This window comes from Pollicipes pollicipes, unplaced genomic scaffold (genome assembly GCF_011947565.3).
Source record: "Pollicipes pollicipes isolate AB1234 unplaced genomic scaffold, Ppol_2.1 Scaffold_4002;HRSCAF=4701_pilon_pilon_pilon, whole genome shotgun sequence".
In the NCBI taxonomy this organism is placed as follows: domain Eukaryota; kingdom Metazoa; phylum Arthropoda; class Thecostraca; order Pollicipedomorpha; family Pollicipedidae; genus Pollicipes; species Pollicipes pollicipes.
This window is the reverse complement of record NW_023596420.1, coordinates 13,441,787-13,583,774: the sequence shown is the minus strand read 5'-3', so window position 1 is coordinate 13,583,774 and position 141,988 is coordinate 13,441,787. Positions and strand designations below refer to the sequence as shown.

Genomic DNA, 141,988 nt, shown 5'->3' with positions numbered 1-141,988 from the left:
ACAAAACAAAATCCTTGATCTTGGTTCACACTGTTTCTTTCAACAACACAAGACCTGCATTGACCTAATTGGTTCTCATTAGTTATTTTGTGAGCATTGGCTTCAGCTCCTGGATTCCCTTGTTTTTTTCTGTCAATACCAGCCCCAGGTTTCCATAAATTATTTAGCAAGCAACGTGAATACTAACATACCATGAATACTTAACACCATGTATCACAGTTCACCCTAGTCATTTTACCAACACCAGACTCCTGAATTCAGAATATGGAGTACTCTGACAGTCTGGGACCTTGGAAAAATTGGCCTAGAAAGGTCACCCTGCACAACGCAAATACTTAACTCTCAAAAAGGAGGTCAGTACATAACGGACAATAAAATAACCAGTATGCCCTGACTCTGTAACAACAAAAAAGCCTTTCCAGAAGCCGGAGCACAAGGCCCAGACAGATATAGATGCATTATGTGCATGATAAAGCACCATCAATGTGAGACTAACTTTGGTCTGCAGGTGGGCTGGGCATGTGTAGAAGATTATTGCTGAGCTTTAATGGTAACCTGTGATATTGGGATGGTTTTCTGGTGCTATATGTATATATATATATATATATATATATATATATATATATATATATATATATATAAATGGTCACTTTAAGTGCCCAACAGGCAACTTGCTTGCTTCTTGGTAATCCATGTTGTAAGTACCCATGGCTGAGCCAGAGTTGACTCACATTCCTTAGCTCCTTTGCCTGTTAACGCCAGGCCCCGGTTCCAATAACTTTTGACACAACCACAGACCCCTGGTAACATCCAGCCCGGCTCCTGGTTCTCGCGGCTTTTTCAGGAAGAACAGTTACGACTCCTTTGTTTGCCAAATCTCCACGCCATTAGTGCCATAAGTTCATTAACCAGCCACGCTTCTGCAGAATATGGTGGTAACTGGTAGATGGACAGAGGGAACATTCTGAGCTATTAACACAATGCATATATTCCGTTAAAATCAGAAGCAAGTTCATCTCACCTCCAACTTGCCCCATCTTTCACACCTCACACCGACCGCGCACCAGCAGTGCGCCGCCGCTCCACATTGGTATGGGATCCACGCCAGCTTATCTTTATCTTCGGAAAAACGCATTCTTATCAGCTGCTCAATATTTTTCTTGCTGGTTCTTTCAGTTTGGTATCAGGCCGGATTCTGGTTCTTGCTGGATCTTTCGTTTTCATGTCAAGCTGAATCCTGGTTCTTGTTGGGTCTTTTGGCTTACTGTCAAGCTGGATCCTCGTTTTTGCTGGATCTTTCGACGCGTTGTCAAGCTGGTCCTGGTTCTTGCTGGATCTTTCGCCTTGTTGTCAAGCTGGATCCTGGTTCTTACTAGATCTTTTAACTTATTGCCAGACTGGTTCATGGGTTTTTCCTGGTTCCGAAACCAGGAACCAGGAACCGGCTCCCGGGAAGAAATATTGGGAACCATGCACAAGTCTGGACTTGGCCCTTGCCGTCATAACCTTAATTGGGAATAAAACTGACAAACCATGACATGCATTTTGCAGCTGCATGCCCGAATATACGGCCCTTTCAGTCTTCAGTACCCACATGCTTGTTCATTTGAGAATACCACTTTCCACGTGGCGCTCACCACTGGACAGTACAGCAGAGGCGAGCCAAAACGCCTTCAAAAGCTTGCCGGTTTATTTTGAAGCCTTTTCCAGCGGGCGTGCTGTTCGTCGTGCTCGCCGGCCTTCGCCGCCAAATGATCCCGACGTAGCTGGATACCAGCAGGCGTGCTGTTCGTCGTGCTCGCCGGCCTTCGCCGCCAAATGATCCCGACGTAGCTGGATACCAGCAGGCGTGCTGTTCGTCGCCCCAGACGGACACAGATCCGGCTCTGTGGATTTCATACCGGCCTGTCTACCGTGCTTTCGTCGAATCATGCGATGACGTGACGCAACATCAGCATCCTCGTTCGACCGGGGCTCTCAATGGGTTGGCCATCAAAAAACATCTCGATATTTCCGCTAATGATAGTTTACTATCGCATGGAGTATAACCCAGGATGCGTTCCTACTCCAATCAGGGTAAATCGGGTACAGGGGCGTACGTATGGTTTTAGAATGGGGGGGCACAACTAAGAATGTTCGCCGTGATTTTAGTTTAGTGCCCCGTAGACTCGCACACTTTCTTGCATGGCATAAAACAGTATCGCAAGCTTTAAATTTTCTTATTCTATCAGTCTACCGGAAATCCATCTGTCAACTTTTAACCACAGATGTCTTCTTGCATGACATATAGTTGCACGCGGGGCGCACGCGCCCCCGATGCTGCTATGCGTGCACATTAATCACTGCATTAGCGAGGAACATTATTCAGATAGATAAGACTAGTATTAGCCTTAGTCCTCGGAGAAAAACCAAGGAAATGGAAATGTAGTTGGGCTGATGTCTCGGCAACATGTCTTTATCGAAACAATAGCAGAAGTGAATTTACTTCTGTTATTGTTTCATTTAGCGGAATTCACGTCTACTATTGTTTCGGTAAAGGCACGTTGCCGACACTTCAACCCAACTATCGCCATTCTACTGGTTTTTCTCCGAGGAACAAGACTAATACTACTGCCTTATCCATGTGTGTACGTTACTGAAATGCCATATCATACAGGATGAATGTTGCTCGAACTATGGTATAACGTGGATGCAAAGTTAAGTACAATTTTTAACACTTTAACTTTAGCATGTGTCTGAAACATTGCCAATGGAATCGATGCCAACTTTGTGTCAGGGGCCTGAGCTTGATACGCACTTGCCTCCAAAGTATGCCGCGCCGCTCAGAAGCAAGTCCAAGTCGTCTTCGCGTGATGAGAAATACGCACCCAAGTCAACAAAATGCTATGTGCCGCTTCTGGGTTTTTCACCTCGGGGCTGTCACGTGCCATCAGTTTTCCAAAGTTGATGGTCGAGACATTTCTATCGAGTGCACAGGGCCAGACGCTCCTGCGGTGGGGTCGGACGAAAGCTGAAAGACGTCAGACAACTATCTGCACACAGATCCCCAGAACAGCTGACTCGGTCCGATTTGCAGCGCATTCGGAAGCATCACGATGTGAAAACCCCTTTCCTGCGCTCTAGACCACTCACCTGTGCCCGTTACCTGCCGCCATGTTCATCGTGCACTATGACCAGTTGCCACACCCAGTGCAGGCCATTGCGTAGCACGGGGGCCAGTATAAAACAGGGGCGCGCTGGCGTTCCAGCACCATTGTCCCGACAGCGAAGTCCAGACAACTACCAGCCACATCATGCGGGTTATCATCGCTGCCGCCCTCCTCATCGTGGCCGTCGCCGACGGCGGAGTCATCTACGCCGGCGGTCATGGCGGCGCTGGCGTACTCGGCGGCTACGGCGCCGGCTATGGCTACGGCGCGGGCGTAGGCCTCGGCGGCGGCTACGGCTACGGCGGTGTCGTCCGCGGACACGGCGGCTACGGTCACGGAGGGCGCGCCCGCGGCGGGTACGGCCACCAAGATAACTACGAGTACCGGCCGTACCACTACGCCTACGCCGTGGACGACCCCCACTACGGCCCGATGTTCACCAAGGACGAGCAGAGTGACGGCGCCGGTAACGTGCAGGGCTACTACGCCGTGAACCTGCCCGACGGCCGCACCCAGCACGTCAAGTACTACGCCGACGGCTACAAGGGCTACAACGCTGAGGTTACCTACGACGGATACGCCAACCATCCGAGCGGCGGCTACGGCCACGGCGCCGGCCGCGGCTCCGGACGCCGCGGCGCACACGGCGCCGGGTATGGGTACGCTCCCGTGTACAAGGCCGCGATCCACTAATCGCCTAAGCCAATGTGAGCGCCAGCTTCCAAGCTCTTTCAGATTGAGACGGTCGTAGAACTGCTATTTTTTGACGAGTTGATGTCGAAACGTTTCTTTGAATCCATGTGGCCCCACATCCGTGTGATGGGGATGCCAAAACTGAGAGCCGTTAGATGCATGAACACTTGTGTAATGCGTCACTCAGAACCGGTTCGTACACAGCTCGAGCTTTAGCGTCCGCGTAATTATCTGTGCTGGTTGGTATTCACATGCTAACCAGCTAAGTGAGTGATACTTCAATAAGGTTTAATTTAAAGCCGTATGTCTGCTCTCGGTCGCTATGTTGTCCTGCGTTTTATGTGTCAGTATCTTGTCATGGTGTGCTATTGCGCTATGCAACTCAGGTGCATGTTTATGTCAAATAAAGCTGTGTTCGTGATAGATCTTTCGTTTCGATGAAGCAGGGGCATCCACTGCTGGGGATTCGCCTAACATCTGGTTGCATCCGCTTGTGATTAACTTAAACTGCAGCTGACACCAGCTCCAATCACTTTAAAGTGTACTTGATTTTGTGAGGAACAAATGGACCAGACTGGCATGCGTGATGCCCCATTTCAGCTGATCACTGCATTTCGTCATTGGAATAGAGTACCACAGCAAGCTGTCTGAAGCGTTGTTCTACGCTTTGCATTTCGTCTTGCATTACGCACTTTTGGAGCGAAATTTGCGCACCTGTTCTTAGATGTAATGACGTGAACGACACATTATGCCGCATGACTGAACGCTGTGTGTGACGTGGGCTCAGCACAGTACTTGAAGTACAACTGACTCGGATCACGACATTTGTCGGAAATAGCTTTTGAAAAATCTTGACTGGCGGCAAAAATCGACTCGCAGGTCTTTACCAAGGCCGATGTGCTCGTGATACATGTTCTCGACTTTCGAGGAGGACGCTTGTCGGTAGTGGAACGGACCTGACCGGGAGCGATCATGCATACCGGTAGGAGGTTAAATGTCACCAACTTGCACAATTGCACATGTGACTAGATTTCACGTGCTGCGAGGACAGCAGGCGTGGCTAGTGCTCAAACAAGTGATCACATGATCTTCTGCAGCGTTTCGACAGCGTTGCGAACAATGCTGACAGAACGTCGGATACCAGATACTGCCGACTGCACGGTAGATATAAGACACTACCGACCGTGCGGTAGGTTTTAGGCATTGCCGACGGCACGACAGATGTTAGACACTGCCAGCTGCTCAGTAGATATTAGACGCTGCCGACCGGTACGGTACGGTAGGCTTTGCACACTGCCGACCGCATGGTAGAGATTGGACATTGCCGACCGCACATCAGGTATTAGACGCTGCCGACCGCATAGTTAATGTTAGACACTGCCGACCGCATGGCAAATGTTAGACACTGCCAGCTGTAAGGCAGGTTTTAGACATTGCCAGCCGCATGGTGGAAATTAGACCTTGCCGACTGCACAGTACGTATTAGACACTGCTGACTGCACGGTAGATATTGGCCACTGCCGACTGCGCGGTAGATAATAGACGCTGCCGACTGCACAGTAGATATTAGACACAGCTGACCAAACGGTGAATAATAGACACCGCTGGCCGAACGGTATAATTATGCACTGTTCACCGAACGACGGACATGACGCAGCCGGCCGGACAGTGATCATCAGACGGCGGTGACCGAACGGCTGATATTAGACACCAGTGACGCAGCGGGTAAAATTCCTTCTACGCCGCTTGGTAGAAGGCGGACCCACTCGTGAACAATCGCCTCCGGATTTTGGTCGTCAGGTACCACTGACCCGTTACGATCTGATATTGATCCAGCTCGGTGCTGATGGCGCCGTTGTATGTGGTGAGTTATGAACGGCTAATGTCAGGTTCGGCGGGTCGCCAGCGTCTCACCCCTAAACTGTAGGGCGGCCGTGACCTGCAACCAACTGTGAAACAGCTGCTCGGCCGTCGAAAAACGGGGTTTCGGGCTTTGACGAAACTGATTACGACTGGTTAATTGCCCTGATACTAGCCTAACAAGAATGGCAAGAAGTTGAACGGCTAGAGCCACTTTTTGTGTCGTCGCTGCACTTTCATTGTCACATGTCCGGCACCAGAAAGGAATGAGTCGAAGGGCGATAGTGCAGCCATCCTGCTGTTTTTCTCCTTGTGCCGGTTGGCCAACACCACCCTGGCTTAGCTTGTGTGGGAGCCGGAAGCGCCCTGTAATGGTAAACAAGAACAATTGGGTGTTAAAAACCTGCGACACTTGCTCGCATAGATCTACTCTCGGGTTGAAACATCAATGCCGCTGTCAACGTCCACATCGCCCGTATGGTTCTTTTCTTTGATATCGCCAACGTAGTCTCCATTGTTCATATCGCCCGCACAGTCCTGATTGTTCACATTATCCATAGTGTCCACATCAGCTTCATGGTGGTCTTCGTCGTCTGCATCGACAAAATGCTCCATCTGGTCTGCAAATACTCCATCTGGTCTGCAAGTCCAAAGCTCATCGCGCTTATGCATAGCCGCGATGCCGGCGGCCGGCTCAGCGCCTCCATTTTTGTTTTTGTCACGTCTCTCGCGGGAGGCGGCACTCCCAAGGATTTTCACCGGCACCTCCCGCGAAGATCCTGAAATTTGTCAAACGAACAGTATCAAGACGCGTTGGACCCCAGCAAAATTGTGTTACGAACTCTCCTGAAGCCGATAGCGTCCGTTCAGCCGTGTCTCAGGAGAGGCGCACTGCTGCAATGCGACGTTGACTGATAGACCCAGGATCATATTCAATCATGGCCTTCTCACAGGCCAACAGTGCTGGTAAAAAGACACCCCGGGCGCCACATTGACCTTGAGAAGGCCTTTGGGAGTTCGCTGTTCGCTACATGCCTGGCATTGCTGGCAATAAACTGTGACAAATTCTTAAAAAGAAAGGTAGGCAACTAAATTGTGTGTAAATAGTTTGGCACGTCCATGTCTACTTCGTATAATATTCTGCGCATAATATGGCGCATATCTGGCAAAATATTATCAGAGCATTTAGGAGATCTGAAATCTGGCCAATTGTGGTGAATCTACTTAATTTAAAGGGAGCGTTTGAAGACATTGAGGCGAGCATCAGATACGGTGAAATTACCTCACCTGTAACTATTGATTTGTTCTTAACTTAAAAACGTTGCTATAAACATTCACTATTGAGCAAATATGTTCCACAATACGTCATCGTTTTATTACGTCGTGAAACATCTTAGTGACGCCAGAGTCGTTGCCAGACTGACGTTGTCAGAATTACTACTGCAGCCGACGGGCTGACTCACTTGTGACACTTAAGCCTGCTAAGATGTGGTGGTGTTTGCTGGAGCGTGTTTGCCCGACCCGAGCACGTTATGTTCTCGTGTTTTGGCTCTTTCCCTTGTCGTTCTTGCATATTTGCCGCTACTTTTGGTCTTTTACTGGTTCTCACATTTTCGACTTTAGCTCTATTCTGAAGTAATTCGATTCCCAGTTTTATTTCCGTTAGGACTCGTGCCACCGCCCAAACTCCCGCATCACGTAGCACAAAATGTGATTCGTGTTCGAAACTTGCACTCGACGCATTGCATTCGTTGAAGGCCAATTGACCTCCGTTGATGCCACAAATTGTGCTGACGCACACCAGACACCAATGGTACGATAATCATACTTTTATAGGCATTGGGCAGTGCATGGCAAATGAGGTGGCATTCAAGCAACGTTTACATGGCGTCATGCATATCTGGAAACCTTGAAATAGTTTGTACAAGTTTGCGATCGTCAGGCTCAGCAGCAATGGAGTTTTAAATCTTAAAAAGTGGATGGCTGTGGACTGCACTGAATGATCTTCAAAATATCTATCTCAGTTAAAAACCCCCTGAAAATGTAAAACACTTCCTGTAACCTTCACCTCACGAGCTAGGGGCCTTTGAGTCTTACCCTCCAGATTTTTTTCCGGAATAAGTTTTGAGTGGTTTAGACCAAGGTGCCGATGTTTTGGAAGATCAGTTCACATGATTTTTGCCAGTGTGAAAACCGAAAGTTCCTTAATGTTCAGACCTCGCGGTACTTGTGTTATGATATCCTTTTCGAGGTCATGAGAGTATAATTTTGCTGAAAAGTGACAAAAGCGGCTTATTTCTGGCAGCAAAACCATTCCAAGTAGTCCAGGTTCATCAGAACCGGGGTCCAAGTCTGGACCCCGGTTGTGATGTCACTGTGAAGTGCAACATGACGGTTCTTATTATTTTTAAGGTCATGTCATTCAGTGTCAAACTATGTCAAACTTCGACATTTGGCGCAGATTTAACGTTTGAAGGTGATAAGGTTCAACCCCGATGACACATATCTTGCGGCTTTGGGGGGCCTTTCTGACCCTGAGTGTTTCAGAACCATTTGAAGGTGGCAAGGTTAAGCCCTAATGGCACATGTCTTGCGCCTTTAGGGGGCTTTCTGACGCTATTTTTTCCATTAAGGTGACTTAAGCTTGTTCAGTCCTTGATATCGCCAGACGGGTAAATGTAACAATCGGGCTCGGTCCCTTTGAATTGACATGACATGTTACAGGCTACATATGTTGAAATCTATTGGAATCGGAATGCAGCATACGTATCAGTTCGATAACACCGCCAGAAGCTGCAATCGGGCTGGATTTCGAATGTGAACACCAGAACCAAAGCAAATTCCCTAAACTGGAAACAAGCACAAGTCTGCATCATAGACAAACTTCTGAGATAACAATTTGTGCTCTCTATCAACTTTTGCAATACCATTTTTGTGCTATAAGAGCTTCTGGGATAGCATCTTTGGTCCAAAACAAACTTTTGTCCTACACCGACTTCTACGATGTTAACTTTTTCCAAGTATCGACTTCTGCAATAAAATTGTTTGCGCTATACGAGCTTAAATGATACGACCTATGGTCCAAACAAACTTTTGTCCCATACGCACTTTTACCAGAAACAAAATTTTGCGGTACAAATTTTTGTCTCATGATTTTGAAGATGATCCCATGACCTATGCAAACCTTTTCTCTAACGAGCTTCTGCGGGAACTTTTGCCTTAGATGAACTTTTGCCCATGCAGCTGCGTCCTGACGAAGTATGAGAATATGTACATTTGTATGCAGCGCAATCTACTTTTTGTTGGTAAAATTGGCCCTCCTGATTTCCATTTCAAGCACAGATCATACATTTTGAACAATATGTTTTAAGAATTTATAAGATACAATTTTCATTATTTTGATACCTTTATGAATGTCAATGGTTACAATTATATTAGTCTCAAGGTCTGGTTGCCGGCGAAAACCTTACATTTTGCGCGAGGCTGCGGAATCAAAAGTGACAGCTCTTGTCAGTAACAACAACCGAAACTGTTCCGGTTTGTAAGTATGCACTCTATATTTTTGCACATGGCTACTCTAAACTGCATAGCAATTACGACATGAAGCAGGCATCAGTTTTTTGTTAGCAAATAACTAGACTATCCCGTTTTAAATGTAAAGCAAACATCGCGGACTTTAAGTCATAAGATACAGAAAACAAAGTCCGACAAAAAAATGGTTGCCTTTTCTGCAGATGAAAAGGCAAGCAGCAAAACTGGTTTTGTGGTCATCTATAAGTTATATTGCACTTGGAGAAGAGAGATTGGTTTGTGGAGCCTACGCTCTATTGCCATCGATGGAGGTTAAACATGGCAACTAGAGTGTTTGTTCAAAGTGATTGGAGGGGCCTTGATTTGTGTGTTGTCAACTTTGTCTAGTGTCAACAAGCTGACGTGAATGAAATTAACCAAAACGCAACTTGAAACCAGCAAAGAATAAGCTTTATCTTATCTTTTATCTCAACTGTTGCTGTCAAGAAATAAATGAGGTGAGTTAAGATGTTGTTCAACATATGGGTTACTCTATATTAGGTTAAGTTGCTAAATTGCGTGGCAAGTGACAGCAGGTATTTTGCAAGAAACAATGGCATGACAAGTGTATTTCCTGACCCCACCTGAACAGAAGCCAGAGGTACATTTGTTGTGCTTTATTGGGTGATTTGTTGATGTGCAGGAGTCCCAGGCTTCTTGTTTAAATGCTTAATTGGTATTGAATTTTGCCTTGCTGTCTTTGTTGGTGAACCCCTTTGCTTCGTTTTGCGTTAAAAAACCGGTGGAAGGGAAGTGCAAAGTGCAGTATCAAAACACTGATGTTCCATAGTTTTATGCTTATCACATTGCCATGAAATTCCTTCTCTCTAATGCATTCTGTTTCACTGTAATGACCTAAAATGTTAAAAACAGGAACAGTTTTGTCTTGTTTATGATATTACATCAATGCCAACTTGAAATGCATGTCTTTGTTTGCTGGAGCATATCTTTCTGACTCTAAGTTCCAGCCGTTGTGAGCTGAATTTTTCACTCCCCACGGTCTTCTTGTCTTTCTTTCTCACTCTCACTCACAAATCTTTCAATTTCACTCTAGTTCAAATGTGATTCTAGCTCACTGGTTCCGGCCAGCCTCACACGTGCCAGAGCCGGGCGATGACAGCCGTCTAGAAAGCCTACAGTGTCGACCAGTTGAGCGCATTGATACGTGTATCATGCAAGCTCGAAATCCAGAGCGCGCCGACACCCAACAAAGTGGCGCCCGTCGCCTGAACGAGGCTGGCGACCTGACAAAGACACCCTTGCAGAAATGGTGCCAGGCAGCGGCGCTCTTGTCGGTGGGCGGACGCGCGGTAACTTGGCTGGGAGCTGTGTCATGCAACAGACACCGAGTGGGGGAGTCCATCCCTCGTCTGGCAACACCAGCGCGTTATTCACGGCGGACAACTGGTGCAACACTGCAGCGATGCACAACCGGCCGATGGGCAGCTTCATAAAGTGCAACACGGCTCGGCATACTTTGGAATTAACTCGGCGGCTTATACCGCTCGCCCGACATGCGTCAACGGCTTGGACATCGAGACCCTGAGCGAAACTGAGCCGATTCGCCCGCATGCCCCTCACAACGCTTGACCTAAACATGGCGTAGATTACCGCTTCTGCTATGAAGTGGGACACTAGCCGTCAGACAGGCGACCACTTCCGCCGGTTCAGGGCTTATCGGAGTCGCCCATGTTCGCCCTGCTGGGCGGCGCGGGCTTGGGCTCTACCGCGCTGGCTCTCAAGCCGCCTGCTCAAGCTACAAGGGCCTGCGAGATTTCCTCTGTCGTTTTCGGGAGATAACTTGACTCACAGCTGGTAACAAGGCGACAGCGATGTTTCCTGTGCGGATAGTGCTGCTTGGATATGAGCAATCGACACGTTCGATGTAGCCTTTGACCTTTATTGGCGATTGGAATCGGGACCGTCGCCATCGGGTGGCTGAAGTCTGCATTGGACCGGACGTACCTGTATCATGCTGATCTACTCTAATCGCTGAGTTTAAGTGCAGCTGCTGAGAATAATTTTGATGCGGAAAAGTTACAGACGTGATGTCGCGAGTAGTAACACTAGCAACCATTATCAGACAAAACAAAATATCACGGGACATTCACCAAATTCGGCAGCGTCCACACCAAACGTTGGTCTAGACTTAATGGCATCATGATGTCTATTTATTCTTAGACGAAGGATGTGACAATGAAATAGGAACGTCCCAGTAAGGTGAACGGAATTAAACAAAACCACTAGTTGAGTTTGAAAACAGCCCATTTTGAATATTTTCCAAACGTATACGCCGGATGTGTCGCGGACAGTGTTGGTACCAGCCTGTGTCGTACGTCTGAAGAGGCTAAATTTAGAGTAAAAAATATACTAGAGTGTAGTTTAATATTCAGTTGGGGGTTCTCCAGACCCGTCTTCCTCAACTTTGACAAAAAGGCCGTCCATTTTGGGCAGAAGCAAATCGGTTCGTCACTTGAGGACAGCTTTTTCGTTATTTTTCACTGCTCAGTCCCCAACTTATTTTGCGGAACTACGCCCATGGCGACATACGTTCCGTCCTTGCCGCAGTGGAAGGGCCGACGCTCATTTAAACGGACGGTGCATTTACTCTGGCATGGTACGAGTCTTTAGGGATTGTGGGGGGGGGGGGGGGGTTACCAATGTTCCTCAGTCTGACTCATGTCGTAAACTTCGCATGAGCACGCACCTTTTCAATCTTGCTGTAGAAGGCGTTGGTCACACCAAGGGACCATATACGTGACTAGTCTCACGACACATGTTGAGCGGCGTTATAACGAATGTCCTGATGACAGGCCTGTGACCGATGGCTTTGGCGCACCAGCACATTTGACGCGTTCGCTGTGCACATTTAATTGCCATTTTCAGCTGGCGATAACCATGTTTCCCATGCGACTTCTGAAGTTATCACACTCGAGGATGATATTGTCCTCCAGGTACGCCATCAGACTCCCGCCAAACTCTCGGGATACATTTCCCTACCCTTTCCGTTCAGCGTCGTGGCCTGCAGCCTAAAATGGGGTTCACCTGGGTGATGTGGTGCTCGACTCCCTGGCGAATGGTAGCTGCAACTGATCAAGGGAAGTTGGACTTCAGAAGCAGGAGCAGCCTGGGAAAAATTGCAACCGCCTGCTGAGAGTAAGGATGAGATATGTACAGTGCATGTGTCTAATGTAGATGTCCTGATGCTTTTGCTACAAAACCACTCCTAAGGGTACTCGATGGAATTCTGCATGATATGGGTCGTCAGTTCGATCTCAAATACATTCATTGGTGAATCTGAATATTAAAATTTATTTTCTTGTACCGCTAAAAGGAGTTACACAGTGTATACCCAAGCATGTTTCCCGACAAGAGCCTGTCTGAGGCTCATGTTTCCCAATTTTGTCAATTTTCATGTTCATGTTTGGCAATTTTCCCCTCCCTACAGCCGGCCCTGCCTGTATGGTCCGTGACATGCGAGTATGTTCAGACATTTTTATACCTGGGTCACGTAAAATCCATAAGCAGTCGTATCATGTCAGCAAAAATACGCCAGGCTTGTGAATTAACGTAGACGTGTCAACTGCATGCGTGCGCGTGCGCGTGCCCGTCTGCATGCGCGCGCACGCGCACACCGTTCCTTCTTCTGCACCACCGAAGAAAACAAATGACGTGTAGTGAAGCAGCTGTACCGAAAGGAGTCACGTCATTGCCTAAAATGTCAAGGTTTGAATGCTAAAGTTCACAACGTCATAGTTTAATATTACTGGAAACATCGAACCAGTAGAAACGCAAATCATTGAAAGCAAGTTAATGCAAGCCTGGCCGAGGTTGTCTGATAGCATGGCTGGAGATGCGTTTAATTTGTGTATTCATCAAGCCTCCTCTCCGCTGGCCGCTGCCATCTCGAGAACCTCTGCACTCGCCCTGTTGCGCTCCAACAGTCCCGCTCCCCGCGCCCCGGCGACCCGACAGGGGTCACGTGGTCGCGAACCAATCGCCGCACGCCATATAGGGCCGCGCCCGGCGCGACACCCCGGGCAGGGTGACCCGAGCCGACGACCCGGACCGGTCCGGACCGGACCGGACTGAACCGGACCGGACCGACCCAGCATTCAGCAGCGTAATGCACCACCAATACCAACAGCTGCGCGCAGGCAGCCGTGCAGACATTCTACATTAAAACTACCATCACAAATCCTTCAATTTTCTCTTTCTGGAGCTACCCTGCACAAACAAAATGAGGCACATCACTCATTTTGAGAGATCTGTTTTCCTGAATCCGAAATCCTCTAGAAACTGTCACTTCTTCATGTGCTTAAAGTATTTTCTTAACATGTCATAGAGCCCTGCATGAAAGGTGTGACAAGGAGTGATTTTTGCAACGTTTTAAGATATGTTGATCGGGAGTTTTTGGAGCAAATGCATAAATGGGCGCCATGACAGTTCTTAGGTAGGTCTCAAGTACAACACTCAAGTCAAACTCCCAAAACTAAATTGGCGGTATTAAGCTACTTACGGTCATGTGTCCCTCCCTTCGTTCTCAAAGGCCCACGCCATGGCAAATTTGGCGTGGCGGTTCTCAAGACGCTTCGCTCCTCGCCGGCGTGGTGCTCTCGTGACGGTTACGAATGTGACGCGCACTATTTCGGTGAGGTTCGGACGCGTGCTCCCTAGAAGCGGTCCAACTTTTCATAAAATCCGACACGAGTCACCATGCCTGCCAGCGATGTCGTCTCTGTGCTCTTCAGCAAGCGAACACTCCCCGCCAGGTGAGAAGTCGCTGCCTTCAACTCGTTCACAGCGCAAGCGACGACATGGGGCCTACCAAGCGAGTCGTACGGAGCTTAGCCAGGGACTGACAGGGACGTGGAGAAGCCCGTCCGTCATGGTGACCTCTGCCAAATCAGCGACAAGGTGCCGAGTGGTCATGCTCGTCCCGTATCATTGCAGCTCGTGCCACTGCCAGAGCGGCCATGGTCGAAACTCCGGGTCGACGTGGTCGGCCTCATCGACGCCGCTCCCCCAGTTGCTCGAATTGCAGCCTGCATGGTGGACTACCATTGCATGTGGGCAGAGGCTACCATGACTCCTACCAACGGGTGGAGGCTGCCCCGATTCCTACCGTTAAGTGGAGTCTGCTCCGACTCTTACCGTCGAGTGGAGGCTGCCCAGACTCCTACCGTCGAGTTGAGGCTGCCCCGACTCCCATCGTCAAGTGGGGTCTGCTCCGACTCTTACTGTCGAATGGAGTCTGCACCAGCTCTTATCGCCATGTGGAGGCTGCCCAGACTCCTACCGTCGAGCGGAGGGTGCCCCGACTCCCATCGTCGAGTCCACAGATATCACCAAGCTCATCAGCGCCCTCTGGACCCACGAAGACCTACACGAACTGGGATCTGACCCGGACGATAGTTTCTCAGTTGGTGGTTGGAAGCCTATTTCAAGCACTGCGGCACCTACCACAAGAAGTCGGATTTTTACTGGCCTTTTGGAAGCTGCGGTGGAACGCTTAACAAGGCGTTCAAGATGTGGATAATCCAGGGCATGTGGGCTGAGGCAAACTTCGGAAGCCAGGTTCGAATATGGGGACAGTTCACCCTCCACAAAGGGCGAGTCGCACTCTGAGCTGCTCCACAAAGGGCGAGTCGCGATCTGAGCTGCTCCACAAGGGTCGAGTCGCGCTCTGAGTTGCTCTACAAAGGACGAGCCGCGCTCTGAGCTGCTCCACAAGGGGCGAGTCGCGCTCTGAGTTGCTCCACAAAGGGCGAGTCGCGATCTGAGCTGCTCCACAAAGGGCGAGTCGCGCTCTGAGCTGCTCCACAAAGGGCGAGTCCAGCTCTGAGCTGTTCCACGGGCACCGAATGAGACTCGCCTTCCCGATAGGGCGGCCGCCTTCGACGGCCGCCCCAGTCGATAGGGATCTGACGATAAGACCCACGAGGCGACAGGCGGTTAACAAGGCGTCTTACGACGGCCGGGTGGGAACAGGCGGTCCAGACATCCCCGACTCGCATGCTTTAAGATCCCAGGACATCAGCCAAAGAGGGCCCGCCCCTCTCGCAGCCTGTTCGTGTCGGCAAGAAGGCTGGGGTCACCACATTCCAGATGTCCGATAGCAAACCATGGAACGCGGTCCGACTGGCAAGAGCGTCAACCACTGAGGGCTGCCGACGAGCCAGAGACTTCCACCAGATTATCTGCCAGGGAAGCAGGTGAGGGGCTGCCGACAAACCAGAGACTTCCACCAGATTATCTGCCAGGGGAGCGGGGCCGGACGGCTCCGGCCCTGCCGAGGGGCTGCCGACAAACCAGAGACTTCCACCAGATTATCTGCCAGGGGAGCAGGGCCGGACGGCTCCGGCCCTGCCGAGGGCTGCCGACAAACCAGAGATTTCCACCAGATTATCTGCCAGGGAAGCAGGGCCGGACGGCTCAGGCCCTGCTGAGGGGCTGCCGACAAACCAGAGACTTCCACTAGATTACCTGTCAGGGAAGCAGGTGAGGGGCTGCCGACAAACCAGAGACTTCCACCAGATTATCGGCCAGGGAAGCAGGGCCGGACGGCTCCGGCAGAGCTCGTCTGTCCGATGCGGGCCGTCAGAGACGCCAGGGGAGCAGGGCCGGACGGCTTCGGCAGAGCTCGTCTGTCCGATGCGGCCCCGTCAGAGACGCCAGGGGAGCAGGGCCGCACGGCTCCGGCAGAGCTCGTCTGTCCGATGCGGCCCCGTCAGAGACGCCAGGGGAGCAGGGCCGGACGGCTCCGGCAGAGCTCGTCTGTCCGATGCGGCCCCGTCAGAGACGCCAGGGAAGCAGGGCCGCACGGCTCCGGCAGAGCTCGTTTGTCCGATACGGCCCCGTCAGAGACGCCAAGGCGAAGCAGCCATCCACGGACTCGACCTGGCGTCCCCCAGCCTTCTGCCTCACGCAGAGAGGAATGTTGCGTACTAGCCTACAGACGCTGTGATGCGTCCGGCGTCGGCGGACATGCTCACCGGCTGGCACCGGTAAACGCATGCATCAATCCATGCACTGATGCATTTGCTGATGTATACATAAATTCCTTTGAAATTCGGTGATCGCGCGCTCTGGGGCCTGGTGGTACCAACAACTTGTAATTTCTCACGGTATTAACAAAGTCGCATGCATGCAAAGTCGCATCGCATGCATTTAAACATGTATGTATTTGTTGAGTTACGTCGACCAGCCATTTACAGTTTGAGCAGAAATCACGGAACAGCATTTTAGAATTGCTCAGACTGCAGACATTCGGTAACAAACTGACTAAAATCATACTTAACACGCTGACTGACTCTTTCTGTCCAGATGATACTAATTACAGTATGCGGTACGTACTGTTTATTGTACACATCCACGTAAAAAGCATATCCACTTCCCGCACACCCTGCCACGAGTGGGTAACAATATCTGTTGTAAACACCCCTCACAAGTACCTCCTGGTCCGAAGGCACACATCTGTCGATACACGGAGAGTAGCGGACGACGCGTGCGTGTCAGCCAAGCCTTTGGCTAATACGACTAGCGCCAAAGCATTCAAGACAAACACGACAACGGCGGATCATTTAACAGTGGTCTAACTTCTTGTCAACTGTGCGTCATGCGACGCAATTTCTGTGGTTGTAGGCGGCCGCCTTTTACTCCCACTTCTTTGTGCGCTTTCCAAGCATCCAGCACGAGAATCCTGCTTACAGTATGTTACATTTCCGTGTGTTCGTTCTCTGGGATTGCAGCACCTGGTTTTGAAGCGCCACCACCCGCGCGTTGATGGCCGCCATCTGTGTTTTATGCACATTTGCACGCACATAGCCGCTTAAATCGCGGTCTAAATCGCATTTCAAGGTTTCGAAGTAGCCGGCGCACATGTCCTCATCACCCGCTTTGAGCGTCTCGAACATGTCTAAAGCTGCGGTTAGAGCCTGCTGATGCCCTTCCCTCAGCCTTTCGTCAGACAGGACTTCGTTGAGCGTCAGAGTGTTCATCATGGATTGATAACACTCCTTCGACTGCCGTACTGCGTCCATGTTGGTCCGAGCAAATCTTTGGTTACTGGCATCCTTCTTAACATTGTTGTGGAACACCATTTGTCTCAGCTCCGCATCGATGACTTCAACCAGCCTGAAGCGGCTTTCCGTGGCAGCATTGCCAAGTTCAACTTTCTCTGCATCATACTGGCTCATGGCCTTTTGCTTGGCCTCGATGTGTGCATTTTCCAGCTGTTGGGAAGGAACGTGGGCTACCTCTTCGCCGGCAACTTCTTGCATTTCCTGAGTGTATGTCTGCTTGCAGGTGTCCACCAGGACCGCATTGTGTTTTTCCGCGTTTAGCATCTCTGTTTCACGTTTCATTTTGTTTGCCTGCTCCACGTACCCAAACCACTCTTCCATTTCCAGCACCAGCCTCGTGTGATACTCTTCCGACACTTTCCAGTCCCCCATTTTCTTGTGGCTCTTGAAGGCCTTTTCAGCCTTCCGCGCTGCTTCGTTGTGGTGTTTGAACAGCTCATTTTCGTCCAGGGAAGGTCCGTCGGCACCCAGCAGACTTTGCATGTCCTTGATGTACTGTGACTTCGCCTCTTGAACTGCTGCCATGTTGTTAGCCTCTGCCGTCACCTGAAGGATGTTCTTTGGCTTTGGGATCTTGCCGCTTTTGAACAAGCTGACGTACATTTCCATGTAGTTCACAAGATCTCTCGCCTTCACGGTATTGCCAGCAATGGTCTTGATGGTCAGCCTCTCTGGTGACAGAAGCATCGGCATCAGCTCTTTGAGTCCGTCGGCGAATTTTGGGTCCATGTCGTTGGCACACCCGTCAAATTTGGCACTGCTCGCGACCGTCTGGCCGGGATGTGGTAGAAGGAATCCAGTGATCTCGGTGAAACAGTCACTGATGTGCTTTCGGACCCTCTCTAGCTCTGCCTTACCGCTTTTGTTCCGGAGCCATTCTCGCACAAGTTCATCCCCTCCTCTAGCTCCGAGAGCAAGGTCATCGATGAATTGCCAGTCGCGGACCAGGAAGAGTAGCTTCTGGAAGGGTTTGGTGTCACTGTCTTCCATGGCTAGGCGGCCATACTCGGTGAACAATTGCAGATGCTCCAGATCATCGTTCTGCACGTTGCCCATCAAGTTGAAGATTTGCAGAGAGCTCAGCAACGTGCTGAGTGCAAACACGGTAGCTGATTCGTGGACAGTCGACTGGTTGTCGAATGTTCCTTGTGTGTCCATCAGTAGGACCACAGCCTCTTCCCCCGATGGTAGAGTGACGGGGATTGGTTTCGACCACATCAAAATTCCGGTCGTGTGACGTCTGTAGCCACCCTGCCAGGGAAACCCCGAACCCCGGCATCGCTTTTCATCGATCCAGTTGGTCTTGTCCGGAGCCTCAAGATACCGAAGCATCATGTCCAGTAGAAACGACTTGCCCTTTCGGAAGGCACCAGCTACTGAGATCACCACGACGGGCTTGTCCAAGACGTCATCGGGGAAAAGAATGGACTCCAGGTTTTTGTGATTCAAGCAGAATGTTCCATCCTTGCCCGTGGCCAGTATATGCTTCGCTCCCGCCATATCTGCGTCCCTCTGAAAAAGGGAAGACTGAACAATATCTGCACTCAGCTCTGCGTTGGCGTACGAGGCCGCCCTCTGCAGCGAACACGAATAACAAGACCTGATAGCATGCTCTCGGTGTTGTTCACCAATCCGTGTGTGGGCCAGGCATGCACGTGTGCAGCCGAGGCTCAATGCCAATGTTAGCTGGCCGCGTACATACAATTCGGCTTTGGTCCAGGCCAGCCTGATGCCAGGCACTATTGTTCTGCACGGCGCTGTTTGCGCTCGTGCACAAGCAGTGTAAGCTGACGGTTTTGGAGCGGTTTCAGGTGTCAGGTCCGACAGCCTGAACAGGCAACGATTAGGAACTAATTGCACTGTGTATGTGCATGTACCGTCTGCAAATCATCCAGATATCTAAACACTGGCAGACTTAGCGGCGCCAGTAATCGACCGGGAGGCGATCAATCTCGCAGGAAGCAATCAAATGCGGGCGCGTTGGCGTCTAAATCTGGCAATCAGGTAGTTGCTATTCGGATGTAGCATTCACTGAGCATCTGGCAACTGAGGGTAGTAGCTGAAAGGATAAACACGATTCGGTCGAGACAATGGCATGCCACTGCACACTGACGGTAACAACCGTTTATGTATGCGGCTGGTTATGCGCCATCGGGCGTGACGGTCGCGTTGGCCGATTCCCCCACGTATCATGGCGTCTATCAGATGCGCGGCAAATATTCAGAGGTGTGAAGGGGCATTCGTCAGCCCGGAGCCGTGGCGACTCGGGGCCCAAGCAGTTGGATGGAGACAAAATCGTGCCATTGTATTGGCACAGATATTCATCCTGGTGTGCAGCTGGTCACGTACTGTCGTGCGAAATAAAGACATGAATCTGCATATATATCATCAAATATCGAATGAATTGTTTTTTTTAAATAGCCTATCAAATGTTGTAAGCAATTTGTTCTCATTGGCAAAAATGGTAACGGTTTGAACCAGAGCTGTAAGGTTCGGTTCTCGGCATTTGGCAATGAAAATCTGAAGCCTTCGGATAAAAAATTGACAAATTTAAAGAATGTATCGCACCTTCTTGTGTTTTCAATTACGGTTATATCTAACACGTGGACTTTGAAGAGCAATACCAGTTTTCTCCAAATCCCTCTAACTAGTTGGGTATTTTTATTTGAAGTAGCCGGCCCCGCGGAGAAATCCCGTTCGAGTCCATGCTCAGAACTAGGAGAGGAAAACATTTCATTTGTCTTTTTGCAATGTGTATGTTCTATAATATTTGGAATGCTCTAATTTGTAAAAATATTTGTGATACATATTATGGAAGCTTGATGTACTCTGTTTAGATAAAAATATGTGCGGACATGAATCTTTTTCCCTCGAATTCAACGGAACGTAATCCCGTGGTTTTCATTTCTCCATTGTGGCGTTTAACATAGTGGATCTTTCCGAGGCGCATTTTGGCTTGGGAATGGGAGTGTCGCATGAACCATGCGACGCACTGGTTCAAACTTCAACCAACCAAATTTCCGGTAACAGGACCTAGCCCGCTGGGCCAATTACAAACGTTCTATTATTCATACCACCAGAGGATTGCACGGTGGTTGTCATGACGACAATAGCCGTCACCGTGAGGAAGAAGCGCAGCGCTATTGCGAAGCGTGGACAGCGTTATCAAAGGGAATGTTCCACATTTTTTGGCGTTTTAAACCGAGATAGCCATCTTGACGGCATTTTGGTGCAGTTCACGGATATGCCCTTTTAAAGACCCAAAACGCTCTGGTTCCTGAGTTACATGCCCTCAAAGTACGAAAAGGCTTCTTTATAGCCAACTTCAAAGTCGCCTTCTGATTCGTGACGCCATAGAAACGTCATTAGATCCCCGCGATATTATAGGTTGTTTTTTGTTTATGGTCAGAACAGCATGGCCGCTGATCCATTAGCAAAGGCGATGATGCTGCACATGTGGTACAGTCCGCGGAAGATGATTGGGAGTCCGTAAGATTTTACCGCTGAATGCGTGTCGCGAACACAAGCGTGAGCAATTTCGGTTTGTGCCACACTCGTCGTGAACGGGTCATTTTTCTCTATTTCTAGGTCACAGGTCAGTATTATAAAAAAACGTCACTGTCTGCAAAAACGTGCGGCACCCCAAAAATGGTCACTCTCCCAAAGTTATGAAAAAGAAGATGCGACGGCAAACCCGTCTTTTCTCCTGCTGGCATATGTTTTTTTCTTCCTCTACTAACGTATCTTTTACAAACAGCTCGGTTGGCGCCTTGTGTACCGGAGGACAGAACCTTGCACGGTTCATGGGTTAGCAAGGCATTATGAAATTAGGGAAACATTACAGCAAATATATGTATATATATATATATATATATATATATATATATATATATATATATATATATATTTCACACATGTGCTACGACAAATTTCAATCTTGAGTAAAATATTGTGATTAACAAGAACCTCTTGAGCCGCATCAACATGAACCCCCGTTGGGACCTTGTTTCGAAGGGAGGTTGCGGTGAAGTCGGGTGTCGTGACTGAAGGTTTGTGCGGAAATTGTGAGAAAACCAGCAATTTGATAGTCCCGCGAGCCGTGTAAATGTGAGACCACACTTATTTGACAAAAGAGTGTGAATCGGGGGCTCGAAATACGTGTGATCACTGGTGGCGTGTGCCAGTGGCTTGTATTGGTATTGATGTGATGGGGAGTGTGCGTGCGAGGTTTGCGTGCTGAGAGAGAACATTGTTTTGGTATTCTTCAGTCTACTGACTCTCAATAAAATGTGGTGTATTGATGCCTGATATGTTGATGCCTATTGATATTGATGCCTGCCTCTTTCTTTTTGTTTGTGTTTGAAGATGACAAAGGAATGCTGGCAAACTGAGAGAAACACTATCATTTTTATTGCAGGGTTGTACAAAGGCAAGTGCTGGTACTGGTGCTTCATTATGATCTTGCCAACATTGTGGACCTATTGAGGTATTACGGCATGTAATTAATCCATTGCTTGTCATTATGCCAGAAATTCATTTTGGCAGTAGGGGCTGGTGTGTGTATCTCATTAATGGACACGCTCAGAATAGGCTCACGTTATATGGCTTTGCAAAATTGTCTTTCCCTAAAGAATTCTGAAAATATTGTCTTATTGTAACTGATGCGCATCGCACAGTCTTCACGAATCTTGCATGCAGGCGAGCATTGCTCCTGAGTAATCAATGTCATGGTCACTGCAACTTGCGTGGGATGCTGGGTGCTGAGAAAGGTGGAAAAGTATTGCTGTTGGTGTCTTGGACAGCACTTAATAATATGTTTATCATGAGCCTGGTGCGCACTGGCAGCTTCATCACTTCCCTGCATTCTGCCCATCCAGCCATAACTACATGCACTTGTCATGTCTCCAGCCTTGTGAAAGGTCAGCATGTTTGCAGTGTCATTTTGCCACATGTAAAATTTTCCTGTTATTTTTTTTTAGAAAAACAGCCTTATGGCTGCAGCATGTTACATGACCATGGAAGTGAAAGATGTGTTTGCATATTTCTCACCTGCGTTTTCTGGATTTCCGAAGCAGGCTGAGCAAGTGATGCCACTTATCGGTTGTCTGCTTTGCTGAAAGTGATCTGTTTATTGTATCATGTGTTTTTGATCAGTGATATGTCAGACGGGCAGTCAATGCAAGAGTGCATGCTTGACACATCTTTTCATGCTGGAAATTTTTATGAAAGCGGCATGGATTGCATTCGGAAAACCATATCGTTGTTCATTATGTCACGCCACAGAACAGCACCGAGTTAGTGCAAAATGAAGCTATTGAGCAGTGCCATTACACAATGTACCACATTGGTTGAGTACTCTTTATCAAGTCTATGAGGTAGCATCTTATAATTTATGAATGACTGGTAAAAATTTATTAAAAAATGTCAAAGGACTGTCTCCGGCGAGAATGTCGTTGCACCACAATGGTTATATCAGGGTTAACTATTAATTGCATGAACAATCCTAAGCACAAAAAAAACATTCTTGGTAGCTCAACCTTACCATCTTCACCATAGCAATGGCAATGCTTTGACAATCAATGCATGGTAACGTTACAAATTTATTAATTTTCGCATGACACCACATTTCCAGTTACAAGCAATTAAGACCATGTTACAAATCTATTAATTTTGGCGCGACACCCCATTCCCAGCAACAAACAATAAAGAAAGTGACTAATATACGCATCACATGATGTCAATGTCAGGACTACAGCACTGCGCGCAACGATGGGTCAACGATAAAGTATTGACAAAATCAACAACAGCAGCAGCACAGCATATCGTGCTTTGATATTAATAATCTGCTATAAAAGCTGGCGATTGCTACGTTGCGCATGCCAAACAGTCCACGAAAGCTTTTCTTACGGCCAGCCTCAAGACAAAACAAAATCCACAAATAACCCATCCACAAATTCGCCCCCTCGACACAGCCCCCGCGACGAGAATGGCCGGTTGGCATCAACTTTCGTGTGTTTCGAGGCATTCTTTAGGTCTGGCTGCCACATGCTGCCAGGTTTTGCTGTCGTCACAAACCCACTTCATGACGCCATCATACAGTGACGTAATGAGGCTCATTTTTATAAACTTTGAAATTTTGCTACTTAGCGTCGTTTTGGAACTTTGAAAGCTTACCAATAGTTACAAGGAAGCATTTCCCATCATATCTGATACCTAACTCAATATCTTCGAATGTGGAACATTCCCTTTAAGACCCGTAAATAATTATAATTGATATGTTTATTATGTCTTGACCGTACTGCAGTGGCACTACCCAGAGCTATCATTAAACGTAACTAATACTGAGATTTCACCAGGGTATGTTTTCGAAATATGCCCCAAATGTGGGATACCCCCTTACCGGGAATGTTCCTCATCTAATGACATTGAAACAAACATCCCATATGGTGAAATAAGCTCACTTTTATCTATTGGTATACGTTTATGCGGAAAAACTACTATACACAACAAAATTCCTCTCTGTTTAGGTAATAAGCCACTCAACCCGTCATTGTTTTATTACGCCATATTACCTTGCAAAAGTTTATTAAGATCCAATTGACGGCCGTTTTATCTGGAAATCGTGCGTGCAAACGCCAGTTATGAACGACTCGACAATTTTTGTTTCCCTTCATTTCTGCGTGGCTGATGAAATAGCGGGATTTCAGTGGTATTATTATGGCGTCATGGATGCCTGGGTGAACTTGAAATTGTCTCCCCGACAAAGTACGCACATCTTTGCAGGCGTGTAGCTTGTAAACTAGAGGGTTTGGGGTCTTACGAAGGGCTGAGCTTTGAACCGTACCGAATGACCTCCAAGGAGGCTATTTCAGTCCAAACCCCCATACACATGTGGAATACTCCCCTTAAAAGCTGCCCAACGCCAATGCGTATGAAAACCTGAATCTCTGTGGATGACACACGTCACTAACCCAGCATCACCTGGAGTATCTGTTAAGTCGCAACCGCCTGCGCGTGCAGTTTCATGAAAGTCGAACAAGATGAGACCCGTGGGACACAGTCAGCGGGTGTAAGCGTCCCTCGAACACGGTGACGGCCAGCTTTGGCGCTGCAGTAAGTGCCGAGCACTGAGCAATATGGCTGACGATAGTACTGGTCAGCTCAAAGTAAGATGAACGCAGATAAGCTACATCGAGTTCGCGAAATACCAGAGAGGAATTATTCGTAACTTCACACACTTTCGTTGCTGCATTTTGTTTCTCATCTACCATTAAAACGTCGTAAGGTAATCAGCGTATTCCTACAGCTCGATGGAAGACGCCAGGTGACGCTAGGTTAGAAAAACAAGACAGCTTGAGCAAGCGGAAGGTGACTCACCGTTATGATCTATGTCCTTAATAGTATTGGCCGTCGTCACGCTCATCGGGCCTGATAGGACTGATAGGGATGTCACGGCTGATGGGCTGATAGCTCTTGTTCCGTGTTACACTGTATGGAGCTGATGCGCCCGGAGCACGATCTTACGACTCGGACTTGGCCTATGACTCAGGCTCAATATCCAGAAGCTCGCACGCGCAGTGAGCCTCATAGGCCGCGACAATGGAGGGACACGACTCGGGCCCATGCCGCGTTCCAAGCAGGCACCAGAAACACGGGCTCACGCTCAAGACACGGGGCTGTTGCCAGGGCTCAGGATCTTGACTTGCGGGCGCATTACCAGCGCATAAGGAACTTAAGATTCTACGTGGTATGATATGGAATATTTGCCGGATGTGTTCGCAGTGCGACACTTCTTTGTTTACATCTTTGTAACTGCCGTGACAATAGCTGTGCATGCACTAATGATGCACACATGCATGTACTCGGACACTAAGATTTTTGTTAGCAGATACCACCCGTGCTTCTAACAACGGAAACTGTAAATTATGTTGTTCGTAACGTATAAGACACCGTTCTATCAGCAGGGGTTGATCTTGGGCACGCGAACAGACTTCGTTATAATGGAACATATTGCGTCACTTCTGTCTCGCTTCGATCGAGTCGCGAAAAGAGATTGTGCGCGTCAGGCAAAGATTCGATTGACGAAGAAGATCAAAGCAGAAAACTCTGATCGTCTGACAATGGAGAAAGGGGTATGAGTGACGACTTTAGCACAGACTCGGCGTCGTCCGGGTTGCCGCGAATACCCCTGAGCCTGACGCTGGCCCCCGAGTAGGCGGCGCGTCGGCCGTTCTCACCTCCTGACTGACCCAGCTGCGAGGATGGTTGACGACGGAGGCTGGGGCTCCGCTGGCCTACTGCACCGCCCCGCCGCCGCCGCAGTCCTGACGCGTCCGCCTCTGGCCTCGCCGCCTGCCGTCCGCGCACAGCCCGCGTCGGAGCCTGGTGAGTCAGACGGGAACTCCCCGGGCTGTTCGCTTATCTTGTGGAGCGGCACTCGCGGGGGGAGGGGGCGCTGGGCGAGCCGAGACTGGCTGAGCTCGCCGCCGGCGGGTTATCGCTGGTCCACGGCGGGATTCCCTGAGAGGGTGGCGCCTGGTGAGGTCACCGCCAGAAGGTATTCTCAGCCTTGTTCGTCGGCGGCCGTCACCGCGGGCCGCCTGACAACGGCCGCCGGCCCGGCGCGGGGCGCTCGTGGTCTGCTGGGCAGGGGCGGGCTCAGGCACGGCCTGGTCCGGGAAGGTGCATCACCCGCCCGCCTGTGACAGAGCGCCGGCGGCATGGCGCGGTGCACGGGTCCGGCAGCCAACTGGGGGTGACGGCACCGGAGGAACGGTGGACGCGTCCTAGCGGGAACGCCTCTGCCGTTGAGCGGGACGGAGGAACAAACGTGTAATGACTCACGAGCCCGGAACGTGGAACTTCCCACGGCGTGTCTATTGAGCTGGCGGTGGCCCGGTCCCTATGTTAGAGCTATTGACTTCAAACCGCACTAGGCGCTGATTTATGGCCCGATGTGTTCTATATGAAAAAATTAAAGGTAGCAATACTCTTGTCTGACTGGCTGGGCGCTCACAGTCTCAACAGCCCCCCCCCCCCCCCCCCCCAACAAATTGTGTCTATGTCAAGATATACATGAACCAGCGGGTGTTCCCCTTCCGTACGTCCGTCAAATCATCGGTGGTTTCGCGGCGGTGTCTGTGCGAGCAACGCCAGCGCCAGCCCGTGCGCCGGGATCCCCCGGCCCGGTGGCATCAGGTGGTGGCAGGTCTCAAGGTGGTCTCCCCGGTGACGTCAGGCGGCCGGGCGGGCCGCCGGCGTCCGTCTGATGTCACCGCCACCGGTGCGGGGCGCGCGGGGGGTCAGGGGTCGAGGACGTGCCCCGCCCGTCACTCGGCACGATAGCTGCCAGAACAGCTCCGAAGAAAATGGTTTCCTATTAGGGCTTCATTCCGGCACGGAAATGATAAACATTTGGAGCGATTTTGCGAGAGGTCACGTTTTGAACGCGAGCTCCTGTTAGGTTTTGTGGCATCACATAATCCAACAAGTCTAAAAACCAACGTTCAACACTCCCAGCATGGTTGCGTGGAGCATGCGATCTCCATTTCACCGCCGGATGTTTTTGTCTCAATGTCCGACTTGGACCCTCAGGTCATGTCACCTATCGTATGGAGAATATAATAAACCATATTTAATGACTGGTGTCGTTTTGCTTAAAGTCACGCTTTGACTTCCAGTTCAATTCAGATCATCCCGTGCCCCTCATCAGGTTAAGTAGGACACTGCTTATGATCATTCTCAATCATTTTCATATGACAAACTTATCTAGCATACAGAGGACCATCTTTCACCACCTGACGGCTTTTCTCTGATGTCCACGTTTACATCCAGGCCAGGCAGCAGTTTCTGATGTCTAAATCTCATTGAAAATGCAAGCGAAAGCAGAGATAACGCAAGTGGGTAGATGTAGAGGTAGGTATGGGCAAGAAGAGGTAGAGTTAGAAGAAGAGGTAAGCAAGGTGTGCAAGGAGCTGCATTCCACTCGCTGAATATGAATTTCAAGGGGAAAGTTTTACAAAAAGGTCGGATGAAAATCTACGGCAAATAAAAGGCATCGATAAATCTAAGGTGGTCGAAAAGGCATTGAAGGTTAGATCTCTGAAACAACGTAAATGTTTAATAGTATGGAAAATACGGTTAGATTCATTCCGTCACAAAAGACAAAGGTCACAATTAAACTGAATTCACAATGTGTGCTCGATATCAGTCCTGAGCTCATCTATACATATCATTAACTTCAGTTCAACTAAAGAGCACTTATGCATCACGCATGCTGTAAATTGCTGACGTGATGTACCTTATAACAACAACTGGCCCCAGTACGCGATCATTTACACTGCCAGCCCATGCGTCCGTGTACAATGCATGGCGTGTGGCCATCATTAAGGCGCTTTGCTTTATAGAGGTGGTCGAAGACAGCGTGCACGTGATTTTGCCGGATTCCCTAAGTGCCTTCTCAGCATTAAGACGTTTTAATCCGGTAAATCCCCTTATACAGGATATTTTACTGCGTCTCAACACTCTTTACCGGGCTGGCAAGACCAAAGTATTTTGCTGGATTCCGAGCCACGTTGGCATTGCGGGAAATGAGCTGGCTGACGTTGCCGCAAAGCGTGCTACTCTTCGTCTCTGTCGCAGAGCGTTTCCAATACCCGCAACAGACCTATACTCAGCCATCTCTACCCTTTTTTGCGCGGGGAATGGCAGAGCACGAGGGATGCGATGGGCACCAGTGAACTGGAAAGCATTCAGCCGTTTGTTCAGGAATGGCAGTCATCCTATCAAAAGTCCAGACGGGAGAAAGTTATCCTGTGTCGCTTGCGGATTGGCTATGTTTATACTACACACCGATACCCACTATGTCGAGACGAACTACCACGGTGTCGCCACTGCAACGCCACGCTCACCGTGGAACACGTGCTCGTGTGCTGTCCCATACTCAGTGTCCTAGAATTGCCGACTTTGGGTGTAAAGCAACACCCTACGAGGAGGAATTTTTCTCTCCTTTTCCCCATATTTTATATGAATTTTTCGCTCCCGTCTGACATTGTCTAATCGCACATGCCAAACCCCTATTTCCCTTTCTGAGTTTTTCAGATGTCGTCCAAAACCCAGCTAACTTGAAACCACCAAGCATAAACGAGGCTCCACAGAACCTGGACACCTATGGCTATGTCCTGCCTCATCTTCATCTGAATCATGTCTATGTATGCGCAGAGCAAGGGCGCCAGGTACCTCCTAGCCCAAGAACCCTAGTGACTCCAGCCGCTTGCACGCATTAAGTTTGGCTTGTTTACAAAATGCATTACAATCGGCAGCTGTGTGCCAAATGCAAGGTTTTCACGCGTCCCCTATTTTTTCTTCTCACCACCACAAAAGTAGGGCCTGGTTTGAACACCAGCAAGACCTGGTAGAGAATTTTACCCCACGTGTTTCTTTTTCCCCGAGGAAACCTGACCACTAAATTGCATCACTCCTAAAATGCAGGAGTGAAGGATTCAAGAAATGTCTTCCAATTTAAATTTACATGGTGAATATCACCATTTGAGCACTTATGTTAACGGATTTTAAGTCAACTCAGCTGACAACAAAATTTTGCCAGAAAGTATCGGTCGTTATGATTATCTGACTACTTCTATTTTTCGTGGTATCATACGAGTGTGATACCACTTTATTCTTCCTTTCTCTTGGACTGCCTTTAGAGGTGCCATCTGTTGCTTAAAATGTTAACCAATTTCTCTGCAAGATTCTCCAACTGCAAACTTGCACGTATTTCATACATAAATTGGATTAATTCGGCAGCCGCCCAAACATATTTGATATGCACCCAAGAGTGAATAATTCACGGGGAATAAAGGAGACAACTTGAAGCACGAAACTTATTTTTACTGGCTTTTTTACCTTGTGAAACCCTCGTTTAACCGTTGTCTTGGTTCATGGCGGTGCTCAATAATGATAAATCTAAGCTTTTCGAGAGTCTAACTCACCAGGCTACCTGACAATGCAATCCTAATGCTGCCATACAGAGCTTTGGGACAGACCTGACGCAATTAATACAGAAGTGTTTGATGGCTAAAGCCCCCTGGGGATATTTATCATGCACACGTCTTACTTGTTTCGCATTTTAATCTCGTGGGTTGGTGGACATGATTGATATTTATATTTGGGGGTGAGTGGGATGACTCTGTCTGCCAGCAGACCATGCAAAAGGTATTGACTTTTCGTCTTGGGGGAGCAGAAGGAAGCCAGTAAGCCTCCTGTGAATCAAGCAATTGCTTACCTTACCTGCTTTCAACACATGAATGGTAACCAGAGTTAGCCATTTTCTGTTTCAATCGATCGAGTTTTGTCGTAAGACAAATTATGATGCCACAAGTCATGCAATGGGCTTACTATGTTCCATATTCTTGATTACTTGCCCCCAAATTTCTTGAAGTGGTCCCTCATGATTCTGTAACCAGATGTTTTTTTTATAGTTGTCATGGTTTGCTGGCGGGCAAATGACTGTTCTGTATATATGCACTATATTCTTAACACAGGGAAACTCTAAGCTGCATAGCAATTATAATATGGGTTGAATATTAGTATATAGCAAATAGTCAGACCATTCCATTTAAACTGTGAACCCAACATCTCAAACTTTGTAATTAAATATGAATAAACAAGTCTAAATAGATGCCTTTGCTGTAGCTGAAAAGGCAAACAGCAATACTGGCATGGTCATCTAAAGGTTATGTTACTTTCGGAGAAGAGAGACCGTTTTGTGGAGCATACCCATTATTGTCCTTAACATAGGTTAACCATGGCAATCAAAGTAAGTTGTTCAAAGTAATTTCAAGTATTTTGATTTGTGTGTTGTCAACGTTGTCTGATGTCAACAAGCATACACAAATGAGCTGAACAAAAATGCAAGTTGAAACCAGCCAAAGATTAGCTGTGTCATGTTTTTATCACAAGTGCTGCTGTCAACAGATCGGTGAGTTGAGATGATGTACAACATATGAGCTACTCTAAGTTAGGTTAAGTTGGTCAAGTGCATGACAAGTGACAATAGGAATTGTGCAAGAATCAGTAACTCACAGCTGCTGCTGTGATACAAGCAGGTTAGACAGGATGATATGAAGTAAGGCCTCTTTACGTTAGGCAAAGTTAGGCTACTTTCATGGAATAAGCATTGGTATTTCGTAAGAAACAGTGGCAAAATGTTTGTTTTCCCTGACCCCATCTTAACAAAAACCAAAGGTACGTATATTGTGTTTGACTTGATGATGCTCTGATGTGTAGGAGTCTAAGGTTTTTTCGTTTGAGTGCTTTATGCTTGTTGAATTTTCTGTTATTTTGTTATTGAATCCCTTTGCTTTGTTTTGTGTTAAAGTGCTGTGAAAGTGAAGTGCAAAGTACAGCATCAAACTATTGGTGTTAATAATTATTTATGCTCATAACACTGTCATGCTTTAATGTATTCTGTTTCACTTTAACGGCCTAATATGTTAACCAAAAGGTTTGTCAGGTGTATAATAATACGTCCATGCCAACTCGAAATAGACGCCTTTGTTTGCTGAAGCGTCAGTCACGAGCTCATAAGCTCCATCTACTGTGAATTGATTTTTCACTCCTGCACGGTCCTTTTGCGATGGAATTTTCACTCCCACCCTAGTTCAAAAGCAATTCTAGCTCCCTGCCCATACTATGCGTCGAGCGTCTGAGGTACTTTAGCCCGGCGTCGTCGTCTCTGACGCTCTCCGATTTACTATGTGACAGCTCACCATACATCGGACATACCCTCTCGCTTGTATAGCATGTTAAGTTCTGCACTTTATAGACACCTGCCCGAATAGTTCATAGCGCGTGTAGGAAGTTTTTGGGCTGCCGAAAATTTGTTATCAACATGCTGTTATGGGTTCACTTAATCGGACATCATTGGTGACGCGTTCCTGTCACGATTCAACCGTTTTCATTCCTCACCAACATATATTGTTTAGCCATTTACCCTCATAGGTAGTCATTTAGCTGTTATGGGCGTAAAATGACCAAAGTATTCGGCGCGCCCTAAAACTATAATCAACAACAACAACGAGTACGACTGTGCCAATTGAATGTTTTGTCGAAGCTCATGGTTTAGCGCAAAGGCCAGCAATAACCGTTTGGCAGCCACAAATGCATCGAAACACATCAAAACTGCCAAACATGGCAACAGTGGCGCAGGTGGGGAGGGGACACAGGGGGCACATTTGAGAGTCCCGCCCTGTTGGCTGGGCCCTCAAATGCCAGCCAGAGGCCTTTGCGCCGACTGGGGCCTCCTGAGCTGATGAGGACCTCCATGTCAGGCAGACACCATCGGTACCAAACAGTCAGCTCTGTGTCTGTGTAGGCTAAGGGTTCACTTCCCAAACTGCGGCGAGACTGGACCCTGCGATTGACATTGGTCGGAGCCCCCCACTTATGCGACTCATAAAAGGCCCCTGTGTCGGCCAATGGCCCACAGTACCTGACACAGGGTCCCGTGTTGGCAAGGGGCCCGTGATGACCAGGGACACTGTTCGAGGGGGGCCGAAGAGTGGCCCGATGGACTCTTCAGGACCGGCGGTCAAGGATCGATTGGAGGGTTAAAGTACCGATGGACTCTTCAAGACCGGCTGTCAGGGACCGATTGGAAAGTTAAAGTTCCGATGGACTCTTCAGGACCGGCGGTCAGGGACCGATTGGAAGGTTAAAGTCCCGATGGACTCTTCAGGACCGGCGGTCAAGGATCGATTGGAGGGTTAAAGTACCGATGGACTCTTCAGGACCGGCGGTCAGGGACCGATTGGAAGGTTAAAGTCCCGATGGACTCTTCAGGACCGGCGGTCAAGGATCGATTGGAGGGTTAAAGTACCGATGGACTCTTCAAGACCGGCTGTCAGGGACCGATTGGAAAGTTAAAGTTCCGATGGACTCTTCAGGACCGGCGGTCAGGGATCGATTGGAAGGTTAAAGTCCCGACGGACTCTTCAGGACCGGCGGTCAGGGACCGATTGGAAGGTTAAAGTCCCGATGGATCCGAAGGGTTGGCTGCAGGTCATGTTAAGGGTCCCGGCCCGTAGGGCTGTGACCTCAGATGCCAGTCAGAGGGACCCTTGCTCTGGTTAACAAACCCAGCAGGCTCCGTGTCGGTATGAGCCCTAGGGGCCAATTCCAAAGCAGAGACGATGTCTTTGCCCGCGGTTATCATTGGTTTCGGCTCCTGCAACATTTAAGGGCCCCTGTGTTATTTAGGGGCCGATCGTGCCAAACAGGGGATCTTGCGTCGGCGAAGGGTCCCGGGTCGGTCAGGAGAACATTTGCTGAACACGGAAGGCACTGGGCCCCGAATGCCAGATGGGCTCTTGCGTTGGTCGACAATGAAGTGATAATGAAGGAACAGGAGGTCCTCTACCCCATTGCAGCTAAGAGTCTGTCGAGCTGAAGTGGAGTCTCCCTGTCAATTATTGGACACCTGCGGCGATAATAAATCTTGGTGCGTCAATGAGGGCTACTGCATCGATCTGGGGCCAAATGCCCGTGTCAGAGGGCCTCCTGCGTCAGGGAAGAGACCAATGTACGATGCATGCCTCTAGGGGCTTCCGGATCGACCAGTGGACCCCACCCCCGTGTCACTAGAATGGCAGCCTGTAGGCACCCCGCGCTCAGATAGAATGGCCCCTCAGCCCTTGGCCGAGAACGAAAATGTGCCGACAGTGTTTGGCACACGGAGCCCCTTGCCCAGTAAAAAGGGGTTCTATTAGTGTCAATGTCATTAGTGTTCAGTAGAGTGGATCAAAATGAGGCCATAAATAAAAGAAAATGACAGCCTATGTTGGCCTGAAAACGTCCATCCAGTGCGAGATAGACTTGGTAAACAGATAACGCGCAAATTTTGAGCCTGCGTGGTAGGAAAATTAAGACCAAGAAGAAGGCTGGCCGGGGTTGCGGTTCCCGTAGAGCCGAGCGACGCTGCCCGCTGCGGACAGCATCAGGCGGCGAGGTCGGGCGCAGGAGCAAGGCCGTCGCGAAATGATGCTTCCGAAAGCCATTCAAAGTCAACTCAAACCACTCAAAGATTAGCCTGGGGCGTGTGTTTTTCCTTTACGACTGGAGATTTGCTTCTGAAGAGGTCAGCAATTACAGCAACACTCATGCGTTCGTTTAACGCCCGCCTCCTCAAGTTTATTTCGTTCAAAATACAAAGAGAACGGATTTTTTCGATAGCTTCTCCGTTTTGTGTTCCAGTTAAAGTAGTGAAATATAATAACAAAAAGAAGAAAACCTGGTTTCTTGAAATCAAGGGAGCTAAATCCTATGTTTCTTAGGTTTTGTTTACTTTTCACCCTTTTTTGTTCTTCATCTTTCGCCATCAGCGGACCCGTGTCAACTGTGTGCCCATCATGGCAACCACGATGCCATTTGGAACACGCCATTAGCTACATTCCACGCTCGCTATGTAGTTGTAAGAATTGTGATTTAGCCTGCAGGAAGGTAATATTCGCCGGAATGTTTCGATATTTTGTCCTCTGGGTGGCAAGGCCGCGGCATTTCTTTCACGCTACCGCGCCCCCGGCTTGGGGTTCACTGCCTGTTGCTCTTCTCCTTGCTCGAACTGGCCAATCAGCGTCGAGTAGGTTGGCGGTCAAGCCACCATCTGGGCGCCTTGTGCGTGGCCAATCGGCCAGGCAAGTCAAGCGTCAAGGTTCGGGATCAAAAGGCAACCGATCAGCAGCCAACGAACTGTGCGTGCACAGTTCGCAGGAGAGCCGGAATTCTGGTAACATGAGTTTATATCGACCTCCTGCCCATCGAACTGAATGATTTTGGAACGCCGCCGGCATTAACTACAGCAATGAAATGCACACCGGCATAACCATGATACGGCATGAAGCCCGACGTTGCAGGACTTGCATGGTTTTATCCCGAGGCCGCCGCCCATCATATGGTGCAGAGCACATAACGGGGCCACTTGATATCGGGGCATGCAGTTGTCGGTGGGTCTGTTGAAGGACAAAGTGCCATCTAAGAACACACGACTGAAAGCGGGCTTTTGCGTGGCGTTTTTCAGCTGAGTCATGTTGGGTTGTTTGCACCTTCTACGCCGAGAGGGCATGTTAGCTGCTATGAATTATAAATTGCCCTACGGACCTCTATAGCCAACCCCTATGGTCGGTTGAGATTCGGAAATATCATGCTATGCTCCGGTCTTTACATCATAACGCTTTCTGCTTTTCGCGATCCAACGTTTTCACATCATTACGCCTTTGGTTATAAACGGTCTTTATTTTTGTTCAAAAGAACATCAAAAGTTGCTGATGGTACTTCACTTGGGAAGAAGCCATCAAGCTAGAGCTGCACTGGGCGTGGGCTGCAAGACGCATACGAAACATAACTATCTTGCAGCTCTTCGAGATCTCTTGACGTTGTTTGCCACATGATCTCTAGGTCATATGGAAAACAAATTTTCTGTCATGGCCACTCAGCAAATTTCGGGCATTACATTCGGTGAAACCAATGTCGCATCCCAGTTCTTTCACTCCCGAACATGGAGAGACGCGTTCGCCGAAAAACCGCGAACACTCAGGTGCCTGGATATTGAAGCGATCGGAGTCAGGCGGGACTGCAAGTCATGCTTCAGCGGGTACACACGGCTCTGCCTCAGGCACACAGAGGGCGGCGGGCTGGCCAGCAGCGCCGGCGGCCAGCGTGCAGCGCAGTCCGGACGGGCAGGTCATGCGGCGGCAAGGGAACATCGGCTCCTGCTGACCGCCGGGGCTGCACACGGCCACTGGTGGACAGGGCGCGCGGAGGCAGAACGGCTGCTGCTCACGGCACGTCAGGCCGGCCGGGCAGCTCGTGCGACTGCACGGAGCGAAGTCGATGCACTCCCGTCCCAGCAGCGCCGAGACGTAACAGGCCAGGCCGCCGCGGCAGTCGTTGCGGCGACAGACGGGCGGTCCGTCGACCACGTTGCACACGACGCCCGCCTCGGGACACTGCATGCTCACCGCGACGGCGGCGGTGGGCTGGGGGCAGGGCGTGCCGTCGCACGCGCCGTACAGGCGACACAGGTGGGCGGCTTGGAAGCAGCGCGGCGCCGGCTCGTCCCGGTGCAGCAAGCACGCCTCCGTCGGCTGGCAGGCGGGATGGCAGGCGGCGTCGGCCGGGCAGGCGCCCAGTTCGTGGCAGGCGGCGCCCGACAGGCAGAGCGGCGCCGCGTACAGGGAGCGCGCCGAGAGCGCCTCCCTGCTGCCCGCGCCACGGCACACGCCCACAGCCGGGCAGTTGACCGTGGGGCAGCACGTGGTGTCGGCCGGGCAGCGGCGCTCGTGACCGCAGCGGCCGGGCAGGTCGGCGGCGCAGTCGATCACCCACGTCAGCCCGCAGCCGGGGCTGAACAGTACAGGCGAGACGTCGGCGGTCCGCTGGCGAACGGTGGAGGCGTCACCGGCCGGGGCGCCGTCACACGCGAGCAACGGCGAGGGATGTACGCGGCTGCGACCAGCCAGGGCGGGAGCCGTGTTTGGCCACCCATGTACTCGCAATGAACAGCCGACAGCTGCGTCGGCTTAAGGCTGGTGTAAACTGCGCGATTCGTTCGGTTGCAAGACACGACTGCCTGTATCCAGCCAACATGCATAAACTTGGTTGTATGAAGGTCATAGCATCATGAGAATATAGTCTCCAGTTCACAACAATTAAGTGGAATGTTGAACGCAACGATAGCAGTGCACCGTGTCGTAGGGGGAGTTACACGACCATCACACACTTGGATTGCATTTGGACGTGGCAAGCAGAATCAACCACCGAACAGACAAATGCAGTGCATGAGGGGAAACGTCCACTTACGTTCTTTGCTGCACCTGGGGCAGTCATCGGGCGCGGCGACGACGGAGGCTGCCGACAGAAGCAGAATACCACAGATGGTGGCCACAGCCTTCTCCCGCGCCCCCATGACCTCTGCTGGTCAGACTGCATCGGACACTGACCCTTGACCTGCTCCGAGACCAGGCGGGCCCGGTCACGTGACACCGCGACCGCCTTAGGCCAGGTGCTCAGCAGCGCGTAAAGCTCTCAACAGGAGTAAAATGGTTGGTTACATTAATCTCCTCTGTTGTCCATATGCCCTAATTTATGCAAATCAAAGTTTTGTATTAAAATCGTTATTTTGAATCCTTTCGCTTCTGAGTAGTGTGTTTCCACACAACGTGCCATTTTACGCGAGCTTCCGTCGCATTCGCGTATGAGCCATAGATTCCACATAATGCGCCATCGGGAAATGGATTCCACCCCTTCCGAGCAACGCCTTTATATCTTGAAATTCATACAGTATTAAACAAAAGCGCCGTGCACTGAACACGAAAAAGAAAACGAACACTGGCTCCAACTGGTGCGTATATTTTAACACGCGACAGCCTCCGACATGTGCAACGCCAGGGCCGAAGCGCCCGGAAACAAAATGGTTTGCCCGGAACGCAATGCCGAAATGGTTCATTGTGAAACGAAAAAAGCCTGAGGAAGTGCACATGTCAGCGTTATAGCAAGTACACAGATAAGTGCTGTCCGGAATAGCGAATGCAGGACGAAACAGGGAGCCGATCAAGGTCTCCATTTGTGAATGGGAAAGGATATGCGAAATCGTGCACGAAAACTCTTGGACGGGGAAGAAGATGCAGACAGAGCCGCAGACAACTGGATATGGAAACGTATGTACGAATGGCGACGTTAAAACGGTCTGGTCGGCGACAGCACACGGTAACGGTGACGGTACGGTGTGTGACAGTGCAGTGACAGCAACGGTATGGACGCAACAGAGTGCTGAATTCACAAGCCTGAGACCTGCGCAAACTTCCAGGAGCATAAAAGCCGAATGAAAAGGCGATCCCTGTCGCCATTTTCCAGCGGTCCCAGAATTTCGAGCGTAAACGAGCGCGGCGTTGACCATTGGGAAGAGCAAGACACCGGCGCAGCGGTGACCATTGGGAAGAGCAAGACGCCGGCGCAGCGTTGACCATTGGGAAGAGCAAGACATCGGCGCATTGGGAAGAGCAGGGCACCGGCGTGCCGGTGGCCCATGAAAAGCACGAGACCGGTCGATCCAGTGAGCCGGAGGTAAGAGATCCTCAATTTGATGAGTCGGAGGTGGGAGATTCTCGATCCAATGAGCCGGAGGTGAGAGGTTCTCGATCCAGTGAGCCGGAGGTGAGAGATTCTCGCTCCAGTGAGCTGGAGGCGAGAGATTCTCGCTCCAGTGAGCCGGAGGTGAGAGATCCTCCATCAAAGCGGTGGCGGCAGGACGAGTGTGTTGTTGGCGCTCTGGTTGATCTCGAACAAGCTGGAATTGCTGCCCGAGACGTGGATGTTCGAGTGGCTCCTGGTAGCGCCTTCCTTCTTGCTGCTGGGGAAGCCGGGAAATTCCGGCAGGCGGAGGTCGGTTTTAAATGTGCCGGCTGCGTTCGCCCCGGCCTGGCCAGAGGTGCCGGCCGAGCCTGAGGTCGCGCCCGCGCCCGAGGTGCTGGTTTTGGAGGTCTGACCAGTTGGAGTGTTGATCACCTCTGCGGCATGGGAGACCTGGGTCAGCTTGTTTGGCGGGAGGGTGGTGTCAGGGGGGAGAGGGCGCCAGGGGGGCTCAGGTCAGGATGGAGGGGCACCAGAGCAGTGACCAGATCCGAACAAAAGGGCGCTAGGATGGGCTTGAATCGGGGGGAGGGGCGCTGAATAACCCTGACATGAGGACGTAGGAGTGCTGCACAAAAGTTTGGGTTAGGAATGAGGGGGTAAATGAGGGAATCATTTCAGGGAAGAGCTGACAAAAGTCCGAAAACTCAAATTAAAAACAGACTGAAATTGATGAAATGTTCTAGATGATCGCTTGTTTGCTCAATAAAGAATTCACTCACCTCAAAAACACCACAACATTTATCAACTGCCTTCTGAAGCCCAGCGCTCCACGCCACCACACGCGATGCTCATCCTTGCGCACTCACGCGAGGACGAGGTGATGTTGGACGCGTGCGCGCCGTCGCCACTGGAGGCACTTGAGCTCTTGACCCCGGCGTTGACGGCGCCCTGGGTGCTGGTGCCGCCGGTGGGCAACTGGAGCGAGCACCCGGAGCTAGATGAGCCGCTGGCACTGCCTGAGGTCGAGGCCGAGGCCTTGCCCGCTGTCTTGCCGTTCTGCGTCACCGCGGCCGTCACCGAGAGATTGCAGGGCGGCAGAGTAGGCGCCACCAGCGGTGGCGGTAGCGACAGCGGGGCCGGAGCTGCGGCGGAGGTGCGGGTGAGAAGCGGACCGGGGCTGTGGCGGATGAGACGGTGAGAGGCGGAGCCGGAGATGCGGCGGAGGTGCGTGTGAGAAGCAGACCGGGGCTGTGGCGAATGAGACGGTGAGAGGCGGAGCCGGTGCTGTGATGGGAGGTGCGGGTGAGAAGCGGACCGGGCTGCAGCGGCTACGACGGTGGAAAGCAGAGCCGGTGCTGTGTTGGGAGGTGCGGGTTAGAAGCGGACCGGGGCTGTGGCGGATGAGACGGTGAAAGGCGGAGCCGGTCCTGTGTTGGGAGGTGCGGGTTAGAAGCGGATCAGGGCTGTGGCGGATGAGACGGTGAGAGGCGGAGCCGGTGCTGTGTTGGGAGGTGCGGGTGAGAAGCGGACCGGGCTGCAGCGGCTACGACGGTGAGAGGCAGAGCCGGTGCTGTGTTGGGAGGTGCGGGTGAGAAGCGGACCGGGGCTGTAGCGGCTACGACGGTGAAAGGCAGAGCCGGTGCTGTGTTGGGAGGTGCGGGTGAGAAGCGGACCGGGCTGCAGCGGCCACGACGGTGAAAGGCGGAGCCGGTGCTGTGGTGGGAGTGCGAGTGAGAAACGGGGCGGGGCTGAGGTGGCTGCGATGTTGAGGGGCGGGGCCGGGGCTGTGACGGCTGAGACGGTGAGAGGTGGGGCCGGGGCTGTGGCCGCTGCGACGGTGAGAGGTGGGGCCGGGGCTGTGGCCGCTGCGGCGGTGAGAGGTGGGGCCGGGGCTGTGGCCGCTGCGACGGTGAGAGGTGGGGCCGGGGCTGTGGCGGCTGCGACGGTGAGAGGTGGGGCCGGGGCTGTGGCGGCTGCGACGGTGAGAGGTGGGGCCGGGGCTGTGGCCGCTGCGCGGTGAGAGTGAGAGGTGGGGCCGGGGCTGTGGCGGCTGCGGCGGTGAGGTGGGGCCGGGCTGTGGCCGCTGCGACGGTGAGAGGTGGGGCCGGGGCTGCGGCGGCTGCGACGGTGAGAGGCGGGGCCGGGGCTGTGGCCGCTGCGGCGGTGAGACGTGGGGCCGGGGCTGCGGCGGCTGCAACGGTGAGAGGTGGGGCCGGGGCTGTGGCCGCTGCGGCGGTGAGACGTGGGGCCGGGGCTGTGGCGGCTGCGGTGAGAGGTGGGGCCGGGACTGTGGCCGCTGCGGCGGTGAGACGTGGGGCCGGGGCTGCGGCGGCTGCAACGGTGAGAGGTGGGGCCGGGGCTGTGGCCGCTGCGGCGGTGAGACGTGGGGCCGGGGCTGCGGCGGCTGCAACGGTGAGAGGTGGGGCCGGGGCTGTGGCGGCTGCGGCGGTGAGGTGGGGCCGGGCTGTGCGGCGCTGCGGCGGTGAGAGGTGGGGCCGGGGCTGTGGCGGCTGCGGCGGTGAGAGGTGGGGCCGGGGCTGTGGGGCTGCGGTGAGAGGTGGGGCCGGGGCTGTGGCGGCTGCGGTGGTGAGGTGGGGCCGGGGCTGGCGGCTGCGGCGGTGAGAGGTGGGGCCGGGGCTGTGGCGGCTGCGGCGGTGAGAGGTGGGGCCGGGGCTGTGGCGGCTGCGCGGTGAGAGTGGGGCCGGGGCTGTGGCGCTGCGGGTGAGAGGGGGGCCGGGGCTGTGGCGGCTGCCGGTGAGAGGTGGGGCCGGGGGTGTGGCTGCGCGGGGTGAGAGGTGGGGCCGGGGCTGTGGCGGCTGCGGCGGTGAGAGGGGGGCCGGGGCTGTGGCGGCTGCGGCGGTGAGAGGTGGGGCCGGGGCTGTGGCGGCTGCGGCGGTGAGAGGTGGGGCCGGGGCTGTGGCCGCTGCGGCGGTGAGAGGTGGGGCCGGGGCTGTGGCGCTGCGACGGTGAGAGGTGGGGCCGGGGCTGTGGCCGCTGCGGCGGTGAGAGGTGGGGCCGGGGCTGTGGCCGCTGCGGCGGTGAGAGGTGGGGCCGGGGCTGTGGCCGCTGCGGCGGTGAGAGGTGGGGCCGGGGCTGTGGCGCTGCGGCGGTGAGAGGTGGGGCCGGGGCTGTGGCCGGCGCGGTGAGAGGTGGGGCCGGGGCTGTGGCCGCTGCGACGGTGAGAGGTGGGGCCGGGGCTGTGGCCGCTGCGGCGGTGAGAGGCGGGGCCGGGGCTGTGGCCGCTGCAACGGTGAGAGGTGGGGCCGGGGCTGTGGCCCCTGCGGCGGTGAGAGGTGGGGCCGGGGCTGTGGCCGCTGCGGCGGTGAGAGGCGGGGCCGGGGCTGTGGCCGCTGCGGCGGTGAGACGTGGGGCCGGGGCTGTGGCCGCTGCGGCGGTGAGAGGTGGGGCCGGGGCTGTGGCCGCTGCGGCGGTGAGAGGTGGGGCCGGGGCTGCGGCGGCTGCGACGTTGAGAGGTGGGGCCGGGGCTGTGGCCGCTGCGGCGGTGAGAGGTGGGGCCGGGGCTGTGGCCGCTGCGGCGGTGGAACTGGCGCAAACGGCAAGGTGGCAGGGTGAAGAAGAGACTTAGAGGACCCACGAGGAAACCGCGAGAGTGAGTGAGAGGTGGAGCGAAGCTAATCGTCCGACGGCGAAAGACTCCCGGGCTGCAGACAGTGGACGGGGCGGCCGTGTAGGAGCGGAACGGAAACCAACAGACGGCGTGGAGGTTGCATGTCCCAAGAGTGTAAGACACGGGTCTCGCTCGAGGTTTGAAGATCTGACAAGGAAGCGGAGATGCCATTTGGGCAGATGAGCCATTTTTAAGCAGAGACCGAATTATGATATCACTGCCGCGAGGTGCTTAATTTTCAGGGTCATATTTGTTTAGCAGCTCCTAATGGCTTCGTGAGACAAGAGGCACGTGGAGGCAGCGTTATGAGATAACCAACATGAATCAATTATTTGCCAAAAAGTCCGTTCGTCCTGATGGCTCGGTTGGTTAGAGCTTTCCTTCCCATCGACCCAACCGTGGCGAGGCGGGTTCGAGTCGATTCAGGCACTCGCGATATGGCCTTGACAGGTATGGCCTACGGCCAGTGGCATCGGCCGCGCGAAAGGTCAGGGGACGTCAGAGAGTAGGACGGGCCGTGCCGAGCTTTGACACGCTAAACTTTCGCTACCAAATATTGCTGTTGACATGGAATGGCGCGATCAGATGGTGGGGTCATGGCTCACACAACGGGCACTGTTCAGCGTGAGCGTTGATCACAGAATTACATCCATTCCAAAACGTTCAAATCAAATCCTTTAAAAAATATACTTATAACAAAGCAGCTAATGGGAGGTTTAGTGCGACATGCCTTTTCTTCAAAGATCAAGATCAGGAGATATGCCTTGGAAATAAACGACTCTCCGTATGTGGAGCTATTCCAAAGGCAATTTATGGCTAGTTGTTTTGGTTGCATGCAGTGTGAGTGGGGAGTATGGCATGCGATAACAATGTTATTTAAAACGCGATAATGTTGTGCCAGCTGTTTTCAGGCATACATACATTGAGCCTATGTAAAGCCAAACTGATTATATTTAGCATCTGGCTGGCGCTCTACTTCCCCGAACAGAATGTATTTCATAACTTGATTTACAACATTGATGATTCCATCGGACATATTTACTCCTGTGTTATTTTTCCTGCTTAACCTCAGGAATGGAGATCAACACATCAGTTTTTGGTGTGGGACGATCACATGCCCTAGCGTGTTCCTAAAGCAGTATTCTAGGTCCCAGTCAATCCCTCGAAGCAACTTTCAATCATTGATCAAAATTTGTTTAAGGCCATCCTTGCTTGAACCGAGATCCAGTTTAGGTTTTATCTTCCGTAACTTTATTTTTCAGCAGGACATAGAGCAGTATGGTGCGATGGTATGGTGCAGAAGTTTTGGGACACCTGGGTAACTTAAAGCGGTTCGCTCTCCGGGGCATCCCATCAGCTCAGACCTACATCCAAGGCCGGTTAATTTTGGACCGGGATTTTCGTTAGTGCACGGACGTTCATGGCACAGAGAAATATTGAACCATTGGACCTTCTGATAGCAAAACACTAGACCACTGAACTAGTCATCCAATGGTCAGTAGTTTGATTCCCAGCTGTGGGATACACATTTTAAGAGTCTGTTAGAGGGTCGGCCACAACTACCTGCAATGCATCTGCGCAGAACGGTTCTTCGCACCCAGAGCTCGGGTAAAACACAACGCATGCATTAGTATTCTTGATGATAAGACGAAACATGCCTGAAAAAGCCATATTTGTAATGGATGCGACCATCTACACCAGCAGAGACGTGCTGAAATTGCATGGGTGATCTTCATTAGTTCAGTGGTAGAGTAAGGCACCAAACATGTTGAAGTCTGGGATTTAATTTCGCGATGTTAAGATCCGCATTCGCAGTACCTGTCAGGACGCAGCATCGCAAAATAGGTCGGTAGATTGAACTGGTGAAAAGTGCTAAATCTGACCCCAAATGCACAAAAGTGGGAACCTTGAACTGGGAACAGGAACCTCGATAAAAAAATGCGGCTGCACGGTTAGTACTTCACAATCGGGGCATGGAGACGACATAACACACGTGCGATTGGTATTTCAAAATCAAGGCACGGGGACAACAGAACACCCCTACCAAATTCTCGGCTGAAACATCCACAGTGATCGATTTTTATGCTCCATTGGTCAGATCTCGTGTCCAATGCACGGAACCAAGCCATAATTGGGTAAAATCGGCCTCCGCGTGCTCCAGCCACGCTGACATGGAAGGGAGACGATCGAGAAGTCAGGGGACCACGTTATCAGAGGTGATCAGGGGCCACTGCTGCTCTGGAAGCGCGGCGTGAGCCGTGCGTCGTCTCGCGGCCGGGCCGGCCTTGTCCCAGACGCCAGCGTCGTACCTGCGCCGACGGCGGCCACACAGGCCAGGAGCGTGGCGTAGGCGGTGAGCATGACGGCAAGATGAGGCGAGGAGGAGACAGCCCGTCGGTCGGCGAGCCTCGACTCGACTGCAGGCCTGCCGTGGCCGCCGCCTGACACTGTTCGACAGCCGACGTCCGCCCCCTTCCCCGGCGGCCAGACCCTGACAGGGCCAGCCCCGTCCCCTCACCCCCCTCACGCGCGGTGACACGCGGCGTGGCGTTTGGGAGCCGACTCCCTCACACCTCTACCCACGCACCTCTGCCCCTGATCGCGGGGTGCCTTACTGCGCCGTGGAAAGCGTGAAGGCAATGGTTGGGACTTGTATTGCGGGTCGAGGTTCACGTGCGGTGTCGTTCTCTGGCAGCACTGCATGCCATGGTGTCGTTCTCAGGTATCGTTCTCTGGCAGCACTGCATGCCGTGCTTTGCATTGCTACGGCTTGCGGGCTTGCCGCTGCTGAACATTTACAACAACTGCCCAAGAGTCGCACATTCGCGTTGGGAACAGATCATTAAGTCAGAGAGGCGCCACGGATTCTCATTTTAAGGAGGGGCAGACTTCTCTAATGGGCCTTCTGGACAAAATGGGGCCTCCACACAGGGAGTCTCGTGGGCTGGCTGTATCTTGTTCAAGGGTTGGAGCATGTTCCCCTTTATGCAATTTTTGTTGCATGCATCATCAATGTTGAAAGCACAAAATCCCAAACGGGGCCTTCTCATATACACAGAGGAAAATCTATCCAGCAAAGGGCCTCCCTATTTCAAGACAGGACTTCCTGGGCCAGAAAGTGGCTTTCTGATGATGAGAAGCTTAATTTTTAAGAACAAAATATTTCCGATTGGCAGAGGAGACCTGCAAATCCGGCAAACGCATTTCTCCAAAACAGGCCATCCTGATTGGAAGTAACGGCCTTTTGACGCATGGAGGGCCCGTCTGGTCTAGAGCAGAGGCCCCTGGCATGACTAGAGTGGCTTCCAGACTAGGGAACGCCTAGACCATACTGGCAGCTAGCCGAGCTGGCAAAGGTCCTCTTTAACGCCAAATAGGGCCTCCTGGTCCATACAACGGGTCTCTTGATAAAAAGAAGGGTGTTCTGAGTCTAATCTAGCACCACTTTGGGCAGTTATGGTGCCTCCTTCATCTCAGTTTTGGTAAGATATAAACACTTGCAAAACCTTCAGTTTTGAGGAAAAAAGAGACGTCTCAAAATTTTGAGGGGCAAAAACATACTCTTGCTCCCTTATTGGCAGACAGGAGACAACATCCCTCCCCCGACAACCCCGTCCCCTTCCGGCTGTTGAGAGCACCACGCGTCTTCGATGGCTCTTGACTGCGAGCCAGGCCGCAGACCGGATGTGGTTCTCCAGAACATGGCGACAAATCAGGCTGGGCCGACCGGTCTCGGATGTTGGTCACACTATGGGGGCAGTATCGTATAAATAAAGAAGAGAAAACTTCGCCAAACACGAAAAGCGTGCACAAAACAGATATAAGCTTGCCCTAAATAACTCGGTGACTTGGTGTCATCGAGGCATGGAACCAGCACATTTTGGCAGCGGACGGGGCGCCAACCGAACCGACACAAGTGCGGTCGGTGCAGCCGAACCGACACAAGTGCAGTCGGTGCAGCCGGACCGACACAAGTGCGGTCGGTCACGCGCGCGCCACAGCACATACGACATGCTCGCCCACTTTCGAGCATTTTCAAGGCTGACATCAGGTCCTCGCCACTCGAGCAGATCAAGGTGTGAAGCCGGCTGCACGGCGCTGGCGAAAGTTCCGCCCGCAAATATTTCAGTGATCTCAACGTCGTCCGGCCGAAGATGGAAGTCACCCGGTAAGCACCCCATGTCACATTCCCCGAACCCTTCCCGGGCTATAAAACCCTGCGCCATAAACCAAGAAAAAAAATGGCCAATCAACACCAAAGCGGCGGCAAATAACTTCCCGTGACTAATATACAATCAAGACATTTGGCTTCTTTTCAATACCTTCGTCGCAACCATTGTCACGCACTCGGCTGGGGGTCAAACTGCCTTCCCCCAAAGGTTTTTCCAAAATGGTTTCCGAAAGACGCGGCGCAGCCGCGCCAAATTTTGCATAGATATAGACATTTAAATAGCAGATCGTTTCATATCACAAATTTAGATGCACCTTGTAACGCCATTGACCTACGGCAGGTCAAAGTCAGACCATGTATTTTGCGAAGTCATTTTCTCGGGAATCGTTCAATATGATGCAACAACGGAGTGTCAAGGAGTGTGAGAGACGTGACCATACATTTCTGAGATACTTTTTTAGGCAACAAAACAATTAAATGAAAAATTATATTGACCCAAGGCCAATTTTGAAGGTCATACCAAGATCCAGACAAATCGGTTTCATTACTCCAGGGCTTGATGTTGAGGTAGTTTCTGGTGCTCATTTCAAATGTATTGATAACAGGAACCGCATTATACACATTGCATGCACTTCTCAAAGGTCAGGATAGGTCACTGACCTGAAACGAGCCAGTTCAATGTTTTGTTTTTAGGAACATTCTGCCTAGCATAATCTTTGTCGCTGATTCAAATGCAAACCTCAAAGCAGTCATATATGATTTTGGTCACCGTGATCTTCGGTCAAGGTCAGACAAGGTCACTGACCTTAAATGATCATGTGACCCTTTGCTTAGAACAGGTATCCAGGTTTTGGGAGCACTTTGCAGACCTACCCGGAGATTGACCTTGTTTGATCTTACTTAGCCCGAAGGTCATAACCTAGGAAACTTAAACTTTGACCTCAGTGAGTTCTGGTACGGTATCCAACCGGCCACCCGGGCGCGAGGTAAGACTGCAAGTAATTACCTGGCCTGACTGGACCCACAGTTGGCCAATGTTCAAATAATGATATTAGTAAAATTGAGACGCGAGCAGTAGATTACTGAGCGTCTGCCTACTAAGCCCTACCGAAAAAAATCCTTTCCAACGTGTTGATCAGTTCAAGGCCCTGCAAGCCTGTTGGTCTGGGCTTCCAGAGTTGTCTGGTTTAGCGCCAATAATTGATAACTCCCTCTGTTAAGCGCTGTGTCCCCTGGCCGACACAGGAGCCCTCTTATGTCAGTGACCCCGAACATTGCAAATCACGGGCCCCGGCCTCCTTTCTGCTTGGGAAATGGGTCCAAAGGGCTCAGACGGACATGGAGCCGACTGTTTGGCTCCTTGTCGAGGCTTTATATGATAGGGATAGAAAACCTTAATAAGAGGGCCCTTGTAGAAGCCCTCTGGCTGCCGTTTCAGGTCACAACACCACAGATGGGGGCCGGCCCGGATCCAACCGGGCCCATGATCTTTGGTCCCCTGTATGGTCCGGCCCGACTTTGTAGGTAGTTGGGAAGTGGGCCCTCAGCCCCATATCGACACGAGACAGATTGTGCAGCTTGGTGGTGCAGGGACGATATATGGATCCATGTTTCCAAAGGGGGTCCCTGATCGACGCAACGGACTCTTGGACTGTCATTTGAGTGTCCGTCCCCGCAGTCGGGGACCCTGAATCCGACTCCGACCAGCACTTCTTGCCCTTAGACCCTCTAATCGGGTCCTTGATCGTCTTACCCGGGGCACTCCAGGCTCTTCAGGCCTCCTCGAATACGGTCTTTTGCCGACTCGGGCCTCTTAGGCTTAGGGTCGTTCCAATTTCCTATCACTTGTGGAAGGCCCTATGCTTCCGACGGGACCCAAACAGACAACCCATTCGAGCACACTCCATCGTTCGGGGACCCTCCACACTGGGTCTTGGAAACTTCCTATTCGAGTGGAGGGTCTCACCATAGTAGAGCCCTACTATCTGTTTATTGCATGGATACCCTTAATCGGTTAAGGGTCCTCAATGGATTCTTCACATCCGCCCAAAATGCTCTATACGTTGTTGTCGGAGCCCCGTATTCTGGAGTACTCTCGTTTGCTCAGGGACCTTCATATTAGTATGGGTATTGGTACTGGTAGTTCTTTCCACTTGCTCGGACAGCCCTGTGCTGTTGTTGGGGCCCATGTTAGGTAAGCCACAAGGGAACTTGATGATCAGGGACCCTCAACCTTGATCTAGGGCTCTTTCCCTTTGAGCTCAGCTGCGGAGGACCCTTGAATCTTGTCGGGGCCCTTTCTGTTAACCTGCCTGGGCATTCTTAAGCGTACAGGGGCATTAATTCACGTACACTGGTCTTGGGTTATTCTCCCTTGTTCAAAAGGTCCTGTGTTCTGGCCGGGCTCTATGTGATTGCCTGCTGCAGTGCTCCCGATAGTTCAGGGTCGCCATCACATTGGTATCGAGTCCTTCTCGCTTGCTCTAAGGAGCCTACGCCGTTGACGGTAACCCCTTTGTAGGCTTGCCGCGGCACTCTCGATCGCTCTGGTGCCGTCCCTATCGGCCTTGGGTTGCCCATATTATAGGAGGGTCTACGCCGCTCACGGGTGGCCGGTTGGATACCTTTGCTCGAGTGGGGGTCGATTTCACCCCTAGGATCTCAAGAACTAAGAAAGCCAGAGGCACCAAATTCACAGTGTGTTTCCCCGTACATGAACTCGCCTACATCAAAGTTTAAGGGTTCCACGTAATGATCTCCGGGTCAAATAAAGTGAAACGAGGTCAAATTCCAGCCTGGTCTCAAAAGTGCTCCCAGAACCTAGATACCTCCCTAAACAAAAGGTCACATGTTCATTGAAGGTCAGTGACATATCTGACCTTTTTAGGTCATGGTGACCAAAATCATATAGGGCTGCTTTGAGTCTTGCATTTGAATAAGCGTCAAAGATTACGCTAGGCAATATGCTCCTAAAAATAAAATGCTGACCTGGGCCCTTTTGGGTCATGGAACTATTGCGACCTTTAAGAAGTTCATGAAAGTTGTAAAATGGGGTTCCGGCTATCGATAAATTCGAAATGAGCACCAGAAACTATCCCATGCAGCAAGCCCTGGAGTAATAAAACGAGTTGGTTTTGACATTGGTTTGATCTTCATACCTGACCTTAAGTCAATGAAAATAGTTTATTCAATTGTTGGGTTGTCTAAGAACGTATCTCAGAGATGTATGGCTTCGTTTAACACTCCGTTATTGCATCAGCCTAAATAATTTCCCAGACATTGACTTCGCTGAACCCATGGTCTGATTTGACCTTGACCTACCTACCGTAGGTCAGCGACCTCACAAGATACATCTAAATTGTTTATACCAAACGATCCGTCATTCAATTGTCTACAGCTATGCAAAATTTGGCTAGGCTACGCGGTCTAGAAACCATTCAGGACAAACCTTTGGGGGGAGGTCAGTTTGACCGCTCACCCAAGAGCGTACTAAACACTTTAAATGCTAGAATATTGTTTACTCCCTCGTAAGTAAAAACTAAAAGTCTGCATTAGTTATTAGCCACCAGCTGATCACATCAACTAGTCAGCTGGACATAAATAAGCTAGGAATCAAGTTTGTGGATGATTTTCATGGTGTTTAACAGACAACTTTGGTGCATTTGCAATCTTTACATTAAAATACTTAGCCTCAAAATGGCAGGATCTACCATGATCCGGAGAAAATGATTAGGCTACACTCATTTACATACCTTGCAGCCTAGTGGTCTATGGCTGTACGCAGTAAGATTGGTTCACGTTTGAAAAACAGCACACATAAGAATCTTAGAATTCAATGCCCGGAATCTAAAGAGTTTCGGGAGAGGGGGCCGCAAACTGCAGGGGCTTCCAGAAAGTGAAGTGCCTCCTCCCTTCATGATGAAATCCTGGATCCGCCCTGTGTCTCCATATATGTCAGCTTTTCACTAGCTTAGTAGAAGTTACTCAGAATGCTTTCATCATTGGTTAAAGCCTATGAATTATGTTGCAGCCTCTGTTGAAGGATCTTGGGGCGATCCTCAACTTTTTCCGCGCTGATATTGATGGACCCAAGAGCAGGCAAATCGCTATCCACCACCTATCGACTGACCACCAAGCGTGCCAGTGCAGCCGGACGTTGTAGCTGTCACCGCCGGGCTAACCTTTCATTAGTCCCACCACTGCGGCCTGTTGACAGCTTTAGTAAGCGTTAACAACCCTGCCTACAAACGACTACCACGCTGCACGATGCGCATTGCTCTTAGTCCGTTGCATAAAAACGCGAGCGAGGAGGACAGATGTGTTTTTTCGCGGCATTGCGTTTTCGGCTCTGACTTATAGCATGATATGCATATATGTATATATATATATATATATATATATATATATATATATATATATATATATATATTTATGTATTTATGCATACAGCTGCCATGCAAACATGAGGCAAGAGCGTGTAATATTATATGCTCATAAAAATCGAGCAGCTTTGCAGACACCGTCATGCCTCGGCTGCCCCAAGGCTTGCAGCCGACGGTGGCCTGATCCGGCGGTGGACGGAGACAGCACCATGGTCACTGGTTGGCCGTTTCCCCCCGATTGTCTCATCCTGTGTTTGTGCATGGAGCCAAAGGCACGGTCAAAGTGGAGGAAGTGATAGCTTATTTCACTGGCTGTCGTTGTGTGACTTGTCCCGTGTCATTTGTAAGACTACGTCGCGATTCAGTCAAAGGTTGATAGACAAATTCCCAAGTTCTTACAATTCTTGCTGATTGTCTCGTCGTCACAGAATCTGGACAACATTTTGACACGCTAACACCGACAGTAATTGTGTTCGCACATCCCGGAAGTTTCAGAACCTGAGAAGTCAACGTCCTAAGGTGTTCACAAACCCTTAAGCGCGATCCCCAGGGGACAACAAAATGAACGTTTTTTTCGGTGGGGACAGCAGAGGCAGACAAGCGGCAACATCCCAGGGCGAAAGCACACCGGACTCCGGACTCCGAATGAGAGAACCATTTCAGTCACCGCTTAGCCGGAAATTCTCGAACCCGCGGATGTGTGGTCCAGACGGGCTAATCGCTCCAATATCGCCGGACCGCTTCTGGTAGCTGACTGTGCTCATTGAGATGCTACGTTGTCTGTCATAAGCTGACTGTGCTCATTGAGATGCTACGTTGTCTGTCATGTGGAGTCTGTAGGGCGTGGCGTCAGTTGCAGAGTGTGGTGAGCCGGTAATAATTTGGTGCGTATGGCATGTTAGTAAACTTCTAAGCATATCTCTTTGAAATACTAAAAACCTTACCTGCACGATCCAATATATTACACCAGGTTTTCCTCTTTCAGTGCTGACATTTGGTGGTACAAACCACAGCTTCTCCATTTTTCGTTGAGATTAGACGTAGTGGGCATACTTTGCAGTGGACTAGACGAGACAGATCGTGAGAACATAATCTCGTAACAACTGATAAATATTGCGGCGATTTCCCAGAGCAGATGATACTGTAGAGCATTTCGCCGACGAACGCGGGACATAACATAACATAACGCGGGACCGCACCAAACGGTCTCAAATGTTGGATCTGGTGCGCACATGCACCTGTACACGCTCGCGACACCTACACAGGCATGGCCCGACGTGCCACGGGCGATCCCAGTTTTTATAAAGTGGTGGGGCGGCTTGCTCCCACGCCCCAAATACAGGATGGTATATCGAAATCGTTATGACGGCAACGGAAATGTTGGGGAAAGAAGAGATTCAATCCTGTACATGGTCACTCCTGTAATCATTTGCTTTCACCTACTCTACCGGTATGCCAAACAGCGAAGTCCGGCTTTCTTGACTGCGTCGACATGAGTCTTTTATGCTTCGGGCGTGTACAGAAAAATCCCTGTCACCCCGCTTTGCCGTTCACGAGACCTGGCGTTTCTGTCGCCACTTCGACGAGTGGACAGGAATTCCTTTCATCTTAAGCGGGGTTTCCTTGATTTTTTGAGCGTTTGCCTCCGCTCAGACATTATCAGTGGCAGCTCTGGCGCAGTGGCGCACCAGACATTCGCATGTCTCAAGCTGGTTGCTCTGGTGCAGTGGCGCACCAGACATTCACAAGTCTTAAGCTGGCTGCTTGTACTCTCCACCACCATCCATCTCCCCAGCAAACATGCACCGAACGTGACCTACCGACAAGGTGAATCGCATGCTGTTGTACGTGCGCAAGTGAATTTAAGGATTTATGTGTCGACAGAGGTTTCGTTCTTTGTAAGGGAAGGGGTGGCAGCTTATTTTGTGTTGTTTTAGGCATATACCTGGGTTACGTTGTCGTTACAGGGCGGCGCCACCACCGACCTCCAATGGTCCACCACATCAGACTACAGACACGGCGATAGCACGATGGTGAAAATACGTTTTTGGTGCTGAGGCTGTCATTTCGTTTAAATTTGAAGATCACTTCAAGTCGAACTAGAAACATGGACCCACAACACTTGCGAGGAAGGAAAGGATACAGACCACGAGCCGAAGCTTAACGGCATGCGTTGCGTGAGTTAGCTGCCCGATTTGCGGCTCGACATTGCGGTCGAAACCTTTCCGCTCTGCCCGTTGACAGCCAAGTCATAGAGACCCCGGTGGTCAGAGCTGAGATCAGCAGCCGTAGCTGACGTCATCTCGGCGACGTTGCTACTGACAGAACTGCCCTGGACGATAGGCAGCCGATGGATTGCTCCTGCAGTCGGCTTGCCGGACGATCCCGTGACCGACCGCTGTGTAGTTGCTACACCGCTGAGCTCCTAAGACAGCCGCCACAGACTAAGCTCGTTTGCATGCGGCTGGCAGATGAACCAGTGATCAGGCTTCCCGTCAACCAGCCCAAACCGTCGGCAGATGCCGTCAAAGAGTCCATTGTTTACGGCGGTAACCTGACACCTGGAGACAGTCAAACAGACAGTCAGGAGACAGGAGACAGACAGTCTCTGCCACGCTCGTGATGTGCTGTTCACAGGATGTTGTTTGATGATGTCGTTCACCTGGAGTTGCCTCAACTGGCATATGGCGTTACTAGACTGTGTGGTTAAGCGCTTTACGTGTTGTTCACCGGGCTCGGCTTTCACACCCGCCTGTTCTTGTTGGTCCACATTTCCTGGGCCGACATAGGTGAGATCGGTCTGACCGTCGAGGTGCAGTGCAACGAGGCCCAGGCCGTGATGACGGTCGGGTCTGACGCGCTATTCTTCCAAGCGAGTCTGGCGTGGAGCTGGCCACAGCTTTTGCCTTACACCGCTCAAAGCCGGCGCCCCCGTTGGCCGCCCTGATGCGAACGATGCCCGTTTGGAAAACATTACAGATAACATCCGCTGCCCGGTTTGAAATGCCGTACAGGTACGGCATTTCAGGTGCGGTACGGAATTTCTTTATATACTGCGCTGGCCGCCTACACAACTGTCGCCGGCTAGCGCGATATTTTTGGGTTCTCGATTTCTGTCCGACGCCGGCGTTTCATTCTTGTGACTGGTGGCCGTGAACGAAGACACGGGGTTTGCAATGTTATCTCGCAATCCTGAAGGTCCACCTAAGTCAGAGACGCCACCCCCCCCCCCCCCTCAGGCCAGAGCTGCTGACTGAGCTTGCTGCCGTTAATTGCCAAATTCCCAAGCGCAGCCGTCTTGCACCAGAAAGCTGTCCTTGAACAGTCTCCAAGCGATATACACGACAAGGACCAAGCGCCACAGCTCTCTCCCACCTTTCTAGAAAACAAACTCGCCTGCCTGCACTTTGTTGGCTAGTGGACGAAGTATGACAGTGATTCATGCTGACTCACTTGCAACGTGCGGCGGTCAACTAAGCCGCCAACCAATCCGTAGTTTTTTATTACCGCGTTTAATGTAACTGCTAGTTAACATTACGACGAATACGGCCATGGCTGTGCATGGAAGGAGCGACCTAAAAGAAGAAATCCGAGTCTGCAATAATATTACACGTTACGTTACAATGTAATGGTACAAAACGGCACCCTCGCGTAACATTTCCAACGGTAATCTGTCGGCCTACTGCACTATAGGATGGAATAAATGAAGCATTCATGAGTTAGATTTGTTGATTTCATTAAACTGCCGAGTGCAATGCACCAGAATTGCCCTGACCACAGCTTTCGGCTGGATTTACTTATTGCCGCTAGGTAGCAGCACTATCCCTGATGGATAACTTACAGGGACACATCAAACCAGCTGGCGTGTGCTGAGCTCTTAATCGATTTGAAAATAAAGCTGTTGCGTTGTTCTTGTCATTGCACGCCTAGTGGTCAACAGCTCATAGTGTTTTCAGGACAGTGTGTCTGCTGATACACCCTATTGAATTGCCCCTCCGCTTAGTGGATGCGGGTTGATATAGTACCTGAACAAAGGAAGAACAAAAAGGGTCCCCAGGCAAGTGGCAGCCCGTCTCCCGTTGTCACTTCGCTCAAAATGAGAAAGCAGGCTGCTTCTTGAATTGACTCACCCGTCGCCCGGCGGTGACTCACGTCCGCTGTTGGATTCTTCAACTGCTTCAGGTGTGAATACCTCCGAAATAACTGGGCTTTTTACCCAAGCGGTCTTGTATCGACAGCTTGGTGTCCTTGCTGAGCATGAATGGGACTCGGCCATGCAAACCAAAGCCAAAGGAACCCAAGCTGACACCATCTACACGGACCATTCCCCGTCTTTTCGTGTTGATCGCACACTGTAGTCGCACAAAATGAAACGTCCAGTTCATGGGGACTCGTGTGCTTTGATACCAGCGCCATTTCAGGCGTCGACTGACATTAATACTCACAAAATAAAGCGTACCCAGAGGACCACAGTCAGTGTGTTGTGTCAGACGGACGGCGGATGCTATGGGTGCCAGTGCAATGGGACGACGCAAGCGGTAGTATCTGTAGCCCATCACTCTTGCATTATTTTACCGCCGACACTGCCCCAAATCAGGACCAGGCGTGCAAATCCTGCGATTTTTCAGGCCAAACGCGTGCTCAGACCAGCTGTCCTCCGCGTGCAGCTACCGTGCTGTCCCACCAAACAGCACCGAACTTGATATCGAGCTGTGCTGAGGGCCTCCCGCCCACGTCCGCTGACTCATCGACTGAGTCCGCGTCGCCCGGGTGGCAGCGGCCGAGACGCGCACGTTCTCCCGCCGAGCCCCGGTTCCAAACGGACGCTTCGCCGAGCGTTTTCCTACCCCTCCAAACGGGCGTCCGCTGAAGGAGGGCCGAGCGGTTCACCCGGGTGCTGACATTTTCAGAGCGCGGCGGCCAAAGGTCAGTAGTGGGCGCGCGCTGGCGTGGCTTCCCCGGCCGGCCGGATAGCGCAGCCTCCAAAGGTCAGCCCCGGTCGCCGCCGATGGACGGGCGGCCGAGACACGGCCAGCGGCAGGGCGCGCTGGGCGGCCGTGTGTGGCCCTGACTTGGCTGCCGATGTCAGCTGTCAGATGGCATTCCACCGTTGGGCGCTCCGCGCCAATAACGCCAGCGCTAATGACATCCTCTATTCAAACAACGGACATTGCGTAATCTCAGGTGAGCGTGCATTATACAAAATGGACGAGGACTAGATTCTGGTCGATATGTGACCACAAGCTTATTGACATTTCCGAATGGAAACAGACACATTTCAATTAGTAAACGGCTGAACGAATTCTATAAAATCCGAGATAGACATGACATATCCAATGACATTGAGAAGACGCTAAACATACCTCCATCTTGTACTCAGTATCAAAATACGAAGGTGAGCTGGCATCCCCAGGCAAAACTGCGGCACCACTGCTTCAGATAACAACAGAATAGGTCCATACAGTAGAAACGACGCGGCACTATCTGCATGCTCACTCATACTAACGCTCTTTGGCCACAAGATGCGATGGACGGGTTGGAGTCGCGTGAAGCGGGGTGCATCACAAACACATTGTTCAACATCCTACGCCCTCATATAAATAGCACTCGCCCATGGTCACTTCCACCGCTTGAACGCGTGGCACTGGTGCGTCCAACGCCGCCTAGTGGCGCCGCCAAGCGGCCGGTCAGGGCTTCTCGACGTGGCTGAAGAACCACTGGGTGAAGTTGCGCAGCTGCTGAGCGGCCAGCCGGCTCTCCTGCTGCAGCCGTTGGTTGTCCGAGCTCAGCTGCTGGACCTGCCGGTCGCGCGCGTTAGCCTGAACATGTGCCTGTGGCAGAAAACCTGCGCAGCATAGAGGGAACCAGTGTTTAATGGAATGAATTGATGCGACACATAGCGATCCAATGCTGAGCACTCACGAACCGTAGACGTCATGGCATGTAAGTGTATTATCATGCGTTATTTATCAGCGTGGATAAATGTGGATATCGTTATTTATCAGTGTTATGTATCAGTGTGGATGAATAACGTCCATATAATGGGTGTATTATCTACTTCCAACAAGATATCATACAAGATTATTCCAAACTAATTCCAAGATAATTTCAAAGCTACACTTACATTATGCACCTGGAGCACAATGCCTGACAAATTGTTACAGCTCAGCAGATGAAGATCAATGTCATAAAGTGTCACTTTACGTCCGCCCGAAATGGATGACCCTCGCACGACTAAAGCATCAGAGTAAGCTTAAAGCAAGTGCGACAAACGGCCAGTTTATCCGATCCAAGCTGCCCCAGGCGCGGGCCTCTCAGCACAGGACCACAGACGGCTAAGTATCCCCGAGTGGCGCAGCTAGGGTGCTGGATCCACACAACACACCGGCTGCCGCCTCAGGCCCACTGGCGATACAACCCTGCACGCAGCCGAAACCAGCGTTTGCAGGCTACGATGCTGTAGGCTACGATGCTGTAGGCTACGATGCTGCACGCGGGTGACCGGGAGCCTCCACGCCGTGACGCGCGGCGGCGGCACGCACCTGCGTCTCCAGCCGCTCACGCTTGGATTGTTCGCTGAGCAGCTGGTGCTCCAGCGAACTGAGGCGGGTCTGCAGCTGGTCTGGGGGCGGCGGCTCGGCCGCCGCCGGCGCCGCCGCGTCGCCCGGCGGTGACCTGGCGGACGAGAGTGTCAGTCGCCTGCCCAGGCGGGGCGGGGCACAGACGCGCGCGGAGACGGCGCGGAGATGCCGACAGCGCAGAGACAGGGCCAGCGGCGGCCACCGCACAGAGCAAGACAGAGGCAGCGTGGCGGCTTCAAGACCTTCTGCTGCTTTTACCGCACATGCGCAGTACAGTGTGACTATGAGGGGCATCGCCAACATGCAGCTGATTCGGCTGTGCTCAGGGGTTTCTAAGCTACAATCGTGTTTGGGCGCGCCCAAGGTGTAATTGTTAAAACCTTTAAACACCGGACAGCCTTGAAAAATATCAGCTCACATATCATTGTTACTTAGCGACTTCGGGCTAGTTGAACTAGAACCATTTAGCGTCTGTGGGACCTGGCAGCAACAACTGCCCGCTTGTGCGGAAAATCCGGCCACGCCCACGTGAAGGCCAACAGTGACCTCCAGTTTGCTGCGGCAGGCTGCCATCCTTTACGCCTCGATATCAGTCATGCACTGTATTCCCGTTATCATCAAGGTCCGTTGAACAGCGCCTTTCAAACCTGCAAAACATAAACAAGTACCAAGAAGTTCATTCATGGTGAATACAGAGCCATTCAGCCGTCCTCTCCGGCGCCGGCCTGCTCGGGCAAAGCTACGCCTGCTCCATCCAGACCGGTTCGAGCGTCCACACTGACAGGGAGCTCGACATGGTAGCATCCTCACGAGTCAGTCGCCTCACCTGTGGAAAGGTCACGAGTCAGTCGCCTCACCTGTAGAGAGGTCACGAGTCAGTCGCCTCACCTGTAGTGAGGTCACGAGTCAGTCGCCTCACCTGTGGAGAGGTCACGAGTCAGTCGCCTCACCTGTAGAAAGGTCATGAGTCAGTCGCCTCACCTGTAGAAAGGTCACGAGTCAGTCGCCTCACCTGTAGAGAGGTCACGAGTCAGTCGCCTCACCTGTAGAGAGGCGGGTTGACGCGCACGGCCCGCGCCGCCGTGTCCACCAGCGCCTGCCAGTCGACCTGGGCGGCCGGCAGCGGTACCGGCGGTGGCGCCACCTGCGTTGGCCGTGCTGTCGTCAGCACCCCGCCCGGCTCCTCCGCCGCCAGGGGGCAGGCCGGCGTGGCCTCGCCGCCGCCGGCGGGGCCGCGGGCGGCGGCGGCACGCGCGTGAGGGCTGGCCGCGCCGCTGCCGCCACTGGACGGGGTGGAGGCGTCGGCGCGGGCGCGCCGCCGCAGTGTGGGCGAGCAGCTGTGCGCGCTCAGTTCGTCCTCGCTACGCACCCCGAGCTCGGCGCTACCGCGGCTGGAGCGACCACCGATGCTCTGCTGGCTGCCAGTCAGGCTACCGGCGCTGCGGCCGGCGCCGGCAGGGCTGCCGTGCCCGGCGGCTGGCACCGGCCTGCCCAGCTGCAGCGGCCCGGCCGGCCCGACGACGCCGGCCGGAGACGCGTGGTTCGACCGCGCCGGCTGCCAGACCTGGCCGCGGCTGGCGCTGATCTGGTGGTTGCTGCTGCTGCGGCTCACTCCCCGCAGCGGCGTGCCGTTCGAGCTGAGGTACTGGTCACTGCCGCCGTGGCTTACGCGCGCCAGCGGACTGCAGACGCTCAGGTCGCCGCTGCTGCGACTGTTGGCGATGCCGCGTCCGCGCACGCCCGACTCGGTCGCCTGCCGCCCGCTGGAGCGGCCGGACCGGGCGCGCGGCCCGCCGCCGCCGCCCGACTGACGGGGGGACGTCACGGAAGACTGACCGCCGCCGCCGACGCCGCCGCCGCCCGGCCGTCGGTCTTTCAGCTCGTGGCTGCTGCCGCCGCGCTGCACCCCGCTGAGCCCTCGCTGACTGCTGCCATGGCGTGCCCCCGTGCCGCCACCGCCGCCGCCGGCGGTGGCGGAGGCGGACCCGCCGCTGTGCCGGGCGCCAGCGTTCGCCGGTTCGCCGGCGCTGGAGCTCGTCTGAGACGAGGGGCTGTCCTGGGACGCCCGCGGGCCGGATCTGGGGCTGGGGCCTCTCCGGTCGTGTGCAGGGCCCGCCTGGCCGCCCGCGGGTCGCGGGTCTCGGGCCGGGGAGCTGAGCTGGGCCCGCAGAGGGCTCTGCGAGGCCCGTGGCGGATCCTGGCTCGCCGGCCCCGGCCGTGGCGGGTGGCAGCCCTGCGGCAGCAGAACAGACGCGCGAGGGTCAGGCTGTGCCACGTTCTTGGAAGTCAGTAGTCCCAACGTGTCGCGCTGGACCCGGGGACGCGTGTGGCGAATAACCTGCTCAGGAAACGTGACGATGAACTGAAACACGTCGGTATTGCGACATTGCGACCTTGAGGTGGTATCCATTCAAAACAGCTGTTCAGAAAGAGGGCGCCAATACGCGAAGCAGCATGCAGCTTAAGACCACCAATGTGTGTGAGAACGTTATTGCCCCCCCCCCCCCCCCCGCTCCACCTCCAACTCCACCAGTCTCCAGCACAGGGAATTTCACGCACTTGAACACCTTGAGGTGTAGGGCACAGAACTGTTACAACCAAGTGTTACAACCAACGGTTATCGCCCTTTAAGAACCGCGTCTCCCCATACGTGTGAACAGGTCGAACCAGAGGTGCTAAGGCGGTATCAACCCACCGGTATATATACTTCGACGTCCGAGTCTGTGAGGTAGGTCGACTTGGAGTTGTCGTTCTTGGCCTCCATCAGGATACCACAGTTCATGGATGCCAGCTCGATGTACGCGAAAGCCTCCTTGCGGTGACCCTGCAGCGAGCACCCTCTGATGTGTGATTCCATGTCTCCATGGTGCATTTCATAACCTGAGCCAAGCGTCAAAAGCAGAGCATGCGGCTCAAAATGTGGACTGATACACGCCAGCGTTTCGAGGGAGATGACCTTCATCAACAATGTCTGAAAGCCATCGCAATCACTTCGACAAATCACCACCGCTCATGTAGTCTGACAGAGGGCGCCTCCCGCCAAGCGAACGCACCTGTGGCGCCCCTGGCGGCCGCGGCTGGAAGGCGGCGGGCGCGGCGTACTCGCCGCCCGTTCGTCCGACCCCGTCCGGGCTCTGGCTCTGGCGGCGCCGGGTCGGCAGCGGCGGCGGCTCCGGCTCCAGCTCGACCTCGGCCGAGCCGCTGGACGAGCTGCTGAGCGTGCCGCCCGGCTCGGCGGCGACGGCGCGGTACGAGCGGCCACTGCCACCGGTGCCGTAGCCGGAGCTGACGACGGACGGCGGCGGCGGCGAGGCGCCCCGCTCGGCCGCCGCCTGCCGGCCGCCCGGCTGTTGTCGGCAGGCCGGCTGACGCGGCGCCGTCGCACCTTGGCCCGCTACGTTCTCGTAGTCGGCCGGCGGCGGCGGCGCGCCGCAGGAGGGCAGCGCGCAGCCGCGGCGCGCGGCGCCGTCCGCTGCCGGCGGCAGCACCGCCAGTGACACGGCCACCGACGTCTTCAGCAGGTCCACCATCTGATCGTGGCTCATAGAGCACACAGCGATCTTGCAGATCTGGCGGCGGGCGGCGGCAGGTGATGAACGACGAGTGGAACGCATGCCTCGAGAGCTGCTTTAGGTTAAAACTGTAACGATAGTGCAGTGAAGATAGTGCAGTCACGTCCAAAAAGTATAGTCACGCCGAAAACAGTCACACGGTCACGCCGAAATAGTGTAGCGTTACAGGCATGAAGCTTTCTAATATACCACATACCTGAGCTAACCACATTCCAGCGAGCGAGCGCGGGCGAGAACGAAGGAGCGAGGAAGGGAGCGAGAGATAGAGAACGAGAGCGAGAGAGACCCGGGCTCCGAGACCATGACTTCGAGACTCAGGAGAGTGGGAGCCAAAATTTCGACAAAACCCGAGGGCCCGCCTAAACAACCGACGGAGCGTGCCAGCGCGAGGCTGACTCTGAGCCCCTGACTCTGACTCTGCATCTCTGCGCACGCTCTCACCTCCACCAGCCGCGCGCCCTGGCGCAGCCCGGCCTGCCAGGCGGGACCGTAGCTCTCCACCTCAGTCACCAAGCCGTCGCTCTGCACGTGGAAGCCCAGCTGGCCGAGCTGGTTACGCCGCAGCAGCATCTCCTGACGACGGCACCGGCCGGGTCAGCCACTGACACGTGACATGACACGTGATACAGCCGCATAGTGTGCCCGGTGTCGGCACCCCGCGCGATTACACGGTGAAGCATAGGAGAGGCTGCAAACGTTAGGCGCAGGCACACACAATGAACCGAAAATTGTACAGCATATGTAGATGCTACTCTTGACGCCAAATAAATGCAAACGCCACTGAACCGCTATGAACCTGAATCATCAGACCGTAAATGCATTGAAAACGGGAGGAGCGCATTATGCAGGAACATGCTGAACCAGCGGCGCCTGTTTGTCAGCTTCCACCGCGCAGGCCTCTTTGATGGGGACACCAACACGCGCGTCACCAGCAGCAGGCCTGCGTGCGCGTCGTCGACACTAGCGGCAGGCGATCCGCAGCCTGTGCGGCACCAGCAGCGGACGGACCCGTGTGTCGGTGCCGGTGGTGACGGCCGCCAGCCGGGCGGCGATCTCGGCCAGCTCCTCCGTGTCCAGTGCCGTGTGCGGATGCAGCGCCACGCACTCGCCCGTGTGGTAGTACACACGCAGACTGGAAGGCAGGCCGGTGCGAGTCACGGCGCGATCCGGAGGAGCGAAGCGCGAGGAGCGCCGCGGCCGCTGCCCGCTGCTGAGCGGTGTTACGGCAGAGCACGGGCTGGCCCGCGGGTGTGGAGACACCGCGGGAGCTACCCCGGTCACGTGTGAAGAGCGGCACGGATTCCTTCGCGGTGCTGAGCTTTACGGGCAGGACATATTTTCGAGCATTTACACGTTGGTTATAAGTCGCGGCTGTAGGCCATTATTGGGGCTGTCTTTGTGTAGATGGTTGCAATGATAGTGGTAGACACAGGCCCGTCAGTGTTCACAGCATGCACGATTCTGTGCTAACACGCATAGAGAGGGAGAGCAGCCACACTTCCCACGAAATGGCACTTGTTCCCTTTCGCTCTCGATCACTTCACCATCGGCCTCGCACCACGGCACAACCGATGGTACCCGAGAGCCGCTATGCCGCGCCAGACGCCGCAAACGCCAATTCCCGGCCAGCCGATTCGACGAGCAGAAATGCAAACACCGGCACATGGGTGTGGCATCCGCTACAGCACAGCAGCCGCACCGCGGAGCGCAAACGCACCTGGTGCCCTGCAGTGTCCAGCCGAGAACGCTGGCAGTCGGCGCGGCGAACACCAGGCCGCCCGTGGCCTGCTCCAGCAGCACCAGTGAGTCGGCCGACACACCCAACAGACACTCCACCTGGCGGCCGAGGCGGCAGGCGCTCAGCCGGGGAGGCAGAGGACCAGGGACGGCGGCAGGGGGCGAGGGACGCCGACAGAGGCCAAGGGACGGCGGTAGGAGCCAAAGGCCCTTGTCGCCGGCGAAAGCGACAGAGGATCAGGAACGGTGGCAGGGGTCGAGAGACGGTAGCAGGGGCTCACGGACGTTGGTAGGAGCCAGAGGCCCTTATCGCTGGCGACAGCGACAAGGGCCTATCAGGGACGGCAGCAGGGGTCGAGGGACAGTAGCAGGGGATCACGGACATTGGTATGGGCCGAGGGACGACGGCAGGGGCTCAGCGAGTAAGTCAGAAGATCAGGGACGGCGGCAGGGGCCAAGGGACGACAGCAGTGGCTCAGGGACGGTGGCAACGACTGAGAGACGGCTGTAGAAGCTGGCGGACAGGGGCAGAGGATCAGGAACGGCGTCAGTGGTAGTCGGGACTAGCTGAAGCGTGTCTTAACAAAGCCCGTATCTGAAGGGGTTTGCATTAAAGCTTCTATTTATCGAATACCTTTCCGGAACCACAAAATCGGCAAGTCCAACCACTCAAGGCCAACGACGCGATTCTCGTTGGGGTCTTGGTGCCTCAACCACCACACCAGCACAATACCCTCAGTACTCTGCCCTCGGCGTGCACCAAGTTCCGAGGAGCCAGACGCGCCCCTGCGTCTGCCGCCTTCCACCCCGCTCCACACGCGCCGGCCGCTCCCCACCTGCGCGTGGAGGGACTGGTCGTCAGCCGTCACCGGCCAGCAGACGGCGCCTCTCTGTACGGCGTCGGGCACGAACCGCGGCCGCAGACGCTCCTTCCGCCGGCTGCTGAACGACATGATGGCTGCGGGCGCGTCACAGCTCGGTCAGAGGTCAGGCAATGAGGTCAGAGGTCAGGTCAGGCTGGGGATGCAGCAGAGGTCGTCCTTCCGCCGGCTGCTGAACGACATGATAGCTGCGGGCGCGTCAGAGCTCCGTCAGGGGTCAGGCAATGAGGTCAGAGGTCAGGTCAGGCTGTGGATGCAGCAGAGGTCGGTGGGATGTCAGAGATCACGATGGCTGTGTACGAACTACAGGTCGGTTAAGGATCCTATATACGTCTAAAAACGTGAAGACGTCAGTGATAACACAGGCCAGTCAGATGTCAGAGAAGATGATGGTCGCGAACGCACAGTCGCTGGACCGGTCAGTCGCAGCCAGTCAGCCAGTCGCTGGACCAGTCAGTCGCAGTCAGTCCCAGGTGAGCCGCCAGAGGTGAGCGAGGAGTCAGGCTAGAGGTCACAGTACCCAGCACGGCCACAGCAGTGGCCGGAGCACAACGCGTGTTAGACTGACATTTTACAGCACCGAGTACAGCCTCGCTAAATGTCCTCGGCACTGGTCAGCAAGCTCGCTGTGTAGAAGCGTCCATCAGTATTGCAGACAAATATTTGTTGATGGCGATGAGAATATTGGGCGGACACACATTTGACACCGACATTGCCTCGAGCGGTGGCCGCAGCCGCCACTCACAGAACTTCTGCGGCGCGTCCAGCGTGTTTTCCGTCAGGTAGTTGGTGGCCAAGTCCTTCAGGTATTCGTGCCGCGTCCGCTTCGCCATCGTCATGAACTTGTCCGACTGGTACGCGGCGTTCTCGGCGTTTATCACTGGAGCGCGAGGAGACGGCGTGCGCCTGAGCGTGACGCATCGGTGGCTTCCGGGGCGAACGCAACGCACAAGGGCAATGCCAGGCAGAACGCGACTAAACTTAGCCCGTTATTTACATAAACTACATGCTCCACGGTTCTGAGAGGCCCTCGATGAGCAATGCCAAGGCTGAACCAAAGCCTGGGCCATCGTGACCGCCAGTCAGTGCTGACCGGAGCACGGACTAGTTTCCGACACCATCACGTCACACGGCCGTGTCCGCGAGCGCAGGGCCAGCGCAGCTCTATCGGGGTCACTCTGGCGACGGGCTGGCCTCTACGCCAAAGGCGAGCCGCCGGCGGACACGGCAGTCCGCACGCCCGACCACAGCGGCGGTACGGAACAAGCCGCTGGGCTCGAGGTCCTGGTAAGGGCCGCACACCGCCTGGCCAGGAGCCGGGCGCGTGCTTTACAGAGTCCAGACGGGCTCGACCGACCACTAACACCACTCCGGAGCGTCGAGCAGCACTGGAAAGCAGATGCTTTCAAAAGCAGCAGTGAAGAAAGCACATACCCTCAAATGGCGTTACACTTGGATCAAATCCTACCGTGGGAGAGAACTGGACTGAGCGATCCACGAGACCCACTGAACACCAGCGATCGGATTTTACCTTTGGCATAGAGGAACTCGGCGAAGGCCTGTGACTTGGTAAATGTAGCAGATTCCGGGATCGGGGGACCAAACGGAGGTACGTCCCGAAAACGATTCACAGCCACCCTTGGGGTTACACAGAGTGAGGTTAGAGACGACCATCTCAATCTGAACATAGTACTCATGCCGCCAGCATTGCCAACACAACTGGAGTGGAACAACTCACACGTAAAAGGTGTACCACATGGCATTTTATTTGTCGCATCCATGATATGTTGCATGCCCCTTGCAACGCGCGAAAAGTGTGCAGTTTTTAATAGCATGCCTTTCCAAACGGCCTACATCAAAAGAAAACCTTCAAATCCAACACCTTTCGTCGACAACGTAAGCCAAAAATGGTGCCTCGGTGATGATTAGCACATACGTGGTCAACAGGTACCGTTGCTTCGCGCGGACTCTGCACTGCCGGTGAATGCACGTATAAAATCACGCAGCGTGGCTTTTATCTACCTCCTTGCCGCCACCTCAGTATACCTGCGCGTTACTCACGCATCCCCTTACCTATACTGCGTGTTACCCGAGCACGGGTTCACAGCCTGTACCACGATGAACACGTGCTGGAACTGGGAGCGGATGTGCTTGGGCGTGAACGGCAGCGCGCCAGGCTCCTGGAAGACGATAGTGACGATGTCGTTGCCGATGTACCGCTTCCGCAGCAGCTGGAATGGAAGCAGGCCCGGTGAGACTTACGGCGGAGCACCGCTGGATAGCGTGTGCCCTCTCTCTAACCACAAAAGCGCACTTGGAATCGGGCGTGGCTCTCGAGCTGTGGAACTGGCATGACAACGCTGCCTTGGCCAACATCGTCTGCCGTCTGCAGGCTGGGGTTTGGCAGCTAAGGCGTCTCTACACTGACGTTGCGGTAGATCTCCGTCCCGTGATGCCCACGGAACAAGTTCCTATGCTGACGGTCGTTCCTCAAGCGTTTGGCACGTCGTTTCTGTTTTTTGTCTTCATCTTCTACGGAACGTCTCGAGCGAAATGCTAGTGTACGTGTGGGTTATTATTATTACTCGGACTGACGTAATAGTACTCCTCTTCGATGGTACATTATTACTTTCAGCTTTGTTTGCAATCAACAAACACATGTGTGTTCCCACCGCGTAAATAACACCAAGGACGCGGACAACAGAGGGAACAATGATCACATCCACACGTAATCGTCTCGTGTCCAACACACGAGCTGCTCCCCGGTGCCGCCTCTCTGCCGGAGAGGCCGTCGGCACGGGGCGGCGCGCACCACCCACTACCGGCACGGGCGGCCCCGACCCGCGGCAGCGAGGGTCCAGCATCGACCGGGCCCGCGACCAGCAGGTCAGACTCAGCCGGGGCCCACGTGGCGAGCCTGGCGCGTCACACGGAAACGCCCGGAGTTACTGTCCCTGCAGACGCCAGCCTGGTGCGCAAGCGGATGCTAGCCCCGGACCAAGCGGAAGTTAGCGTTAATAATTATGTTTCAGACTCGGCTGCCCGGATCTGGCCGGCCACGAGGCTCTCCAGCCAGCCACGTCTCCGCTCCCAGCTGTTCCCAGAGCCGCAGGTGTTTGCAATATGAATGCCATTACGGCTGGTGGAAGCGGAGCTCCCTGTGCCGGCCGGCCGGCCTCAACCATCGATCCCGGCCGCTGAGCGGTGCTTCCCGTTCCGGTTCGCCTGGTCTCACGGGGCTGTGGAGCCTCCAGGGTCTGTCACAGGCCTAGGGCTGTGGAGCCTCCAGGGTCTGTCACAGGCCTAGGGCTGTGGAGCCTCCAGGGTCTGTCACAGGGCTGTGGAGCCCTCAGGGTCTGTCACAGGGCTGTGGAGCCCTCAGGGTCTGTCACAGGGCTGTGGAGCCTCCAGGGTCTGCCACAGGGCTGTGGAGCCTCCAGGGTCTGTCACAGGCCTGTGGAGCCTTCAGGGTGTGTCACAGGGCTGTGGAGCCTCCAGAGTCTGCCACAGGCCTGTGGAGCCTTCAGGGTCTGTCACAGGGCTGTGCAGCCTTCAGGGTCTGCCACAGGGCTGTGGAGCCTCCAGGGTCTGTCACAGGCCTGTGGAGCCTCCAGGGTGTGTCACAGGGCTATGAAGCCTCCAGAGTCTGTCACAGGCCTGTGGAGCCTCCAGGGTCTGTCACAGGGCTGTAGAGCCTTCAGGGTGTGTCACAGGGCTGTGGAGCCTCCAGGGTCTGTCACAGGCCTGTGGAGCCTCCAGGGTCTGTCACAGGGCTGTGGAGCCCCCAGGGTCTGCCACAGAGCTGTGGAGCCTCCAGGGTCTGTCACAGGACTGGGGAGCCTCGTCAGGCCGTGGCAGCGCCGGCGTTGTGGCTGAACAGGTCTTGCGATGAAAAGCAGCTTCCTTGGGGTTGTGTGGAAGTGAGAGAGAGGGGGGGGGGGGGACACGGAAACCCGCACCTTAGTGCATGACTATTGATCAACAGAAAACGTTGTTATGGGACAATTCTCCGTCGAGAGAAGTTCAAAATTGCGTACTTCTTTGCCTTCTAATGTAAAAATGTTTTAAATGTCACAGTACATGTTTGACACCATTACGTTAACATCACGGTTGCCTTCAGTACGTCGCTTTCGACAACTTTTTGATACCTGCTTATGAAATAATGAGAAAAAGAGAGTTCTACCCATACCAGCGAGCACTTATTTGTCTCGCACTCACCGCGCTGCGTGCCAATTCTCAATAGCACCAACATCCCACTGTCACGTGTATTATGGATCGTGCGGCAGGGCAAAAATCGCACGCGCGAAGCTAAAATACGTATTTTAGCGCAGCAACCGAGCATCGCAAACGTCGCGGCACAACACGACTCCATGCGAATGAATGAACAAGTGGCGAGTACTTCGGCAATCTCGAACAAACTCCGGGCTAGCCATCGTCAGCAAATAAAGGGACGGCTTGATGTCATGAAAACAAAGAGCCACTCACAAACAAACGCACTGAAACACAAACACAGGCACACCGGTCACGACTCCGCGACAGAAACAGGTCATTGGATCCTGACATGTCCCACGAGGTGTCACTTCACTGTCCCGGCAAAGCGAGGCGGAAGATACTGGCTTGGGTGTTGGTCGGAAATAGGTATCACGATGCGGTCTGCCGATGCCTAAAAAACGCTATATTATGTTGTTGCAAAATTAGCTTTATGAGCTATGAGCCATACAAAATCAGAAAGTGGTGTATCGCGGGATGCCCTCTATTTCCGAAGTTCCTGCCACTACAGACGGGGTGCACCGCACTATCTCGCGTCTAGAAGGCTATTCGGTAGTTGGCACAGCAACAACGGTTGCCGCTGGCAGTAGCAGCAGCAGCAGTCGGCAGCAGCAGTTAATGTATAGGAAACAGAGCCAATGAGCCTTACCATAGCGGTTGCAAGGCTACGGGAGCATGGGTTGCGACGCTCGATCCGTGTCCGTCCTGTCGGCGGACCTCACAAGGTCACGAGGACGGACAGGGAGAAAGCTGGACTCGATGATGAAATGATGAGGGGGCTTTATTTTACGCGGAGTTTACAGATTACCTGGCGGGGAAATGGACTTGGAAGACACGTGTGGAGAAGGGGAACCGGTGTGACCACGACATTTAAGTGACAATTATGCGGGAACATTCGCAGGAAGCCGACTGGTAGGATGAATTTCGTGTTGTTCCTTCGTGAAACGGCACGCGTAGGTAGGCTCGCGAATGCTGGTACTGAACACTGCCTTCTCCGCCGGTCACGTGATTGTAAGGCAAAAGCGCTGCCGACATGGAAGGATGTGGTAAATTACTTACGAAAAGCTCGCTCAGATATGTGGATCAGCCACGACTAATACGAACGGGCCGTGCAGGCCGCGATGAACAGCGGCACCGCCTCTGACCCACGGATTAACGGAAATATTCTGCCTGAAGCCCAGCGCAGAGCTCTGTAGATGGCGCATCGCTACCACGCGTCACTGGCGAGCCGACCATGGTGTTGGTGGGTACACTCAATCCGTTTTTGAGTCGGGCTGCATTGCCTCAAGACCAAAGTCAATTGAAATGCCTGAGCAACAGCCTACACATTAGTCTGAGAACCAGCGTTGAAGTAACGAATAGTGATGCAACACTTTCAGCTGCATTTTTCCTGTTTTGGACTTTCAAAACCAGCGGTTCAAATACCGCCTGCAGCTGATCGGCGGGGCCCGGGCCTGTCACGCAAGAGTGGAGCAGGTCTGCTCACAGAGAGCCGCTGCAGACTGCCCAGTAGCTCTGAGTTGCAAGACCAGTGTCACGCACGATCATCTTTAAAAAGGCGGTTAGCACCGCGTCTTTGATGACGGCTGACGGGACTCCGCGCACATGACTACTCCTGGACCGGCCAGCAAAGTGGTTTGGTTTTGTGCAGCTCCTACCGCCGCCATGAAGCACAGCGAGGCCTATCGCTGACATCGGCAGCCCGTACCGTCATACGTCATACGCCATACGCCTTCATACGCCTTCAACACCATCGCCGAAGCAGGGCTCTGTCGTCGGACGTAACGCCAACCCCCGCCGCCTCGGTCGCCATATTCTGTTACGGCACCAGCCAAACCGATGTGGCGTGGCCGTGTCACTTTCGACCTTACATCACCACGCTGCACGTGGTGTAGTAGTGCCAACTGATCCACATAGGCGACGCTCGGTGTGAGCGTCGGAGGATAAATCAACATTCTGTATGGAAGGCAAACGTGTTTTGATTGCTGATTTCCCGCGATAGCATGCATTTTTAAGGTCTTGCAACGGTTTTTCGCGCTCTTCTTCGCCAGTGCTTTGCCATCGACATGTCCTAAGCTAGCGATCTCGCTATGTTAATGACAATGCTCATGCCACGTTATGGTATTCTTTACAACACATGAAGACGCACCTGTTGCCGATTATTGGGCGAAAACTGCAGCAGGGTAGACACGTGAAACATGATCTCGTTCTCCTGGTGCTTGACGTACACAGAGTATTGCCCCGTCGAATCAGCTGAAAAGAGAGTGATTGAGTGTGAATCGTGATGCATCATCGTCAAATAACGCATAACCACATCTGTTTCACAGCGGACTACACCACCATGAAATCCTCCCCTCCCCAGATAACAACACAAGATAGCTCGCTCGCTGCAGGCAGCGGCTTCATACAGCAGGCCCCTCATCAGATGACAGCGGACAGATACGCCTGCACGGGACACGAGCGCGTGCGCCCTTTCAAACGCGACGTGGGGGCGCGAGCACGAGCGCGGGCGCGACTGGTCGGGTCATCACACTGCGGCGCCGCCGGCCGCCGGCGCCGGTGCAGGCGCGCCCTACGGCCGGACCGGTCGCGCCGGCGAGCCGGCGCTCCGTCCGCAGCCGGCTACGCAGAGGCCGCCGCCAGCCGGCACCGAACCGGCACCGCCGCCGGCTGTCTGCACGACGGACTGCGGAACGCCCGAACCGGGCTGAGCCGGCGGCCGGCGCCGGACGGCCCGTGGAGCACGCGCCGGGCCGGGCGGCTGCTGACGGAGCCGGCGCCGGCCGGGCGGCTCCCGTGAGCGCTGGAGCCGGTCGCGTTCGCACTGGTGCCCCTTCAGACCGGCTCGGCGATGGCGAGAGTAACGACATTAGACCTAGATCCGTGTAAACATGACACACTACGTGCCATCATTTACTGTCAACAGGCATGGACACAGGATTATCAAAATTGCGTCGTCTGTTGAGCTTCATTAATGTGGTTCTCTTTCACGAAAAAGTTACCAAATGGTCATTATGATTAATCATTGTGTTGGCCCTCTACGACAATAATAACGACAGATCATCGTGAGTAATAACAATTAAAAGACTGTAAGGTTTTTCGGGCAAATCAATCAGCCCTTGTCGCTGAAACGATGCGGCCAGAGAAGAGCAGAACCAGACTGTCGCAGGCGATCCAAGGCCAAACGAGCGTAACCGATGCGAACGACGTCTGAGCAATGGTCGCCCATCTCTGACGACACACCTGATCGGGCGGCGCGCATCACCGGCCGTCGGCGATGCCAGGTCGACTGAATCTAAGCGCCTTCGCAGTGCCTGCGTGGCCATCGCTGTATCGACGTCAGGCAGAAAGCGCTCGGCTTGAGCAGTTCTGCATTCCATCCCACACAAAGATCAGTCGTGATCGAAATCAAGCAGAGTGGCGTTTAAAGTGAGCGTCAACAAATGATATGCTGGAACATTTAAGTCTTCGATGCAACAGAAACCCGCTGTAGGTGCAAGATGCCGAGTGTGCTTTAATTCAGTTGGGTAACATCTCTCCTGTGCTCGCAGGGCCATTTAATTCCGTCGGGTTACATCTCTCCTGTGCTCGCAGGGCCATTTAATTCCGTTGGGTTACATCTCTCCTGTGCTCGCAGGGCCATTTAATTCCGTTGGGTTGCATCTCTCCTATGCTCGCAGGGCCATTTAATTCCGTTGGGTTACATCTCTCCTGTGCTCGCATGGCCATTTAATTCCGTTGGGTTACATCTCTCTTGTGCTCGCAGGACCATTTAATTCCGTTGGGTTACATCTCTCCTGTGCTCGCAGGGCCATTTCAGGGCTATTGAGAGAGAAATCAAAATTGCAATCCTGTGACATTCAGCGTTTATCCAATACCTTACGTCGAGATTATTCCACATTGCTACAACTCCATCTTGTGAGCGTGGATACAATCCCCGAGCAGACTTATTCGCGGGAGTCTGTTGGAGCATCGGAAAAACTGAGGACGTGCCCGCGCCGCCAAGAGCATACCATCCGAATGCTGCTGGTGTGTCGAAGGATTTAGCACCCCAGCCACGCACAGTGCCTCCAGGAGATTCGTCCGCTGACCGCCATGGCTACCGTCACATATATCATACCATATCTTCATCATACCATAGTACTCTTTAATGAATTTGTCATGCACATAGGCATCGCTTGAACCACCGTTGTCATTGTTGCTTGGTTTACAGCCGCTTACGCTGGAGAACGGTCGCTCTGCTTCAGGCGGCACCAACAGAACGTGCCAGTGTAAGTTCATGACAGGGTAGTAGGGCTACAGAACGGACCTGCCTTCAGGCGGCACCAACAGAAATAGCGCAGTGGTATGTCATGGCAGGCAGTAGGCACAGAACGGACAACTGCTTCAAGGCGGCACCAACAGAATAAGCGCATGTAGTCTCAATGGACAGGCAGTAGGCTACAGAACGGACACTGCTTCAGGCGGGCACCAACAGAACAGTGCAGTTGTAGTCATGGCAGGCAGTAGGCTACAGAACGGACACTGCTCAGGCGGCACCAACAGAACAGTGCAGTGTAGTCATGACAGGTAGTAGGCTACAGAACGGACACTGCTTCAGGCGGCACCAACAGAATAGCGCAGTGTAGTCATGACAGGCAGTAGGCTACAGAACGGACACTGCTTCAGGCGGCACCAACAGAACAGTGCAGTGTAGTCATGACAGGCAGTAGGCTACAGAACGGACACTCTGCAGGCGGCACCAACAGAACAGTGCAGTGTAGTCACGACAGGCAGTAGGCTACAGAACGGACACTCTGCCTCAGGCGGCACAACAGAACAGTGCAGTGTAGTCACGACAGGCAGTAGGCTACAGAACGGACACTCTGCCCCAGGCGACACCAACAGAACAGTGCAGTGTAGTCATGACAGGCAGTGGCTTCGGCCTGCTGCTGACGCGTCCTGATAATGCGGCTACATCCCTGCGTACCCCCGAAAAGCAAACATCATGACACTTGACACGTGCGCGGTTGCCCATGTTGAGAGTGTCACCGTTAGTACCGGATAAATTGTCGTTATATTGCTGGTGCATCGCAATCGCCCTCCCTTCCATGGCACATTGTGCAGCGTCCATGGCACATTGTGTCAAAAGTCTTCCAGCCAAGCGCACCCTACCAGACTTAAAATGCGAAGTGGCGTAGCTTCATTCGATCAAACATCACTCACGGCTGGCAATCTCAGACAATCCGTCCAGTGCCCAGGCGATGATGGTTACTCAGATGTCATTCACATCGGTTAATCTCATTCAGTTTGTGTATGAAAGCCTGGCTTGAGCTTGCTTCCATCTTGGCTCGTTGCCAGCGACTGACGCCTTTGCTTGCCACAGCGTATCGTCCGGTTTAGGTCCGTTTTTCGTTGCTATGGTCTACAGAGAAGTTCAAGCACTAACATATGCTCCTGGCTGGCACCCACCGCGTCGGAGACCTGCACCAGTGACCCCCAGTTGGTCTGCGAGAACAGCCTGCACTGACTCCGGTATTTGGTGCCTCCGTCCTACCGGCGAGAGGCAAAGCCAACATGGGGGCCTCTTGCTGCGGCTCATGCCCATTATGCTAACACCACTGAATGTACATAAACAAGTAAGGAAGGTTTTGAAGTTCTTTGAACCGAGCGGGAGACGTCAACGGTAAAATTAATCCTGCTGTGCGCTTTCAACATCGGTGAGTCCGAAGGACTTGTAAGATCCAGACCTCAAGTTCTGGGGGTCCCGCCATGACACCAATTGGAGAAAGAAGTTGGCGCGGCACCTGACATTCAAAAATAACCCACGGAACGAAATGGCCTACTCGCACGCAGGAAGACCAACCATTCCTTGGCCATACTTGTAAGAACAGTCCCAGTGTAAGAACAGTGTAAGAATCATACCGTCAGTACGATCACTTCCGGCACACGGCAGGTGTGCAACATGCCATGTGATTTATAGCTACTGGTGACTGGGTCCAGACAGGGAACTCATTTGCCTACATGTCACCGGCAAACTTTCGACCGGGGAGGCTTCAGCAGAGGGTGCCGGCAGTGTAGTGGTTAACGCGCCTGCGTGAACCACTGCGCGTCTGGGAAACCAGAGGTACGGGGTTCGATTCCCCGGGTACCCGCCCTTCCTTGCCAGGGTGAGAGGCGGGCTACGCCACACAGTCTCAGCAGCTGAGCACATTGTAAAGCTCCGATGACACACTCCCCAGCAGCCCAAATCATGCGTCATCAAACCTCACGCCAATGTGACCCCCCCCCCCAACACACACATACACACACACACACACACACACACACACACACACACACACCACACACACACACACACACACACACACACACACACACACGCACGCACGCACGCACGCACGCACACGCACGCACGCACACACACACACACACACACACACACACACACACACACACCACACACACACACACACACACACACACACACACACACACACACGATGCCATCTTCCCCTTCGCCCTTTCCCTGCCGCCACAAGCATCCCGAGCACTCACTCTTGTTATCCAGGCCGGCCTTGTACTTGTCGAAGCCTTTCAGCCGGACACGCTGGCCCAGCATCTCGAGAAACTCCTCGAAGGCGGGGCCGGACTCCTCGTTGTTGTACATCTCCTCCTCGGTGCTCTGGCCGGCTCGGCAGTACATGACGCCCACCTGCGGTAGATCAGGTCAGGTCAGGTCAGGTTATCGCAGACCGCGTCAGGTGAGACCACCTCAGGTCACGTCAGGTGTTCTTGGGTCGATCTGTTCTGGTCAGGTCGGGTCGGATCAGGTCTCCTGAGGACCTGACCCTGACCCAGACCTGGACATATGACCCGATGTGACCACGCCCGCCCGGTTGTGGTTCGCTCCTGGCGCACACCGCCGTCAGCCACAAAGGCTCTGACAACGTGACCACTGTTGCGACCGAGAGGGCTGAGACTGTCGCGCGTTAGCACCCTCCATCAATACCTACATACTATTGTACAGCGTTTTGGCATGAGGCAAGTTCGAGGCGGCGAAAACGATGCCATTGGCGCGTCGCCCCCGGGGGAGGGGGGGGGGGGGAGCTGGCTCCTTTCAGAGCACGCTCGCGCTGCCTCGCTGGTAGCTCACTCCGTCTGAATTGCATGCTGTGCGAGCCTCATGGCCTCACTAATGCCCGGCGTGAAGCCAAGACCAGAAGCTTTGGCATCACGTTTCGCACCCGAACAACACCACGAAACGCTGCCACTCACCGGCTATTCCGCGAGCCACTTTAAAATATGGGTACTTGTGCCTAATCCCCCGCATCGCACCCGAGTCACACAGTTAGCCTTGGGCCAGACCACAAAGGGTCCCCGTGTCCCCGCTATCCGATAGGTGGGTCTGTCGGCCCGTCCGGGGCCTGTCAACACCGCCCCGCCCGCGCGCCGTCCTAAGCAGCGTTAGCAGACGTCTCGGCCATTAGCTCGGAGGGCGGGAGCACAGCCGCTGAACGTTAATTAGCCCTCATATGGCCAGGGTACCCCACAAAAACTGCCAAGCAACGTCTGGTGTGTAACTAACGCGCAGGCAGGCCGGCCACGCCTTCCTTCATCGGCCATCTGACGTTATGTGTGCTACCCACACACGGAAACAAAAGAATAGTTTGACACCAGCGCCGAGACATTTGATGTTGATGATGGTGATAATTGGAGCTTTCGGGCGCGCCGAAAGAAATACCATTTTGAAACCGGAATGGAAACAGTCCATCTTCTGCAAAACACCCGTGTTTGCTCTCCAAGCCATCTAAGCCCAGCTTGAAGCCGCAACGCGACAGTGTATGCCAGCTAATGGCCCGCGAGCTCCGCAGATGTCCCGCACGGGTCACGTTCGCGCAGCACAACTACATACAATCAGTGTCGGACAAGCATTACAAAAACGATGCCACCGCCCTCGCTCCGAATAGGGCTGGACGATTGGCATATCGCTGGCTCCTGGCACTCGGTGTCAAGACCAGAACAGAGGGCAGCGATCGGTTGTACACACGGTCGTGCAGTGCCAGGTTCAAGTCACCGTGACATGGCGGGCTGAGCCGGCACGAGGGGCGGCCACGGATATGGAGAAGGATTTCCGCATGGTGCATTGAATGTTCTCATACGCACTCATGCATGGGACATGATGTAAGCAGCGAGAAGAAATGCATAAAGCTCGGCATGAGTGGCGGAGTCGCTGAGCGGAGATGTTTGGGGCCTCAAGGAGAGACGCCCCACCCTCCTGTAACCACCGCGGCGCTCAGTGCCAAAATAATCCGCCCACACGAAGAGCGCTACCAGGGAATGTTTTCCTCTAAACTGACAGCTGAATTTCGCCAGGCGTTGCGACCACCTGCGACTGCGCGGCTGAGACGTCAGTCAGTCCGTCCCTCGGTTTTTAACGGTCCATTCGGACAAGGCCCCATGTCGCCAACGGGGCGTGCCGCGCTTTTTGTGGGCCAACCTGCTCGGCCGGCCTGGTGACGTCTGGGTGCAGCGCTGCAAAGCAGGACCCGAGACAGTGCATCGCACAGAAGCTGAGTCACTAGACACCGGCTGCACGCCACGGACGCACCAGCGAAGACCGGTTGCGTCGTGGTCCACCTGCACGTCTTGCGGAGCGGGAACGCGACGCGACCACGGGCTGAGCCCCCCCCCCCCCCCCCAACTTTGCACCAGGTTCACATTGGTCCTGAATACTTTGACTGAAAACAAATACCCGAAAATGCTTGTCCCACTTGTGAGAGCTACTGTTGCCCTCATCACTTCACGTCAAGATTTAGCATTAATCCTCGGGTAATGCATGTGAGGGATTGCCTTTTGACAAGGGGTTCAGCGCACTCACCCATTAGGGCGTCGCCGCACATTGACGCCCACCGCGGCGCCGGCGCCGTCCGAGCCAGCGACGGAGCTGACCGCAGGGAGCGGCCGGGGAGGGGGAGGGGATGGGTGGCCGGCACGTCACCTACCTTGTACCGGGTGAAGACGTACTGCTGGTCCAGCTTCATCAGGTAGTCCTCCGTGCGCGGCTCAGCGACGGCCAGTCGGAGGCTGAAGCGGCGTCGGACGGTCAGCGGCGGACACACGGACGGGATCGCCGCTGTCGGCGGCGTGCACACACCACCCGGCTGGAGCGCTATTGAGCCGGTGACAAGGCGGCGTGCACACACCACCCGGCTGGAGGGCTATTGAGCCGGTGACAAAACGCAGGCGACAGACACCGGCCGGATGTTTGTCAGAGCTGTGGCCGCGTCTGGGCACGGCGGGTTGGCGCGGCGCAGTGACACTGCACACGTTCTCACAGACGTGCACATCGGGGCTATCACGGCATCGCAGGCACGGCGAGTGGTTTCTCGCGCGCGCGTCTTCTCTGGAGTGGCTAGATTCTTGGATAAGTTTCCTCTGCAGACGCAAAAGGAAGGCAAAGGCAACACCTTTGCTTTAAATGCCTTGAGACGCAACCCACGAGACCCGGCTGCACCGAAGTAGGCATGTTCGTCTCGAAACTCCGCGGCGTCCCCGCGAGGGACATGCCCCCACCTGTTGCGCAGATGGGGGCATGCCCCTCGGCTCCCGGCTTGGACCACGGTTCGACATGATGGGATGCCCGTGTCCTCGCGCTGGCGAGACGATGGTTCATGCAGACTGCATCGGCTAGATTGGGCCGAGAACGACCGCGGGTCGCACTCGCACTAGGATCCTGCTAGGATCCGCCCTGCTATGATGCATGCCCGGGCGCGTTACTAGGATATATCCTTCGTACAGCCTTTCCCTCGTCTTTCCTTAGTTTTCTCGGTTGTACTTCTAAAAAGATAATGCAAAACTAGTGAAGTTCGCTCGCTAGACACACTCCCACTGCTCAGCGCTAGTTGCACGGCATGTGAGGCTAGGACAGTGGATGTGTCGTGTACGGAGTCCACCAGGACGTGCTGATCAGCTAGTTGGCCGGGTGAGGCTATTCACCGGACCGCCGCTGGTCCTCCGGGGCCGGTGTCGCACACCCACGCCTCAGATGGGGGGGGGGGGGGGGGGAGTGAGAGTGCCATCCGCTTTCTGCGCCCGCACACTGAGCTACCATTGTGGCCGACAGCTAGAGCGTGACTGGGCGCCAGAACTTTCACGCCAGACGGCATGTTGTCCTTTTCGACTGTGCACACCTGGTGAGGCAGACGAGCCCAGATAGCGGCCAGTCCTGCCGGGCGACGCCCGCCAGCATGAGAGCTCTCGGTATCGCTGTGCTTTTATCGACTCCTGCAGCTGCCATGTACGTGAACTGCCGTGGAACCACTTCAATCCGTTCAGGGAGGCATGTTGGGATCGAAAGGCCGGCGAGCCCGCGAGCGGCGAGCGGCGAGATCATAATACCTGTAAGCCGTAGAAACTGACTGCAGTCTGAATACCTTGATTTCCCTCCGCACCAGATCCCCGGATCTCCTGCTCAGGAGCCGCACTAGATCCCCAGATCTTCCGCTCAAGAGATCTGGTGCGCGCCCGCCTGATCAGACCAAAACTGGTCCAAACGGAAGCAATCGGAGTGAAAGGTCGTAGCCCAGCGCCGGAGACCGCTGGGACCCCTCAGTTGCGTCGACCCGGGCTTGGCTGCGGCCGGCGGCGGCCGCGGGTCACGCGCCCCGACCGCGGATGCTATCGGGTCATGCTCTGTTTGCCGACGGGAGGCGCAGAGGGAGCCGCACCACCACCGGCGGCTGGAACGGCAGATCGGGACAGCTTACAGCGGACAGGCCGCGGGATAACGTAAGCACTGGGTCTGTGGGAGTGCCGACCGGTGGACCTGCTCCCGAAGAAGTCGACCTTACGGGCTGGCAGAGTAAGCATCAGCCTTTTGAGAATAGGAGCATGGATACCAAGGCGTTAAGTAGTTCTGCGGAAGAAATGGTATCACGGTCCAAAACAGCAGTCAGAAAGCGTATTTGAACATTTGCACTTATTTTGCCGGGAATGAGAAGGCTGCAAACGTGAAGCGTAAAACTGCGAAAGTGTGAAGGAACTTTGCTTGTTTGTGCTGAAGCCCTGACGCCACACCGAGTCGCAGCCGTGATGTGAGATGAACCAGCGATCCAGCGGGACTGTGGGGAGCTTCATCAGTGACACTCACAAACAGACATGGGGAAAGGACAAAAGTTCTGATGAAACCGGTTTGAAAATTCGGTGATCATGACGACATGTGATGGGGCGGAGGAAGACACTGGGGAGAAACACAGTCCGTCAGTGACGCCTGCTGCGAGATGCTCGGATCAGTCCCCGACCCGGCGACGCCGTCCGTCGGCTGACGTCACCGGTGACGGCATCGCGAGAAAGCGCCCAACACGTCACCCGCGCCTCGATGACGTCACTACGCGGCATGAGGGGCAGTGCGCGCCTCAAAGTGCGCGGAGGCGAGACCCGTTCCAGTTGTCGGTCGCAGCTGCGGCAACCAGCGACCGCAGGGGAGGGAGACAGCTCATCACGTGGCCAGGGGAGAGAGACCGCAGGGGAGAGAGACAGCTGATCACGCTGCCGGGGGAGAGGGACCGTAGGGGAGAGAGACAGTTCATTATGTGGCCGGGGGAGAGAGACCGCAGGGGAGAGAGACAGCTCATCACGTGGCCAGGGGAGAGAGACCAGCAGGGGAGAGAGACAGCTCATCACGCGGCCGGGGGAGAGAGACCGTAGGGGAGAGAGACAGCTCATTATGTGGCCAGGGGAGAGAGACCGCAGGGGAGAGAGACAGCTCATGACGGGGCCGGCCCGACCGAGCAGGATGTGTTGATTAGACAGTATCTAATAATAGCCCGGGGTCTGCCCCGCCGCGTCCAAGATCGACACATCGACACACCGCTTGACCTGATCGATGACCGCCGCAGCGACGCCGCGTCCGACAGTCTAACCGCTCGCCGCCGACCCGGATAGGACGTTCCGACAGCGCCCCCCCCCCCCCCCCCCCCCCCCGCGCCGGCCGGCGCCCGATCATCGACCGCGCCCGCCCACACAGCCCCTCCCCCCGGCGGCGGCGGAGCGGCGGACCGACTTGTGAATGGAGCGCCGTACAGGCCGGTCGATAACGCCGGCGCCCCGGGGCATGAATGGCCGACCACGCCGTCTGGCCACCGCCGCCGCCGCCGCGGCTCCGAGCCAATCAAAACACTGGCCGCCCACCGGCCGCCAGCAGCTACTGCGCCGCACAGGACGGACTCATGCAACCGGAAGCGCTCGTTCAGCTCAGCTGGGTGAGGATGGTGCGACTGATGGCGGCAATCGCAGAAGCGGCATTATGTCACGCTCTCGATATGCGTGGGCTATGGAAGCGCACTTTTTACCGGCATTGCCGGCCCAGCCCTTCAGCAAAGCAGGCTTAGCGTCTGTGCTGCCATCTACGAGACGCCAGCTGATGGATTTATTTCGGGAGGGCCGACGGTCGGTCCGCTATCCGCAGTGCGCAGCTGAGATGTAATAACGCTCGTTGGCTGAAAGCGCCGGAACGTTTTTAGAAGTTCGTTAGAGTCCGTTCAATTTGAGTCTTTGCCCAGTTTACTCATAGCCCTGTTACACATCTCACATTTATGTTTACGTGACCGGAGAAAAGGAAATGCTGGTCTGTAGGCACTGAATGCACCGCGAAAGCCTGAACTAAGGCCGGCGACAACCCAAAACTACCAAAACTACCCTCGACCGGTGTTCCATCCCTCTGATCCACCTAAACCGGTGCTAGAACGGTGCCGGCGCCAGCTCTTTTCGAAACTCTTGCACCTCTTGCTCACCCAGAGGTCCGGTGGGATCACCGGACCGTACGCAGCTTCACGAGCGCAGAGCAGCCGAAGCAGCGCAGCATCCCAGCCCGACCCGGTGTCACGCCGAATCGGGGGATCGCCTGCCCCCTGACCCGAACACCGCAGGCCTGGTACTGGCCCTGGCGTGGCCCGACGCTGTGACGAGCACCACAGGTCTGGTATTGGCCCTGGCGTGGCCCGACACTGTGACGAGCACCGCGGGTCTGGTACTGGCCCTGGCGTGGCCCGACGCTGTGACGAGCACCACAGGCCTGGTACTGGCCCTGGCGTGGCCCGACGCTGTGACGAGCACCACAGGTCTGGTACTGGCCCTGGCGTGGCCCGACGCTGTGACGAGCACCACAGGTCTGGTACTGGCCCTGGCGTGGCCCGACGCTGTGACGGGCGGGTCGCACGAAAAGCCTCGCGCCAGATACGGCGCACCCGAGCTCACCATCGGCCGCCCGCCCCGAGTGTCGACCCGATCGGCCGGCGCTCGTGGAAGACGCGGCGTCGGGCGCTCGAGGGGAAGCTGTCAGCGTGGGGTTACCTGCATGGGCGGCCCCTGCCCTACATGGTCTGGGGTGCATGGAAGCCGCCACGTCAGGCTGGGGCCAGCCATTGTACTGTCGCTCTTTTTACAACGAGGTGGTCCGGTCACTAGCCATGACACCAAGTCAGCGGCCTGGTCCAGGCTGGTCCGCTGGGTTTGGTCTGACGGCTCAGACGAGCCCACTCGCGCGCTGCCTTCACGCGCCCTTTGCCAGGAGATGGCACTAGAACCACCTGCCGTCCAGCCGGACGGCCACGCCCTCAGGTGGGATCTGCGGTGGTGAGCCTTTGTGGGAGATCAGCAGCCAGCCCGCAGAGCTGGACCTCTGACTCGTAAGGCCACAGACGCTCCGTCATGACTATTGTGAGGCGAGGTTATTACTATTAGCCCGACCACTACGACAGGGTCCTGATTATTGGCCGCACCGCAGCGCCCCCTCCTTTGCGTGCTCATTTCTCCCCTGAGGATGGATCGAACAGCGATTTTCCCAACACAAAACAAAATACTTATGCGCATGCTTGCGTCTTATCGTGAATAGAATCATTTAAGCGGCTGATAGGTCCTGAAAAGAACTTTTACACAGCGACTGCATTCGAGCGCCATAAATAAAATCACATAACTGAACTCTACGCATCTCGCTCGTCCGTAAAGTCTCGATTTCAATGAGGACACTGTCCCTTTTTGGCTGTTATAACCGTTAATTTTGACTCAGTGCGTTTAGTGCATGGCAATGCACATGGTAACATTTCCTTCCAGACAACACGTACCTGTTGGTGCCGTCTGGACGGCTGTCTTTCTTGACTCAGACATGATTTGACCATATCGCGATCCCCCCCCCTCAAGAGATTCACCCTCCAGAGGATTTCGTCGTCCCTTGGTGGAAATTCTCTCTGATATGGGGACGCCTGGTCTGTATTTTCCTCAGCACACCACGCCGAGCCAGCTATATCAATGAGCATAGTTTGGTGAACAGCTATCGTTCAATTAACACACTCGTTCGCCCGCCGCTACATCGCCCACTGAGTCGTTCGCTGAAATCAGTGACGGACTTCCTGCCTTTCACCGACCGCAGCACTCCTCCCCGACATCTCCATCGCATCGGCCCCGCCCCTGCGCGGGCCAATCACCCCCCTCTGAGCGTAATACCGGGCGAGGATGGCCCGTGGGGCCGGCGCCTCACAATGCACGGAATGTCGCCCTCAAGGCCGCCCGGCGGCCGCAGTCGGCCGATCCGGCGGCTGTCGGCCGCGGCCGCAGACGGGCTGGAGACGACCGACTCCAGGGGCGGCCCCTGGGCGCGCCGCGAGGCCGCCCGGCGGCCACCACCGGGGGAGGCGCCCGGGCGATCACCACGGGGGAGGCGCCCGGGCGACCACCACGGGGGAGGCGCCCGGGCGACCACCACCGGGGAGGCGCCCGGGCGGCCACCACCGAGGAGGCGCCCGGGCGACCACCACGGGGGAGGCGCCCGGGCGTCCACCATCGGGGAGGCGCCCGGGCGACCACCACCGGGGAGGCGCCCGGCGGCCACCGCCGGGGAGGCGCCCGGGCGACCACCACCGGGGAGGCGCCCGGGCGACCACCACGGGGGAGGCGCCCGGGCGGCCACCATCGGGGAGGTGCACGGCCACATGCACGGCCACCGCGCCGTGCATCGGGGAGGCGCCCGGGCGCCCTACAAGGGAGGCGCACGGGCGCCCCACGAGAGAGGCGCGCCGAAGCGCTAGATCGGACGCATGCGGCTCTGACGGTGTGTGCTAATGACGTATGCCACGGTATTTCTACAGCGATCGTACTGCCGCTCACGCGATACTCCAATCCAATAAACACAACACAGCAAACGCACTATGTCATGCATTGCGGACCAAAAATGCCCCAGAGATGACGCATGCATAGGCGCCAAAAACACTGTTGAGCGTCGTTGCCATCCAGTGGTTAGCTTCAAGTTCATAACTAAACGCTAGTCCCACCCAGCTTAGCCCTGACCGGGCGATGGACTGAATGTCCAATCCCACCAAAAGTCGTCTCAAGTGCGGATTAAAGGTCATCGATATCATGTATCCAGTTTGCAGACCGGATGCTGCGGATCGGAAGCCGTAAAAGAAAACCACCGCAGCGAAGCGCTCTGGCCAATCCCCTGCACAACAGCTCTGGGCGGATTGTGCTGTGTCGGGTATGTGAGAAAGTTCGGGTCCGTGCCCGATGACGTCATCGCGGTTGGCGCGGTGACAAGGCTCCCAGGACCGGCAGACTGGCTCCCAGGACCGGCAGACTGGCTCCCAGGACCGGCAGACCGAACCCCAGGACCGGTAGACTGGCTCCCAGGACCGGCAGACTGGCTCCCAGGACCGGCAGACCGAATCCCAGGACCGGCAGACTGGCTCCCAGGACCGGCAGACTGGCTCCCCGTGTCGTTGTCAGCCGCTCGGGACTGTCCAGGATGGCACAGAACTCGGTGGCGAACAGGCTGGCTAACCGACAGCCACTTGGGGAGGGGAGGCGCTGAACGTCTGGAGGACTCTGGGGGAGCGCTGAGCGTCTAGAGGACGCTGGGGGTCGCTGAGCGTCTGGAGGACGCTGGGGGGGGGGAGGGGCGCTAAACGTCTGGAGGACTCTGGGGGAGCTGAACGCCTGGAGGACGCTGGGGAGGGGGCGCTGGGCGTCTGAAGGACACTGGGGGAGGGGCGCTGAGCGTCTGGAGGACGCTGGGGGGGGGGGGGCTGAACGTCTGGAGGACGCTGGGGGGAGCCGAACGCCTGGAGGACGCTGGGGAGGGGGCGCTGGGCGTCTGAAGGACACTGGGGGAGGGGCGCTGAGCGTCTGGAGGACGCTGGGTCGTGCTAGCTAGCCGATCACTGGGCTAATGCGCAGCCAATCGACGTGAGCCGTGATGTCATCCGACTAATCCCTCTCAAACATGTGAGGAGCACACGGCGTGGTCGACTCAGCTAATCCAGTATGGGGAAGGGGAGGGGTAAGTTGACATGTTTCTCCCCGTGAAAGCCTATGCAGCAAGGGTGATTGTTGTAAAACCATGAAAGTGGACGAATGATTTCATCTCGAAAATAATATCGTTACTGACAGTGCCAAATGCCGCCATCGGCACGATTTCAACGTTATAATAGCGATCTGATATTTCAATTTCAAGATACCTCCCGTGGCAACGTACCAGCACTCATGATCTGGGGTTTAATGGTCCCCACCGATGGGTTAATGGCGGCCACAAATGAGTCCATTTCGACAGAACCGTGAGGCCAGATGCGCACTCACAACGTAATAAACAACAGCTAGAACTCACACTATGCTAGATGTCTGACGAGTTGACTGAAACCGGCGGAATTCTCTGCACGACACTGGGTACACCTTTCAGTGAACTGTCGCCAACCCAACGCCAATGAGCGCCCCTGAAGCCGGTGAAGCATCAGAATTGTCAGTCCTCCGAGGCGAGAGCGGGGTTATGCTGCGACTGGCGCCGCGTCGGTTGCTGGCGAAGCTTCTCCGCGGGGGGAGGGGGAGGGGGACGCCGCAGCACCGCCGCCCCGCAGCTCCGGCACTCACCAGGCGGGCTGCAGCTCGGGCGCCACGTGGTCCAGGATCTCCCTCACCGGCAGCCGCTTGGTCTTCTCGGCCGGCTTCACCAGGTGGCACAGCGACTCCTCCAGGATCAGGCCACGCACCGTCGGCAGCTGCCGGCACGTCGGGCGAGCGGTGAACACACGCTCACTGATGCACGAACACACTGCTGTGGCCACGCAGGCTGCGAAGACGTGTACACTGAAGCACGCATGTCACAGACACTGTGTAAGCAGCCGCTGGCTTTGTAGTCGCCCAGTGAGGACGTGCACAATTGCGCATAGCCGTGAAGTAGCCATGCGTGTAGAACTGCCGGATTGCAAAACGCAGTGTGCTCGACGACTCTGGGAATCTGATGGGGATGCTTGGATAGTTTCTCAGGAAGCACAACAGATCTCCCACGGCCTACGCGCGTAAGGAGCCGGGATTACACAGAACCTGAACAACGCGCGTTAAGACTGCATCGGTTTTCAATCGACTTCAGTGCTTACAAATGTCTCGGTCTGGCGAGTGGCAAAACGAGCGCGCGGAACTTACAAGTCATGCCACAGCGCTCAAGGCCACCGCCTCCAGACCCTTAATCCTCAGCCCCTTCCCCCCCCCCCCCCCCCCAGCTGAGCCACGCGCCGGGCCCTCCGACGCCGGCCGTTGGCGACGGCCGTCTCGGTCCGCCTGCAGAGTGACCGGTGTCGATTTCACAGCCCGCGGGCGGCCTGAGCGGCGGCCGGCGCCGTTCGGCCCGGCGCGCCACGCGACCGTTCCCCGGCCGGCTCCAGTGCCCGGCCGCGTGTGCGGTGCTGTCACGAGCGGCGAGGTCCGAGCGGCGTGGCGGAAGACAGCGGTACCGGTGTGAGAGCGCGAGCGCGCCTTTGTCGACGCTCACGCCGGGCCATCTCGTGGCGCCGGTAATCGCTGCCGCTGGGCGGCCGCCGGAGCGCCGCCAGGACAAAGCGGCGATGGTCGGCTCCCCTCGCCGGCCGGCCAGGCGGGCCAATGAACTGAACTGTGCAGCGCGTACCGGCACTGTGCAGCGAGCCGGGATATGGCCACCCGGAGCTGGGTGACGGCGGACGCTCGGCGGAGGGGGGGACGGGGGTCGGAGGCACGTTGCGAAGGGAAGCGGGGCTCGGGGATACGCGACGGAGGGGGGAGCGGGGTTCGGAGGCAAGCGGCGGAGGGGAGCGGGGCTCGGAGGCACGCGGCTGGAGGGGAGCGGGGTTCGGAGGCACGCAGCGGAGGAAAGCGGGGCTCGGAGGCACGCAGCGGAGAGGAGCGGGGCTCGGAGGCACTCGGTGGAGGAGAGCGGGGCTCGGAGGCACGCGGCGGAGGGGAGCGGATCAGGCCGTGCTAAGAACGTGCACGGGACACGTGGAGGTCACCTCGTGATCACAGTACGTGATGACGGTGGAAGGCGCATGACAGGACGAAGAGGGAATGACACGAAATGGTCTTTTCAAACTTTGAAGCATTAGTGGTCGGCAAATTATGGAAGAACGGGGGACATGAGATGTTAATGCAAACGGCCATAGAGGTGAAGGTGATAAACAAAAGATGTGGCGGGTTTAACGCAAAGCATTATCGCGAAAATATGGCCTATGCCCAGCTGTGGAAACCGACCGAAACTGAGACCAAGACGCGGCTTCATAGAAATGACAAGGTGTAGATAGGTGAAGGAGAGGGTAAATGGATTAGAGGGGTGGGGAGAGGTAGGAATAAGAAAGAGCGCCAAACGCACAACAACAAGAAACAAGAGCGAGAACGGGAATGAGGATACGATAAGAGTAAATGAGAGAGAAAATGACGGACAAAACGAAAAAAGGGAGGACGGGAGGAAAGCGAAAAGGAAGGATATAAGCAACACAGGTCGGGAGAGAGAGAGGGGGAGGGGAGGCGCTATAGGTGTGGGAGCGGGAAGGTGCCAGAGACACGGAGCGGAAGCGTCGACTGGCGCGGCTCGGTCAGCCTGCCACAGAAGGCCGGTGCTGGGGCTGGGCGCCGCCCGGCTGACCCCTGGCCGGCTGGGAACGCGGCCAGCCCTGACGGTCGGCACCGCACGGGCACAATGGACCATTATCAAGCACGCCGTCGTCTCATAATGGGTCATTGTGGCGGCAGCCGGCGGCAGATCGTGGAGGTCGCGATCGCCCTGCGCCTAGCGTCGAATGACACCCGATCTCTAGTGCGCCACCCATTGTCTTCCACCGCTCATGTCCGAGTCGGAGTCGCGATCGGGTCGGAGTAGGAGTCAGCCGCCATCCACCTCTGCCGTTAGCCGGCCCGTGCGCCGCTCTTCGCGGTGTGAAGGAGGGCGGGACGTGAGCGTCGGCGGTGCGGAGGAGGAGTACCGGGCCTGGTCGGCCGGGTCCGAATGTCCCGAGTCGAGAGGAGACGACGACGGCGCGCGACCATCACACGGCACAACACTGTGCGACCGACGGACGACCGACACCAGCTGGACGGCGGCACCTCCGGTGGCGGCAGCAGGCGCGAGGCATGCGAACGGTAGCAGGACCAGCGCCAGGTGTGCGCCGGTCCGCCGCCCGGCCGAAAGTTCGGCCGGCGGAGCTGGGAGCGGCGCCGACAGACCGGCCGGCGGAGCTGGCAGCGGCGCTGGCAGACCGGCCGGCGGAGCTGGGAGGCCGGCCGGCGGAACTGGCAGCGGCGCTGGCAGACCGGCCGGCGGAGCTGGCAGCGGCGCCGGCAGACCGGCCGGCGGAGCTGGGAGGGGCCGGCCGGCGGAACTGGCAGCGGCGCTGGCAGAACCGGTCGGCGGAGCCGGGAGGCCGGCCGGCGGAGCTGGCAGCGGCGCCGGCAGACCGGCCGGCGGAGCTGGCAGCGGCGCCGGCAGACCGGCCGGCGGGGCTGGGAGGCCGGCCGGCGGAGCTGGCAGCGGCGCCGGCAGACCGGCCGGCGGAGCTGGCAGCGGCGCCGGGCAGACCGGCCGGCGGAGCTGGCAGCGGCGCTGGCAGACCGGCCGGCGGAGCCTGGGAGGCCGGCCGGCGGAGCTGGGAGGCCGGCCGGCGGAGCTGGAGGCGGCGCCGGCAGACCGGCCGGCGGAGCTGGCAGCGGCGCTGGCAGACCGGCCGGCGGAGCTGGCAGCGGCGCCGCCAAACGCGCCCGGCCAGCTGGAGTGAGCAGCGTTCGCTGCAGGCACGGAAACGGCGTCGCCTCGCAATCGCGCCGCCTGGCGTCACGCGGGTCATAAAGCGATGACTGTTTAGAGCCCCGCCAATTAGCAGCTGTTGTTAACGCCAGCGCAGGGCCAAGCAAATGTTCATGAGTGACGTGCGGGACGTCGCTTCACACTGGGGCCGGAGGAGCCCAGCTGTCAGCTCCGAGCTGTCCACCCAATCCCTTTCCTGTGTCCCGCATGGCGAAAAGGGTTTTGGGTGTGGGATTGTGAGGATTCAAGGCCATCTTTTACACACAGGCGCAATTTTTCACGGACGTCTCCACCATGAGGCTCTTCGCGTCGAAAGCCAATGTTAATGCAGCCGCATCCTGTAGAGAAACTCAAGGCGCATTTTGAATGGACAAGACAAGAATGGACTTTAGTAGCCTGCAGCATGCTAATCGCAGGAGTTGTCTAGCGCGGGCCGGATTGAAGTCCGATACAGTCAGAACTACATTATTTTCCACCCACACGCTTCACATTAAAGCTCTCACCTAGATTGGGGGTAATCCCTTATTATGGGCGCAGCACTATCAGTCTGGAGATGCTAAAAGTTCACAAGGCCCATTGTTGCTAATACACAACGTCCAGAACGCCCATTGTTACCAACTAAACTGGTCCAAGGACGGCCAGAAAAGAGCGAGGTATTTGTTTCTATCTACGAGGGTGAACGCAACACGCAACTCACTCTGATCGCAATCTGTAAAGAGCCATTTAAGGGTCTGGGACGGTCCAACATGCAGCTGATGCAGTCAGGACGAGGTGACTGGGCTTGAGATGAATGGTACGTGACAGGCCACGACCAGATGCCCAAGAGCGCACTCTCAGGCGACGGAATACACGTCTGGTTGCCACCGATGCCGAAGGCGGAAGGGCCGCCATCACAGATCTGTCCATCCGCCACAGCCCCCGCAGTATCATCAGGCCATCCAGCCAGAGGCCGGGGCGGCCCGGACCCCTGCCGCCTACTGTCGATATCGATACAGGTGTAGAGCAGGGGATATCTACGACATGACCGGGGCAGGCTCAGGGTCGGCCCCCTATCGATACAGGTGTAGAGCAGGGGATATCTACGACATGACCGGGGCAGGCTCAGGGTCGGCCCCCTATCGATACAGGTGTAGAGCAGGGGATATCTACGACATGACCGGGGCAGGCTCAAGGTCGGCCCCCTATCGATACAGGTGTAGAGCAGGGGATATCTACGACATGACCGGGGCAGGCTCAGGGTCGGCCCGCCGCCCCGTTGCGTCACCGACAAACGCCGGTCTTCACACGCCACTCTGGAGGCGGCCGGCCTGGAAACAAAGGCGAGGTCAGGGACACCGACCGGAATATCCGTCACGTGAAGTGATGCGGGCATCAGAGTGCCGTCAGGGACACCGACCGGAATCCGTCACGTGAAGTGATGCGGGCATCAGAGTGCCGCCCACTGTATGAGACGACCGAGTGTGGCGTTCACACCCGCTGGAAGGTGCACAGCGTCAACCCCGCCGGCCCGCTGCACTGCCACAGAAGACCCACACGCCGGCGGGTCCTGCCGAACACCGTGGCAGAGGACCGTGCCCGTCTGCGAATCCCATCTTCAGCAGACAGCAGCCGAGGACGGCGGCCAGACACTGCAGCAGCAGCATTTGCTGGCCTCCAGCTCCGGCGGTCGAATCGGTCAGTTCCCGCCCATTGTCAGAGGCGAAGGAAAACATCACCGCTGGAGATGTAGCGACGATACAGGGGGCTGTTGTTTTCGCCCTATTGTTCCAGGACAACTCATTTCCGCTGTTTGACCTTCACGAATGTGTAACAAACTGCTACGGCGGCGGTGGGAGGGCGGCCGCGTAGAAGAAAGGTCCCCAGTTTCAATCTCACCAACATAACTTGCGCAGAGATAAGTCATGTGTGTCGTCAACGTTGACTGTCACCAGATTTAAGCACAGGCAGCAGCGGCGAAGAAAAATAAGCAACTTAGTCAGCGCCATCAGTGCCACCAGTGTACCGGGAAGGCAGCGAGGCGTGATATCAAGCCAGCCGCGCACGAGACACAACAGAGTACCTCTCCTCGCGTCAATGTTTACATTGCACAATCAGGGAAGCAGCCAACAGGCCACACCGCCCACGGATCATTAAATAAGTTTGTGGCATTCGCGGCACTGATGACGTACATGTGTGCCGTCATCAGGGAGATACGGAGCGCGTGGCCTCACGATGATGCCCCATGTGGCCCCACAGACTCGGTAATTGTCTGACGATGGTCACCACCAGACATGATACTCAGCTAACTCAGTGGACCTGGTCATGATGCCGCGTCTCATTCCGCTAGGCTATAATTGGTGATGCATCCTGGATTCAGACACATCGCCAATCTCACCTTCCTGGATATGGTAATGATGACGACGAGGAGGCGTCTTTTGATTGGCTATGCCTTCGGGTGATGCAAAACCACACGCATTCCCTCACTTGATCGGATGGCAACTCGCGTGCCATTTCGCTGGGCCTGATGATCACTTATTTCACCCCACTGACTGAACGACACTACATCTCACCGTCGAAGAGCGTGTATCTCACCTGCCGGACCTGGCGACGCCTTACACCTCGCTGCAATAGCCCGGTGACGCCCCTGTGCCTCACCTCGCTGGAGCGGATGATGATGCGGTAGCAGGGGTGCGCGGACTGCTGCCGGTCGGGCCCGTCGCCGCCCGGGCCAGCCTCCAGGCGGTCCCGACGAACACTGACGGCCACCGGCCCCAAGCTCTCGTCCGTCCCCACCCAGTTCTCGTGCTCTGTGGACACACGATACCACGGGTCAGATCCGGCCCCAAGCTCTCGTCCGTCCCCACCCAGTTCTCGTGCTCTGTGGACACACGATACCACGGGTCAGATCCGGCCCCAAGCTCTCGTCCGTCCCCACCCAGTTCTCGTGCTCTGCGGACACACGATACCACGGGTCAGACCCGGCCCCAAGCTCTCGTCCGTCCCCACCCAGTTCTCGTGCTCTGTGGACACACGATACCACGGGTCAGATCCGGCCCCAAGCTCTCGTCCGTCCCCACCCAGTTCTCGTGCTCTGCGGACACACGATACCACAGGTCAGATCCGGCCCCAAGCTCTCGTCCGTCCCCACCCAGTTCTCGTGCTCTGCGGACACACGATAGCACGGGTCAGATCCGGCCCCAAGCTCTCGTCCGTCCCCACCCAGTTCTCGTGCTCTGCGGACACACGATACCACGGGGACAGATGTGTGTCCGCACCTCAGGAACGGCGCGCAGGATGTCGGATCCGGTCACAGCGGGACAAGGTGGAATCCGGGGTCCAGTCACCGAAGGACTGGGTGGGATCCGACATCCAGGCGCGGAATCCAGGCGAGTGTTTGGACGCAGCGGGTCATCGACGGCGGGCTATAGGGGACACAGAGTTGTTGAGATTCACAACGTGTTTACGATCGCGTAGACCATCCCCAATGGACCGGGCGCTGACGTCAGCAGCTCATCATCGAGCGCCCCGTGCGCTGACCACATCAAATCTACCTCAAGAAGAACGGGGTGCGTGCGGTGACGCGCACAACAGTTAAGAGCAACGTCAGGACTCATCAGCAGTGACTAGGAAAACATAGGCGCATTGTTTGTACCATTAAAGGCACTGGACCTACTTGCCGAAATATTTTGTATTTAGTTTGGTGCAAAAAGGCGATCAAAACTATCTTGCTTCGTTTGTTTAGATAGTCCGCAAAAGTTCTGTGAAATTTTGACATCAGCGCCGGCCCATTCGCAGGCCACAGCCCCCTGGAAGTTTTTCACTATCGCAGCGGCGGTGATATGGCCAGAGATGATGTTTCCGGCGTTTGTAATTTTTGGGGACTGAAAAACCACTCCATGGCTTCAGAACCGTCTTCTCGTGCAGATTCAGAAAGCCTCTTTGGTGGGCTCAATCTCTCACATGACATCATGCATGTTCGTTTCCGCTGAAGCGGCCTTCCAATCGTCACAGCCCGCAGCCCCTACTGACATTACTAGAAAAACATCGGCACTGATAGCACAAATAAACCCTGCTGTCCCACAGCGACATCGCAGGGCAACGGCGGCAGCGCAAGTAAGTGATGGCCTATCCGGGTCCTCTTGACAAGGGTCCACTCATCACTCCCCGCCTAGTGCGGGCCCATTCATCAACAGGGCTGCACGTCGGGGGCTGACGTTCTCACCGTGCTGCAACCTCCGCAGGAGGCGTGCCTTCAGCACCAGCACCAGCGCCAGACGTTGTCACCACCTCCCGTTCGCAAGGTGCGATTACAACGCGAGCCAACAACCAGTCAGCGCCGAGTGGCCAGCGGACGGCAAAGAACGGCAGCGGCGGTGGCAATGTGTCACACAGCCAGCTCTCGCTGGGCCGGGTGCCGACAGGCTGCCGACGAGCCATCACCACTTGCCACGCTCGCTGTTGTGGCCTGGCTACCAGCAGGCCGCCCGAGAAACTGGCACGTGCCCTGCCTGACCTCTTCATGCGCCGCGCGCGCGCCACCCACGACGAGACGAGCGAGGCCGGGGTGAGCGACGCCCAGGGGTCACGCAGACGCCGCGGGGTTCACAGGGGTCAGCCACGGAGACGCGCGGGCACTACTCCGGCGTTGTGTGCAGCTAATGACCTGTGTCTCTAATGAATGGTGAAGAGTGCAGCAGCACCGCCGCTGGCTCGGGGCCGCGTTAAACATGGGGACCGCGGCACGGCGGCGCATTCAGGGCGGTTTCTGGAGCAATGGGAGACCGCTATCGCCTCTTAAAACCGCTGCCGTTTATGACCTGTTTTGCAACGATGATATAGCTCGGCAGGGCCCTGTCGCAATGGGAAGCCAATTAGGCGGACAAAAAGTACTTCAATCACGCTCTGAGGGTGAGAATAGATGCATTCGGCCTGATTTTGCAGGTACGCGTGTATCAGCCCGCTGTCCTGTACAGCACGTTCTTTATCTTTATCACGAATCTTTAGCTCGAGAACCATGTACGAAGAGTTCGGCAAATTCCGGATCACCAGGCTCAACAACCACATCGGGATGTATCTAGCACCAGGCGTACTCAGTCTCGTTTTAACCTTTTTGCATTCGTGTGACCTCTTTAGTTTTGGGTTTCCAGCTTGATGGATCGTGACCAGTTTCATTTTAAAAAGCCCATCGGGCGTCTTATGCTGCAAACACCAATGACGCCTTCTGCCTAAGGTGGACCCACGCCGTCTCGGGGGGGAAGAGTCTCCAGAGGCTTCCTCTCGCTGGGGGGAGCTGGGGGGAGCAGGACACCAGCCCTTCCGCCGGCACGAACGGTCGACACGTGACCAAGACGGCAGGGGAGTCTGGAAGCTCAGCCCAGTTGGCAAACTGGGCTGAACTAGGGCATCACTTCGCCTCAGATGCTGACGCTTGGTACCTGTCGGCCGGCAGCACCAAGTACCCAGTGCTGCGTAGACCAGCCGCCGCCGCCAGGGGTCAGGATGGTCGGCCTGTTTACCCGCCTCGGATGAGTCACGGCTCCCGCACGTCACATCCGGCGGGTCCGCGTGCGTGACGAATTGTGCGTGAGCCGCGCTGGATAGGCCGGGCATGTGACACCCAGTGGGAGGGAGGGGACACCAGGCCGCTGGGACCAGCTGCGCCGCGAGGCGCGGCACATTGTCCGACCGGAATAAAGGGCGTGGCATGTCGAGGATTAATGAAGGACCAGCCGGATCAAAGAGCCGCCGCCGCGTAAGACGGTTTGGCGCCCGGGGCCGCCGGGCGTCGGGGTCCGGATGAACTGGTCGGCGATGTCCGGAATGCAGCCATGCAGCCCCGCAAAGAATTGGGCTTTTAGCGGTGCAGGTTTGAACGTGCACGTCGCGCATGTCGAGAATGTCTGGCCGACCAGGGCTCCTTTGGCGGTGCTCGCTGCCCGCGAGGTGGAAAGTGTTCCACTACTCATGGCTATAGAAACATCTGCCATCGAAGAGGTAATGAGCCCGATGCTGAACTAAAACACATCGCGCGAAATCTGACCTCCGCGCCGTCAGGTTCCGACCGACGTATGATTTGATCATGAGAGTTGCTCCATCGATCAAGCGATCCACAGCCGGTAGAAAAAGCGAGGCATGACTCGTTCGTCAACCCCGATTCTCGGGCTGTCTCACAATAAGTCAGCCCCTGATGGCGTCCAAGAACTCACAAGAGCTTTGGCAGGCTGTACACCGTAGCGCTCCGTGTGTGGGTGACCGACAGGCACTGTCACGTTTGAAATGTGTAGCTCTCGACGACGAGAAAGGCCAACACCCGAGCCCGTGGCCTGCGGCGTCACCGTCGCCCAAGTTCTGGCGAAGCCTCCCCGCCTGACAACGAGAGACACTGCCAATCCCCGATGAGGGCCGCTCACGTTAAGCAGCGACTCACTGCGTCCAAAAGGACCAGCTCTGTGGCATGCAGCAGCGCGTGCGACTCTGCCCTGGAAGAGGGAGGAGCGTGTGGCACAAGATGTCAGCGAGGATCTCTGGTGCTAGTGCTGGGCCGAGGGGCAGCCAATGATAGCCAATTGTGTCATTCCCCCCGTGTCCCCCCTTAAACACGTCGTATGACATTGTAACGCCCTCTAATTGAACCACGTAGCCTTTTGCAAGCTGGTCTGTCTAGACAGCTCAATCCAGCACGTGCCAGTCTCATCCAACATGCGTGTTGAGAGGGACAAGGGGACACGAATTTGCCAGACGGTGTAGAAGCATGTCAACACATTGCCTGCCACCCTGTGAAAAAGTAACGTTGGCCTGCCATCTTAGTTGGAAATAATTAGAATTTCGGGTAGCGATGGCTGCCACTGCGCTGGCCCCCATGTCCCAATGGTCCCGCAGAAGTTCATGAATATGTTTTGTGTCGGCAATGACGCAGCATGCTCCTAACTTGCATTCAATGTTACTTGAACATGTCTGTCGATTATGAAGTACCTGTAATAACATGGTTTACAACAACTGCGGCGTTGATTGGGATATCCAGGTTAATGTGTATAGCACGGTAAACAGTTTGCATCAGTGGGGACGCCGTATAAGTTTACCTTGCCAACATCAGCGGTCGACCTCACTTTAACCGGCTGTCCGTTTCAAGCCGGCCAGCGGCGACATGGCTTTGTAACGACCGTCAGCTTTGACTAGTATATTCAGGATAGTGTGTATCGCTTTCACATCGTTTGCAGCCTAAAACTGCGGTGGTGTTTCGGGACAATTGTTCGGTAGATTAAAAGTCATGAGCCCTATGCAATTAAGCAGGGTATTGTCCCATTTTCCTTCTCAGGTCAGCTCGTAATCATCCTGATAATCTGTATCTTGGATGTCGTGTTGTCGTGGCCTTTCGTGAGCGTTTAAAACCGCTACTTAGGAAGCACGTTAAAACCATCAGTCGAGATCCCAGACGATAAGCTGGGAACAAAGAAGATGAATGGCAGGAGCCTCAACTAAACCTGAGCATGCGTTATGCAAGATGAAACACGATAGCCTGAAGCTTGATGAATGATAGTATACAATGGTTTGCATAGCTTTTCCATAGCATTATCAACAGAATTCATCTGTAGCAAAAATACGACGCATTCTAAGAGAGCGGCCTCCCGTTTTTCAACAGCATTTTCTCAGCGTGAGCAAGCAACTATAGTCTCGAAAAAGAGTCTTGCAGGCTCACGGCACGCCTATGAAGGGAAAATGACCACTTCTGCGCTTTTTCTCCGATGGCAACATTGCCTCCAATGGCTTCGAAGGCAGGCCTACACACTGTCAGTGACAGGCGCCAATGAAGGTGGCTATCGCCCTCCACCAGGGCGATGTTACATCACAGGACTTGACCTACTGAATAGCTCTGCATGTGTTGAATACGTAGAAAGCTGTGTCATGCGCCCCTGATTCACTCGACATCGTTCGTTCCGCCCGAAAAGCTCCCTTCACGCTGCAAAATCATGCAAGGTTTTGTCCATAGCAAGGCCCCTATGAAGGTGAGAATGCAGCAGCGGCGCTTTAATTGTAGTGTCTTTCATTCGCTAGTACATAGCGTTCCAGCCAAAGGCAAAAGTCGAGAGTTACACAACTTCAGTCGTTCGTTACTTGGGTGGGGGGGGGGGGGGGGACGGGGACGGGCAGATAAGTCAGTCAATTTCGGTACCACGATCAGATCTTACGACATCCTTAGTAAAACGTGGTCAGAGCTGGTAGTTTAACATTTGAGGGCTTATTTGTTTCGATGTTATACAAAAGGTGAAAATAGTTTAGTCAAGCGGTGTGTAGGTATATATTATCGCATTGCTGCACCTATATCTCGTTTTTTGGTCAGACAGGGCACCCGGGCGGCGCTCAGTCAGAGGTCTTCCCGGAACGCACACGGCCGCACCAGCCTCAGGCTCCTCACCTCGTCCGTGGAAGAAGTCCTTGTAGTAGAAGCTGCCGACGTTGGAGTGCTCGATGGCCGTGCCGGGTCGGCTGAAGGGGCACCGGTGCGCCGGCCAGTGCGTCATGCCCACGGGCTGCTCCAGCACCGAGAGACCGCAGGAGGCCGGCGGCCGGTGCAGCAGCGTGTCCGGCCGCGCCGCCCGACGCCGCCGCCCGCTGCCCGGCGTCACCTGCAGTGCTCGGTCCCGCTCCCCGCCCAGCTCGTTACGGAAGAACGGGCAGCTGGAACGGGAACGAAAGACGGTGAACTGAGGCCAGGCGGGCGCGTCTGAGCACGCGAATGTTCTGTCTTTGATCCTGCCGCTGCGGGCAGTACTTGTCCTTATGTTCCAATGCAGCGCGTAGAGTAGCGGTTCTGCGCGCCGTATCGCGTCCTTCAGGTTTGCCCTGTTAAAGCTCTGAAAGCGCATATGTGGAAGCTGATGTGGAAGTCTTCCACATCAACTGCAGTCAAAAGACGTGCGTCCAGTCGTGCCACACCTCCACCGCCCGCAGCGCCGGTACCGCCACCGTACCTGCAGACGAGGTCGTTGCTTCTGTCGTCGCCGCGGTCCTCGTCCTCGTCCGGCGGCGGCTCGGCTGCGTCGGCAGGCTCATCCGGCCGCCGCCGCTCGCCTCTGGTCGACGCCGGCATGGACGCGGCGCTGGCGCCCGTCGCCGTGTTCTTCCGGCACGCCAGCTGACTGTGGCGGCGCGCCGCAGCCGCCAGGCTCACCAGCATGCTCTGGCAGTCGTAGTGGACGAGCGCGCGCCGGCGGCGCCGCTCCTCCACGCGCGCCTCGGCGTCCAGCGCGTCGGACGAGCGGCTTGTCTCTGGCTCGGCGCGGCCGTCACGCGTGCCGCCGCCGCGCAACTTGCGGAAGAGCGATGGCTCGGCCGCCTTGCGGCTGCTGCGCCGGTCGCGGTCCCAGAGCCGCTGCAGGCGCGAGCGCAGTCGCGGGCTCGCGTCGGCCGCGTCGGCCGCGTCGGCGGCCGCGCGCGCCGCCGCCACCTCCGGGTCCAGGCTGCGGAACTCGGTCAGCACGGCGAACGCCGCGTCACCGCTGGCGATGGCGTCGATGGAACCGTGCGAGCCGAACTCGCGGCGCAGCGCGCCGCCGCCGGCCGCCGGCTCCAGCTCCAGTGACGAGTTGCTGCGGTACAGCGGCGCGCCGGCGCCCGCAGCGGCCGGCACCGGCCGCGGGCCGCGTGGGCCGGCCCGCTGCGGCGCGTCGGCTGGCCGCGGTGTCGGGTAGAGTCGCTCGCTGCAGCTGGCCCGGGCGGCCGGCGGACCGAAGGCGGCGCGGGTGGTGGCGCCGCCGTACCCCTGCATGCGCGTCTGGGTGTAGGTGCGCTCGCGCGGCAGCAGGGCAAGGCCGGCCGGCGGAGGCATGAGCACACTGTCCATGGCGGCAATGTGGGAGTTCTCCCCGATCACATGCCGCGTGGGGCCGCTGCGGGAGACAGAGGGGGGCCGTTACGGAGGTAGTGACGCGGTGATGACGTCACGGTCGTGTGGCGGTCAGATGCATGACGCAGCAGTCGGAGCGCAACGGTGAAGAAGTGAGTCGTTGACAAATGTGGTGTGCCGGGTGTGGTTTGTGAACAGTGGTGAACAGGTGAAGTGGTGGTGAACAGTGGTGAACAGTGCGGTGAAATTGCGACAAACCGGAGACTGGCGCTATGGCAAAACGAGAAAACTGCGATCGCTTACAACGAGCCACAGCAGAACAATGACTAATCATCCGACCCAGACCTTGGACACGTCTCAACAACGAACAAGGCCGCCACTCCCACACGGCGCTCTTCCAATTAGGAGCTGCCTGATCAGGGTAGCATATTGGCGACTACGGACAATGGGGACAAGCGCCACTGATCGCTCTGTCCAGTGGGTAGACATCAGACATGGTGCATGCCAGGATCTGGTCCTTAAACTAGCCGCTGATATCCCGCTACAATGGAAACCCCCACCCAGAGGCACGCGGGAGCTGGTGAACCGCACGGTGACCACGAGATGCATCATCTGGGAGGTACTGGGACAATACGAAATAAATGACAATGGGTTTTTATATGTGTATCTATATAAATATATGTATATATAAATGTGCATATGTACATATACATACACACACACACACACACATATATATATATATATATATATATATATATATATATATAATATATATATTATTTATTTATTTATACATATATCAATATAATATCTAGATATATGCATATATCTACATATCTATGCAAGCTCAGCTTGGGCGAGCGTTTTGCTACAGCCATATTCCCTGCCATCAGATTTCGATCAAAGCACGCAATCTCATTTCGAAATGAGCACAAGGTAGCGCAGATCTATTTTTGTTCATGAATGTGGATAATTGATCCAGCCACCAAAAACGCTTGTCGAGTTTTGCCATCACGTGCAGCCCTAAGCATACCGACAGTAAAACCGGTCGTCACGTTGTGACGATGCTACCGCAGTTTACTTGTCACGTTTCACCTTGGTGTACATCCCGCAGTGTATTGAGATAGAGATAGGGATGGAAAGAGAGCCCGCAAATAACACGCGCGCAGCTTTCACCTCCTGTCTGCCAAAAGGCGATGCGTGGGAGAGAGAAAAAGGGGACCCGTGCGCGCGAGCTATGGAGCATGTAAGTGGACAAACTTGAAAGAGTGGGTGGAATATGGCATTTCGTTAGAAGTCTTTACGATGCCTGAAAGACACCTCACACAAGTCCGGGGCAGCACAGGGGGCGTTCAATCTGCCGCACCAGAACCGCTACTGCACCCAAGCACCCCTGCCCGCACCAGACCCGCTGCCGCCCAAGCGTCCGTCCCGGACCCGCTGCCGCCCCAGCGTCTGTGTCCGCCCCAGACCCGCTGCCCCCTCCCCCTCCCCCAGCGTCTGTGTCCGCCCCAGACCCGCTGCCCCCTCCCCCCTCCCCCAGCGTCTGTGTCCACCCCAGACCCGCTGCCCCCTCTCCTCTCCCCCAGCGTCTGTGTCCGCCCCAGATCCGCCGCCGCCCTCACCACCCCTGCCCGCCCCAGACCCGCCGCCGTCCAGCGTCTGTGTCCGCCCCAGACCCGCCACCGCCCCAGCGTCGGCGGCCGGAGCCGGACCGGCTGGCCGGGACCGGTCTGTGACTCAAGGAGCGGTGCGCCGCCCGCCTCCGCCGCCCCGGCGAGCGGAGGTTGTGAGTCACACAGGGCCGCCGGCATGGCTGTCGTTAGCCCAGATTCCGGCAATGCCGCCAGATCTAGGGGCCCCAGTCACTGGCTCGCAGGTGATACGCGAGGGGAAGGAATTGTGTGCAAATCTCCTTCCAGACAAGGAAGGGTCTCCAGGGGGGGGGGGGGGGTCACAAGAACAGGAACACTGATGAAACAATCAGGTGTTGGTTCTCACTGATATTTGCAGGACAAGTTGCACATTGAACAACTGGACATCCAGAACCAGAAAACCGCTGCAGGTTTCCGACTGCAACAAATGCAGAACAACGAAAGCAACGTCAGTCATCCAACGGGAGCTGTGCCTCGCTGTGTCGTGGCACTATGGCCTCAATACTGCGCTACAATACTGCATGTGGCAGTGGTGCTGACCATCGGTATGCGTCAGATGCGTTCAAGGAAGATCTCCGCAGAAGTCTTACCGCGTATGTGACGAGCTGTTGGCAAAAAAGATACCATATGAACAATGAGCTGATTCCCTAACTTCCCAAATACGCACTTAACAGAAATAGCCCTTTGCTGGCCGACATCGACTCAAAGGTGCAAGCAGTAAATAGCTCGATGGGGATGTACAACTGGACGTACGGTGCGACATCTCCACCTAACGGCCGACTGTCCATTCCCGTGGTTCTCAGCATCGCGTGTGATCAGTGCCTGCACGGGCTGCGGTCCGCCGCCCAGCGTCCACAAACGCCCGCAGGCCCGCGGCGCGCCCTGCCGGGCAGCAGCTGCCCCGTCCAGCCGGGCGCGGTAAACAGAGTCGCCGCCGTGGGGACAGCGCGTGCCGCACCGCCGGGGTCGCCCCGGCGCAGCTGGAGCCGGCAGCCAATCAGCGCGCGGCACGGGTTCAATCGGCCGGCAGCTGAGGGCAGCGCCAGATGGCCGCTGTGGTGAGACGCTGCCGGCGGCGCGGCGGCGCCCGGCGCCGTCGGCTCGGTGTCAGACGAGCTGAGGAGACCGCACGTCTTACCTGCGCCCGGTGCCGGGTACGCGCGGCATAGCATGGCCCACGAGCGCGCAACAGAGCGAACAGACCTCTCGGTGTGTGAGCTTTGCTGAGCGTGGCTCGGATGTCTTCGTGTTCCGGTCAGGAAATGCATCCCCTGGTGTGCGGCGTGTGATGCCGTAGTGCTCACGCATGGCCAATAGCTACACGATCCCACAGTCCGGATGCCGGATCGATTTCAGAATCTTGGCTCGCCTGCAATCCTTCGTCAAATCAGCCGGCATGCACGCTTTTACGGCAGCTGGCCATCACGAATGGCAAGGCAGGTTGTGGTTTTGTCTGCATGTGAAGGAAGTGCATACAAAGCCAGAGCCATGGAATGACGAAACTGACCAGAACGTCAGGAATGCAGCGGCTGTGGCCGAGTACCCTACAGTGATCGATAGGAGGCAGTGACGCCCTCGGCGTGCACTGCAGGAGACAAAGCAGAATCCGTCTCGATGTCCGGGTCCGATCTGTGACGTCATTGGAATCATAGCTTGGTCGGGAAAGCTGGTGACTCAGACTGTGCGTCATAAACTGCACCTTAAACGCACCTGAAATGTCGTCTGGCGATTTCATCGATACTCCATGCCGTGCTTATATGAACGGTCAAGCTAGCGAAAGTTCTTACTGCAAACGAGCAGCATCCACGGAGTAACTCACACGTGGGTAGACAATGCTGTATGGAAGATGTGGCCGCAGCCATAGCCAACTCAACCTGAAATCAGAATTATTTGCGGGCATACTCCCGTTGAGGTACACTCACTCATGCTAACACATCACACGAATTTCTTCAAAACAACCCACACGCGGTCCGCGCGTGGGCATCGCCGATTTCACCAAGCCCGCGCCAGTAACAGCTGATCAGCTCCAACTGGACCCTGGCCCAGCGGACCATTGGTTCGCGCATACGAGCGGCGTCCATGCCTGCTATGCAGCCCCTGCCTCGTCCGATGAGAGCGGCCCTCATGCCCGCTATGCAGCCCCTGCCTCGTCCGATGAGAGCGGCGCCCCATGCCTGCTTATGCAGCCCTCGGCCTCGTCAGATGAGAGCGGCCGCCCATTGCCTTGCTATGCAAGCCCCTGCCTCGTCCGATGAGAGGCCGCCCATGCCTGCTATGCAGCCCCTGCCTCGTCCGATGAGAGCGGCGCCCATGCCTGCTATGCAGCCCCTGCCTCGTCCGATGAGAGCGGCGCCCATGCCTGCTATGCAGCCCCTGCCGTCCGATGAGAGCGGCGTCCATGCCTGCTATGCAGCCCCTGCCTCGTCCGATGAGAGCGGCCCTCATGCCCGCTATGCAGCCCCTGCCTCGTCCGATGAGAGCGGCGCCCATGCCCGCTATGCAGCCCCTGCCTCGTCCGATGAGAGCGGCGCCCATGCCCGCTATGCAGCCCCTGCCTCGTCCGGTGAGAGCGGCCCTCATGCCCGCTATGCAGCCCCTGCCTCGTCCGATGAGAGCGGCGCCCATGCCTGCTATGCAGCCCCCTGCCTCGCCCGGACTGCCACCGCCATCAAGACCAGAGCGAGGTCCAGCCGGGCGCGCTCTTTCACGAGCTTGATGAATTCCCCGCGCGGTGACATCGCGTTCGCAGAGCGCTCCTTTGGGGGTGGATCGATGATGACGGCATGAATGGCGTCATTAATATCAATGACGTCATTAGCTTCGGGTCGGTTCGAGGTAAACGGGCGGCCGGCCACGCCCCGACAGGACCGTTCAGAACCGGATGGAGCTGGTCCAGTTCACCGCCTCCGATAAGCGCTATTGGTGCGGAGCGCCTCATACGCCGCGTGGAATCCAGCGGACGCTACAAGCTGTCCGCGGGCCCGGCGAAGCCGAGACGCCGCGGCACTTCCTCGCCCCGATGTCGGACAATGCGGCGGCCTTGACGACCGAGATATCCGTGACAAGGGCGTGATGCGTGCTAGGCCAGGCCCCACATGGCAGCCAGCTCAACAACAAGCAAGAGGAGTCGCGTATTACATTCAGCCAATGGCTGTCGTCTCACGGCGTAGTGCCCGGAATTTACCTTTTTCATCCTGCAGCACTCATTAAAAGGCAAGCCCCAGTCCAACACGCGTCACCAATTAACACCTGCTTAAACGCGCGCAGGCAGCGGGCCTCTACGCAGCGACGCAGCCAGGCAGCGCGGTGCGCGTTCAGCAGTTAACCACAAGCGTCTGATCGCGTTCGCTTCAGGGTGTTGGAGTTTCGAACCAACTTAACCAGCTGCTGATGCACCTACCTCAGTTGGGCATTACGCGCTGGAAACATTCGCAAGAAATACAAGCAGCAAATGAAGCTGTGCGACTGCGGTGATATCAACACTATGCAAGGGGCATTTCCCAATATCTCCTTTCGCTTTTCACGCATCGCTAAAATGCAAACGAAAACTAGAAATGAAGCAAAATATAAAATCAACGCGCAACTGTCTTGAATCTGGCAAAATCAAAAGACACTAATCCAGGAAGAAATCACCATTGAAGATAACACCGGTCGATCGGCCCTTGGCTGAGTTTAGCCCCCCCCCCCCCCCCTCCCTTCCAGCCGACCGCACAGCTGACCATGCCATGTATTTTGTCACATCTTTGCAAGTGCTAAAGCACCCAAGCACACCTTTTCTCGCCACAAATAATTCCCTTTGTTACCAAAACAGAGTAAATCGTATCACGACGGAAGTTGGAGGGCTTGGAACGGAAACGGAAACGGGCGACCGGAAGGAAACCGAGCATGGCCAACTGATGAAACCATCGAGCTGCTAAAATAAAGCCATCGTTCCACCTGGGCGGTGGCGCGCTAAATTACCTGGGCTCGTTCTACACCAGCGCTCGAGGGTGCGATGCGGGAGCCATCGAACCACAAATCAACCACAATCGATTGGCCGATAAGCGTAGGAGGAGGCACCCAATCTCCTCAACGAACGGCAGAGTCCCACCGCGGCGTCCGCCAGTGGCCCGGTTCCTCATCAGGACTGCGCCCTGTCCGCGGCACGGCCACAGACAGAAGCCGTGCACGGGCGGCATGGCACGGGCAAGGCAATGATCGTCGGGAGGGATGTCAGTTATCATCACGGACAAAAGCCGTGCCCGGGCGGAATGGCACGAGCAGGGCGATGGCCGCCGGGAGGGGTGTCAGTTATCATCACGGACAAAAGCAGTGCTCGGGCGGAATGGCACGAGCAGGGCGATGGCCGCCGGGAGGGGTGTCAGTTATCATTCTACATGTGGCTCCCAAACCTGAGTAATGAAGACACGCGTGGGAACTCGTACAAATGAGTCCCATCAGTGCATTTGGAAGCCCGTCGTTCATGAGAGCTTGGTGGACAAAGGTTCGCTCATGCAGTGCTCGCGCGCCTTTTGGGCTGGCTTCGGATTAGAGGTGTTTTGGCCAGTGCTGTCTATTTCAAGACCATGGGATTAAGAGGAGAGGTGGGCGGTGAGGCAAACTGTGGCCATCCACAAGACTGTGCAGGCCTCCGCTACCGAGCCTTAGCCGGCGCAGGGACCCTTCTTTGGGTTTGTGCGGTCACCCGGGCGGGGCTCCCACGGGGCGAACGGGAGGCCGGCTCATGGCTGACGGCAGCGGCTTGCCCTCGTGATGACGAGACGTGGCGGGGCGGCAATGAGACCGGCTAATGACTGACGGCCGCGCCTTGCCCCCGTGATGACGAGACGTGGCGGGGCGGCAATGAGACCGGCTAATGACTGACGGCCGCGGCTTGCCCCGTGATGAGGGGCTTGCGGGGACCTCGCACACTGATCGGATATTGCGGGCTGAGGCGGTGAGTGAGGAAGTCAGCATGGGTACTCGCGGGATAACTCACACATTACACCGCCGGAAAATTGACTGGCACTAGGTCTAGGGGGCTTTGGCATCTTAAGTCGATGAAACCGCCGGACCGCTGATGGTGTGCATTTTTGGCGGTTGTGGCCAAAATACTGCACAAACGAACACGTTGGTCACACAGAGCTGAACCAAACGCCCCGCGGCTATCATTGGCCGATTTGTCTCGCTTTTAACCACAGCGCGTTGATCCGAGACCGGTTTCGAAAGAGCTGACATGGCCCCCTTCGCAGGCGCATACTGCAGCAGCTGTGAGTCGGAAATTCCTTAGTGATATCTAGGCGGCTCATTCCCTACACTGTGCAGCGTTTTCCAAGTCTTGATTTGCCTTGGATGCTGACACCTGATATCACTCCCCAAACAACCAAAGCCGGCGGACCCACCATTCTCGTGTGCGGGTGACCGGTAGCGCACATAACTTCCACCCGTCCCCTTGCCATTGTCCATCCCCGAGGGCCGCAAAATGAGCTGCCCGTGTTTCGTTGCGACGCCACGTCGTCCAGATACGAATCTAGTTGGAACCCACACTACGCAGCTGTTTCGTAATCGGTGCACGTTACGCTTTCAAATCACATGCCCATCGATTGGGAAGCCCATGGCAGGACATCGTATTGCGGTGTTGCTGAAAAATCCCGCCCATCAAAGGGCTTGCTTGTCATTGCCCTCAAGCACAGCGTAGCATTTGACGAATTGCCCTTCTTGTTGATGGAAACTGCATGCGCCTGCGATCAGCGGCTGAAAAGATATTAACGTCTGAGGAGCGTGACGGCGCGCGGGGGCGGAGCACGCCGTCCGTTAAGTTCACAATTGTCTCACTGTTGCAGCGAGACCCACTCACGCTGTGGCCTCGCTCGTAATGGTTCACTTGTGATTTATTTCATGGCCATGCAGGTGCAGCAACTTTGTGGTCAGAGACTGAGGAGGGGCAAGACTGTTGACTTTGGGGACCGAACTTCTTATACAACATCGTCTATCGTTAGGTGGTGGGGCCGATCATCACCGAGGCATTTTCGAGCAGGTGTGTCGGACTGCTTGCGGATTGGTTGTGCGAATCGTACTTTTCTTTATGTTTGCGTACATGTTCTTACGCAAACTGCACATGAACTAACTAGTGGGTTGGTCGCTATGTTTAGCACATGTACTGACTCAGGAATCAGGAGATCCACGTTGCGTGGATATTTATGAATACATACGTACATACAAACAATATGACACAAATACCAAGTAGTACTGGGGAAGCCTAGCCCGCATGCAACATCATCACGCGGCCGCCCGTTTTGACTGCTTTCGATCCATGACGGCGGAATGTGACGCTCCATGTGGAGTCGGACCCGCCCAGCGCCGTGTCACGACCCCCAGCGTCTGCTGATCGACCCGTGCCGAGGCCGGCGCTCGGGCCACGACCCCCAGCGTCTGCCGATCGCCCCGTGCCGAGGCCGGCGCTCGGGCCACGACCCCCAGCGTCTGCCGATCGCCCCGTGCCGAGGCCGGCGCCCGGGCCACGACCCCCAGCGTCTGCCGATCGCCCCGTGCCGAGGCCGGCGCTCGGGCCACGACCCCCAGCGTCTGCCGATCGCCCCGTGCCGAGGCCGGCGCTCGGGCCACGACCCCCAGCGTCTGCCAATCGCCCCGTGCCGAGACCGGCGCCCGGGTCACGACCCCCAGCGTCTGCCGATCGCCCCGTGCCGAGGCCGGCGCCCGGGTCACGACCCCCAGCGTCTGCCGATCGCCCCGTGCCGAGACCGGCGCCCGGGTCACGACCCTCAGCGTCTGCCGATCGCCCCGTGCCGAGGCCGGCGCTCGGGTCACGACCCCCAGCGTCTGCCGATCGCCCCGTGCCCAGACCGGTGCCCGGGTCACGACGCATACTGCCGGGACGGGACGGCGCAGCTGGCAGACCACATGTCAGAGGTAAAGGAGACGAAAGAGTGATCCGAGACTGACAGCTCGTCGGCGCAGTTGTCCGCTTCCCCTCTGTCATCTCATTCCTGTAAGGTTCGTGGCGGCTCGCGAACGGTAGACCGTTGCAGCAAAACTGACGGAATAAACGGCTCTACATATATGCTGTTGAAGCACATATAGGTGCAGCATCTCGCGCCCGAATCCTTCGAAACCGAACAGGTAAAAGTCGCAGAAAAGACAGCATTCCACGTTAACTTACATCCAGTGCGGCTCCGGGGAGAATGCAAAAGCCGTGCAGAATATTTCAAAGACGTCATAAACGTCAACAGCGCGGCAGCCGCACTGGGACAACCTTTTCCTCGGCTCGGCAAACCGGACCGTCCCGACGGCTGATAGCCAGCGGCTGGGCGGACCGCTACTCCCACGGCGCCTGCCCAGCCGGCCATACCTGCTCCTGGGCGGACGCCGCGCTGCTCGCCACACCTGCCGGGCGGTGCGGCGCGGCGCCGTCTCAGGCCGAGCGAGAGCGGACGCTCCGTCGGCCAGGACGGCGCCACCTCAGCCTGGCCGATCTCCCCGCCAGAGGAGCGGCTCGGCCGCCGCGCGGATGGACCGGAAGCGGCGCGCTTCCGGCCATCGGTGCGGGCCGGCGGCGGCACGGCTGGGACGTGGGAGCGGCGGCGGAGGCGCGGAGGCCGACCTGGCGACGCACGAGATGCGGCCTGCGCGGCTCTCCGCCGGTGAGTCATGGACCCAGGCCTGGGTCATCCAGCGGTTCGAAGAACTTGGAGCGGGCAGTGGTGGTCAGATGCTGATAAGGGTGCGTGGTAGAGGTTGGTTAATGAGATACCAGATGCCTGCATGAGCACTGTGCAGTTCCAACAGTCGCTTGTCATGGTCCCAAGAAAACTATGGGGCAAAGCATGCGAGGCCTCCGCAGTCCTCTGAAAATGCAGCGTTAGGCATATGAAAGCATATTAAAGTGAGTGTACCCAAAACTTCCTTAGGCCCGCCGTCATGGACCGAGTGCGCTAACCTGAGCTGCGGTGATGGGAGCCGTCTCCTCGGTCCGCCTCGACAGGCCTCCGACGGTGACCTCCAAACGTCACCCGTCGACACGAGCCCTCCTGCCGGCCCAACACTCACCGAGACAAAGCCGCCGGCGCTGGGGCGGGTAATGCGCTCAAGTGGCGCGCGGGGCTCCCGGCCGCCTATAATGGGACAGCCGCCGGTGCCGTTAAACAGGGGGCCGGCCACGGCTCCCGGCTCAGCGCGCTCGCTCTGGCCCGGCTATTTACGCCGTCAGAGATGCAAATCAGACCGATCTGTTTTTCATCAGGTTGTGGGGTTTGAGGGGGAGGTCGCAGGCTGCCAGCGCTCAAGGAGACGCTGGTTTGTGGTCGTAGGCCGACCGGGCTGAACACGCGGAAAAGCCGGCGCGTTCCGGCTGTGGTCTCCTGAGAACCCTGACAGGCGGCCTAGCGAGACCTGCCGGGTCCACGATCGTCGGCCACGTTCACGTGGCTGCGGTCCCCTGAGAACCCTGACAGGCGGCCTAGCAAGACCTGCCGTGTCCACGATCGTCCGCCATGTTCACGTGGCTGCGGTCCCCTGAGAACCCTGACAGGCGGCCTAGCAAGACCTGCCGTGTCCACGATCGTCCGTCATGTTCACGCGGCTGCGGTCTCCTGAGAACCCTGACAGGCAGCACAGCGAGATCTGCCGTGTCCACGATCGTCGGTTATGTTCACGCCAGTGTGCGTAGCGAGCGCGAGAGCTCCGAAACCGTGCGCGCCACTGTGCTGATTGGCACACGGACTCCTGCGCGCTGAACGCGGGCCTGACTACGCTGGGGTCGCCGCGCCTGTAGTCTCCTGGACGCCGGGACGATGAGCCCTCCCTCGCCCCGGGCCGGTGCCGCAGGCGCCTGGCCGCGGCGGCTTGCGCTCCAGCCCAGCGCCTGCACGCACAGCGTCCCCAAGATGGCCGGCGTGCAGCTCGTGACGTCACAGCAGACGTTCGGCGGGCCGGCCCGTTGACCTTGAGCGGGCTGCGAGCCGCTGCACCTGCGCCGCCGCCCCGGCTGCAGCGGGGACGGAGAAGGGCAGATGCAGAAAACCAGGACTAGAGAATGCTGTGTGACAGGTGTAGCGGCAGCCACGCTGACTGCAGTTGAAACCGGTATCGTTTCAAAGTTGGTCTTTTTTATTCATACAACATTCCCGTTACGGGAGCTTTGTTACGGCAAATATCCGTTGTGTTCCTAGGCCGCGCGCGGACACGAGGAGAGAGGGTGGAGACAAGGCCAGACGTACAATGTACGCAGCTCAAGCCTGCATTGAGCACGACTGGGTCAGCCAGACAACAGGATCGGTTCTGGATTACGTCTTCGATCGGCCGCGTTTGCACAAGCCGCGGACTGTTGCAATCGCTCTCTGTGGTAGCGTTGATCACTTGGCGCTTTGCAAGCACTTCTGGAAAGCTTTGAGGATGCGGACGTGACACCTCAGTCCATTTCCAGCCGGAAAACTTGCTTGGGTTCGCAAACAATGGCCAAACGTCGCCGGATCGTCAACAGTTACCGCTCACTGAGCGGCGTACGGAAAATCAGAGGCTTATCATTCCAAGACTGGTGCCTTTCCAAGAACCTTTAATGGGGAAGACATTGTTGAATATTTACGCATCTCAAAAAGAGCCTCTGGGAGGCTGAAAAAGAGCCATCATCGACGAAGGCCACAGAAACGTGAGCTACAGTTCAGCGCCCTGGCCCGATATGGCCCTTTTTCTGTAAAGCAAGGCTAACGACGCGTTTTTAGCTTTAAGTTAAGCCTAAATACAACACTACGCTTATGTATCACACACATAAAACACTAGCACATAGCATTTTCGGCGTGATGCTGAAACAGCTGGTAGGGTTGGTATTGCGCTCGGTTCTTGTCCGGTGGCGGGGGGGGGGGCAGAGGGGTGGGGGGGGGGGAGGTAGGTGGGTGGGGCGAGTGCCCAGAACTAGCCATCAATCAGGCTGACATGCGTGCGGCACTTTACATCGTCTGTCCTCGCCCCTCCCCAGCTGGGGCAGCCACGTGAGCGCACGCGCCGTCCACAACCTTCGCTCGTGTCATGGGCCGCATCTGAACGACCGTATCTTTCGACAATGCTCCTACCAACATCCGGACACAGCTCACCACAGCACCGATCCCCTCCCACGTCCACGTCCCCCGAGTCAACATATTCCGAGTCCACGTCCTCCGAGTCCACGTCCTCCGAGCCCACGTCCACGTCCCACGAGTCCACACTCCAAGCCCACGTTCTCCAAGCTCACGTCCACGTCGACAGAGTCCACGCCCGCCGAATCCACATACTCCGAGTCCACGCCCTCCGAGTTTACGTCCACATCCCCCGAGTCCACACACTCCGATCCCACGTTCTCCAAGTTCACGTCCACGTCAACAAAGTCCACGTCCACCGAGTCGACGCCCACGTCATCCCAGTCTATGTCCACGTCAACCCAGCTCACGTCCACGTCCAGCGAATCCACGTCCACGCCAATCCAGCCCATCTCCACGTCCGCCGAGCTCGGCGGCATCTAACCTTCTCACGTCCCCCTTGATGTCGAGCGCGTGCTTCTATATGGCGGCCGCCCACCACCGGTGCGCGTGAGTGGGCTATTGAGTGCGCCTGTTGACAAGGATACCCAGCAGCGGTGATGACGTCACGTCGCCCCCACCGGTAGAGCTTGAGCCGCGTGGGTCGGCCTGCTCCCGGAACTCGGCGCGGCGTGGGTGCGCCTGCAACCGAGACTACAGGCGCCGAACTCCGCCAGCTGGTGGCGGTATAAGGAGTGAACGATTGCCAGAGGCCATTGGTGATTCAAATGAAGCGAAAACCGCGTTTTGAGTTGCGCCCACCACCTCTAGCTCTGTTCCACTCGCCTTTTGTTTACTCGCAGGACAGACGTTACGTAACATGACGGCCGCGCTCCCCAAAGGATTTTGTGGCGCAAAAAGCGGCAGCGCCGTCCGGCGAGAGACGCAGGGACGACGGGACCGCGAAGTCAGCACACAGCAGCATGATGCACGATGTGCACCGCGTGGGAACACAGCCCCAGCACGGTGACATCACCCACACGTCGACCCGCGCCAAAAATGTGCACCAGCGCTCACGGAAACAGTGCGGCATTTGCTGCTAACTGCGCCGCGACCGACAGGTGTCGGGAATCCCTGCAGCGTCGGACCAGCCTGCGGTCGGGAGTCACGGCGGCCGGCTACTGGACAGTGGCGACGGCCGAGCAGCGGCCGGGCAGCGGCCGGGCGGCGGCCGGCTACCAGACGGTGGCGGCGGCCGGGCAGTGGTCGGGCGGCCAGGCAGCGGCCAGGCAGCGGCCGGGCGGCGACTGCCGGCGATAGGAAGCCTGACGTCGCCGCGGAGGGTCGACAGCCGCGGCGACCGGCCGGGTCCGGTCTCACCGACCGGTGGACGTCCCCCGGACGAGGAGAACCAGGCCGGCGTCAGCAGGATAACCCGGCGTTGCGACGGCGCCGTAACAGGATAATGTTGTCGCGGGGCGTGAGAAACGTGGAGAGCTTCAGCCGCGGCCCCGGCGAGGAAACTCGGTGACCACGGGCCGCAGCGGCGAGCACTCCTTCGTGTCTCATCACCCGTCGTCGGGGTCGTCTCGGTCTGCGCCCATGGCTGCAGGGCACTGGTCGGCCATGGCTGCCGCTTCGAGGTACGAGAAGACCTCCCAGACGAGGACGGCACAGGTTTGGCTCCCGGAGCAGGGACGCCTCGCAGGCGCCAGCTGCGCCCGTCCGTATCTGAGGCCCCAGTGCGCCCCAGTTCGCACCGTCGCATAGAAAGCATGGGACGCCGGATCAAGTGCGAATCTCTAATTATGGGACTGGGCTGTAAGTGTGGGTATTTTACGCAACCGTGTGGGACTGGCAGCGGATGACGGCCGTCAGTCCGGGCATGCGGGCGTCATTCTCTTGTGCGCCACCGTCTCGACTGGCTGACTTTAACGGGCGCCCAAGAGCACGTTCATTTAGAGGCATGAAGGCTGGTGTATTGCATGTGGTCGTTCAGCTGATGTGGCTTGTTCATGCTGTATGTCAATGTAAACGACAGGATGTTATGGCAACTGGATAAGACCAGCAGTTGGCAACAAATCCGCCCAGCGTCACGACCATAGACTAATTGCGAAAAGCAAATGTTCCGACCATAGATCGACGCTGGTTCAGTCATTTAATGCTTTACCGACGAACGCAGCGTGAATGCCTCCCTTAGACAGCTTCTCACCGCCTGAGCTTCACACATATCAGGTAGACTTGAAGGCTGGCAGGGCGTCACCGCGTCCAACCACCTCCGGCTGCCCCGGGCGTTGCCACCAATGCCGCGTACCCGCCTGGTCACTCTCCTGGCGTTTTGAACGTCGACCCAGCGCGGGCGCGTGGCTGCAGAAACCCTGGCCGAGTCAAACGGCTACGTGCCATCCTGAACATGCACCCAATGTAGTTGATATATTTTGGTAAGAAGTGCCCGTTGAGCCGGAGCGGCGGATTCTTCGCAGCACGTTGTGCCAAGCGAGGGCTTTAACCCCGAAGTCATCTGCAAGAGTTATCTGTTCGGTCCTCCTTTAACAAAAAGCCCACTGTTCAACAACCACTATCACCAGCAAAGCCACGGTCCGGCACCCAATTCTTAAGGAGACATTGAGCTTCAGGCACCTCCGGCGTAACCGCAGAGCATTTTATCGGCAAGGCTGAAGGGCTAAGTCCCACTGCCGCTCAGATTAGGCGGCAGATGACCTTGGGGCACGGACACCACAGCCGCTGGTCTGCCGTTTCCGGGGTGCGGCCATGATCAGCATGCTGCACGCCGCCAGCTCGCACCCGTCAACTTCACGTCGGCGATCGCCTGCCGCGTCAGCCTCCGTCCACCGCTATGGCGCACCACGTGGGACGCGCGGTTTCGCTGCGAACTGGCGTCGTCTGGTGCGGTGTGTCGCCAGTGCGTGCCCCAGATGCGCGTCCTGCGGAACTGCACGCTGTGCTCCGTTTCCAGGTCGGCGGCGTGTCGGTAACGCTGGCTGGCAGCACACGTGAAGGTGCTGGCCACCCCGCCGGCACCCCGCCGGCATCGGGTGACCCCGGCGGCTGCACCGCAGCGCGGCGCCGACACAGACGCGGCCGCCGCCCACTGCCGAACGGTCAGCCCGGGTCAGCCCGGTCGGAGGGCGCCGGGTCACGTGACCTGCGCCGCGGTGTTGGATGATGTCGGCTGCGGGCTGCGTGTGCCTTGGAGCGGCGATAGCTGTTGCGCAGTCGGGCTTGACCGCGACGGGGTGCATACTCATGGCGAGGAAACGGCTCCATGAAGGCGATGAGGGCCTGAACGTGAACAGGCACACAGAATGACCAAGCTGTCGTGGGCATGACCAAGGGCGCAGCAAGAATCTTCTTTAAAGGGGGGGGGGCGGCGTTCGGTGAGTGTGCATCACACTGATTACAACTTACTTCCGTCAGTAATCTTTGGCGGGATCAACAAAATGCGGACCTCTGAAACGCCCCCCCCCCCCCCCCCCCCCCCCCGCTTCATTTGTGGTCATGGCCATAGATCAGGATGATTTTGGCAAAATTCAAATAGATTCGCATAGATTCGAATCTTGTGATTCCCTGAGCTCCAAAAAAAGAGTTTGAAGTCTTAACATCACAATTCGAAGTCCTACAAACTACGCTGAATCCTCAAGGATAATTCAGCAACAGGGTGTAGTTTCCTACTCAGTTAGGAGTGGGGATTCAGCCCCTCCCATCACCTAGTACTTCGCTCCCCCCCCCCCCTCCCCGACACACACACACGCACTTCGGGTAGCAGGTGGACCAAACCCGGGGAGAAACCCGTTTCTTCGGGGGGGGGGGGGGGGAGGGCTGGCGGGCTAAGCCATTTTCCACCGTTCCGCCCGCACCTCCAACTCATTTTGCGAAACTAGGACCGTGTCTGACAACCTCAAAAGCTTATAAGCTATACCGTGATCTGCAGAGCACAGGCTACAGCTTCATGGGAAACTCTCGCTTCGTCACCCAGATCTAAAGCAGCTGCACCACGTGAGGTCGCAGCCTTCGACAATACTCACACCGCGGCTTCTGAGGCTGCGCTTTAGGTCTGAGCTCAAGGCGCATGACGACCTGTGGGGCAAGCCTCTGACGGCGGCGCTCTCGGAGCTCCAGCCGAGGTCACGGCCGGGTCACGAGCGTCGAGGCACGCCCACAGAGGTCAAAGGTGATGCCGGGAGCCATCACGAGAGCAGGGGAGGCTGTGTGCTGGGGCATGAGAAGCTTCCACTGGTGGGTACCGCGATGCCAACAGCACGCCTGTTTGGACAGGTGTGCAATATGCATGAACATTTATATTGAGACGAGGATAGACGATAGCGGAGAGAGCGAGCAGGAGGAACAACGTGGCTGCTTCGCTATAAAGGCATGCTGCATGACCAGTCATAACTGTGCATGCAAACTGTACAAAAACAGATGTTCTTTCCGTTCTAAAACAATTGGTCAGTTAACACTGCGCACCACATTGATGGCTGCCGACGGCAGCAAAGCATGAGAGGACCATGGCCGGTGGAATAAAGGGCAAGCATCCCCTCCCCAGTTTCGCCCCCCCCCCCCCCCCTCCCCGTAACCCCAACCTCCGTTCTCGGCCTTTTCACCGCCGCCGGCGAGAATTACGATCTTCCCGTGCAACACGATAACAACTATTGGCCAGTCTGGGCTCACAGACCATGATCGCTTCATGGTTGCATGCCGCACCTATCACCACAGGCCCCGGAAGCTCGTGTTACCCCGTGAAAGAGACCTAATCTCGCACCCGTACAACGCGGCTGATTCCGTAGAAAGGTCCCTACATTCCGCAGTCCACATGCCCTACCCCTCATCCCATCTGCAACCAGGCACTACCGCCCCGGCCCGGAGACAGCAGCACACTCCAGAACCCGAGACCGGTTCGCCCCAGTGCGGAGTGGCCCACGCTCCACATGTGGGCCCGCCCAGCGCGCGGGCCGTACCACTCCCCCGCCCCCTCCATAACACACCGTGAGCCCGCAGAACGGCCCCCGGCCGCGTCGACTTCAGCTCCTCAGGAGCGATCAAAGACGAGGCAAGCCTGCGGATCCCTCGGCAGTCGGTGCTGGTGACGCCGTGCTGGCGGCGTGGTGGGGTCGCAACAGGTGGGTGCGGGCACAGCGGCGCGTTCCGGCCGGGTGCGCCGCCCCCGGGCCTCGGCCGGACGTTGTGCCCCTCTGACTCGGCGACCGGTCCAGCTCTGATGGGGCAGCACTGAATGGAGCTACGTCATCCCGATTCGCCCAGAATGTCTGGTGGCTTAATTGCTCATGGCTCTCCCGTGCTTGGAAGGGAGCTCGGGGTGCACTGAATCACAGGAGGCGGAACGCCTTTAGGGTTAGGGGACAGAGCTGGATTTTTAATGCATTTTTTAAGCAACGCTTTAAGCTCCGAACAAGCTTTGTATCCAGTTGTGGCTGTCTCTCAGCCTCCTACCCCCTCTCACTTTCCACCGCACATGGCAGCAGAAAGGGGGCTTCTCACAATGCATCGCCGCCCAAGCTAGTCTCCCGGAAGCCGAATGTGCACCTGATCGCTGAATCTCCTTGCGCGATCTCCGAGGTCCGTGCCAAGCCTGCAGACCGTCCCGTGCGGTCACAACTGAACGACCGCGTCACAAGCAGCAGCTCGCCACCCTGACTCCACGTGCCTCGACCTGGCCGTCGGCGGACCAGCCTGGCGCTGCACGTGCGCCGCTGAGGGCGCGGAACAGTGGTGTTGTCCCCTCGCTGTGCGGCGCGTTCGCAGTCCTCTTCATTTTTAACGATGCCCGTTGCATGATGACGCATGTTGTGGATGAGGTAGGTATATACGTGCATGTGCATGACGTGGATGTGCATGACGTGGATGAGGTAGGTATATACGTAATTCCCAGGGCATGAGGGCGTGGCTTGTGTTTGCATCAGAGCAGCCTCGTCGGCTACCTTCACTCGGCTAGCGACTACGCCCAAAACTTGCAGGCGCGGCTGTTATCGCAGGCACGCCAGCGTCATTAAAAAGCAAATTACCACGGAAGATGGAGGAAGAAGATAAGTCACCGGAACCGCCACCACGTGGTGTTTCCTGGAGCCGTCAGCGTTGCGCCCGCGTGCCGCCGAGGCGAGCGGGGGGCTGCTGGGCTGGCGCAATTACGGCGTAGGTGGAGCCCGAGCGCTCGCCTCACCTTCTGCAGAGCCGGTGACGCGGCCACACGGGCAGACCGTTCAGACGGAAATCCGGACGTGCTCCTCGTTCGCAGTCCAGCTGCAGACGTCACAGCCGCAGCGCTAACGCATCAGCCCGCGCGGTCGCCTTCAGCGCGTCCTGCACAGCAGCACCGTCTCCCTCCCCCCGGCACCACTCACGAGAGACCCCGCGCCCCGCCGGCGTGATCCACACTGACTGCCGGACGCCACTCGCGAGGCGTTGAGCTCGCCGAGCGCCCCGCTGTAGGTGGCGCCACTGCGGTGGCGGCGGGCCCTTCGAACGGGCGGCGCGCCCACCCGCGGGCGGCGCGGCGCTCCGGTTCATACACCGGCGTCCCCGACGGCTGGCGGCGTGCGACGGGCAGGGCGGCAGGTGGGTGAAGCTGGGGCGTCGAGGCTTGGGCGCGAAACTGAGGCAGCAGACGTTGGAGGTGACCTGATGTATAATGGGCGAGGTCGATGGGGCCGTGTGAGATGAAAACCGCATGATCTCCTGGGATTTGAGAATTCTAGGATCGGTTACCATTCGGTGTCGGGCATGATTGGAGCAGTGCTGTTCTGCGCGACGATGGCACCGCTTGTAATTTAGGATGGATTCCAAGGAGGTTTGAGCAAAACCTTTACCCCGTTCGTGCCTCCCTGATCGTACCGTGACCATTGGCCATACTGCGGTCATTTTTCTCCCCAGGTTTCCCTGGACCGTTTGGTTCCTTTCGGCTTGGAACCCATAAATTGGAGCATCTGTATGACCCCTGGTTCTTTAAAGATAGTGATTGTCTTGCATTTTATCAGAGAAACAAACATTGTCTTCCCCCCTCCCCCCCCCCCCCCGGCTCCCCCGCCTTGAAATTTATGAGGCCCCATCAAACCGAGAGGAGGTGGCCCTAGACAACCGAAGCAGATCATTCCACCAAACCAACGGAATGTCATTAAGACATGCCGGAAACAACATCTTTGCCGAAGGATTTCCGAAATGGCCAAGCCACATTGGTCGGCAACTGGCCTCCAGATGATCTAAAGAATGTCCCTTTAGATGCAAAGAAGGCCCATGAGAAGCCCAGGCAGTTCGGGCAGCCCAAGAGGAGGCACCAGTTAAAAAGACCGAAGATTCCGCTGTAAGACCAAGCAGAGGTTTTATTCGATGACATTCACCTGACCAAGGTTTTTTCAAGTAAGCGGGCAGGACCCGAAATCACTTTTGTAACTATAGAGGATGGTATAAGAGGTCTCAGATCTGCTTAGAAAAGCCCTAACTTTTCTTGCCTCTTTTAAAAGTGACGGTGCCACCCTTGAGTACATGATGGTGTTTTTTCTGTCTTGATCGCATAGTGATTGTCATGACTATGCCACCTTGGCTAGTCACCTTACCAGTAGACAATAGCAATGTTTCCAAAACCATCTCAAACATTGTTTTTCTAAGGTTATTGCTGAAATACGCAAGAAAAGGGCCTTTGTCTGAAACAGGAGACCCTGTTTTCATAAAGCGAGGCCCTTTTCTGTAGGACCAGAAGGCTCCTATTCCGGGCTTTTTAAATTATCGACATCGATTTTACTGGATAAAATGCATGTAGCAATTTGAGTAGGGTCACGTGCTTCTCCCTCCTGAGGAGATTATTTCACATTTCTATGGGTTTTTTAACTGAAGCAGCCATCCTGAAAACCTTTCGGTGCAGTTACAGCCCTGGCGCTCTTAAGACCTAAACCCCTCCAGTTTCTGAGCTACACGTCCGCGAAAATGAGGAGAATATTTCAAGGTCACCTCGGCATTCATAATGTCATAATAATGCTATAAAAACCTTGTCACTCCAAAAGCCTTTCGGTGATGAAGGCCGATAAAATACAATGGTCGAGCCGTTCGTTCTTAGCGTTCGTTAGCACGATTTCCCGAGATAACAGCCGTCAACTTGCTCTTAATCAATGTTGATGACATTATCAAATAATGACGTATCGGGGAGCATATTTACTAAACACAGATGTTGTGTAGGCTGGAAGGAGCAGCGTTTTCTACTTCTAGAGGATACCAATGGTTGTAAAAGGATTCTTTCGTCATATCTGATGTTTGGTAAACTATCTTCAAATGTGGAACATTCCCCTTAAACATCACACTGCCTAAGAGACTCCACTCTGCTCCAGCTCAACTCAAAATCCACAGGCTGGTCCAGCTCAACTTAAAATCCACAGGGTTGTCCAGCTCAACTCAATATCCACAGGGTGGCCCAGCTCAACTCAAAATCTACAGGGTGGTCCAGCTCAACTAAAAATCCACAGGGCGGTCCAGCCCAACTCATAATCCACATGGTGGTCCAGCCCAACTCATAATCCACATGGTGGTCCAGCCCAACTCATAATCCACATGGTGGTCCAGCCCAACTCATAATCCACTGCCCCGCACCTGACGGTACCTTCGGTTATATCATTTGATCGCGTTAGTCTAACGCTCATATGAATATAGTTATGAATTTAGGATATGCGCGCTGCTTCTCACATGTGCCATGTTTTTTTATATCTCAAAGATTAAGACAGCCCGGTGACTGCAAAAAGCCTATTATTTAGCGAGTACCGATGCACCCATTGCTCATGCTAAAAGGACGCAATGGTAACTTATGTTCACCAATCGGAGCGACTTTGAATAAAGATTCCGTCAGGGGTGTCAGATTGATAACATGACTTGATATATAAATGGACACATTATCACACACAAAAATGCCTTCAGGCAAAAGCATTCATTCAAACGACAGTGGCCCACACTTGTGAGCAGACCCACGCGTTGAAATGTTTCTATCACTGCAATATCTGATTGCGGAAACATGACACTGACGTCCATGCAGGTCAAAAGCTTGCACCAAACTGGCAGCAGCGAAACATCAATGTTCACCATCAATGACGATTGTTTGGAAAGGTGTGTCAATTGGCTGCTTTTCCACGCCAGCACGCAGCGTGATTTATGACTTCAAACGTGCACAAAGTGATGTGATCCTTTCAGTCCCACGCCAACCAGTAATCCATCAACACTTTTTGCAGCCCGGAAGAAGCATATGTTTTACTTTACAAACCATTGTTTACCAAACAATATCAGCACTTCCATAACAAATTGGCCATGAGTCGGCATCTTTTATTTTAAAAGTTCCACGAACAAGACATGCCTACAGCCAGCAGAATTATCTTTACACATTGCATCAGAGCTGGCGAACTCAGATTGAGACGAGTAGGGCGTCACAATAGCGTCTGCAAAGCATGCAAACGTGCATCATTTATTCAAAAGTTAGGATGCTTTAGGTATATTAAGCACAAAATCGTCACAAAAACGGTTTGGAACTGGTCTCAGGCGTCAACAAACTGGCGTCGCAGCAACATGGAGCGGATTAATATTTAAAACCACTGTGGAGTGAGCACGAAGGTACGATCGGCAAACGTTAGGGGAGTCCAGCAACTACAGGATAATCATAATCGTACCTGTCGTGAAATACCCATCCCAGAGCCGCCGCTTCTATTCCCAAAAGTTCCGCTGCACCAGAAGCACTGGATTTAATATCTTAGGAGAATGAAGGCTTGTCTGGCCTTTGGAGGTGCGCCTGTTGTTGGTCAATTACTTGACCCTAGGACTAGTTCCAACGCTACTGGGCCTTTCAGCGCGATGGAAGAGGTGGGTACTTGCCTAGATTCAAAGAAATGAACAACAAAAAAACACCATAAATTCTCCTTTGTTACTTTAGTTGATATGTACGCAAGTGATATGGACAATTCGTAGCATTCATAATGAATAATTTGTTTCTCCACTAAAGCTGAAGTTGATTACATTTGTAAATTTCACCAGAGATCGCGTAAAACAGAGTGGATGCCCTTTTCTGTGCAATTGGGCTTTGTGTGTCCTCTAATCCGCTGATTTGGTCAGGAGGCTTAGTGATTCTCGGGCTATTTAAGTCTTAAAATATTTCTCGACAACTTGCCTGACATTCCTTGCCGATGACATTAAATGTTATGTCGCCTGTGAAGCGCTAGAGTGGAAAAGGGAACCTCAGATGCAGGAGCCCTAAGGCCGAGGCAACTTTGACGCGGTAAACTCGGCAGCGGCCTGTGCAGTCATGAGGCTTCTTCAGAGAGCTAACGGACTGAAACCACCAAGGCGTCTCTGAGACAGCCAGGTGGCCTGACCACGGGAGCAAAGAGTTCACAAGACGGTTCAGCCACTGCAAGACAACGGTGTGGCCCAAACCCATAGGCTGGTGTAACCCCGGTGAGCTTAGTACCTACGAAAAATGGATTGCAACTAAAACATGCGTGCTCTTTAAAAAAAAAATAGGTTCTTGTTAAGAATGATTCTCTACGTTAACATTCAGTTCAAGAAAATAGGAGGTCCATGATTTCTGAGCCTGAGCACCCACCCGAAATCGGTGGCAATGTGAACAAAGCTGTCCTCTGGACGGTTGGGTATCACTTAAAGAATAGAAACACCACGCATTACGTTCGTGTTGAATAGTAGCAATAAGCTCTGTACTGTTTCGCTGATAGGGAAGTTCACATTAGACAATGCAATGTTAAGCTTAAAGTTATCATAGACCCGGGTATTATCCCGCTGTACGAAGGCTGTTTAAACACGCGCTCGGGTAGGGGGGCAATTTGATCCCAACCAAAGGTTTTCCAGAAGGATTTCCGAAAGGCGCGGCGTAGCCGCGCCAAACTTTGATAGCTGTGGGTAATCTGATAGCGCATCGTTTGGTATGAAAAATATATGTATCCTAATAGTTCACTGGCCTATGACAGGTCAAAGCTAGGCCTTGGCTGTCAGCAAATAGCATTTATAAGGAACCGTTCAATCCGATGCGACAACCGAGTTTACACAAATTCATACGTTTCTAAGAAAGTTTCTTAGGCGACACACCAATTGAAGTCAAAATTACAGCAACTTTTATTGGCCTAGGCACAGGTATGAAGGCTAGACCGATATCAAAACTAGCCTGCCTTTTCACTCGATAGCTTATTTTTTTAGGTAGTTTTTGGTACTCACTAAAATTTATCAATAACAGTGAACACAAGAAACTTGTTCCATGGAATTTTTAATGATCAGATTAGGGCATTGGCCTAAAATGGCCCAGGGCAACATTTTGTTTGGGAAGATACCGCCTAGTGTAATCCCTGACGCCTACAAGATCACTGGCCTGGAATGAATTGCATTCAACTTTTGCTTAGAACAGGTAGCTAGGTTCACAGCTGTTGCATGAAGAGGTCTGGGGTACTTTGGACACCAATCTGGAGTTTGACCTTGTTTGACCTTATTTGATCTAACAGTCGTGACCTAGGAAACTCAAATCTTGGCATTAGTGAGTTCACATACAGGCCAACATGCTGTGAATTTGGTGTCTGGCTATCTTAGTTTCCGAAACCCCAGGGGAGGGGGGAGGGTAAATTGACCCTCAACGCTCATCCGAGCAAAGGGCACTCAACCGGCCGCCCGGACGCGTGCTGATACCAGCAAAGCCCACTGCTTCCGGTAGTCCGTGAACAAACCCTAGTCAAGAAAGCGGCGGTGTTCATGTTAATATCAGCATCGGTAATCAACAAACATCCCCCGCCCCTATCCCGTCGGATGTTGATCTTTTCCTCTTTGTTTTACCGTTTGTTGATACTGATCGCTGGATCGCTGATACCGTCGCCCGGTAGAACACGATAGCAGCGCCACCTAGGTCCGTCACAGTGGCGGCACCTCCAGTGTAGAGAAAGTGAAGCAACGCCGAGCACGTCGTCATAGCGTCACTCTGATCCGTGACGACCTCTGTCCGGCTCGATCGGCTAGGTGCACGGACTGAGCGTGCAGGAGCACATTCGGAAGTCGACCACATCTAAGAACTACAGAGCACTGCGCTGCTGCTTACATTGCGTTTCTGTAGTGTAAGCAGCAACTACGACCCTATTCAGAGACGTGATATCGCAGCAAACAAATATGTTTCGCGTGTCCCGTCCTGTATGTGGGCTCACAAATGCTCCAAGCTCACTTTTCACTCCATTATGAAGGAACCGCACACCCGTCTTATGCCCTGACACACACTCCTGATCCCGTTTCTCGTGCGTGCCGACCTCGCCACAGGTCACGCCGCGCTGACCTTACCCGAGCCCATCCGAGTTACCCGAGTCAGGTAAACAGAGGGCTGCTCCGGTCGCTCCGACCTAACTCGCGGGACGAGGCAGTGCCGGGTGCAGGCCAACTAAACCCCACATAATCACGATGTTAACACCCAACACATTCCCTCTCATTTGAACTTGTTTTGCCGATAGTAACACCAATCACATGATGACAAAATACAGAGAAAGACAAAAATGCGAACAATCAGGTAAACGGTATGCAGTTTAAATCTGCAGCACAATTCAGTTATCACGGTCACACCAACGAATTTCCTCAAACCCAGCAGCTAGTAGCATGCGTTTGGCGTGTCCATGCTTACACGCTGTGCCACCCAATGCCTCCACTGACACAAAAGCACCAAACTCAAGCCTTTGTGGCCTGCTTTCACACTCTCCCAGATAGGTGCATCGACCAAAAAAAAAAACGAGGAACACTCGGAGGGTGGCTTGAGCGGCTCATCGTAAGCGGTGGTACTTGAGCGGATGAAACTGGAATGGTCTACCCCACCATCCAACGCCGCACGCTGTGACACAGGTGAGCACTCTGATCAACCCGAAGGCTCACCCGGTGTTGGCTATGCAGCACCTCCGAGACGTACATTCGCGGAGCACGGGAAAGGTGCTGCTGGGAGCAGACTGTGTTTGCCCTGAAAACCTACACCGGGTGGAACGCCAGTTCGCTCAGAAGCATAAGGTGTGGTCGGAACATTCTTCCGAACAGGTCGCCCAGAAGTGCGCTGGTTACGGTACTTAAGGCCTTTGTGGTGTACAACACACTCTTTGGTTCCGCCCTCTTTCTGGACTCTGGATGTTCATCTTCGGAGTTGTTCTCGAACTGTGTACGATCCCTCCCGGCGGACACCAGCCTCGGGCCCCGCCCTTTTGAAGTCTTCCCCACGCATCCAGACACGGTCTTCCCTACGCATCCAGACACGGTCTTCCCACGCATCCAGACACGGTCTCCGACAGCGTTGACGCGTTCCCGAACATGGGAGTCGTGGACTGCTTTCCTGCCTCTGTGTGCTGCGACACTGGCGTCAATAGACACCGTATCGGTAGCCCCTAGAGGCTGCCGCGTGCCGCACACGCGGGCGAGAATGTCCGGTGGCACCGCGGGCGCAGAACCTTCCCTAGACCTAACCCCATCGTAAACAACATCCACCGGCAGGGTGGTGGGCCTCCCGAGCACACGTTCGTCAGGAGAGAGACCGGTGGCCCGCTGACGTTGCTGCTGCAGACCAGCACCGCGGCGGGCCAGTAGTGTGGCCAGTGCTGTGGATGGTCGGCACTGAGTTTGGCTACCTTCGGCTAGTTGATGAGGAAGCGACGACCGCGCTCAGAATACGCATTCCCCTGTGGGTGGTGCGCGGTTGTCGGCGGTACGCGGTCAGCTGGTGAACACCGAGCGGATGATAGGACAGGTTCATGACGTTTTCTGTCTCCGCCCGAGGTCGCTGTGAATGCACTTTGAAGTTCTTAAGTCACTAATGACGTGGCTCATCAGTGCTTTGACGATCGTCTTCACCTCTTGGTCGCCGACTGGTACTGCCCATTTGAACCTGGTGATCGCTTTCGTGCAGGTCAGAATATGCCAAAAGCCCTCGGGCTCGGCTGCCGGCAGACCACACACCAAGGCGATGCCCAGCCGATCAAGAAAAGCGCCGACCTGCAGCGAGCCCTGTGGAGCGCACGGAACCGCCTGGAGATCCCACCGTCTCTCGCAGGTCACACATACTCTGCAGTAGGTCTTTACGTTCCGCTGGACACCCGGCCAATGAAACCTTTCCCGCGCCATACGCCCCAGTCTGGCGACGTCCTGTTGGCCACCTCTAAAACCACCATGTAACGCGTCAAGGACTCCCTTTCTGAGTCGCTGAGGCAAGATGATTTGTAAACAAACCTGGGCGGCCCAATGTGCCCGCACCTGCTTGTACAGGGTCATGTGTTCATCTCCCTTACAGACCAAAGGCCTCCAATCACGCAACAACCGACGGCCACCGTCTGTTTTCATATTTTTCGCCTGAGGATGGTTTTCACTCGCCTTGCAGATCTTAATCTCTCGCACATCCTCATCACGATCCTGTTCGCGACTGATCTCTGCGTGCGACATGCTGGCCAAGAAGCATACCATGTCGTCCCGTAGTGCAGCCGTCGTCACCGCTCGGACGACCCGAGGAGCACCAGCGCTCTCAACCCAGGAACCTCTGCCCTATGCTGCTCTCTGCACCGAAACCGAAGACGGGCGCTGCCTGAGCGCATGCGCCCTCGGGTGACCCTGGGACACAAGCCCATGTGAACGCCGTTACGCCGTTTGTCTCCGATGCGTGTGGGTAGCGCGGCAGGGCATCCGCATCACCATGAGGGGACCCTTCCCTGTGGATAATGCGAAAGTCGAGCTCAGGCAGCTGCGGTACCCACCAAGCGTGCTGGACCTCTGGCTTGCGAAACCAAAACAGCTACTGCAACGCAGAGTGATCGCCACGCAACGTGACGTGCCGCCTGACCAGAAAGTGTCTGAAATGTTGTGTAGCCACATCACAGTCAGGAGCTCCAGTTCGGTGGCCGCATGCCGCCTTGCAGACTTTGTCGGTGCTCGACTCGCGCGACCGATCACTACCATCCTGCAGCAGGTAGGCTCCAACACCGGTCCCGCTCTCGTCCGCGTCACAAACGAACTGGGGTGCGCCGCCCTCGAGCCTGGGATGGCCGCGAATGTAAGTTGGCTTTCTTCGCCTGAAACTACGTCGCCGCCTCAGGTGTCCAGAAAAAGGGAACCCTTTCTCTGTCAGTCTGGTAAACGGTTTCGCCAATTAACCGATCCACGGATATGCTTTTTGAGATAGATGCTCAGACCCAGAAATGAATAATTTCTCTGGCAGACTCGGTGCCGGCCAATCACTGGCCATGATTTCTCTGGCAGACTCGGTGTCGGCCAATCACTGGCCAGCTGTGTTTTTGAAGGGTCGCAAGGAATATTCTCCGGAATGATGTTATATCTAACAAATTTGACAGCTTTCTGGCACGGATGCAGCTTGCTCAGGGTCAGTGTGAACTCCGCTGCCTTGAGGTGAAACAGCACCTCCCGCATACTGGTATACATCTCGGGGGCGTCTTTGTGAGGACCAGTAACCATCGAAATACTGAATGCACGCGTTGGGCGAAACACCAGACAATGCCATGACCAGTGCTCCGTTGAGAGTATGGGATATCTCCATTAGGCCGGGGGTATAGCGGTGAAGTCTGAACTCAGTGGCCATGGTTGTCTTGTCCCTGCCAGACTCTTGGGGAATGATGATAGGCATGGTTGAGATCTGCGGTGGTGAACCAGCTCACCCCAGAAAGACGATTCGGGGTGCATTTAATCCTAGGTATGGCTTGAACTGACGGTGCAGTAATGCCATCCAGTCTGTGGAAGTCACCGCAGATTTGAAGGTCACCACTTGACCTTTTCACCAGAACCAGAGGACTGACCCACTGTGACTTGCTGACTGACCTAAGGTCCCTGGTTCACTAAGACGTCAAGCTGGGCCCTCCCTCGGCTTTTGAGATGAACTGGGGCTCGTCTGTAAGGTTGTGACACTGGTCAGACTGGGCCAGTTGGAGTACTGTGTCCAACAAGGATAGTTTTATCCAAGGCCGTGAGAACACTCGTAAGCTCTGTGAGCAAGGCCCTGAATTTGCCTCGCTCTGGCTCTAGCAAGCGAGCAACACCTTTGTCTACATCTATGGTTGTCTCAGAGGTCTGATCTCCCAGTGTGACAAACGCCTGCTCTCCAACAGCGTTGAGTTCTGTGATTAAGACGGCGTCCTCATCACCGGTATAGGACAATCGCAGAGGCACTCCGCAATCAGGCGGAATGATTACATCTAGGACCATGTCTCAGCTTACATGACAAGCTGGGTACGCAAATGCTCGGCGCCCGCCCACTACTCTATCAGCAAAGAGCCACACCCGCCTCGTGGCCTAACGTACGCTCCTGACTCCATTTCTCGCGCGCGCCGACCTCGCCACATGTCACGTCGCGCTGACCTCACCCGACCCCGCCAATCACAATGTTCTACGTTTCGCGTGACACTTGGGTTTCGCCCAATCAGAGGCCTGCTGCGGTCGCTCCGAGCCAACTCGCGGGACGAGGCGACGCCGGGCGCTCGTCAACTCAACCCCACATAATTACAATGTCGACACCCAACATATGCAAGCAGCAATGTCCCCGGCCGCGTCTGGCCGAGATATGCTGTCAACCGTACAATGATAACGCAGAAACAGGTGTCCACAGCGAACCCTGTGGCAAGGCAACAGTGCTCGATGAGCAAGACATCCATGTGAACCGGCCAAATGGGCACCAGCTGAGACAATTGGGCCGGCCAGCGGGCACCAACTGGGACAGCCTAGATCACGTGACGTGACCTGCCCCACAGCATACTACAGCAGACGTCTGCCGGGCCGCCGAAAACCGGTCTTCGACGAAGGAGATGTTCGCTGAAAACATCGCCCTATATAGCGGCCGAGTGCTAGGGGGGGGGGGAGGGGATAAAGGTGTTACCACTGTATACAAGTGCCCCGGAGCTGCGACATGTTGCAGCTGGTGCCTTACCTTGCGACTGAATGGCTGTGCCCGCGCTGCAATGTACAACTGGGGCGGAATACAGAGCAGCTACGAGGGAGAAGCTTGGGTGTGAGGGCATAACGCACATAGACGCCAGTCAGCGTCAGAAAGCACCGGAATTTCATCTTTGGCTCGTTGCTGGTCCCTTGTCGTTATCATCATTATTTATATTATTTTTATCACGAGCAGTAGTAGTTGTAGAAGTAAAAGAAGAAGGAGAACATTATAAATGGTAGAAGTAATAGTAGTAGTGGGAGTAGCAGAAGTAGTGGTAGCAGTAGTAGCAGTAGTAGTAGTAATAGCAGTAGTAGTAGTAGCAGTAACAGCAGTCGTAGTCGTAGTACTAGTGGTATTAATAGTAGTAGTAGTAGTGGCGGTAGCAGTAGTAGTAGAAGTAGTTGTAGTAGTACTAGTAATAGAAGTGGCAGAAGTAGTAGTAGTAGAAGTAGCAGAAGTGGTAGTAGTAGAAGTAGTGGTAGTAGTAGTGGCAGAAGCAGTAGCAGTAGTAGTATCATTTTTCGGAGCGTCCTCACCATCATCGTCAGCGGCAGCAGCAACATGTAGCATGCTGTCTGACAGCATGTAAAGTAAGAACATACAACTATGGATATAACATGGCATGCGCTCAACAAACAAACATGGCAATCGTGCTGACAGCTGGATAGTGAAAGTTCTCACCATAAACAAATCAAGAAATAGGAAGAGAGCTGTCAGCAGCACGGCGGCTGTACCTTGTTATAGAGGCAAATGTTTCGCCTACACTGTTTTATATGCCGCAAGAAATCAAGAAGTCGTATCCTTTCCGGTGAGCTTAGTTGGTGGAGCACCGGATTCACAATTAGAAGCCCTGGTTCGAACGGCAGCAATTCAAAGGAAATAATTATTGTTGTAACGCAAACCTGGCTGAGAGCCAATATCATCAAATTCTTCTCGCGATTCCATAGCACTTGACGATAGTCGGAGAGTCAACTGCCTGAAACGTTGCGTGTAAAACGATGGTCCGAACACGGAAATTCTGCAGCGATGCGGCGACATCACTCCAAACAGTGGCAAGTTTGTCTTCGTTGCTGACCGGCTGGGGTCTGGCGGCAACAGCATCGATAAGAACGACCTTTACGCCGGACTGCAAGAAGGCAAGGGAAACTGGTGAGTTCCTGCCGCCAGGGCACATCACCGACCTCATGTCTGTTCTGGATCTGGGGGCACTAACTGGGGCCTTCCCACCGGAGATACCCGAGGCTACCGAGCCGAGCCACGGGTATCAGCCGTGTCCGGCAGCTCACGCCTTCGGCAGGCTACCGAGCCGAGCCACGGGTATCAGCCGTGTCCGGCAGCTCACGCCTTCGGCAGGCTACCGAGCCGAGCCACGGGTATCAGCCGTGTCCGGCAGCTCACGCCTTCGGCAGGCTACCGAGCCGAGCCACGGGTATCAGCCGTGTCCGGCAGCTCACGCCTTCGGCAGGCTACCGAGCCGAGCCGCGGGTGTCAGCCGTGTTCGGCAGCTCACGCCTTCGGCAGGCTACCGAGCCGAGCCACGGGTATCGGCCGTGTCCGACAGCTCACGCCTTCGGCTAGAGTATGCAAAGATTTGGACAGAGAAGCACACCAGCGCCTTCAAGACCGCTTAGAGGCTGTTGATCTTCATCTCACCGCCAGTGGTCGGCTCTTTGACTCTGCAAGAAAAGATGTCCTGAAAGACAACGCGATCCGCCTTGAAGGTCTCGACTGTTCTCTTCGCCAGCAGGTCGAGTTCGCCAGCAGTCTCGACTGTTCTCTTCGCCAGCAGGTCGAGTTCGCCAGCAGTCTCGACTGTTCTCTTCGCCAGCAGGTCGAGTTCGCCAGCAGTCTCGACTGTTCTCTTCGCCAGCAGGTCGAGTGAAAACTCGTCCTGTGCGGCAACTGAAAGCTCGTCCTGCGTGGCTCCTGGTACTTGGGTGAGACAAAATCATGCTACGTAACGATCTTAGGAGCAAGAACGGCTACGGCCGTGGGTTACAGTTACCGTAAAACGGGACGGCGCTGGCCGCTGCACACAGCACCAGGCCTCGGGCGGCGGGCGACGGGCGCGCGAGAACGGCTGTCATGAAATGATGCTCTCCAAAGGTATTTTTAAAATCAAGTGTTACCACTCAAAGATACGGCGACTGCTTCTAGGGCATGCCTTTTACTACTGCAATTTTGTGGTTATCCTCCGAACAGAATAACAGTTTCAACAAAATAAAAAATAGAGATTCTTCCTTTACTCTTTCAGTTCCACCACCAGATTCCAGCACCAGTTCGCGTGTTGTAAATGCTCATCCGTTCTTGTTATCAATCTCGAATGCGCACTAGTAAAACATCACCGAGCACCGCCTTGCAATCGTGGGAATGGACGTCCTGCGGCCTTAAAAAGTACTTCTTTTAGATCCGCCATCATTTTTGTCCACCCGTTGGGCGCCGCTTAGTGTTGCAGTTTTTTCAAAACAGAATTGTAGTTTTCGCTATCTTCTCTAGCTTCTGCTCTACTAGAGAGCAGCCCATCTGTCTTGTACTTTTCACTTGTTTCATCAGACGCGTACGATTTGATTTCATTACGCTGTCCAAAGGCCCCGCGCTGTTTTTGGGGACCCTGTATGCCCACTTGCAGGGCCAGTGCGATCGTTAACGGGCCTTTTACCCCTGATTTCTTTGCATTTGCTTGGAGCACGGAGTACCCTGCGCTGTTGCTGTGGTCCTTTCTGATAGTGCGCCAGGGTACTCCTGTCTAACAGAGGCCTTCCCGGATTCTTCCCATTCGCTCGAAAGACCCTATACGCTTTAGCCCACGGCCCCATAAGTTAGCCTGCAGAGGTATTCTCGGTTACCCGCGGGCTCTTCTTGTTGGCCTCGGTTAACCTACCGACACACTTGTGGCATGCTCATGGGTCCCCTACATTGGCCTAGGGCTCTTCCAATTCTCTGTCACTTGCTTGGAGGCCTACACTCTCGCCGGAGGCCCATCTGTTGATCTGCTCTGGCGCACCCGGTCGCTTGGAGTCCTTCCCATAGTGTCCTGGGTGTTTTCTTTTTTTAATGAAGAGCTCTGCGCATTTGTAAGGGGCCCCATCTGTCGAACTGCTCGAGCACACTGGATTGTTCGGGGATCCTGCACATTGGGTCTTGGTGTTTCAGTGAAGAGCCCTCCGTTCCTGTCGGGGACCATCTGATAGCCTGCACGGGTACACCCGATCTTTCGGGGCCCTCCACACTGGGCCCTGAGTACTTCCCATTGGAATGGAGTGCCCTACGCTCTTGTCAGGGGCCCTGTCTGTTAACCTGCTCTGGCACACTCGAGCGTTGCGGGGCCCTCCATGTTGTGCCTTCGGTCCCTTCCCATCATCCCCTTTGTGCCGCGAGGGGACCCATAGGCTCTAAAGAGGATATAACCGGCCAAACGGACACAGTTTTCTAACATAAAACCCAACAAAGCTGTACGTCTCTGGGTCTAAAGGCGGCCAAGAACAGTCGTCAGCGAAAGTGAGAGCCCGTGATCAGATAAAATTAATGATTCGCTGAATAGGACGGTGGTAACTATGGAAAACTTTAACGCTCATCTCATTGTCCAGAGGCGTTACGCTGTTGCCTGCCTGTATATGTCCACTTTCCTGGTCAATGTGATAGCTAAGGAGCCTTCCACGTTGCCTTAATCTCTTTTTATTTTATCGTAGGACACTCCGCTGCTGTTTGGATACTATCTGCTAACATGCCTGAACACTCTTGACGATCAGGGACCCTTCACGGATTGTTTCCATTTTATCGTACGACCCTCCGCTGCTGGTGGGATGCCATCTGCTAACATGCCTGAACACTTGACGATCAGGGACCCTTCACGGATTCTTCGCATTTGCCCGAAAGGCTCTAAATGTTTTGTTTTTTTCCGACGCCCCATATGCCGGGATAAAGTCAGTTGCTCACTGCCCCTCCGTGCTGGTATCGGGTCTGTTCCACTTGCTCGGATGGCCTCGTGTTGTAGCTTGGGTCCATATAGGGTTAGGCACCGAGCCACTCGTTGCTCAGAGGCCCTCTACATTGACCTAGGTCTCGTTCCCCTCGATATCATTTGCGAAGGGTTCTTCAGTCCTATCGGGGTCGTTTATGTTAACCTGTCCGGGCACTCTTGATCGCACAGGAATACTTATGCATGTACACTGGTCTTGGGTAATCTGCCTTTGCTCAGAAATCGCTATGCTCTGGCCGGGGTCCGATATCTCCGCTGGCCGGGCACTCCTGATTGTTCAGAGGCCCACCGTATTGGCCTTGGTGCCTTAGCCTTAGAGCACCAGTTAGATATGCACCGGGAAACTTTTACGCACAACAGTCGGAGATAGTTGTTCTTGCTGCCGACGTCGCACTGTATCATGCCCGACGGTTATTGAATTGCTGACACCTAATGTATTTGTACATCTCGTTCTTAACATATTTTGAATGCTAGAATGTTTTTTGACTTCTTCATAAGAGACAAAGCAAAAGCTCTGGATTATTCATCAGCCATCCACTGATCACATCGACCAGCTGGCTAGCCCCAACTGAGCTAATAATCAAGTTCGTGTATGATTTTGATGGTATTTAACAGTTAACTTTAATTGATTTTCCCATCTTTTTCCAAAACACCTTAACCTGAAAATGACAGGATTCACCAGATTCTGGAAAAAATGATTGAGCTCCATGTATGTGCATACGTAGCACGCCCCGTTCCTAGGGTTGCGTACAGTAAGATGGGTTACGGTATAAAAATAGCATGCCAAGAATCTCAAAATTTTCTAGCTATGATGCAATGATTTTGGGAGGGAGGGGCCCCAAACTCTAGGGTGGCCAGACAAGGTTGTGTGCTTCCCCTTCCCCTTCTTGACGAAATCCAGGACTCGCCCATGACACGAAATAATTTGCACAAGTTCGCGGGCGTCAAGCTCAGAAACAAAAGAGTTTGAATAACATTTCTGGAAAGAAGCAGAGTCGCGTTGAAGTTCTTGCGTGAAACATTTTGTCGCGTTGGAGAAATCTTGCGCAGACGATTTTGCGTTGGGAGGTTTCCTGCATGGAAGCAAAGGTATTGGAAGTTGACATCAGACGTTATGTCGCGTAATGTGTTTGCGTGGAAATTTCGGCTGTAAAAGTTTATGTATTCGAATATTCGAATCGATGCCGTGTGGAGGACGGAGGTTGTCATGGAAGTTCTGCCTTGGCGCGGTATCTGTATCGCAAGTGCCGTCGCGACACTGACAAGCATCTCTTACCACGAAGGCATCTACCATCAGGCACACGGATCTTTTCTGTCGGTGCCGTTGAAAGCGAGACTTAACGTACTGCCTGCCACCGCCTTATCGCCATTCGCCACGATACGTCGGCGCTGGGGGCTGGGTAGCCGCCGCGATCGCCGCCCGGAAGCCTCGCAGACTTCTGACGTCACAGAGCGACGCCGCTCATTGGCTGCAGCCGCCATCCGCCTTCGCGGTCGTCACCGACTGCCGCAGCTCTGCCGGCAGCCACTCCTTCTCAGGTGCCCGGTGCGCCTCGGCCACACGGTGCTCACACGGGAACACTGCGAGATCGTCCGAGACCCGCTGTCGTTCTCAGCGCACTTTCTCAGCCGGGACGCTGCGCGCGTGACGTCACTGCCAGGTGTGTGACGTCACGGTCGGTGCCCGCGGGCGTGTGAATAAACCGGTCGGTGCGCCGCGGCCGCGGCAGATCGTGGTGGTGGAGCGGCGCCGGCGCCTGCGCTGCGAGTGGTGGAGACTGTGCGGACGCAGCTCTGATCCCTGCGACTGGCGAGGGCGGCAGAGAGACGTGAGCAGGGCGGCGCGTCCCTGCGTCCAGCAGGAAGGTCGCAGCAGGCGAAGCGCGGTGGGGAGACTGATAAAGCGAGAACGCTGAGTGGCAGAGGCAGCGCACCGTCAGGCCGCGCCCGTGTGACGGCAAACAAAACGCCCGGTGTGGCGGCAGCGCCGAGTTGGCGGCGGAACGCCAGCCAGGATGAAGCTCGTCACATGCGGCACGCTTCTGGTCGCCGCTCTGCTGCTTGGGACGTGTGAACTGGGTGAGTAACGTTCCCACGCCACTGCTCTCGCTTTTTAAGGAAAGGCGTGTCGCTGCACCGACTCGCTGGGTGGGGGTCCCCAAGGTGATTGTACCTGAGTCAAGGCACCGGGGCTGCCGCTGTGCTGCAAGCCTGGAGACATGTTCAAAGTTCCCGTTTGCGCGCCTGAGTTGAGGGAAACTGGGCGGCATAAGAGGCTTAACGGGACTCTACAATGGCCTTTGACCCCAGCTGCACTCGCCGCTCTGCTGGCGACAGCTTACTGCCGGCGGCGGGCTCAGGAACGGACCAGACAATGTAGGTCACGTCGGGCGCCGTGCTGGTACGCTGTGCTGATCGCCGTGCTGATCGCCCTTGACTAGGCGATCAGCCACCTGACGACCGCCAGCATCTCATTCGAATGTCGGAAACCGCTCCTGGAACCTGAACGCTAGACCGGGTCGGGCGTACCCCACCCGTCCCACCTCCAGTTCCTCCGTGGCGCACCGATCTGTCCGTAACATCAGACTCCGACACTGCCCGTCCCTCGCCCCGGTGGTCCCGGTGGCTCATCCGGCGCCAGCGCCGTGCACTCAGACGGTTCCTGGCCCGCCGGTCGACCGGCCAAGGTCGGCCCGGCCCAGGGTCGCTCGGCGCAGCGGCGGCCGTGGGCCGGGTCTGCACGCACGCGGGCGTGCCGACCGGCCACGGCGACACGCGCCGGGGCTGACACCGGTCCACGCCGCCCCGCTACCTGGCGACGCGTGGCGCCCGCCGGCGCGGCCTGTCTGCCTGCTGTCGCGGGTGCTGCGCACGGCGCGGCAACGCGCAAGGTCTGGCGCCGGCGCGGCCTGTCTGCCTGCTGCCGCGGGTGCTGCGCACGGCGCGGCAACGCGCAAGGTCTGGCGCCGGCGAGACCTGATGTGAGCTCGCCGCGGAGCTGTCGCGCGCGTGGTTTCGACGCGCTGAAGCATGGCAGGTGATCTCTCCGCGGGCAGTTTTTCGCCAAAGTTTGTGTGTGGTTTGAACAACGTGCTAAACTTTCCACGTGGGTTTGGCTGTTGGAGCTCTTTCGCACTTGAGGAATGTTGAACTCTATGTTTCTTCATCGGGAACTACTGCTTAGACACTGTTATTGCTCTGCCATATACGTGTTTGCATCGGGTCTCGGGTTTCCGGTCTACTCTTTGAATGAGAGATGACGAAGTCGAGTTTGGAAACGTAAACGCACGCAGCGGAAGCTTCTGCCGCATTTGCGCGGAATCACGCTTCCGTCCGCCGGGACCGACATGTTTTCCACGGAAGCACGGCCATGACTGTCTGACCAAGAACTTGCACCACAGTTCGCCAAGCTGAGTTTCGCAAAGCAAAACTTGCACTGCATCGTTCGGAAACCTGATTCGCCTATCACCGATGTCCTTCGTCACTCACGGCATCCACACGGACTCAGGGACAGGAGCGATGGAAATAGGGCGGTGACATGAAAGCACGGCGGTTGTGTGAGCACAATGACGGTGCTGCATTGTTGTTTGTGTCGCATGTGGACACCGCGCCAAACACGTTCAGCGACAAAGCGGAGGCGTAGGCGGCATCATTGCCCCGCCACGAGTCCGAAACCGCTTTGCACTGGCATTTAGTGGACCGCGGTGACAAAATTTTGTGAAATTCCCGTACAAGTGCACACCGCACGGTGATTCAGTGAGCGCGGCGCGGCTCAGTGGGAGGCCGGCGCGCGTGGCCCGCTCGTCGACTGGGAGCTTTCACGTGGGGCTGGCGGCATTCCGTCACGGGGAGGCCGGCCGTGCAGGAGGCTCGGGTGGCGGTGACCTTGGCTGGATGGTCTGCCTTGGGTCGGACCTCGCCGTCCAGCTCAGCCAGCACGGAGACCGCCGAGGCTGCCGGCCGGGGCTCCTTCCAGCTCCGCCAGCACGGAGACCGCCGAGGCTGCCGGCCGGGGCTCCTTCCAGCTCCGCCAGCACGGAGACCGCCGAGGCTGCTGGCCGGGGCTCCTCCGCTGCCGGCCGGGGCTCCTCCGCTCTGCCGGCGGATAGCGGACCAGCCGGCAGGATGGCGAGGACTTCATCGGCCTGCAGTGTCGCGATGGCCGAGGATGGCCGAGGTCGGTGGTCTTTTACAGCTGCGACCAGTCGAGGCGTTCTGGAAGGCCCACGGTAGTGGTGCTCCGTAGGAGTTGGTGCTGGATAGAACGGGGGGCGAGTTGGCCCTGGCAGAAGGGCCAACAGGCTGGCGCACGTCGCACTGGCGTGCGGCTGGGAAACACCGTGAGGTGTGCGACGGCAACGGCGGCCGGTCCTCTGTGGCCCGGCGCCAGGAAAGATAGAACAGAACCGGACAGATAAGAGCTCCGGTCCCGCCTCGCCGATAGTCTTGAGCGCATGTCTCGTGACGTCTGTCGTGAATGGCGGTACATCGTGAGATGTTCTAACCACTTGCGTCAGGTTGACGAAAGGCCATTTCGATTCGTCAGCCAGCTGTAAGCTATTGCTACGTTTGCATGCGATGTTTGAAGTGTTCAAATATTGCCCCACACTGCTGGCATACACATGCTCTTTTACCCAAACATATTACAGGTTAAAACCTATTAAAAGGCAAGTTATGCGATTATTATGGTCAAATCGAAGAAAAACAAGCTCATATAAAAGCCAAAATATGCAGTAAACAGGTTGTAAACGCGAGGCATTAACGGTACGGGCAGCCGGCGGTGATTCCTTTCCTCCAGTGCAGCGGTGCTGGCCCTCGACCCAACGACTTCCAGCGGTCCGTAGTGTTCTCTCTCCACTCCCGCGGCCGCGAGCTGGTCGGAAGAGGTGGCGTGCAGTATGGCCGTAGACTGGCACGTTGGGGCGTGGTGAGACGCGAATGAGGATTGCAGGAAGCGCGCGCTGCTCACGCGATGCATAGGACTGGTTTGAGTTGCTGCAGACATTTGTCCGTGAGTGAGGAAATCTGCCGTGAACTTCTGCGAATGCGCTTTTCTGCAGGATGCATTCAACATTTTTGCTCAGACGCATACTGGGTCTGATTTGGATATATCACTGTAGAACGTGAATTAAGAGACGTTTGGTAATGTCAACAGAGTAAGAGGTCTTTTAGCTGTTCACTCCAGCGCCGGCGTTGTAGTTGTAAAAAGCAAGCCAAGCCAAGCCAAGCCGAGCATGCCAAGGGCGGGTCACCAGTATTTTTTGCTGGGCTGGCATGTTTTAGCTGTAACAGATAGGCGGCTAATTTGCCTACACAAGGGCCTCAAAAATTGCCTACATCTGTGGTGTAGTAAATGATAAGAGGATTTTTGGCAGCCAAAAAAGCAACAAGGGACAGCTTTTTCTGACAACCACGATTCTCATTTAGTTGCCACGGTCCCACAGTGCACTGCACGTCTTTTATGAATCGGAAGTGGGCGTTGTTAGTCTTCAACATGACTAATGGCGCGGAGCGTCGATGATATCATTTCACTACAAATGAATCATTTTCCTGTTCTTTGCAACTCATCCTTTACGAGCATTCTACGCCCTGGGTCCGCCTCACATTCGCATGGTACACTTAATCAGTATATTTGTCATCGTTGTGCCGTGAACTATGGCTTGTTTTCAGAATTTTGTATGTTCTTTTGCGGTTCCAACGCTGACCGACGCCAACACTTTTGTGACAAAAATGCATTCTTCTGTCAATGACGCTGGAACGATAAATTTCAACAATTTTGACGCAAATGTCCTCGATTCGTGTTCACACCATATTTGCAGGGCATGCTTATTACAAAAACAAGGGAACCAATACATTTTGTATATGATGTGTGGCCGATTAAGCAGTAGTGTGGAATGGTAAACAACTAGAAAAGTAAGAATGGATCAAGCAATGGTTACTACCTCTGGCATCACAGGTCTACCAGACAGGTCATAGTATGTAATGCGAGTAATACCAGACGTCAGCACGGATCCGAACAGCACGTCACTATTAAGCGAGCGATATCATCGGAAAGGTGCCATTGAGCTGAAAGGAAGCAAACGGCGTGATCTGTCAAATGGCGTAGAATGTAACAGAAATAGAAATAGAAAGTGGAAGGTGGCTTACACAGACATAGCAGAATGCCTGATCCCGGAAGACCTTATTTCATCTTCATCCTTGATTTCTTACTGATCGGGAATCTCGACAGTCAGGGTAAGGAAGGGCTCTTTACTTGGGACCTTGGTACACATTCTGCAGATACACATCACAATGGCAGACATGGGTGTAGCCGCGTCCCATAGATTAGAGTAGGGGATGAATCAGAGAAGGGTCAGTCCAACCTCCAACGTTGTCTAAACACCCGACGTACGAAAGGCGCCTATTTCCACCGAAACCGGGAAATCGAAACTCAATTTTGTCCGAACTGAAGGGTTTTGTATCAGTCTTCTGTACTCGCCGGTAGTCCCGTCCACGGCGGCAGGTGCTGCGCCGGTCTGCGCACACCCCGTACCCTGCCCCGGCTGTGAGTCAGGTGGCGGCGCTCTGTCTGTCGGTCGGACACCCCGTGCCCGCGGTCAGGCTGACTCATCGTCTCCTTCGCCGTCTATCTCGCCGAGCCGCGCCCCCGTCCTTCCGCCATCGGGGCGCGGAGGCTCGCCGGGGTCGAGGGGTCTGGCCGCGAGCGGCCGCCGCGGGAGAAACACCTCCAGCTGCCGGACGAGGCGCCCGACTCCCGCGCGGCGGGGGACCACCCGCCAATGGTGGACGAGTCAACCAAGAGGAGTGTTTCGACATCCGCAGTCAGCAACGAGACGCCACGCACTGATGACTTCCGTTTGCTACCAACAGCACGCTCAGCACGCTTATCGTACCGCTCTGAATCAGAATGGCATACCGCGGGGCCGCGTAAAGCCGCGCTAAGCCGCGCTGCTTCGTAATCAGCTCGGCGTAGCGGTGGAGCAAAGTCCACCCTTCCATTGGGTCCCACGGGCTCTGGCGTCAGTCCGTGACAGTGCCGACGCGACCTCCCCTGTGGCGGCTCGAGCTCTCTGAGGACGCGCGCCAGCTCGAGCCAGCGGCTCGTCTTTGTCGCCTGACTTCGGCTGGCGGTGGAGGGCGACCGCGTCGCTTCCGTCGGCGGCTGAGGTGCCGCTCCGCCTCGGGTTCGGGCAGCCAGCGCTGAATGGGTGCACTGGCTCGTCGGGAGGGCGTGCGGTTTCTCTGTCTCGGGATGTCCTCGGAGTGTGCGGGCTGGCGAGCGTCACCGCGACGGCGCGGCTCTTCGACTCTCTGGTGTCCGTGAGATGCGCTGTGTTAGGGGAAGCTGTGCGGAGTCATGACGCGGTCACTCGTGTGGTCTTTGTGGCATGTGCCGTCCGTTAACCGGCGGCCGGAACAGGCATGGCTCTTGTGCACTGGGACGATTTCGAGAAGATGCATCCGGTGGAACAGTGGTTGCCAAGGCAGCACGCGCCCCGTGCTTGGAATGTAATAAAAGCCCCTAAAAAGTGAGTTGGAACGGCCAAATGTCCCATTTATTCTTTTCAATGTTTCGTCAAATATTTAGACTTTGGTCAGTCATTGAGCGACTGAGACGACCGTTCGGGTTCCAGGCTCACCCAAAGACGTGCATTGCACCGCCTTTGCCCTGAGGCGCGTGGGAACGTCCCAAAAATCGAAGGGAAAAACCCCGCTTTTAAATCACCGATTTGTACGCATCATCACTGGGTTAATATTGCGATTCCACGAAAATTGGGGGGGGGGAGATAGCGACATGCTGCCCCCTCCCGACTTCTGCACCTTTCCCGATGCTGTTTTGTTTTTGCCTAGAAGGGTATAGCCGTCTCAAAGAATCCTCAAGTCATGTAAGAAAAACAGATTGGGAAGGGCCGGCTTCCGTGAGGGGGCAGACGCAGCTGTGGTCTGTGTGCATCGATCATCAGGAGGAGGTCCAGCTCCCTTTTGAGACACGTCGCCTTTGCGTCTTATCCCAGTACTCAGAGGGAAGTGAGCGCGCTGTTTTGCACAATGTGGCTACGTGCACAAAACCTTGAGCTGTGTCATGGCGGGGTCTTTGTCATTACGCCTGTCTTTACTCCTGAGCACAGCTTTTTGCGATTCATGCGGTTTGCTGTCAAAGGCACACAATATGACTCGTCACTGGATCGTATGCTTCTATGTGTCACTCAAAGCATACACAGTGACATAAGAATGCCTAGGGAATCACAGAAGTCAATGATACCCACAATTCAAGCTCCGGGAGCGATATTTCCCGTCTTCTAACCCTTAGTGAGCTGAACCAGCATGTCGCTTGTGGTGTCAGGTAGCCCGGCGGCAGACCAGCGGGCGCCTTAGTGGCCCGGTGGCGGACCAGCGGGCGTCTCAGTGGCCCGGCGGAAACCAGCGGGAGCCTCAGTGGCCGGGTGGCGGACCAGCGGGAGCCTCAGTGGCGCGGTGGCGGACCAGCGGGAGCCTCAGTGGCCCGGTGGCGGACCAGCAGGAGCTTCAGTGGCCCGGTGGCGGACCAGCAGGAGCCTCAGTGGCGCGGTGGCGGACCAGCAGGAGCCTCAGTGGCGCGGTGGCGGACCAGCAGGAGCTTCAGTGGCCCGGTGGCGGACCAGCAGAAGTCTCAGTGGCCCGGTGGCGGACCAGCAGGAGCCCGAGTGGCGCGGTGGCGGACCAGCAGAAGCCTCAGTGGCGCGGTGGCGGACCAGCAGGAGCCTCAGTGGCCCGGTGGCGGACCAGCAGAAGTCTCAGTGGCCCGGTGGCGGACCAGGAGGAACCTCAGTGGCCCGGTGGCGGACCAGCGGGAGCCTCAGTGGCCCGGTGGCGGACCAGCGGGAGCCTCAGTGGCCCGGTGGCGGACCAGCAGGAGCCTCAGTGGCCCGGTGGCGGACCAGCGGGAGCCTCAGTGGCCCGGTGGCAGACGAGGTCTGACGGTTGCGTCAGCGGAACCACGCCGAGGGTTGATGCGGGGCCGCTCGGGGGCGAGAGCCGCTGCGGACCGACCGGGTCTGACCGATCTCCGCACGACATCATGGATTGGGATGGCAGGGATAGTTTCCTTCTCTTGCTGAGTGCTCGTAAGGTAGCTCTCCTTTTGGAAGTGAATGATAATAACGATATTTTAAAGCGATGTTTATGATTATCGCTGCAGTTCGCTGACTTGCCTTTCTGCACAATTTTTCGCATGGTGATCGCAGCACTGCCCCTCCGCACTTGTCTCACATCATACACATGGTAACACACTATACACATGGTGACACCGCTCAGCATCTCTCGTACCCATCATATTTTACGCCACATGTTTAAGTCGTATGTGACCTATGTCCATGGTATATTCCCCACCCGTACGGTTTTTATTTTGGTTTTGTTTTTCTTCGGTAAAGAAATTCGACCGAGGGCCTGGCTGGAACAGCGTTACGCCTGGTTAATTGATCGCAAAGTTGCACTTTTAGTAAACTTGACCTGTGACAATGATCTCGATCCACAATTATACGGAAGAACCAGAATAAAAACTACAGCAACTGCGACCAGAAGAATTGCAGAGCTGACCGAGCTGACAGAGCTACAGAACTACCTGGGCAGCTGAGCTCGTTCCAGAGGAAACGAGAAATGACTCGCCAGTCATGTGACGTCACGACACGGCTGCCCGTCAAGTGGCCGACATGGTCGTTCCTGACCGTTCCTGACGGTTCCCAATCGCCTGTCATCTCCGGGCCAAGTGAGCAGGGTCTCCGCGGGACACGAGCTCACAGCTCTGCGCCGCAGTGCTCGGGTGTCGGATCAGCTCCGCCAGGTGATCTCCGGGACAGCTGAGCTCGAGGCGCCGGCGGCCGGGCTGCGCGCGCGACGTCTCCCGTTCCGTCCGAGGTCCGCGGGCGCTCAGCGGCAGACCGGACCAGGCCGCGCGCGACGTCCCCCGTTCCGTCCGAGGTCCGTGGTCGCTCGGCGGCAGACCGGACTGGGCCGGACGCCGGCGGCCGGGCTGCGCGCGCGACGTCCCCCGTTCCGTCCGAGGTCCGGGTCGCTCGGCGGCAGACCGGACCGGGCCGGACGCCGGCGGCCGGGCTGCGCGCGCGACGTCCCCCGTTCCGTCCGAGGTCCGCGGTCGCTCAGCGTCAGACCGGACCGGGCCGGACGCCGGCGACCGGGCTGCGCGCGCGACGTCTCCCGTTCCGTCCGAGGTCCGCTGTCGCTCGGCGGCAGATCGGACGGGACCGGACCGGCCGGCGCCGATAGCCCGTATCAGGCGTGGGTCAACACGCCCGGCCGCCGCTACTTTCGCCGGCTCGCTTCGTCTGTGTGTGTGTGTGTGTGTGTTGCGATTCTTGGCGGCGACGCGAGAGAAGTCATGAAGCTCTCGGGTCGGTTTCGTGAGGGGCGGTGCGTTGCGTGCTCTCAGTAACGATTAGAAAGCGATTGTATTACCACGCGCATACATTGGCTGCATTGGCGTGCCCAAGATGAGCTATTGAGGCGCCTTTCGCTTCTGCCCCTCTCTCTAGCACGTGATTGGCGCTATTTCGAGACCAATGAAGGTACCTCAGTTACAGGAAGCCAATAGAGGGACACCACAAAGCCCAAGTAGAGTAGCGACCTCCAGCTCAAGTGAGTGGGCACTTCCGCGTCCAGACGGAGGGGTATCTCAAATGGCGGCTCAGTAGGTCCAGGTAGAGGAAAATCCTCCAATAATAGGTTGAACGCGCCCCAAACCTAGGCAGAGGGGGCCTAAGACAAGCTAAAGCTTCCAAGCCTCCAAACCAAGCCAAGTTGATGGGGTGCCTTCATACCAGACAGCCAGGTGTAGTTGAGGGGGTGTCCCTGAGTTTTCAGTGACAATCCCAATCTGTCATCAAAGATCAATCAAACAAAGAAGACGAAAGCACACAAGCACATCTAGAGAGGGGCCATGTAGGTGAGTGCTCCAGACCCGGGCGGAGGACACCCCAAAAACCAAACGTTGATCAGCAAAAGGGGCGTTAAAAACTCAGCTAGAGCAAAACTCCCAGCTAATACAGAGGGCGGCCCAAGTCCAGGCTTTCGCAGATTCAAGCGTTGATGAATAAGCGCGGCAGGGAGCTTACGGAGGAAAGCCCTCGAGCGGAGACGGAGGGAGCTCCGAAGTAACGTGTCAGGTGACAACTTACTGCACTGCTGCTTTACTGCTTGTGTATGACAGTCTTAAATGGGATTCATTACTGCGTAATGAAGCATTCAGTGTAGGCGTGGGCATAAGCACGCACGGATGAGCTACCTAACCGTGAACAAATTACGACCTCACAGTCATTTTTAAAGCATGCCCTCGCGGCTGAAACAAAACTTCGGACGGGCGATGGCACAGTCAGAGTTCTGAGTCCGTTAAGCCGAGTCATTTTTAACGGCATCTGGCGACGGCACTATCTTGGCGGACATCGCTTTACGTCACGACTCTCGCCGCCCTTGTGCGCGCCACGGCGCGTGGTGACGTCTGGTCCGACCTCGGCCGATCCCACTGATTCGGCCCGATCCCAGTGCCGTCACTGTCACACACTCACTTCCGGTCCATATCGGCCGGAAGCGCAAGGCACGGGCGTCGCGGCCCGGCACCGGCGCCCGCCCGCGCAGAGTCACGCGGCTCGCGCTGGCCGGCGCAGCGGCTGGCCTCCTCCGCACGCGGCGAGCAGGCGCTGGGAGCGTCCGGGGCCCGGGGGCGCGGAGTGAGGTCAGAGAGACCGCTGGGCCGGGGGCGCGGACGGAGGTCGAGAGACCGCTGGCCCGGGGGCGCGGAGTGAGGCCAGGGAGGCCGCCGTCCGCCGTGTCGTAGCGAGGACCGCCGTCGGCTGGGGCCCGGCTCCGCGGCGTGATGGTGCGGTCCGCCCTGCTGCTGCTGCTGCTGCTGTTCGTCGGCCTGCCAGGTACCGATCCGTTGGCGGAGCTCGCAGGGAGCCGGCGCGTGGGCTCCACCTGCTGAGTACGTCCCTAACTGTGGCGGTTCCTGTCGCGTTTGTGGGAAGTCCGCACGCACACGTAAAGGGGAGGCTTTTGCTGGGTTTGTACATTTTACTTTTCCGCTTTACATGATAGTGAATACAAAGTCGTGCGACGTTTACACTGGGCATGCCCCAACGTGCATTTAAATTTACTCTATCAAATGGTTTAGTTCGCACGCAGCATGCAGTTCACTGAGTATTTAGTTGCTATAGGTGCGAGGCTTTAGAAAGCTCGCCTTCCCACAACAATTCGGACGCTCCCTTGTTGTAAAAGTAGAGATCTCACTTGCCCAAGAAAATATGACATTACCTCGCTGTTAAGCTGTTGGATCCTTGCTTCCTTAGGCCCTTTGCTAGACCTGATGCCACCGACGATGTCCCAACATTGTGATTCCCGTGCGTCCTGGCCGCCCGATGCCTATGTACCCACTTTTTGATTCATGTATAACCGTTGAGCAAAGTCCTGGTTCCCATTTATACCAACAGTTTTTTCTTCTGGTGCACAATTTGTCGTCTCGAATCGTGCACACCGACCAGGTCTTCGGCTGCCGGGTTTCCTAACGTCATCCATGCATCCCTTCCATCCAAGCATCCAGCACCCTTCAGTTCCACTCTCGAGTTATTTGATGCCTCAGTGTCTGAAGACAATCTCACGCAATGCGCCAGTATAGCGTCGCCTAAAACAAAAAGCAACTTAAAGTGGCGCGTAAACGTGACGCTCAGAGCAACACCAAGCAGGTGTAAGCCGCCAACTGCAAGTTTCGAATTCACCCCCGCGCACCTCTTATCGACCAGTGTGCATCATTGGCTAAGATGCCGATAGTGCAGTTCTGCT

General features: G+C 55.5%; 6 protein-coding genes and 1 long non-coding RNA gene across 11 annotated transcripts in view; 1 reads left to right on the top strand and 6 right to left on the bottom strand.

Annotated features, from left to right (window-relative positions):
• Nucleotides 1-16,197: 16,197 nt before the first annotated feature.
• LOC119093250 (atlastin-1) lies at nt 16,198-25,679 on the bottom strand. 2 transcript variants are annotated; one of them, XM_037216170.1, is made up of 2 exons: nt 25,594-25,679; nt 16,198-18,868 (listed from the first exon to the last, which is right to left on the bottom strand). In XM_037216170.1, exon 2 carries the CDS (start codon nt 18,854-18,856, stop codon nt 16,979-16,981), a length of 1,878 nt encoding a protein of 625 aa, XP_037072065.1. In that variant the 5' UTR covers nt 18,857-18,868; nt 25,594-25,679; the 3' UTR covers nt 16,198-16,978. The 2 variants fall into 2 exon arrangements, with proteins under 2 accessions (XP_037072065.1, XP_037072066.1); XM_037216171.1 differs by having other exon boundaries at nt 16,198-18,858; nt 25,594-25,675.
• Nucleotides 25,680-34,625: 8,946 nt separating this feature from the next.
• LOC119093918 (DBF4-type zinc finger-containing protein 2 homolog) lies at nt 34,626-36,330 on the bottom strand. The gene is made up of 2 exons (XM_037216936.1): nt 36,212-36,330; nt 34,626-35,787 (listed from the first exon to the last, which is right to left on the bottom strand). The coding sequence occupies exons 1-2, from the start codon at nt 36,236-36,238 to the stop codon at nt 34,990-34,992; spliced, it is 825 nt and encodes a 274-aa protein (XP_037072831.1). The 5' UTR covers nt 36,239-36,330; the 3' UTR covers nt 34,626-34,989.
• Nucleotides 36,331-36,578: 248 nt separating this feature from the next.
• LOC119094122 (uncharacterized) lies at nt 36,579-43,570 on the bottom strand. The gene is made up of 3 exons (XM_037217199.1): nt 43,421-43,570; nt 38,350-38,625; nt 36,579-37,917 (listed from the first exon to the last, which is right to left on the bottom strand). Exon 3 carries the CDS (start codon nt 37,638-37,640, stop codon nt 36,579-36,581), a length of 1,062 nt encoding a protein of 353 aa, XP_037073094.1. The 5' UTR covers nt 37,641-37,917; nt 38,350-38,625; nt 43,421-43,570.
• On the bottom strand, nt 37,640-40,409 carry LOC119094121 (proline-rich receptor-like protein kinase PERK9; the record flags this gene model as incomplete). The annotated part of the gene is made up of 5 exons (XM_037217198.1): nt 37,640-37,917; nt 38,350-38,458; nt 39,699-39,857; nt 40,079-40,123; nt 40,365-40,409. Coding segments are annotated over 5 exons (636 nt in total), but the record flags the coding sequence as incomplete, so codon positions are not given.
• An 11,232-nt stretch (nt 43,571-54,802) lies between the features above and the next one.
• LOC119094120 (signal-induced proliferation-associated 1-like protein 1) lies at nt 54,803-95,970 on the bottom strand. The gene is made up of 21 exons (XM_037217196.1): nt 95,724-95,970; nt 95,168-95,430; nt 89,410-89,561; nt 83,598-83,725; nt 75,689-75,770; nt 73,242-73,398; nt 68,854-68,957; nt 64,509-64,666; nt 63,967-64,073; nt 63,181-63,315; nt 62,391-62,512; nt 61,535-61,653; nt 60,826-60,949; nt 60,259-60,390; nt 59,698-59,814; nt 59,299-59,385; nt 58,941-59,069; nt 57,858-57,998; nt 57,289-57,701; nt 56,207-56,339; nt 54,803-55,462 (listed from the first exon to the last, which is right to left on the bottom strand). Exons 1-21 carry the CDS (start codon nt 95,927-95,929, stop codon nt 55,352-55,354), a joined length of 3,120 nt encoding a protein of 1,039 aa, XP_037073091.1. The 5' UTR covers nt 95,930-95,970; the 3' UTR covers nt 54,803-55,351.
• Nucleotides 58,264-59,422, bottom strand: LOC119093215 (uncharacterized). The gene is made up of 3 exons (XR_005093616.1): nt 59,299-59,422; nt 58,941-59,069; nt 58,264-58,478 (listed from the first exon to the last, which is right to left on the bottom strand). It is a non-coding gene; the product is annotated as an uncharacterized LOC119093215 (long non-coding RNA).
• Nucleotides 95,971-130,907: 34,937 nt separating the features above from the next.
• LOC119093085 (vascular endothelial growth factor receptor 1) overlaps nt 130,908-141,988 on the top strand; it is a 40,255-nt gene continuing 29,174 nt past the window's right edge. For 3 of the 4 annotated variants that reach the window (XM_037215975.1, XM_037215976.1, XM_037215973.1), the window contains exon 1: nt 130,908-131,239. In XM_037215975.1, the coding sequence (XP_037071870.1) occupies nt 131,176-131,239 (64 nt within the window). In that variant the 5' untranslated portion in view covers nt 130,908-131,175. Of the gene's footprint in view, nt 131,240-140,967; nt 141,079-141,988 lie in introns of those variants that run through there. The other variant, XM_037215974.1, reaches the window with a different exon arrangement.

Excerpts from the sequence above, each read along its gene's own strand:
- LOC119093250 (XM_037216170.1), bottom strand. The coding sequence starts at position 18,856 with ATGGCGGGAGCGAAGCATATACTGGCCACGGGCAAGGATGGAACATTC.
- LOC119093918 (XM_037216936.1), bottom strand. The coding sequence starts at position 36,238 with ATGACTGCCCCAGGTGCAGCAAAGAAC. Across the intron at positions 35,788-36,211 it reads CCCCAGGTGCAGCAAAGAAC|CGGACCGCCGACGTCTCGCC; the intron begins GTAAGTGGACGT and ends ACCGTTCGCCAG.
- LOC119094122 (XM_037217199.1), bottom strand. The coding sequence starts at position 37,640 with ATGGAGGATCTCTCACCTCCGGCTCACTGGAGCGAGAATCTCTCGCCT.
- LOC119094120 (XM_037217196.1), bottom strand. The coding sequence starts at position 95,929 with ATGCTGGTGAGCCTGGCGGCTGCGGCGCGCCGCCACAGTCAGCTGGCG. Across the intron at positions 63,316-63,966 it reads CGAGTTCCTCTATGCCAAAG|TGATAAACGCCGAGAACGCC; the intron begins GTAAAATCCGAT and ends CTCGCGCTCCAG. Across the intron at positions 59,815-60,258 it reads AGGGCGCGCGGCTGGTGGAG|ATCTGCAAGATCGCTGTGTG; the intron begins GTGAGAGCGTGC and ends GCCCGCCGCCAG.